This window comes from Brachypodium distachyon, chromosome 3 (assembly GCF_000005505.3).
Source record: "Brachypodium distachyon strain Bd21 chromosome 3, Brachypodium_distachyon_v3.0, whole genome shotgun sequence".
NCBI classification, from domain to species: domain Eukaryota; kingdom Viridiplantae; phylum Streptophyta; class Magnoliopsida; order Poales; family Poaceae; genus Brachypodium; species Brachypodium distachyon.
The window spans coordinates 6,698,300-6,818,794 of NC_016133.3; the positions used below are offsets into that span (position 1 = coordinate 6,698,300).

General features: G+C 45.0%; 13 protein-coding genes, 4 long non-coding RNA genes and 1 pseudogene across 45 annotated transcripts; 8 read left to right on the plus strand and 10 right to left on the minus strand.

Annotated features, from left to right (window-relative positions):
• The first annotated feature begins 690 nt into the window (after positions 1-690).
• Positions 691-7,020, plus strand: LOC100821209 (putative protease Do-like 14). 2 transcript variants are annotated; one of them, XM_010235753.2, is made up of 10 exons: positions 691-1,157; positions 1,325-1,477; positions 1,560-1,714; positions 2,588-2,788; positions 2,984-3,111; positions 4,833-4,950; positions 5,045-5,137; positions 5,245-5,313; positions 5,415-5,505; positions 6,684-7,020. In XM_010235753.2, exons 1-10 carry the CDS (start codon positions 821-823, stop codon positions 6,746-6,748), a joined length of 1,410 nt encoding a protein of 469 aa, XP_010234055.1. In that variant the 5' UTR covers positions 691-820; the 3' UTR covers positions 6,749-7,020. The 2 variants fall into 2 exon arrangements, with proteins under 2 accessions (XP_010234055.1, XP_003571131.1); XM_003571083.3 differs by having other exon boundaries at positions 692-1,157; positions 2,588-2,863.
• A 1,372-nt stretch (positions 7,021-8,392) lies between these two features.
• On the minus strand, positions 8,393-12,594 carry LOC104583479. Of its 3 annotated transcripts, none has more exons than XR_002965426.1 (5): positions 12,473-12,594; positions 12,257-12,365; positions 9,490-9,600; positions 9,279-9,347; positions 8,393-8,757 (listed from the first exon to the last, which is right to left on the minus strand). It is a non-coding gene; the product is annotated as an uncharacterized LOC104583479 (long non-coding RNA). The 3 variants fall into 3 exon arrangements; XR_002965425.1 differs by having other exon boundaries at positions 9,484-9,600; XR_002965427.1 differs by having other exon boundaries at positions 9,484-9,600; positions 12,257-12,362; positions 12,473-12,567.
• Positions 12,595-28,624: 16,030 nt separating this feature from the next.
• LOC112271460 lies at positions 28,625-34,817 on the minus strand. The gene is made up of 2 exons (XR_002964438.1): positions 34,688-34,817; positions 28,625-28,867 (listed from the first exon to the last, which is right to left on the minus strand). It is a non-coding gene; the product is annotated as an uncharacterized LOC112271460 (long non-coding RNA).
• LOC100821817 (inorganic pyrophosphatase 2) lies at positions 33,507-35,416 on the plus strand. The gene is made up of 3 exons (XM_003571084.4): positions 33,507-34,092; positions 34,179-34,499; positions 34,604-35,416. Exons 1-3 carry the CDS (start codon positions 33,922-33,924, stop codon positions 35,030-35,032), a joined length of 921 nt encoding a protein of 306 aa, XP_003571132.1. The 5' UTR covers positions 33,507-33,921; the 3' UTR covers positions 35,033-35,416.
• Positions 35,417-38,316: 2,900 nt separating this feature from the next.
• On the minus strand, positions 38,317-44,618 carry LOC100822128 (annotated as a pseudogene).
• Positions 44,619-49,549: 4,931 nt separating this feature from the next.
• LOC100822442 (mitochondrial carrier protein CoAc2) lies at positions 49,550-54,006 on the plus strand. 4 transcript variants are annotated; one of them, XM_024462314.1, is made up of 7 exons: positions 49,550-49,876; positions 51,496-51,581; positions 51,678-51,885; positions 51,981-52,107; positions 52,182-52,366; positions 52,449-52,565; positions 52,951-53,183. In XM_024462314.1, the coding sequence occupies exons 1-7, from the start codon at positions 49,736-49,738 to the stop codon at positions 52,954-52,956; spliced, it is 870 nt and encodes a 289-aa protein (XP_024318082.1). In that variant the 5' UTR covers positions 49,550-49,735; the 3' UTR covers positions 52,957-53,183. The 4 variants fall into 4 exon arrangements, with proteins under 4 accessions (XP_024318082.1, XP_010234057.1, XP_024318081.1 ...); XM_010235755.3 differs by lacking the exon at positions 52,951-53,183 and adding an exon at positions 53,345-54,006 and having other exon boundaries at positions 49,554-49,876; XM_024462313.1 differs by having other exon boundaries at positions 49,554-49,876; positions 52,443-52,565.
• A 3,279-nt stretch (positions 54,007-57,285) lies between these two features.
• Positions 57,286-62,455, plus strand: LOC100822753 (homeobox protein ATH1). Of its 4 annotated transcripts, XM_024460565.1 has the most exons (6): positions 59,641-59,891; positions 59,976-60,050; positions 60,439-61,332; positions 61,446-61,822; positions 61,917-61,977; positions 62,070-62,455. In XM_024460565.1, exons 3-6 carry the CDS (start codon positions 60,490-60,492, stop codon positions 62,208-62,210), a joined length of 1,422 nt encoding a protein of 473 aa, XP_024316333.1. In that variant the 5' UTR covers positions 59,641-59,891; positions 59,976-60,050; positions 60,439-60,489; the 3' UTR covers positions 62,211-62,455. The 4 variants fall into 4 exon arrangements, with proteins under 4 accessions (XP_024316334.1, XP_024316333.1, XP_010236337.2 ...); XM_024460566.1 differs by lacking the exons at positions 59,641-59,891; positions 59,976-60,050 and adding an exon at positions 57,286-57,666; XM_010238035.3 differs by having other exon boundaries at positions 59,642-60,050.
• Positions 62,456-64,356: 1,901 nt separating this feature from the next.
• LOC112271433 lies at positions 64,357-65,416 on the minus strand. Its single transcript, XR_002964369.1, has 2 exons — positions 64,926-65,416; positions 64,357-64,822 (listed from the first exon to the last, which is right to left on the minus strand). It is a non-coding gene; the product is annotated as an uncharacterized LOC112271433 (long non-coding RNA).
• A 6,582-nt stretch (positions 65,417-71,998) lies between these two features.
• Positions 71,999-73,212, minus strand: LOC100823175 (abscisic acid receptor PYL2). Its single transcript, XM_003571719.4, has one exon. The coding sequence runs from the start codon at positions 73,024-73,026 to the stop codon at positions 72,307-72,309; it is 720 nt and encodes a 239-aa protein (XP_003571767.1). The 5' UTR covers positions 73,027-73,212; the 3' UTR covers positions 71,999-72,306.
• A 5,380-nt stretch (positions 73,213-78,592) lies between these two features.
• Positions 78,593-85,521, minus strand: LOC100824704 (pentatricopeptide repeat-containing protein At1g51965, mitochondrial). 14 transcript variants are annotated; one of them, XM_024462404.1, is made up of 8 exons: positions 84,680-85,521; positions 81,856-83,419; positions 81,394-81,472; positions 80,936-81,036; positions 80,635-80,823; positions 79,762-79,848; positions 79,370-79,439; positions 78,593-78,985 (listed from the first exon to the last, which is right to left on the minus strand). In XM_024462404.1, exons 1-2 carry the CDS (start codon positions 85,385-85,387, stop codon positions 82,214-82,216), a joined length of 1,914 nt encoding a protein of 637 aa, XP_024318172.1. In that variant the 5' UTR covers positions 85,388-85,521; the 3' UTR covers positions 78,593-78,985; positions 79,370-79,439; positions 79,762-79,848; positions 80,635-80,823; positions 80,936-81,036; positions 81,394-81,472; positions 81,856-82,213. The 14 variants fall into 14 exon arrangements, with proteins under 14 accessions (XP_024318172.1, XP_024318171.1, XP_024318174.1 ...); XM_024462403.1 differs by having other exon boundaries at positions 79,358-79,439; XM_024462398.1 differs by having other exon boundaries at positions 78,600-78,682; positions 78,854-79,439.
• A 387-nt stretch (positions 85,522-85,908) lies between these two features.
• Positions 85,909-88,367, minus strand: LOC104583481. Its single transcript, XM_024460715.1, has 3 exons — positions 87,814-88,367; positions 86,444-87,684; positions 85,909-86,372 (listed from the first exon to the last, which is right to left on the minus strand). The coding sequence occupies exons 1-2, from the start codon at positions 87,814-87,816 to the stop codon at positions 86,917-86,919; spliced, it is 771 nt and encodes a 256-aa protein (XP_024316483.1). The 5' UTR covers positions 87,817-88,367; the 3' UTR covers positions 85,909-86,372; positions 86,444-86,916.
• Positions 88,368-89,823: 1,456 nt separating this feature from the next.
• Positions 89,824-95,355, plus strand: LOC100825618 (endoribonuclease YBEY, chloroplastic). 2 transcript variants are annotated; one of them, XM_010235765.3, is made up of 13 exons: positions 89,824-90,251; positions 90,335-90,586; positions 90,658-90,753; positions 91,250-91,424; positions 91,517-91,597; positions 91,700-91,767; positions 92,223-92,315; positions 93,369-93,440; positions 93,856-93,975; positions 94,059-94,109; positions 94,223-94,408; positions 94,543-94,831; positions 94,915-95,355. In XM_010235765.3, exons 1-12 carry the CDS (start codon positions 89,925-89,927, stop codon positions 94,591-94,593), a joined length of 1,572 nt encoding a protein of 523 aa, XP_010234067.1. In that variant the 5' UTR covers positions 89,824-89,924; the 3' UTR covers positions 94,594-94,831; positions 94,915-95,355. The 2 variants fall into 2 exon arrangements, with proteins under 2 accessions (XP_010234067.1, XP_014756767.1); XM_014901281.2 differs by having other exon boundaries at positions 94,543-94,745.
• LOC100827172 lies at positions 95,223-96,531 on the minus strand. Its single transcript, XM_003571725.4, has 2 exons — positions 96,112-96,531; positions 95,223-95,704 (listed from the first exon to the last, which is right to left on the minus strand). The coding sequence occupies exons 1-2, from the start codon at positions 96,339-96,341 to the stop codon at positions 95,386-95,388; spliced, it is 549 nt and encodes a 182-aa protein (XP_003571773.1). The 5' UTR covers positions 96,342-96,531; the 3' UTR covers positions 95,223-95,385.
• On the plus strand, positions 96,402-97,292 carry LOC112271512. The gene is made up of 2 exons (XR_002964597.1): positions 96,402-96,544; positions 96,670-97,292. It is a non-coding gene; the product is annotated as an uncharacterized LOC112271512 (long non-coding RNA).
• Positions 97,293-97,475: 183 nt separating this feature from the next.
• LOC100828402 (early nodulin-93) lies at positions 97,476-101,205 on the minus strand. Its single transcript, XM_003571726.4, has 4 exons — positions 100,962-101,205; positions 100,369-100,430; positions 99,997-100,072; positions 97,476-97,863 (listed from the first exon to the last, which is right to left on the minus strand). Exons 1-4 carry the CDS (start codon positions 101,023-101,025, stop codon positions 97,772-97,774), a joined length of 294 nt encoding a protein of 97 aa, XP_003571774.1. The 5' UTR covers positions 101,026-101,205; the 3' UTR covers positions 97,476-97,771.
• A 2,996-nt stretch (positions 101,206-104,201) lies between these two features.
• On the plus strand, positions 104,202-111,053 carry LOC100823067 (nuclear poly(A) polymerase 4). 4 transcript variants are annotated; one of them, XR_002964866.1, is made up of 12 exons: positions 104,202-104,708; positions 104,811-104,888; positions 106,383-106,490; positions 107,511-107,573; positions 107,660-107,821; positions 108,273-108,386; positions 108,473-108,535; positions 108,667-108,996; positions 109,081-109,245; positions 109,411-110,324; positions 110,421-110,504; positions 110,595-111,053. XR_002964866.1 is itself a non-coding variant. In XM_024461202.1 (10 exons), the coding sequence occupies exons 1-10, from the start codon at positions 104,577-104,579 to the stop codon at positions 110,284-110,286; spliced, it is 2,091 nt and encodes a 696-aa protein (XP_024316970.1). In that variant the 5' UTR covers positions 104,202-104,576; the 3' UTR covers positions 110,287-110,405. The 4 variants fall into 4 exon arrangements, 1 of the variants encoding a protein (XP_024316970.1); XR_001407024.2 differs by having other exon boundaries at positions 110,452-110,504; XR_001407023.2 differs by having other exon boundaries at positions 110,461-110,504.
• Positions 111,054-111,197: 144 nt separating this feature from the next.
• LOC100823379 (receptor-like protein kinase HSL1) lies at positions 111,198-115,203 on the plus strand. 2 transcript variants are annotated; one of them, XM_024461200.1, is made up of 3 exons: positions 111,198-113,842; positions 113,960-114,101; positions 114,853-115,203. In XM_024461200.1, exons 1-3 carry the CDS (start codon positions 111,229-111,231, stop codon positions 114,971-114,973), a joined length of 2,877 nt encoding a protein of 958 aa, XP_024316968.1. In that variant the 5' UTR covers positions 111,198-111,228; the 3' UTR covers positions 114,974-115,203. The 2 variants fall into 2 exon arrangements, with proteins under 2 accessions (XP_024316968.1, XP_014756587.1); XM_014901101.2 differs by lacking the exon at positions 114,853-115,203 and having other exon boundaries at positions 113,960-114,576.
• Positions 115,204-116,972: 1,769 nt separating this feature from the next.
• LOC112271597 lies at positions 116,973-117,958 on the minus strand. 2 transcript variants are annotated; one of them, XM_024461204.1, is made up of 2 exons: positions 117,832-117,958; positions 116,973-117,719 (listed from the first exon to the last, which is right to left on the minus strand). In XM_024461204.1, exon 2 carries the CDS (start codon positions 117,450-117,452, stop codon positions 117,102-117,104), a length of 351 nt encoding a protein of 116 aa, XP_024316972.1. In that variant the 5' UTR covers positions 117,453-117,719; positions 117,832-117,958; the 3' UTR covers positions 116,973-117,101. The 2 variants fall into 2 exon arrangements, with proteins under 2 accessions (XP_024316972.1, XP_024316971.1); XM_024461203.1 differs by having other exon boundaries at positions 117,813-117,925.
• Positions 117,959-120,495: the final 2,537 nt, after the last annotated feature.

The window sequence follows — 120,495 nt, forward strand, 5'->3', positions numbered from 1 at the left end:
TTAGTTTCCTTACTTCTTTGCCCCAGTTGGTGGAAAAGGTAACGAACAAGAGCAATACCATCTTGGATCGGGGAGGAGCGGTGAGCGCGTAGTGGCGGTGGCCGTCTGTGACGGTTAATCTAGGGAGGGAAGCACCCGCCTCCGCGATTCCATTTCCAACGCCGACCGGGCGCCGATGAACTTGGAGAAATTTGACAAAATGTCACAACTTTCTTTGGACTTTGCCCCAAAAGCACATCTTTCCTTGTGTTAGACAAAATGACACATTTTTCTTTGAAACTTTTGACAAAATAGAATTTTCTGTTTTTTAAACACTTTTTTTTCCATCTAGGCCCACATGACAGTTATTATTGGACGGATTCCCCCTTGTCGATTGAAGGACAATTACGACGAAGATGTATTGGGTTAGCACTGTCGCATTTTAAGGGTAATTACGACGAAAATGGCAGGCATCTGTTTAAAAAACCCTGGCATCTTAACCTCCGGTTGGTGGGACCTCTTTTAGGCCTGTCGGGCTTCACGGGCAGGGCCGATCTGTGCCTAGTGCCGTGCCTGGGCCGAGATGAATCCGTTCATACTGGGCTTTGCCGTGCTGTGCCCGGGCCAGGCCCGATTAACACCGAGCCGGGCCGGCCCGGCCCGATGGCTATCTACACCGCTCCGGGTCCGGCGGTTATTATTCCGCCTTGTTCGATTGAAGGACCCAAATTTCAATTCCCCATCTTGCCATCTGCGATCAGCGGCGCGCGAGCGTCCCCGGCGATCATGAGGGAGCCGCCGGCTTGCTTCTGGCCCGGACCCGCTCCTCGGTAGGTCAACGATGACTCAAGAGGGAGAGGCGTCGGGGTCCAGAGCCCCTGCGCTCCGCCGCGGCCGCACCTCCGCCGTCGCCGCCACGCCCACCACGACCGCGGCCCAGGTGCGCACGCCGCGGCAGTCCTCCGGCTACCAATCGGCACAGAGAAGGAAGAGGAAGAGGAGGGCGGCTGGGAACCCGAGACGGAAGAGCGCCAGTGAGGAGCAGGAGGAGGAGGTCTCGTCTGCCGGAAGTTCTCCACTTCGCGAGCTCGACGTACCGGATGAGATCTATGATCTTAACGATCCGGGCATATGGAATGTAATTGATAAGGCGGAAGCAGAAATCGATGCAAAACTAGGTTTGCTCTACAAGCCCTCTCGCTTCCTTTCATCATCGTGTATTCCATTCAGTACCAAGTATCAATTCCCCTCCTTAGCTAACGACGTGTCATCTTTCTAATGCCGCAAAAGTCATATGATATGTTTGGTACAGTGGTGTTTACTTTGTATGTTTATCTTCTTATAGCTCGCCGCACGGCATGGGCCACGCTTAATATGCGCATGCTTAGAGGTAGCATGTGCGTACTTGATGATCCAAAGCTTGTTCCTGACCGTGAATCTGCAAGAAAGGCCGTGCTTAATGCTGCTCAATCTTTTGTTGGACTTACATCCTCTGTTGGTAATAACAGTGATACCTTGGCTATTTATTTACTAGCATCGTGAAAACATAGTTTTGTGCTGACATTTTCATGAATTTGTAGGTGGTAAGCCGCTAGCACGATCCTGTGGTTTCTGGGTTCATTGGGATGAGGAGAAAAAGATTGGTACGGTTCTGACAACGTCACGTCTAATTTGCACCAAGTCCCCATCCAGCAGCTCCTGGTTAGGACAAGAAGAGTATGCTATTGATGCTGAGGTGAGTTCTAAAGATATTGTTAACTTGGTCCAATGCAGAAGTTATTAATTTATTCTACTATTATTTCTCGACATAGACATCCATGCAATCTGTTAATCTTGGGAGTTTTGATGTATCTGTTGCTTAAGCAAGGAAATACAGAAGTTGTTAGGTTGCTGCTCGCTCATCAACGATGCAAACATAATAGTTCCTTTCCAAGACTACTAGAAATAGCATGCGAGTTCCATGTTTTGATAATAAATACCCAATTTTATATTGCTCTTTCTCAGTTGATAATAATTTCCCTTCTGAATTGTCAAATTAACCACCTAGGAACTGGCTGGTTTTGAATGTTTTATCCTTCAGCATAATGCTAGTTGACTGGTGCTCTCAATGGTTAAGGCTTAATTGGAGGTTCTTGATTTATGCTGCACTGAACTTATTTTTAACTTGTTGTGGAATGATAGCCGTAAAAGAAGAAAATTTTCTGGTTAGCCAAACACTAAGGAAAAGTTGGCAGGACAAGGCAGGGTTATCATAATCAAGCAGGATGTGAACATCTCAGTATTTCCTAGTTGATAGAATTCATTCACATGTTTGTTATGATATGTATAGATATGAACATCTCAATATTTTCTAATCGATAAAGTTCGGTCACATATTTTATATTTACCATGGTCGATTAGGAGGAAATGCATTCCCAACCATTCAACCAAAATTAATTATTTACTAAAATGAATTAAGAGAAATCGCCTGTATAGTGTGTTCTCAGAAGCATAAATAAAATGACAGGTTCTACCTCTGTCATTGCTGTATGGTAAACTAGTTGCAAGTTTGATAGTTTATGTCGTAATTTTTAGAAACACATAAATCTTGCATTTTGCACCTTTATAGGTTCTTGTGCACCTGCGGGGTAACACCACTGAAAAGGCCCAACTGCAGTATCGTCAGAAGCACTATGATTTGGCCTTCTTCAAGGTTAAAGTAGATCAGCCTGTCCATATACTTCCTTTCAATGATGGTGTGAAACATGGTGACCAAGTTTTGGAGCTTGGAAGAGATGAACAATCATTTCTGAGGATAAGCCATGGTGTGGTGAGATACTCGATAGAAAACTTGCTTGAAAGATATCATTATATGCATGTTGATGGTGCAGATCAACATGCTAAGGTAAAACAAGTGTTTCATCTTTGGATTGAATCGTATATTACTATTTGTGGCAATGTTATCTTGATGTTTTATTTGTCAATTGTTGTTATTGTGTCTGAATTTTTCAATACATTTTTCTAGTATGGCAAGGGAGGGCCACTCATTGACTTTGATGGAAAAATTGTTGGAATGTTCAATGGCAACACGAGAGGCTCTTTTATACCATCTTCCATTTTAGTCAAGTGCTTGCAGCTATGGAGGAAATTTCAGTACGTACTTTTACCTTAGCTCTGTTGTAGTGGCAGAAAAATATTCTTATCTGCTATTATTGCTTGTTGTTTCACAGTTGAACTTAGTTTCTGAACTACTACTACAAAAAAAGACATTTAACACTAACATGCTATTGTGCAAAGCTAGAAAGAAACACCTATTAATGGTGTCGATCAAGGTTTTCGAGTCACCAAGTCAAGTTGAGTCGCCCACCAATTGGCTAGGAGACTAGGTTGATTAGTCAGGACTAATCGCCCCAAGTCGCCCAACTATTCAAGGGTTTTTATCAATTGAGGATGAGAGGAGAGGTCGTGGCAGCAGAGAAGGTCGAAGACAGAGTTGTCGCTAGTAGTAAAGCAGCTTGAAGGAGAGGAGGTAACCAGGAGCTACCAGGAGCTAAGCTCCTGGCGGCTGTTGGATGAGCTCTAGGAAGAAGACAGAATCCTACTCCCTCCGATCCTAAATTGTTGTTGAAATATTACATGTATCTAGACGCCTTTTAAGAGTAGATACATCCATATTTGGGCAAATTTGAGACAAGAATTTAGTATCGGGGGGAGTAGTTTATAAGTTATGTGCATATCTGCTCCTTGAAGGACCAATAGTAAAACCTAGCTTTCTTTCGGCCATCCAGTGTGTCCATACTTCTCCAAGCAATCTATGACATCCATTCCAACTAGAAGGAGGCAAGTGGGACAATGCTCTGCTTCACAGGAGCCGCCACTGCGACATCCTTCTCTTCCTTCCCCATGACCATGCGCCTGGTATTCCTGGACTTGAGAGTACAAAATACACGCCTCTAAAAGATGGACGGAGGGAGTAGATTGATGTCCGGTGGCGTCCTAAACCAGAACACGAGTGCTAAACTGTCTCCTCCCTCCTCCCCTCGCCTCCCCCAAAATTTTGGCATTGGGCCTCACAGATCCAAGCCACAAGTCTCTTGTGCTCCTAGTTGCTGATTAGTCGCTGGCTAGCCTTTGTGTCACGCGACTTGCTCCTCTAGTCAAGTCGCTGCAGCGAACCACCCTCTCTACATCAACTAGGTGATTAGTCAGCGACTCAAAAACCTTGATGGCGATCTGTAGGTTCATCAAAGGATATCCAATTTCAGCATTTTCTTGATGTTGTGGAGTGTGGAATACCAGCACAGAATCTGAATATTGAGACATCAGGAGTCCTTTGGGCATAGGACTGTACTAGGATATCTAGGATTGAAGGAGTCTAATCCATTACGTATACATGTCGTGTTGGAAAAGGTAAAGGGCCCAAGTATCCACCATATAAGGATGTCCTGTATCTATGTTAGAGAAGCAAGAAGAATCAATCTAATCTCCCCCCAAGTTATGCTTTCATCTAAACCTATGTTCACCAATCCTTCGCTGCCGTTCTGGCTGTTTTCCTGTGGTGAATCAAGGTTCACAACACTGACCAAAGCCAAGTCGCACAAACTTAGTTCTGTAGTCTATTACTCTTGGATTGAGTTTTTTCACTTTGATTTATTTGAAGTTATTGGCGAATACCCTTTATCTGGTGTAGCTTTATAGATCAACATGGTCTTTTGGTCAGAGAATTAATATTTGCTGATAAAAATATTTGGTCTACCATGGGTAAAAAGATAAATTTGGTGTACTATTGTCATTTTTATGATACATTTGATATAATTTTGGTTGAGCTCATGTTTACTCGTTTGTAATGTATACTGGATGATTTTTTTATATAGGTGCATCCCTCGGCCTCATCTTGGAATGAAGTTTTCGTCAATCAAGTTTGTAGACATTGCTCTTGCTGAGAATATATTGTACATGTGCAATATTGATGATGGCCTTATTGTTAAAGAGGTATATATGTGGATGTTGTTGATTTGTGGACTCCGGTTAGCTTTCTTGTGAGTGTTTATCTATTATGCATATGACTGGTTATTGCAAGTATTAGGTGTCACAAGGCTCTCTCGCTGAAAGACTTGGAATACGAGATGGTGATGTTATTGGATGTGTTGATGGAGAACACATCTCTACAACAGTTGAGGTAGATGTACTATGGATTTATTAGGTTTGAAGCAATATGAAAATAATACAAAATACATTCTAGTCTGTATGTTATTGGCTTACATAGTTTATTGTCGCTGTTGTCAGTTAGAGAATATGTTGCTGGGCAAATGCGAGGATGAGAGTGGCAGCCTTAATTCTAAAGTGGATATCGAGGTAGTTAATTTATGATGTGCTTTATTCATATAGTTGATGCCTTTATACGAAAATTGCGATTAGCAAAATGTTGGCACTAAGAAATATATGATGTTACCTAGCTTTGGATATTTCACATACGCAAGTCTCTCTGGAGAAGCAGAACATTAAATGTAAATGTGTCGGATGATGGTGAAGTTGTCGACAAAGGAGGTATGCATCTTTTATCAACCTATTATATTTGAGGATCTGCATTACTTCATTTTGTAAATGAAATTTCACTCGTTTGGCATTACTTTTGGTTACACATTTGTCATTAGTTCCTCTCACTATCCTTTGCTTTCACCACTGTGTGCCGTTGGTCAGCCCTAGTTAGACCCAACCAGGCATTGTGTGATAGCAGGGCAGCCAGAAACATTGAGCGTTTTGGGCTATTGATGATGTGAGAATACCAAGTAGTATTTTGCAGCACAGATACAAGCTTAAAGCTCTTGCATGTCAGGTTGTATTAATCTTGCAGAAATACCCCCAAAATGTATCTTTTATTGTAAATAGTAAGATTTTAGACCTCACAGAAATGGCAGAAATTTCTCTTGTTATACCCTAAAAAAAGTAGGTCCCAAGTATAGCTATGACACAAAATTATCTAAGTAGCAGCAGCTACTCCCTCTGATCCTAAATTCTTAGACTCAAATTTGCCCAAATATGGATGTATCTATTCTTAAAAAGCGTCTAGATACACGTAATATTTCGACAACGATTTAGGATCGGAGGGAGTATCAAACAGAGAAAGCACTAAACAAGCATTAGGCTACACCACAAGCATTAGGTCAGGTCTCGTATGTCTCTACTTTGAAAAGCATCAGGACTACATACTTGTCGTACAATTTTTCTAAAGTGCCAGGACTGCATACTTGCCATTACAAGTCTGAAACCACAATTTACATAGCAATAGTATCTGCTGCAGCTGCTGTTGCAATCTGACCATAGGGTGATGTTTGTGGCTAATTTGATGTAGCTTTCTTGTTACCTGACAAATTGTGGATCTTTTCCTGAGTTTTTGTCACTACTTTCTTGCCACTGTTCCTGGAGCTGCATCAATTCTACAAACAAAATGAATGCGCGTCTCCTGGAGCTAAAGAGCTACAGAAGTTCGTTTGGTTTACATAAGAACGATTTTACAAAATCTAAGAAATGCTATTAAATGGAGGATACTAAGAGTATCTAGAGTGCTTGCACCAATAGAGAGAGCAGTCTGTTCATCTTGTGAAAATTCTTGGTCAACTGGCTCTCTGCACTTGCTCTGTATATGGCAAATATGTGGTGTTCCCTTTGGTAGTTGATTGTGTTGCAAAGCATATTCCTTAACAGCGGTTTGTTTCTTTGTGCAGTTCGTTGTTGTCCTTGGAAAAGGGAGCTCAGTGAAACACCAGGATCAGTACCGTGCCCCACTTGACCGAGGGAGAACGGTGGCTTTATTTAGGGAGTGGAGGGCAGACATGGTTTTGGAATCTCTTGTATGTACCCTCATTGTAAATACCAGTCTATATAGATGAAAAATGATGCAGTAGGGTATTTTGCGTCAAAATAAGAAGACATGGTTTTGGAGTGGAACATGCAAGTTTCTGCTAAATAAATGCCTAATGATTCCTTTTGCACATTTGTGGATGTTGGTTGATTTGTGACACTTGATGTATGTCTTGTTTGATGGAAGGGATAAACTGAATCTGCAAGCACGAGAGACAAGTCAATGGTTTTCATTGCCCCCTTTAGACTTTTCTTTCTAATAAAGGAAAAAAAATCAGAAAATTCTATATCGCCTTATATGTATATAATTATTTTTTTGGGTTTGATCAGTTAGAAAAACTCGTCCTTCAGTGTTGATAGGCTACTAGAGTCACGAATAGACGCTGGCCAACTTCATCAAATGATTTAGAGCAGATTCGGGTGGACGCGGGTATCAGGAGCAGCTTCAGCAGTGCGCTTATGGATGACAACGGGTACGAACCAGCGCAAACCTGTCCCCGCGACCCTGATCGTAGCCCCGTACCCAAACCCGTCTCCGCTAATGGTTTTCATTTTTCCCGTCCCCGTCCCCGTCCCCGTCCCCAACTCCCCATCGGGTTTTTCAGTCCACTCGGAGAACCCGTGAGAATGCACGACACATCGAGGAAAAAACAACAGCATAACGACACAAAAACATCCCATTTTAACGGCACAATTATAGTAAAACAATATAATGACGACGTGGCGCGGAGGCAATGGGTGCGCCGCGCCACGGAGGGAGCGACCGAGCGAGAGCGAGTGGGCGAAGAGTGGGCGTCTCGGAATGTTGATAGAATGGAGGAGTGAATTAGGATTAGAAACATGTTATATAACTAAGGTGTTTTCTAGGATTGGCTAAACTAGGTCATGTATATGAGTTATACCATGTTTTGCGTGAAACCCACCGGCTATCGGGTTTAAGGAGTGCTGGACCGGGTTTGAACCCGTGAAACCCGTCGGGTTTCACTTTTGACCCATGAACAAACCGTAGAGATTAGATTTGATCCAAACCCGTCCCCTAATGTTATAAAAACCTGCGGGGATACGGGTTTCGGGGCCATTGCCATCTTCCTCCAGCTCTTTTCCGGGAGCCGCTCTCAACCATACTGTTGCTTTCAGTTGCGTTCAAATCAACAGACTTTGGCCTGGAAAGGATATACCAAACAACGCCAGATTACTACTTCATCCTTACTACTCCCTCCGATCCATATTAATTGTCTCAAATTTGCCCAAATATGAATGTATATATGCCTAAAAAACGTCTAGATACATGTAATATTTCAATAATTAATATGAGTACAAAACAAGCACTAGTCTATCTTCAGACATCCTAGACGGCACGGTAGTGTAAACATTCAAAAGGCCACACAAGATGCTCCGAAAAAACATAACAGCCTTCGATTTCATATCTCCTCCCTGTTGCTTCTGCTTCTCGCAACGTCAACAATGCATACTAAACAATATGGTTCAGCGAAGCAACAGGGATCCATTCCCCCCTCCCATCTTGCGCGACCTCGTTCAGATCACATCAACCACACGTTTTGCATTCAACATCAGTTCCCCATTACTGACAACAATCTTCCAACTCAAATCCCATATATAGATGATAATAATAACGCATAACAGGGGCTAACCAGTTACCGCATACAGTTATTTAGATCAAACGGACCAAAAAAGCAGTGTCCAGCAAATAACATCCAAGCCAAAGTTTGGTCAAGTTGACACGCGACACATTTGCTTAGCTGGTAAACAGAGAGGTAACTGCAAGCCATGTGGCCTCTCAAAAGTTGACAACAGACAATAAGAGTTTCGAGTGTTCCGATGGAATGGCAAATTTGTGACTCCAAAACCATTCGGCTGTCTCCACTAGGATGAGCACTCGGTCAGCGTCACTTGAACCAATCATCGTTGTCAAACAAACTACAATAGAACACAGTTAGAGATTAGTTTTAATACAAATAAAGTTGGCAATTAAACTTCGCCAAGTTATGTATATATATATAATGGTATTGGCAAATAATTAAACTTCATATTACGGTGCTTCCCCATTCTTATCAAGTATATAGCAGAAGTTAAATAATGAATGGACAGTCCATCTGCAGCAAAGTGTTTGCGCAGTTCTCCTAAACCACAAGGTGGTATTCAAACCCATAAGATGTACTACAAAAAATTACATCATTCCTATAAGGTTTCCTTTGCGAAACCACCAGTTAACAATTCAAAGAAAGAGTCAATTAGAACGGAGAGCAAAGCTCTAATCTTAGGAAAACAGAGTACATTATGATATTCTAACTTCTAAGATGACATTTTGAGGCAACAGGAAAATTGATCTAAAGCAACTGGACGGCTGATCTATTCTTGCAGTTCAACACCATACACATGAAGACTAAGATCTCAAAATTAATTGTTGCAGAAACCAAGGTAAGCGGTTTGTTTCTTACCAGCAAAGGAACAAGGCAAAGCATGTTTTGCACAAAACAGTACCATAGTGTCAGATCACTAGTCCTGGCCTGCAGATCCACCAATTAACAATATAAGGAAAGGGTCAACTAGAATAGGAATACCCAGCCACACATAAACACAAAGGATGGACTGCAAAGTCATAAGATATGGACATCATCAGACTATTATTTAACTTGTACTCACCATTACCTTCGAGTGTTCAGATGAAATGAAAAAATGTGTGCCTCCAAAACCATTCGGCGGTCTCACATAGGAATTTCAGAATTAGAGAAACATGACGGTCCGATCACTAGCCATCACCTGCATGTTATTTATGAACAAAACATGTCAACATATTTTCAAGATGATAAAAACCTAACATTTCAATTAAAATGAAAAAACCTACGGATGACAACGCCATGATGCGCCAGAAAATAGATGATATCAGTGAGTCTCACGAAGTAGGAGAAAGGGCCTCCAAAACCCCCATGTAACATAGCAATCACCTTCCCACTGCCATTCACCAAAGGGGCTCCGGAACTGCCATCCTCACTTGCTATTTTGGCTTCTAAGAGGTTCATCCTATATCCAACAGGGTTATGCTGAGCTAAATCAAGGAGTGATCTTGAAGGGTGTGAAACGGAACCAGTTACTGCTGTCCTATGGCGCAAGGGGGGCCAGGATATCATCGCGCACTCATCAAATGGAGCTGGATGGACCGAACTAAAAGTAACCGGAGGATGGTTTCTCAAACAAATCTCATCCAAGTCCATCACAGCAGTCCGAGGTACTCATATCAGCATCAGGTCATCACGACAACTTATAGCGATGATCCGACCTTCGGCATAAACATGTTGAGGGTGTGTGTTCTGCCCAGGCCTGCGGAAGCTGGACTCGTAATGATCACAGATTATACGGGTTGTAAAAACCCTATTGCAGACATGACTAGACACTGGATTTGTAGAAGAGAACACATGATCTATGATATGTGCGGACATCAAGATCTTTAGGTGATCCGGCCCTTGTTCAACGACGAATCCTGTGCCACAATGTCCATTCCCATTGATGAATGCAGCTCTTCGACTCTCCTCAACATGTCCAGCTGATTTCATAAGATTTTCAATTGCTTCAAGTTGGTCAGCCTTCGGTACAATATGTATAAAAACTATAGAATCCTTGGTTCTCTCATAAAGCCATTTCTCTAAATGGCCAGAAAAAACATTTGGTGCACCCATTTACTGCAACAAGAAAAGGAAAAGACGATGAAATTTGAAAACTAGAGTATACAATTTTAAGCGGTGCAAATAAAATAATTTAGGTGATGATATTTAGCTTCCCATGGGCTTAACATCTGTACGGTTTCATTGAATATTATACGGATCATGAGAGGACTAGGAAACACAGATACTTCACTCTACTGGCGTATCGGTAGACACGTATCATGTAAGTATCCTTCGATTTTTGAATTAGAAAAAATTAAAAAAAAAAGCTCTGCTCAGATTTCATCAGCTTCGATTGGGAGCTCAAGCACAACAGCAGCAACTCCAATGAATGCCGTCGAATTAATTTCAGCAAACAATGACGAGAAGAAGCCATTGTGGAGGTATAGGAGGAAGATTAGTGGCAGCTACTCTAGGAATTGCCTACTCTGCCTTTTCCAATGTTCTAGTCTAGCTGAAAAATGACTAAGAAAGAGGTGATGAACGGGCTGATAACCGTGCACCTAAGGACATTCCACTCCCAGCAGTGGATGTTGGTTCTAGTGGAGGAAGAGGAAGGGCACAAATCCCATTGAAGAGAGCTTCAATATGGAGGAAAGGAACAAGCTTGAGGCAATGGTTGCTAGGATGTTCCATACTGCAGACGTTCCTTTTACCGTTGCAAGACATCCTTGGTTTAGGAAGGCCTTCACATTTGCTGCCAACAAGAGCAATCATCTTTCTGGTTATGTTCCTCCAAGCTACAACAAAACCAGGACCACTCTTCTTGTGCGAGAGAGAACGCATGTTGAGAGAATGCTGCAGCCCATCAAGGCAACTTGGAGAAGCAAGGGTGTTACCATCGTATCCGATGGATGGTCCGATCCTCAAAGGCGACCTCTCTTAAATTTCATGGATGGCTGTGACTGAAGATGGACCCATGTTTCTAAGATCAACCAATACAAACGGAGAGGTCAAGACCAAAGAGTACATCCTAGATAGGTTTTGTGAAATTATTGAGACCATTGGACCAGCAAATGTTGTGCGAGTCATCACCGACAATGCAGCCAACTGCAGGGGCGCCGGACTGTTGGTGCAAGAGCTTTGAATCTTACCTTGAAGAGCATAGGTTCAGCTAGGAGTGAGGATGACACTAATTATGCTGATTTCAATTGGATTAGTGGGATTGTGGCAGATGCAACTCACATAAGAAATTTTATAATGAATCACTCAATGAGGCTGTCCATAGTCAATGACTTTTGTTCTCTCAAAAACTACTTGCTGTGGCTGAAACACGGTTTGCTTCTAAAGTTGTGATATTGAAGAGGTTTCAAGAAATAAAACAATCCCTTAGATTGATGGTGGTGACTGAAAAATGGGCTGATTATAAGAATGACAATGTGGAGGGAGCAAGAGCAAGGTCGGTGGAAGATAAAATACTTGATGATTGCTCTCCCTCTCCCTCTCCCTCCCTCCCTCCCTCCCTCCCTCTCTCTCTCTCATGCTGACTATGGGTTAGTTATGTTTCCAACCTGTTGGGTAAAATGCCAACAGTGGCAGGCTAGATGCAGAGTAATGGAAATGTTATGCAACTCCTTCATACTAAAATAATAAGGCATGATGCTTTCAATATTCAACCTGTCATGAAACGCTGAACAACATGTAAATGGGTTTAAGTTCGGCTGATAATCATCTGAACTAAGAAGGCCACTCATCATCGGAGTTCGGCGGCGTGAGGCCCCGCGACCACCTTTCAAGGAGGAATTAGTATAACATACCTGATATTGGGGCTCGGGCCACTTCACGAGCCGGTGCACGTCCTTCTTAGGCAGCAGCGCACCACCGATGCTGAATTGCGTTGCCCTCTTCTCGAACAGCGGCCTTCTTCTGCAACCGAACAGCCCAATTGAATCAGACGGCACCGACGCCTTCCTGCCATGCTTCGAGAGACGGCACACGGGCACAGGAGGAAGGAGGAAGACGAGAGGGAGTACCTGAATCGCCGCTCCCGAGTGCGGGGGTCCACCGCTCGTCGCCGCTGCTACCGAGTGCGCGAGCCCGCGGCGCGAGCGCCGCACGCCCGCACCCCCCCCCCCCCCCCCCCAGCCGCCGCGCGAGCGCCGCATACCTAGCCCGTCTGCTCTGATTTTTTTTTGGGATATCTCGTTGCTTTTATTACGTTATACGGTGACTCTGGTCATTGCTGACCAACTGCCGTGTGGGACCAGAAGGCAGCGAGAGCGGGATGCTGCTCGCGGATGGTAGCATTTTGTTTTAATTTTTTTATTGGCGCACATACCAACCATGTATGTTGATTTCGAATTCCTTCAGTTCCCTCGGTACTTCAAAACCATGCACATTCAAAATTTGAGCATAATTTGAATACTTTAAAAAAAATGGCCGAAACTACAGCTTGGGACAACCTTATTTCAGAAATGGAACTGAGCCAGACAAGTTGAAAGTTCACTTTTCAGAAGAAGAAAAAAACAGAGAAAAGAATCAGTATATTTTCACCTACAAATTGCCTTGCCAAGCATAAAATAAGTGAAACTTAACCTAACCTGAAGATCACAAATAATTCGAGAGAAGAACATCCCAATTGACCATGATGACTTGCTGTCAACTTAATTTACAAGACCCAACTCGAAACACCTCAAGATTCCACCAGACACCAATAATAATAGCACAAGTCAATCTAATGGATTCATCACCTTATTCTCACTGCCAATGTAACATTAGAAAAGATAGACACGTCACAAGCCGACGGCTCCATGGAATGTGAAACTTGAAAAGGATCTATGTATTGTGTAGTTGAGAGACAATAACAAAGAGTGTTCTATGTATTGTGTAGTTGAGAGACAAAAGGCTTCATGGAATGCGAAACTTGAAAAGAATCTAGTTGAGCTGCTGCATGAGCACAATAATAGTTACCATAGAGGTCAAAATGGATGGTCACGTGAGAGCTGGAATACGATGGCTTCACTTTTCCAGAAAAGACACAAGCACTTGAATTTCAGCAAGTCTCAACTTCAAGATAAAGAGAAGGACCTCAAGAGGGATCAGAAGATGATAAAAGCAGCAAGGATGCAAAGTGGTGTTGGTTGGGATGACAAGAAGTGCAGGTTTCTAGCTGGGCCACATCTTTGGGAGATTTGTCCGTTGTGAGTTGTGTTCTTCTTGTCACCAATGCTATTCTTGTGGTTCATTGGTTCTATCATATTTGACAAGCATTTGTTCTATTTTGTAGTCACTTGGTACAAGGATCAAGAGGTACAAGAACAAAGCATTTCCTCTCTATGATTTGCTTGACGAACTACATGCTAGTAATATACCATTTGACCAATTTCCTATACATATAAATTATTTCATGTTTGTCATCGACATAAGCTGTAATATACGCCTATTACTTCGGATTTTTGCAGGGCAAACAGCAGATGGAAAACTCAGCTTTACATCCACATCAGAACCTTCAATGGAAGATGAAGAAGAGACAGAGAGGGGTAGCCGAGGACCGTAGTGATGACGAACTACAGATTATGGAGGAAGGTGTCCAAAGGAGGGTTCAAGTGGATCATGATGAAAGGAGAGCTCAAGTTGAGCATGAACAAGTTGGTGATGCACGTGTTGCTGCTGATACAACAAGGAATCTCATTGTTGCGAAAGGAAATAAGCCCAAGAATAGATTCGTGGACACAAAAGAGAAGGAAGCCACTAAGGAGGATGGAAATGAGTTCTCAATCACAAGGTGCATGGCTGAGTTGAGAACATTGCAAGAGATAACTCCTGATGAGAAGCTGATGGCGTCGGAGTTGTTCAGAATTGCTGATAATAGGGAAATGTTCGTCAATTTGGTTGCTGATAAGGATGGCACTGCTCTTCTGTGGATTAGAAGGCATATAGCTAAGATAGCATGAGGTAAGAAATGGTATCCATGTTGTTTTCTACTGTTTTCCATACTGTTTTCAAAACTGGTATTTATTAATGCAGAATTTGAAGATGGAAGTAATAGGAAATTTGTAGATGATGTCGATACCTTTCCGACGATATATCATTTGCGTAATTCCGATGATCGGTCTGAGATCTAGAGCAGAAAACCAAGCTGTTGTTTTCAAATGTTTTCCATGTTGTTTCCTACTGTTTTCAAAACTGGTATTTATTAGTGCAGAATTTGAAGATGGAAGTAATAGGAAATTTGTAGATGATGTCGATACCTTTCCAACGATATATCATTTGCATAAGTCCGATGATCGGTCTGAGATCTAGAGCAGAAAACCAAGCTGATGTTTTCAAATGTTTTCCATGTTGTTTTCTACTTTTTTCCATTCTGTTTCTTACTGTTTTCAAAACTGGTATTTATTAGTGCGGAATTTGAAGATGTAAGTAGTAGGAAACTTTTAGATGACGTCGATACCTTTCTAACGATATATCATTTGCGCAATTCTGATGATTGGTCTGAGATCTAGAGCAGAAAAACCAAGCTGCTATTTTCAAATGTTTTCCATGTTGTTTTTACTGTTTTCCATACTGTTTTCAAAACTGGTATTTATTAGTGCACAATTTGAAGATGGAACTAATATGAAACTTGTAGATGCTGTCGATATCTCTGCAAGGTTACCTATTTTTGATATTGACAATCTTATGGTCCTATATAACTTTGCAAGGCTTAACTCCAAGGGCGACAAGGTGTGGCAGAAGAGAAAGATTGGGACAAATCTATTGTTCGTTGTTTTTGTAATTTGATACCGTCACATGGAAGTCCTGAAGAAGCAAAATCATCAAAACCTGAGAAATTCTTGTTTCATTCTCATATCGTAGTGCTGTTTCGCTAGATATGATTATGCAAAATCTGATTTTTTTATTGCCTTTGCATTCTGGCCGGATACTATAGCTCACTTGTTTTATGTGATGCCTACCCGTTCTTTATGAAACACAAGGTCTTGCATTGCTACTTGTTATTTCTTACTGCTTTATTTTATTTTTATGAAAATGGTACCAGTTATGTCACATTTTTGTCATTTGTTGCAACGTTTGTATAATAAAAAACAGATTTTTACTCAAACAAGTGTAACTAGTGTTTTAGTCCCATGTGCAAAATGCAACTAGTGTTTTAATCAAACAAGTGTTTTCAGAAAAAACAAGTGTTTTGGGTGAAACAAGTGTTTTCATCCAAACCACTAGTGTTTAAAACACAAAACCCTCAAAAATACTCCCGTGCCAAACAGGGCCTCAAGGTTCCACCAGACACCAATAATAATAGCAGAAGTCAAGCTAATGGATTCATCACTTTATTCTCACTGCCAATGTAACAGCGCTGCATGGTGGTCACGGGACCTTGTGTCGCTTGAGCCGTGTTAATGGCCTCATCAACCTTCATCTCCACTTGCTGCAAATCTGAGGATATGGGTTCAACCGCCTGATTTATCTTGAACTTCAAGTGATCACGGAGGGCTTCATATTCATGCCAATACACCACCTCAGTAGCAGCCTTCTTCTGCAAAACATCACTTGCACCATCCTCGGTCGACATGATTAGAGCACAAAAAGGAAAAATATATGTGGAAAACTCTCAACTCACTCAAAAATGAAAGAAACAATGTATCTTACCGTTCCAAAGTGAATTAGTATAGTGTACCAACTTGTAGGGGCAGAACGTGCACGGATGTAATGAAGCGAATACCAAGGGAGAGATTATCACACTACAAATCAGGGTATATGGTGGAGCTTGGTGACACTACCTAACAACACCAATTCACAAATCCTAGTGCTGATCGTATGACACACAACTCACCGGAAACGCACACACAAAGATAAATGGGGCAAAAACAACCAAAAGAACGAGCTGAGAATTATGATATATGTTGGAGTAATGCTCGTGTTGCAAATGCACTAAGAGAGACGCTAGCAAAGCTCAAAGTATCCGGGCACAAGATTGCTCACTACTGAATTAGAACGACTCAAAACAATAAATTTGTAGCACAGCTTTCGGCCACGTTTCTGCTCAAAATTTTCCCGCTACAACGGCGGATGGCTAAAAACAGAGGTAATTTTTTTTTGCTGTCCCCCTCCTCTTTCCTTGTGGCCAAAACTTTCCGGACTCAGATCAACTTATAGATCGGATTAGTATGGGAAGCAAACTTTATAAAAAGAAAACAAAGAGCCGCCCGTAGAGCACAAATATGCTAGTCTCATGGGAAGATTTCTACTCTTATATGATAGAAAGGCTGTGGCTAGGGTTAACAAACAGAAACGGAAAAGGATGTCTAGAGTGATTCGGATTGGAACAAAACACGGAAAGACAACAGATCTCTAAACTGACTCGGATTGCAACAAAAACTCAGAAAGGAAAACGATCTCTATGCTGATTCAGATTGGAAAAGGACTCAAACTGAAACTTGACGCGGCCGAAACAAAAAAAAAGATCTCGCCAACTCTGACTAGAACAAGAACTCCCCGAAAACAAACCTAACCGTCCGACGATAGGAAGGTAAAGTGACGCAAAGGAAGGACTACGACCAGCACAAGAACTAGATGAATCGATGCAACTAGGCTATGGCAAAAATCTAAACCTAATTTTTTTTGGCTTTTTCTGTATAGGACAAAAAACAAAACTAATCTATGGGATGGAATTCACTCACCGAGTAAACGCTGGAAATCTGATACCAAGATGATAAGGGGTGGCCCGATCTTCTCGTTGAGCTCGTTGTGGATGGATGATAACTCGGAGACGCTGACGAATCTCTGGCTGGTCCCTTGCTGCCAATGCAACAATTCTCAACCCTATTTGATATTCGCAACACCACACGCTTGCGCACGTAGCCGCCGACCACGAAGCGGTTCTGTAATCTACCAATTCCCAACGGAAAAATAGATAGCACTTGAATCTTCAGTAGCAAAAACACCAGATCGCAACAAAGTGGTGAAGGTAAATTCCTGATCGAATCAAAGTGGAATATAATTTCAGATGAATGCTTGTAGCAGTTCAACGAAAGGTTCTGAATAATCTAAACGTGGTCTAACCCTAAGCGTGGGCGCCCCTCAACTTATATAGGAGGGTGGACGTCCAGCAACCTAATTGGACTCGGACTCGAACTTGGTTCAACCCAAACTTGATACAAACTGACCCAAAATGTTGGGTTCAGCCCAAACTATGAGCACGCAGGCCCAACTCACACTTAGGCAGATAAACCATGTCGTAGGCAGCCCTATGTGTGTCTTAGACATGTTTGACGTGTCGTAGAACTTGTCCTAGCATCAGCCACTACAACTTCTATTGCTGGTTGATTTCCTCCTCTTCATGTGGTGCGCCGGCCTCCCTCTCCTCCCTCGCGCTCTTCTTGATATTGGAAATCAATGGGAATGGATCTTGCTGCAACTCTCCTCCTCCACGTGCAAGGCTTGAAACATCTTCAAATCTGATCATACATAAATGCATAGACTTAGGTAGTATAAAGCTCTCATCAATTAAAACATCAGATTCAATTAAGAGTGAGTACACCTGTTGTTCAAGTAGCTTCGCACGTGCTCTTGTTATTGGCCCAAGTCTAACTTCATTGGGCTTGTCTTGTGCAGCAACATCATCAATTGGAGTTGATGATAAAGAACTAGAGATGTCCTCATCAAAACATCTCTCAAAATCCAAATATAACTCCAAATTAACTTCGCATAAAGGATGTATCACGAGTATACAAAAACAGAACCTAAACGTCATCTAAGTAATACCATAGTATTAACAAATCAAGTTCTAAAGCCTAAGGCCAAGGCTAGAGTGGCTAAGTCTGAAATTCAGTAATCTGCTACTGTTAACAGGTTGCAACTAGGGTTAACAGGTAAAAGGTGTTAAATTATAGAACATGGCATGAAACGTATGCTACAGTACAGTACTAAGATTGTACTAACTAACGCAACAGGTTTCAGGTCAAATGGATAAAAGATCAAAAGTTACTGGCTTGCAAAGGTGGCTAGTCAGATTCTCACAGATAAAGGGTACTAACTTCGAGTGAAAAGCTACTGGTGCTAAACTATTCCAATGACAGAGAACCTAACATAGTAATCCAATAATATGATGTACTCTTCCAGATGGCACTGGTTTCACGAACTATGGAGACATGAGGCAGTAGCTATGAACAGATGAAAGTGGCTACTCGTTAAGAATGATATTACAAATTCCTGCCGCGGCAGAGATACGGCAGAGATACGGCAGAAAAGCTGCTAAGAATACCGTTATGCGACGACGATGCAGTGCACAAGATGAACCATATACGGCTACTGTCTATAGAGCAATTGTAGAGGAACATACACTCTACACCATGGTGAAAACTAGAGCACATCATAGTCAGCGGTTTGATAGCAATCGCCTGAACAGAGCTAACCGAAGAACACGGAAGAAGAACATGTTCATACCCAAATCTCTTCGGAGATGAACAGAATCGAAGAAAGAAGGCTCGGGGAAGAAAATGAAGGGTTGGGGGAGATTCCGGCGTCGCGGGGAGTCCAACGGTGCAAGCGGCTTCACGAATGGGCGGCGGCGGCGGCGGTTCGGGCGCAGGGGATGAGGCGCACGGGCAGGGAGTACAGGCGAGGGCGCGCGGGCGTGCGCGAGGGTAGGCAGCGGTTGGCGCGGGACGTGGCGGCGGTTGGCGAGCGTGGGCAGCGGCGGGGTCGGCGCGGTCGTGAGCGGCGGTGGTTCCGGTTTGGCCGGAGAAGAAGATGACCAGGCCCCACATGTAAGTGAAAGAAAGAGAGAGAAGAGAAAACTGAAAGCATATTTCACTGGGAATACGTCTTCGGCTCCTCCTCTTCTACACCCGTCGACGTCCACTCCACGACGAAGTCCACCAGGGCCGCACTCTTGATGCTCTTGGAGTTGGTGAAGTGCAGATCGAACTCTGACAGCTCCATCCTCCACTTGGCCACCTTTTCGGTGGCTTCACGGTTGGTGAGGGCTCGCTCAAGGCGGAACCCCGACACTACCGTGACGCGGTGCACCTAGAAGTAGTGGCGCAGCTTGCGGAACGCGAGTAGAATCCCCAGCAGGAGCTTCTGCACCTGTGGGTACCTCGTACGGGCGTCGTGCACCACCGCGCTAACGAAGTACACCGGGTGCTGCACGAGCCGCTTGCGCGGTGCTGACACTGCCAGCTCGGGGGTGGTTCCTGGGTCTGAGGCGGTTGCCGGGGGCCGTTCAGCCCCCTGCCCCACAGGCTCAGTCCCCGGAACGTTTTCCTCCCTCTCGGCAACCAGCACCGAGCTGACCACCTGGTCAGTCGCCACTAAGTATAGTAGCAGCGGCTCGCCCCGCTTGGGGGCGACGAGAGCGGGCGGCGACTCCAGGTATTGCTTGAGATCCTGGAACGCCGCCTCGGCCTCAGGGGTCCAATCAATCGGACCCTTCTTCCTCATCACCTTGAAGAAAGGCAGGGCACGTTCGCCCAACCTTGAGATGAAGCGGCCCAGCGCGGCAACGCAGCCGTTGAGGCACTGGACATCTTTCACCTTGCGGGGAGCTTCTATTTTCTCAATAGCTTCTATCTTCTGTGGGTTGGCTTGTATCCCCCTATGTGAAACCAGGAAACCCAGAAGCTAACCCAAGTCTACACCGAAGGTGCACTTCTCAGGGTTCAACTTGTGTTTGATCATGCGGAGGTTATCAAACGTCTACCGCAAGTCATCAATCAGCGAGTCCCCGCGCTTTGACTTGATGACGATATTGTCCATGTAGGCCTCCACGTTGCGGCCTAGCTGGGGTCCCAAACACTCGCGCAGCGCGCGCTGGAATGTTGAGCCCGTGTTCTTCAACCCGAAAGGCATGCATGTATAACAGTAGCAGCCAACCGGGGTGATGAACGTCGTTTTCTCCTCGCCTTCGACTGCCATCTTAATTTGATGGTAGCTGGAAAAGGCATCCAAAAGCTCAGCAAGTCACAACCAGCAGTGGAATCCACTATTTGGTCAATGCGAAGTACAGGGAAGGAATCTTTCGGACATGCACGATTGAGATCAGTAAAATCTACACACATGCGAAATTTATTTCCTGCCTTGGGTACTACTACAGGGTTAGCTAACCAAGTGGGGTACAGAACTTCCCTGATAGCCCCCGCAGCCTTGAGCTTATCCACCTCTTGCTTGATGAAATCCTTGTGCTCTTGCGCTTGCTGGGGCGGGAGTCCGGGCGCACCGCGAGTCGATGCTCAATCACCTCCCTAGGGACTCCGGGAAGGTCCGACGGCTCCCAAGCGAACACGTCGGCATTCTCCCGGAGGAAGGTGATGAGGGCGCTTTCCTATTCGGCGGTGAGGTTCGCACCGACAGTAACAGTGCGTTCCTCATCGCCGGCCTGGAGGGGCAGCCTCTTCACCTTGGCGGCCTACTCCTTGAGCTTCTGGCCCTTGCTGGGGCGTGAGCTCGAGCCTGCGTCTCCCCCGGCAAGCTCTTGCGGGGCAGCGCGGGCTTTCTTCGTTGCCGGGCCGTCGCCCGACGAGCCTTCGTCTCCGGCGACGTCCTCGTCACCGGGGTCAGCTGCGGCGGCGGCCCTCACGACCTCGCCAACACACCAGGCCGCGTCCTTGAGGTCGCACCTGATGAAGAGGACTCCGTACACGGACGGCATCTTCATCACGCCGTAGGCACAATGTATCGCCGCCATGAACTTGATCATCGCTGGCCGACCAAGGATCCCGTTGTAGGGCAACAGGGTGTGCGCGACGTCGAACACTATGTTCTCGGTCCTAAACGCTTCCCAAGACCCGAAGGTCACCGGCAGCGTGATGCGCCCCAGGGGGCGCACGATCCTGGGGTTTACTCCCCGGAACGGGTCAGTGGGCTTCAGCTGCTCCACCGGCAACTGGAGTTTCTCCACCAACCTGGCGGACAGGAGGTTCAGCCCCGCTCCGTTGTCCACCAGCACCTTGGTCACCATCATGTTGTTGATGATCGGTGAGACCACGAAGGGTATGACCCCTGAACCCAGCTACCGCGCTGGGTGATCGTCGGCGCCGAAGGTGATCGAGATGTGCGACCACCTCAGCGGCTGCTGCGGCTCCGCGTCCGGCAACAGTGCGCACACGTCGCGGGTGAGGCGCTTTACCACGGCGTGAGATGAGAGAGCGTAAGCTCCCCCATGGATGCAGGCGACGCCGCGGGGCTCCTGGAACCCGGCTCGTCGCCGCCAGTGCAGTCGGACTCGCGCTGCTCCTCAGCTCGAGCCCTGTCTCGTCCCCGGGGAGGACGCTCCTTGCCGGCGCGGGCCTGGTCGCGTCCCCCCTGAGCTTCCTCCCTGCCGGCACCGCTGCCGGCAGGCTTTTGCGCCGCTCTGGGGTCGTTCGGGCAATCCCGGAGAGATGCCCGATGTCGCCGCAGTTGAAGCAAGGCCGGCGCTCCTCGTGGCGCTACTCGTGCCGCTGCTTGATACCCTGCAAGACGCGGCAGTTCTGCACGTCGTGGGTGGCGTTGGCGTGGATGGGGCAGTGGGACCCGTCGCCCTGCTTGCCGCCAGACCCGCCACCGGACGAAACCTTCTTTGCGGACCTCGGGGTAGCCCCCGAGTTCGCGGCGAGGACTTGCTTCCCGCTGCGCTGGCGGGAGCTCTTCTTCTGCAAGCTCTCACTGGGGCTCACGGCAGCCTTAGCTGCAAGCTCGGGCGCCAAGCGCCCCTCTTCAGCCATGGCACACTTGTGCACCAGAGCGTAGAGGTCCTGCGTCATTTGGATCCGATGCGTGCTCTGCTTCTCACGCATCTTGAGGTCGCGGACGTTGATGGTGAAAGTGTTGATGATGGCGGCAGCCTCCGCTTCCGGGATGGAGTAGGAGAGACTGGAGAAGCGGTTGACGAAGCTCCGCAACGTCTCTCCCGGCTTCTGCACTACGGTGTGCAGCTCCGCCATGGTTCTTGGGCACTTGTAGCCGCCCTGGAACGCGCTCGCAAACTGCTCACGTAGGTCCGCCCAAGTGGCGATGGACCCGGCAGGCAGGTTGAGCAGCCAGGTCTGATCCCTTAAGGACTATCGGGAACAAGTTGGCTCTGACCTTGTCGTCGGCGCTGACGGCGTGCATCCCCAACGTGTAGGTCAGGAGGAAATCCTTGGGATTAATGGTCCCGTCATACGTACCGAGCGGGGGCGCTCGGAACTTGCAGGGCCATGTCACCCGCCGTAGCTCGCGCGTGAACGCGGTGCATCCTCCTGCTCCCGTGGGTCCTGTCGCACCGGCGTCGGCGCTCCAAGTGCTGGCGCAGGTCCTCCTACTGGCGAGCGTTCAGGACGCCACGCGCGTCACCCAGCATGACGGTGGGTGACGAGTCCGACGACCCCTCGGGGTCCCCGCCTCCCGGTTCTCCCTGCGGGGGAGGGTTCTCCCCCCGCCCCGAGACGCGAGGCGCACCTCCGCGTCCCGGGTTCTTTCCCCAGCTTGAGCCAGCCGGCACGCTCTCGCCTTGCGGCTGCTCGGCGGCGAGAGCCAGGAGCGCCTCTAGCTCCGCACTCCAAGCCTCGTGCGCCGGCGTGCCCTGCGGCGGCTAGTAGCGCACCATGACGCGCGTGGCGATGATGGCCTCCGCCGGGGTTTGCGCGGGAGGCTGCCGGTTTCACGAGCGGCTACCCTCCGCTCTATCCCCAGGCGCCCTCGGATGAGTTGGGCGCGAGCCAGTCGGCGTCGTCCGCGACGCTCCATGCTCGCCGTGTGGCTGTTGCTGCTGCTGCGGGTCGTCGGCCCGCGGGTTGGCCCGCTGTAGGGCACGGGCGGTGTTGTAGCCGCTCGCGCGGCGTTGTCCGGCGCTGGGAGCCGCCGGTCCCCTTGGCCGGTTGTCAGCCGACCGTCGAGGAGGCGGCGGTGGCGGCAGCTGTGACTGGGGCGGCTGCACCCGGGCAAGCTCAGGGTCACCCTGCTCCTGCGACACGCGTGGCACGTCGTGTGACCGCGTGTGCGCCGCCGAGGCCTCACGCGGGTCGATCCTCGAGTCACCAGCCCGCTTGGGGGCATGGTGGCTAGCTTTGTCGTCGAGGAAGACAAGGCCGATGTTGATGTAGACGTCGCCGCCGGCGGTCACTGGCAAGCTCTCCTCACGCGCCCCCTACCTGGCGTGCCAGATGTCGTAGCACGAGGCCGCGACACCGGGGATGCGTGGACACCCCCTTTTAGGTTTGGCAGTGGGCGACAGGGATCGCTCCGGCGATCGCCGGCGGGGCCGATGCGTAGCCTGCAAACACACTATGAACACATGCACACGCATTTTTACCCAGGTTCGGGCCACCCGGAGGTGTAAAACCCTACGTCCTTCCTGTCTGAGCTTGTATTAATAGAGGATTAAGTGTTTACAAGTTGCCGGGGGGAGAGTCCCCGGGTGCTCTCTTTTCTGGCTAAGTGCTCTTTTCTACTTTGAGCTGCTACTAGTGGTGAACTGCGTGTCGGTCGAACCCTTCGAACGTTGGCGGGGGTCCTTCTTTTATAGCCAAGGGGATACCACACGTGCCATGGTGCATGGACTACAAGTGGCGAGCAGGGAGCTCGGGCAGCTCCTCCTTGTTGTGCTGGCAAACATGCAAGAACGCCAGCCCTGCAACTAGGGGCCTAGTAGCCTATAAACTAGCTCTGGGCAGACACTGTTCGCTTGACTAGACGGATAACCCCCTTCCTGTCGGCTCATTAAATGCGTCGTGCGCCACACTCCTTGTCAATGCGGCCCACTTAAGATGGGGGTGCGCGACGTGGCCTTAACTCTCTGGTGATTATGGGAGATAAGGCATGAGATCGTGCGCCCGACCGTTTCGCTCGGGAGAGGGGAACTATCAATGCGGCCCACGAGGCCGGGTACCGGGATACTCCCCTGGGACCCACGCGTCAGATAGGGCGTAGCCCGGCAACTAACCAAGGATAGCACTAACCGGGGCCTCAAGGCTGCCGGCCCACGCCCGGGGGCTACTGTCTTACTAGTGGCCCACGGAGTCCCACCGATACGGGACGCGTGGGTCGAAAGTAAGAAAGCCCCGCCAGGTTGGCCTCCCGGGAAGGATAGACCCGGGAAGCCCGCCCCAAAGAGACGGTTATTGGCGAAGACAAAGCCAAGAACCGAAACATGAGAAGCACCCGCTTCGGTGGGTACCCGGGAACTCTGGTCCCGAGAAGTGGAAGGAGCGCCGCCCCGGCAGCTGGTTAGGCGCGCTAGCCGGGAAGGGGCTCCCAACAACCCGCGCTCAGGCGTACAAGTGTGGCCCGCAAAACAGTGAAGACAGGACGAGACAGTGGACGCAGTGCATTTAATGCACCGACAGGAGTCACATCGGCAGGGCTAGTCTTGCTCAGTAAGGCTAGAACATCTACCCTATAATCTATTTTTATCTACCGTGTACCGTGGCCTGGGCGCTGGATGGCGTCCAGCGTGGATCAACAGTAGTATGAATGTTGTGGCAGTGACACGCGTATAGGAAACGTGTCACGCTGCATACATCGGCACCTATGATATCCCCTTGTTTATAAAAGAAGGACCAATGTCACCGGTCAAAGGATTCCAGTTGGACCCACGGTTAGTAGTAGCAAAGAGTATTGCCCCTGTTCACAGCAAAATCTCTTAGGAGAACAAGTAGCTCCCCCAGGAACTCTCCTGGGCAACCAGTAAACGCATACATTCTCGTGAATACAACTCCAAGCAGGACGTAGGGTGTTACACCTCCGGGTGGCCCGAACCTGGATAAACTTACACGCCGACACTCCATGTCTTTCGTCACGTCGGTGATCGCCGAAGCAATCGCCTCGCCCTCCACCGAACCAAAAAGGGGGTGCCCAGCATCCCTGGTGCCGGAGTTCCGTGCTCCGACAAATGCAAATTTACGATCACCCACCCGCTTCCAGGCTTGGCAAGCTACACTTTTGCAAAAACACCTGCAGATTGCTAAATCCCCAAGCCCACCAACCGTAATCAGCGCATGTCGGCAATCACCCGGCGACCGGCGTTGTCTCGTGAGGGTGGCCTCGAGGACGCCCTATGATGGCACCTTCGAAGGCCTCCAGCACCGACGGCGAACACACGAATCAACGACAACCTCGTGATGGTGCAAGCCCTGAACCTGAAACCCAATAGATGGTCTCTCGAGTCATGGCTTCCGCAAGGTTTCTTCCGTGATTCGAAGAAGCCGTAGCAGATCGATTAGTAGATAATTGATTCGCGCATTATGAATGAAAGAAGCATGGCCCGACGGACAGAGTTGGGTAAATGGGTAGTCGATGCACAATGCAGTCAAGCGCCCATGGGTATTTTTGCAAAAGGTTGCAAAAGGAATTGTTGGTTCCACCATTTAACCAAAGCTTGATGTACTCTTTTTTTCTTAATTAAACGGCAGAGCTCCTGCCATTTTCTTAAAGAAAAGAATTGTTGGTTCGGACTGGAAGCTGGCGTGTTAATGCAAAATCACTGCAGACTAAGCTAACTCGTACGATTTTGATCATCCGGGTGGAAATAAAGGGGTGCACGGATGCACAACATCACATGGATTCACATGTTGCCTTGAGGTAATTATTTTAGTTTTGTTATATTTGTATTTTAGCAACCCACGTGCTCTTAACTAGTCTTACATAAATCATAAGTGATTTATCATACATAAGGCAGTTCTGCATAATCAATGTTGGGCCAGTTCTTCTCGACTTCCTGCTGCCCTACCCCAGCTTATCATGAGTGATTTATTCCTGTAGAAACTGCCAACTAAATTTGATTAGGTTACCAAATTAGTTTGGCATAAATTATTTTGGAAACCTGGCTAAATCTAAAATGCGGCTTCTCAAAAAAGTTAGGTGAGAGCAACTTTTAGAAGAAGCCGGTTTTAAAAGCCGAAAAGAACGCAGCCGTCGGCAACTTTCATGTTGCTGAAAAGATCAAAAAGGGAATTGAAAGAAGCAAAAGATGGCTGCATCGTAGTCACCCAGCACTAGAGACCCTAAAATCTTGACTTGACTCTTGAACGACGTAACGCTCAACCATGCGCGGAGGCTAGATGCATGACCTGCAAACTGCAAAAGCATTGCCTCACCAAGATCTGCCATGGTGCGGGCCGTCGTTAATTAATTGGTGTCGTGCTCAACAAAAGCAAAAGGTGACCACTATGATAATTGCATCTTTACTGGGACGAAAGGGAAAACATCAAATCTTATTCCACTTATTACAAATATTTATTCGCTAGACCAACATAGCTCAACTAATATGAAAATGTAGGAGTTAGACCCCATGGCCAATTAATCGTTTGCTACAAGAATACTACAAAACACAAACACAAAAATAAATATAACAGAAGTCTTTTTTGGTGCACCTCATGAAAAACAAATCAATTTCCTTTCAAACTGAATGCAAAGTACCCATATTAAAACCTGTAAGATTCTAATCCTACAAATCAAACAAGCTCTATAGAAGAAGAAAAAATGAGTATTGAAATTCTACGGAATTTCTTTTGAATCAAATAGACCCGACTTTGCTCGTAATTAATGAGGTTATTTCAGAACTCTAGTTGTCGTTGGGAGTACATGTTAGGGTTCAGAACATTTTCTCAATACTCTCATGTGACCAAGGACATGGTCTGTCAGATCGTGCAGTCCTGAATGATATGTAGTAATGAATCATAATGAACCTCATCAAGACGTTGTATACTGCATTTCGGCACCACATATATCTATATATATTCTGCTGTTTCGTCAGGCAAAATGGGACTGACCGAGAACTAGTACCTGAATTATTCAATGCTATACACAAAAAAATTGCATAGTTGTCCATGGGACTAGGAGTTATCGGGAACTCAAGAGGGGTTTTCATTTTGTTTGAAGCAAGGGAACTGAAAAAATCTTGTTGCTCTCAGATGTAATCACGGGTTCAATGCGCTGCACATTAGTACTAGGTGGTTCCTATGGATAGAACAAAATAGCGATTTCTGATCAACCATACCACTGCGAATTGCGATTGTGGCCCAAATTACTGAAGAAAATACCCTTTGAATGAATTTTTTAGGTAAAAACCCTCTAAATATAGCTAACCTAAGAGGAGTCAAAAGTTTTTAACCAAACCAGACCTGTGGAACAACATTGTGAAAGATTACAGTGATAGGGTTCAGAATTAATTTCCTCAATACTACTTGCATGTGACCAAAGGCATGCTCTGTCCCGAATGATATGTAGTACTGAACCTCATCACGACATTGGATAGGGCATTTCGGCACCATTTATGTAAATGTATTGTGCTGCTTCGTGAGACGAAATGGGACTGATAGAGAACTAGTACATGAAAAATTCAGTGTTAGACACAGAAAATATGTGCATAGTTGTCAATAAGACTATGAGTTATCCGGAACTCAAGAAGCGTTTCCATTTGTTTTTATGCAAGGCGAACTCAAAAAGCGTAGTTCCTACTGGATCAAATGAAGTACAGTCGTGAACCGTGATGGCTTTCTCTCGTCCAAAGCAAATTGTGTGTACTATTCGTGAGGAGAAATCCATGAATGAGAATTGGCCGCATCACAAATTAATTAGTCGAGCCAGCCTCCTCTGTAGTTAACATGTCTGGAACGTAGGAAAATTCTGTGGGAAAAGGTCAGGGACTGATTAAGATTGGTCTGTAGATGATTTCTGTAGAATAACCTTGCATCCCTACGTTTCCAGCAATGAGAGATGTCATTGTAAGTTTGCAACCTGCCGTCCTCAGATGCATTCCACCGTCAACACAGGTCGGGTCTGATTGCAAGGAAACAAAAAAAATATCGAGTGCGCCTGTCCCTGTCTGTAGAAAGAAAGAGGGTCAATGGTCACTGGCTCATCACTAATGCTAATGCTAAGAGATCCTTGCTGCTTTAAGGGATTAAGGGAGAAAGATGAGACAAACCACTGCGTAGAGGAGCAACGGATCATTGGTGATATTAAAGTAGCATATCACTACCAACCAGCATTTTCCTTTAGAGATCACGCTGCAGATCTAAAGGCAAACGATCTTTGCGTTTTCCAATTCATTCTTCGATGCCATTTCCTTTTCCTTCTTTTTTTTGTTGCCACAGTGCTACGAAATTATTCAGTATAGCAAGTTGTATTTTATACGTACGTATGGTTTCAACTTTCAAGCAGGGTCTTAACGAAGCGACCGCTCCCGTACTGGGTTCAATCTCTGTGCTTACAGTGCTAGTCCCTGGATCGACTCGCTAGCACACATAGTTTCAAGATGTAATATCAAGATACAAAGGTCCAAAACTATATTACATCGCAATGATCCAGAACCTTACATATTGCATAACCTCGTGGGTTAACTCAGAAGAAGATGAAATCTTGCAGCGGAAAGTAGAAGATGTAGGAGCCCCATAACAACTCTACAGTCGAAACATGTTGGAATATAAACTCGTAACCCTAACAATTCGTACCTCACTCTTCACCTGGTTCACCTGCAACATTTAAACGTTGCAACCACTAGAGGGTCAATACATTGAATGTATTGGCAAGTTCACCAAAGAGTTATAACAGATCCTATCACGTACATGCAGTATTTGCTATGTGGGGTTTGGCTATTTGCATAAAAGCATCATTGTTCACCCCTATCATTTTTAATCAAATAGTTTTATCACTATTGGACACGGGGTAGAAACACCCATGCTCCTATTAACCTAGAGCACATTGAGTAGAAACACCCTGTTCAAACCATTCATTTTATTTAAGAAATTAGAATGAGTGATACCTTCCTTACATCAACCATATCTAGTTGCTCATAATTGTCCGTAACCGGGGACACGGCTAAGTACTTAGTTTGACACTCTCGAGAGGTTGTACACATTCCCCACAAGAATTCGACGTGTTAATCCCTTGCTGTCCTCCGGATGGAGTAGCAACGGCATCAACTTTAAGAATTTTCAGAACATGTTCACCTAGATCACCCGAGGGACCCGCGCTCCCACCTACACAACTACCTCAGTACAATCCCTCGGATCTGGGTAAACATTTCTTACTCCATCCAGGCAGAGCCCATATTACCATGTGATTGTACTGGAAGTTACTAAACAGGAAACTAGTCTAGTCTCTGATACCCCAGGTGGCATTCCACATTTACGACGCAAGCGCTCCCCGAATCCACGGAAGAGACGTCCATGGACGATCCATCTCCGAATCCACGGAGACTCGACTCAGAGGGACCCATAGAAATGGACCTGACGTCGCATAACATCTCCAAATCTCAAAGTAGTCCACCCAAGATGGTTCATTAGGGTTGTTTTTGCCAAGTTTCCAAAATCACTCCACATCATCATTTCACAGTGAATTGAGATTCCCTCCCACGTTTACTAACATAGCATGGCTAAGCAATACTAATCACAATGGCTATTGGTGGAGGATTCATGGCAAAGGTAACCATACAGCTAGTAGGTCAATCATAGCTAGCATAAGTACGAGTAATAGTCATATCAATGCATTTCTACAAACAACTCTAATGCATAAGTATTTTAAAAACAAACAGTAATAGGATATGATCAAAGTGAACTTGCCTTGGTAGCAATTGGTATTCAAGCACTCTTCACAGTCACACAGTTCGCTCTCCGAGAAAACTAAACAACACCAACAATGCATACATAAACACACCATACAACAAAAGAAGATGTATGCCATGATGCAATGCAAAACATGTGACATGAGTGGGTTCATTTTATTTGGGTGATCAACTGATCTTAAGCATTGGTAATTTAAAAACAAATGCATTAGAGTTTTAACAAAAAGGCAAAAACAATTGATTAAAACCCTAAATAAGGTATTATTGGCATCAGCCAAAACATTTAGTTCAAAATATTTATTTCTCTGTCTCAATGGACAGAGGACAACAAAACAAATTTTTGGGCACTGGTTTCAATTAAAAAGGACTTCTAAATAATTAGTTATGATTTAAATGGCATTAAACCCTATTCTGAAATTTGAATGTGATTCAAATATTCAAATTTGAAATTGGACAGTGCCAAAAGATTCTACACTTCCTAAGGATTCCAGAAAGGTGTGGATCATAAAATTTGGCCAAACAGATTACAAGATATAAGCTTTTGAAGTTACAGGGGCTTTTCTGCAAAATTGCCATTTAAATCAAAACCGGGATTAAAATTTTATTCTCGTTTTTTTTATTATTTAAGCAGTGACACGTGGCGGCTTCTCATTCATCGGTACCGGTTCGATTGAAAATAAAATGCCAGATCTAATCTCGGCCGTTCAAGGGCGATCGGACGGATGAGGACGCTCTTACCTCACTCCGGCGAAGCCTAGGTTTCCGGCGAGGGGGCGGCACCGGCGGTGGCTCTGCGGGTGGCGGCGCGGGCAGCTCCGGTGGCGTTTCAGCCTCGGGAAGCAGCGGGGCAAACGCGGCTCGGCGAGGCGGACCCGAAGCTGGCGGCGGTTCTCCCCGGGGATGGCTGCGCGGGCGCCTAGGACGGCAATGGCGACGGCGGCACGAGCACGGGCTCCGGCGAGGCTCGAGCGGCGCCTCCCGACGGCTACAGAGCACCAAACGAAGCACGAAGCGTGTCAAAATGAGCGCACGGACGCGTGGAAGAAGAAAAGACGAGAAGGGTAGGCTCTAACCTCGTGGCTCGTCGGAGAGGAGCGAGAAACGGCAGCGGCTGAAGGTTTTCCGGCGAAGAATCGGGGCAGCGTCGGCGCTAGGGTTGCGAAATTGGGAGAGGGGAAAGAGTGCGGGGAGCTCGGGCTTTAAAGGGGAGCGGGAGGGGCTGCGAAATTTGGACGGAGCGCGGAGATCTCGGCGGTGACGGCGCGCGGCGACGAATAAGGCAGGCGGCGGCGAACGCGGGCGCTTTCCATCGGGGACGAAGCCTGACAGGTGGGCCCCACCTATCAGCGTCTCAGCGCGCGCGGGCGGCAGGGCCGGTTCGGGCGCCGCGGTTCTGGGCCGGTTCGGGCCGGGCCGGTTTCCTTTTTTTTTCTTTTCTTTGCCCCTTTTTCTCATTTCTTTGATAACTTTTGATTTAGAACTCCAAATTGGTCCAAATAAATTCCAGAAAATTTGTAAAATCATGTTTATCATGATTCAACTTTTGGGAGTGATTTCCCCTGAAAATAAAATATATAAAAATACATTTTCCCTATAAATGCCTTTAGGGATATATAACTATTTAAATAAAATAGTTTTTCAACTCCAAAAATTATGGGATAGCTCATTTATGCAATAAACCACTTTTATAAATAAACCCTATTGGTTTGAAGATCCAAAGTTCAAATGGGTGTAACCCTAGGGTTTAAATTGAAATAAAATCTTTTCAAAGCCTTTTGAGATTCAAATTTGAATTCAAATATGCAATTGTGGCATGATGCTTATGGATGCAATGCACATGTAAGGATTTGAAATTTTGGGATGTTACACTTAAATTTAGGTAAGATCACATTTTGGTCTGCACCAAAATTTTGGATAGATTGAAAATTATTTCTGAATCATTATGAAAACATTTCACTGAATTAAGTCAAATTTGTATATATTTTGAATTAGGTATGAATCTAGTCCAAAATTTTGAGTTGAAAACTATTTCAGCATATACCCACTCAAATTAGTGCGGTTTCATCGAAATTTCGTTAATTTTTTTAATCATATCAAGTTTCTGCACACACAAAAAAAAACGAAAAGGGGGAGCTTCCAGCCCTCTTCATCGAAGCGATGCGCACAACCATTTTATTGCAAAGTTCTGACATTAGATTTGATGAAACCTCATTGAAATTTTGAATCGATCCATTATGTTCCTACATACTCACACAAAGCTCTGATCGTAGAACTGTACGTCTACCCCAGCAGGCAAGGAGCGAAGGGGCGCCACATGACAAAGACACTTTTAATTAAGAGTACACTTACCGAAAACTAAACTTGTCTTCATCAAAAATATATCAAAAACACTTTAAAGCAACCTTTTCATAATCACCTTTGCACGCATAACATTTCACTAAGATGGCCTTATGGTCATTTGTTATTTTAATTACTACATCCGATTCATTAAAAGTGTCACTCATTTTGTACTAAGTTACCACAAAATTTGTACTAAGTGGGAGACACTTTTTATGGATCGAAGGGAATATCTATGTTTACAATTTCAGATTGTTTATACAAATACAGAACCCTGTGTTTAATTGCTTTTTGCATCGACAATAACCTTCTAAATTTTGTTCAACGATTGCTAGGTGCAACATTCTTGCATGTTTGTGGTCGGATCCTTAAAACTTACTACGCCAATTTGGTTGTTTATTTCTCACTGAAAGACACCAACATTGATATCTTAACTGCAATACAACAATGTGTATTGGCAAGAAAAATGTATCTACATTGGAAATGATATAGGGTGGCGAGGTAAGGCAACTATCCCCGGTGTCGTTTTCCTTGAGGAGGCTAGGCGCAAGGACCCGCAATCGAGATTAAAACATACGTGTTGTGTTTTAGTCTCGATTATGGGTCCTTTCGGCTTGGCCGATGACACACAAGGTGTGGTATTATGGTTTAGGTTGGTTGTTTCTCCTCAAATTCATCGGCGGCACTAGGGTGTTGACCTTTCGATTATGCCGGCGACACAAGAGGTTTTGTGGTGCCTAAGGTACGTGTTGCTCTTCGATTTCACTGACTACACCATGTCTTGGCGTGGGCTTGGCAGATAAATACCCTCTGATTTCATTTGCAATGTTTCTTGTTATGCATACCTCTTGTTGCTGTCATGCCTTGCTGCACATCTTTGGACAACTGTCTTTCTTTTGACACTTGTTATCGTTTTAACTTTTTTAAGGAAAGTTGTTATGGTTGTATCCTGATTTCTTCGTTTTATTGAAAATGATTCAGATGAGCTAATACTCACCAATAGTTTGGAAAAAATATCTAGGTTCTAACAAAGTGTACCTGTATTTCAAGCCGGTGCTTTCACGCTATCCCCATCCAGCCCAAAGTGCCACACACGGCGGCGCCAGCACAGCCCACGTCTTCCCCTCACCTGAAACCCGCGGAAAAGGAGAGTCCGCCACGCCGCCCAGGGGCCGTTATAACCGCCTGAAAAGCGGTGGCGGGAAGGTTAAGGAAGACTGAACTGAAGACACCCATTGCCCGCTCCAAGAATATTCCCCAGGAACAATCCCCCGCAGAATAATCAATTCGGCCTCCATTAAGCTGGTGCGCGATTCCCAAATTTAACTATCCCAAAGCAGAAGCAAGCCGGTCGATCTTCGTGGACGGGCGACGCCAGCACGGACCACCAGGGCCGCCCGCATTAAGGTGGAATGCCGCCGTGTGCACTACTACTACTCCATTACGACTAGTTTTCCCCTTTTTGCCATTTCGAATTTCGATTCACCAAGCTCAGTCAGGCCGCTATAAATACGTCGGGCGGCCATGGCGTTCCGATCCGGCCAGTGCGAGTGCAACAACGCAACATTTCTTGGTTTCCTCTGCTTTTGATTGAGTCTGGTAGGATCATCTGAGCTGCAAGCAACAATGGCCGCGGCGATGAGCAATGGCGCCGGCGCCGGGGCCGGCGTGGTGGTGGTGTTCGACTTCGACAAGACGATCATCGACTGCGACAGCGACAACTGGGTCGTGGACGCGCTCGGCGCCACCCGCCGCTTCGACGAGCTCCTCCTCCGCCTCCCCTGGAACTCCGCCATCGTAAACCCCAAAACTTCCCAATCAATCTGTAATGTAAAAGTGAACTTCGTTGGCGCTATCGATCGATTGATAATGATATCTCACAGGACACGATGATGGGGGAGCTGCACGCGGAAGGGAAACAGGTGTCGGAGATCAGAGGCAGCCTCAGGACGGCGCCGCTGCCGGCGAGCGTGGTGTCGGCCGTCGAGTCGGCGCACGCGCTCGGGTGCGAGCTCCGGATCCTGAGCGACGCCAACGCCTTCTTCATCGACACCGTCCTCGCGCACCACGGCCTCGCCGGCTACTTCTCCGAGATCAGCAGCAACCCGGCCCGCGTCGACGCCGCCGGCCGCCTCAGGATCTCCCCCTACCACGACTTCCCTCACGGCTGCGCGCTCCCCACTTGCCCTCCCAACATGTGCAAGGTGACACACGCAAGAATCACTGATACTAATAATACATCGCTGGATTACACGTACACCCAGCTTAATTTTGGTCCGTTTGTTGTGTTGTGTGTTGCGAAATTCAGGGGAAGGTGATGGAGGAGATACTGCAAGAACTCTCTGCGGCGGCGGCGGCGGCGGGGAAGAGGAGGAGAAAGAGAGTGGTGTACCTGGGCGACGGGAGGGGCGACTACTGCCCGACGCTGAAGCTGGGGGAGAGGGACTACATGATGCCGAGGAAGGGGTACCCGGTGTGGGACCTCATCGCCGGCGACCGCCGCGCCGTCCGCGCCGACGTCCGGGAGTGGGCCGATGCCGGGGACCTCGAGAGGGTGCTGCTCAGCATCGTGCAAGAGTGCGCCACCGCCAGTGAAGACGGCGGTGGCGATCAGGATTCCGTGGCGGCGGTGGTGGGCGTGGTGGTGCCGGAGTGCCGTTCCGGGCTGCCCTTGGCGGCTTCTGCGCCGGAGATGGCCATGGCACTTCTCCCCAAGGCTGTTCATGCGCCCAACTGATGATGCATCTTTCCTCCCAACTGATGATGCATCTTCACGTGACGGCTTCAGCCGATTGGTGTTTGGAATGTTAGCTTCGCCGGGAACTGAAAGCCGGCCGGTGGAAGATTGTTTCCGGTGTGTTTTAGCTAGCGTGACATTCAGAAGCTCTTTCAGTTCTTCTGGGCATGTGAAAACAGTGGTGAAATCAAACCAACTGGTGTTCGCGCTCTTGGGTCTCTGTCTCTGGAAATGGTGGTTTGCGGAATAGGCTTCGCCTGTGTTGGTGGGTTCAGTTGTTGCTGTCGCAATCCCTGTAACTGCAGTGGACGTATTAGCTTGACGGTCGACATCATGGGCAGAGGACCGAAAAAATGCATTGAAAAAAAAATGCTTACTTGTGTATCTGCAGTTTCTCTTGACGCTGGCATCATACCTTTTCTTCCCTCTGGCGGCGTCCAGCTCCGGCCACGAGATCTCCAGCCCGTCGTTCTTCGTCATTTCCAAGTACCTGCGGATTCATCTTCGTAGTCGTCGTCGTCGTCGTCGTCGTCGTCACAACAGAGTTCAGTGATCAGAGCATTCAGTATAGACTTCTGATTCAATACACTCCCCTCTCCTCCAACAAAAACACAATGACGATCCAGATCATTCCGCATCCCTTCATAAAAAAAAGTATGATGGACATTAATTAATATTTTTTTCTCTTTTTTAAACTCGCTCAGAACAACAGTAGGTGTTTTTGATTTTGCCGGAGATTACACCGTTGGATCGTGACGAAGTTTCACGAGCTTGTAGTAGACACAATTCCGCACAATCCCATCGAAGGGATCAGCGAAATACTTCTTGAGCCAGCGGGAAACATGCGAACAAGTCGGACGTTTGTGCTGTCCCGCATGGCTGTGTGAAATCCAAATAGCACTCGGTGTTTTGCAATTTTCTGGAGATTCCACCGTTGGATCGTGACGAAATTTCACACTGTAGTGGTACACAAAATTCCGCACATTCTCACCGAAGGGATCGGAGAAATCTTTCTTGACGCAGCGGGGAACATGCGAACAATTTGGACGTTTGTGCTGTCTCGCAGGGTCGCGAGAAATTCAAACAACACTCGGTGTTTTCAACTTTTCTGGAGATTCCACCGTTGGATCACGACGAAATTTTACACTGTCGTAGTAGACAAAATTCCACACAATCTCACCGAAAGGATCGAAATAATGATTGGATCAGCGGGAACATGCGAACAAGTAAGACATTCGTGCTGTGACGCACGGCCGCGAGGAATCCGAACAACAGTCGGTGTTTTGGAGTTGGCCGGCGATTTCACCGTCGGATCGAGATGAAATTTAACACCGTCATAGTAGACATAATTTCACACAATCTCACCAATGAATGCTTAATTACCATTTGGTTTGCTTCCTGGCTGACGTGGACGACCATGGAAGCTCTCCCCACTCCGTCGTGTGACCGTCGCAACAACAGAACAACAAGACGTCGAAGTGGCCAGAGAACTGCATCGTGTCGTGTTGTGTACAAAGTAGTGTCATTTGGTGATGATCTAGTGCTTGCTGCCAGAGAGACTTTATATAATCAAAGTTCAGAAACAATGCACTTCTTGATCAGTTAGATCTTGCCTTTTGAACTATTGCATCGACATTGGTTTTCGCAGGGAACCCTACCGACATCGTCATGAGGTACTTGCGAGGCGGCACGTCCTGCGGCATCATCGCACCCACACCAACACAACAGTTTGACAGTGAACCCATGAAAGATGGAACAAAATCCTTTGATATTTATTTACTTATAGACGGCACGTAGGCAATATATAGGCAAATCTTTTGCCTCGTGTCAAAAACAGAAAGATATGTATTTACTTATAGAGTGAATTAACCACAATATCTCCTGAACTTTTAGGTTCAGAGTAGACAAAGACAACCTCACTGGGGGATCCCTAAAGCCGACGTAGGTGAAGATCAGACTCCGAATTTGGATATTAAGGATCCTGAGTCCTGAGTACCTGCACCTGCCCAGTGTTGACACTACAAACTTGAGGTTCATTAGCATTAACAGCCAATTTCAAAAATATGTTTTCCTGGAGGGCAGTAGTTTGATCAAGTTGATTTTGAGTCACCACACAATGCTTAACTACCATTCTAACAGTATCTCTATTGGGATATAAATCATCATGCAAGAAGAGCTCAGAGCTGTAGGGTTAGCCTCGGTTCCCTGCGTGAGTTTTTTTCTCCTCTCCTTCTCTGCCACCCCCCACCCCCCCTAATCTGCTGTTGTGTTTGTAAATAGTTCTCCTTTATATATTTATATATATATATATATATATTTATATTTATATTGAGTCTCTCCTACAGTTTTTCGGTCAAAAAAGAATATCACCTTCTTAGAATTTCCACTCAATCATCATGCACAACTATCTATATCTAGATAGGTTCTTGATAGTTATTATTTTGGTTTACTGCTTGAAGCATTTTGAGTGATAAGGTGTCAGATTATAGCTTGATCTTCTTGCACACATGCATATGTATATTCTGGCCAGGTTTGATGTGTGCTCTGTTCATCATTGAAGTTATATTCCCTCCAATATATTTTCTGTTAAACCTTTTGAACTTGTGAACCTTGAAAAATGCTTTTCCGAAGGAAGTTACATCCCAATAGTTTACTTAAATGGATGTCTTACTGATTATACCCTTGGTTTAAATCTACAGCCGTCCAAAACTGGTTCTGATGATATATGTTTTACACAAAGATTGTGTTTTTACTTCTGATCTCCCACTGTTTCAAGCTATATGATTCTGAAATTGGTGCAATTTATTTTCCTATATGCCTATAATTTACTGGGTGTTATAGGCAAGACATGGAATAAAGTTGCTGCGATTCAGTATATTTTGGATTGATGTGTTTTATCCTGACATTAGATATGATGAAGGCTGCATTAGAGCTTCATTGACAAAAGCATTTCTACAAGCTAGGTCATGCTTTAATCAAACAACGTACTAATTTGCGGGGAAATTGCTGGCTTGTATTGTACAATGTGTGCTTAATTGCTTATAGTGGTAAGATGTGTGCTTATGTGCCACACTAAGACTTGCTCCTCGCACCAGTTTGATTACAACACAAGTTTGCAACACTAAAACTTAGGCAGAAATGATTTTATTCGTACAGTGTTCGTTTGCTTCATTGTTCCACAAATGCACAGACTCTAGACTGCCTAACTTCACATCTTGGCCCACTCACCACAGACACAATTATTTCACAAAGCTTATATCACGTTGAGATGAACCAGAATAAGCCTAGCGGCGCAAGGGCAAAGTCGACCAACTGACCTTCACTAACATCAACGCAAAATCAAACTTTATCTCATGAGTAGCTAGCCCATGGTTGTTCACCTTGAAGGAACAACAATGTTCAGCAGAACTGGAGGACTCTGTCCAACCTTGAACTTCAAATTCATCCAAGAATTCATGACGGCAGCAACCACAGGCCTCTTCAAGACAGGTGAACCATCAATGGTGCCATCAAAGAGCCGTATTTCTTCATTGAATTTGCTGATAAAACAACCGAAACGCAAATTGAAACTGCTTTGCACTTCTGATATGAGAACTTCTACAGTTGCCTCAATGGCATCCTCAAGGAATAATACAGTTATGTCAACAGCACCACAATCGCCATGGATGCGTTCTGTCAGTGTACGACACTTCCACATTTCCATGAAGTCTATGGCTGATAGACCATCAATCAGCTGTGGGTCATCTTTTTCTCGTTCGCCTGTCTTGATCTTCATGTCATATTCGATTAGAGTAGAGGCACATAAACCTATTCCTCGCTTAGGGCCACTCATGTTGATGAGAGAACCCTACAAAATAGTGACTATTATTTAGTAGCTTTCCATATAAAAGCAAGTAATATCTACTCCCCTTATAATGTTTAGTTGTAACAATACTTACTTAAAAGGGATACTATACAATTGATGACCACAACCATTTTCACATATCAAACTGAATGGCTACGAAGTGCAAACTAGTGTTTTAGGGAGGCAAATTGGTCACTGATATTTATTCATTTTTTTAAACCAAATATAGTTAATTACACTGGCCTGTTGAAATGAAAACAGAGAAGAAAACGAGTTTTGTAGTGATGGGATCATTCATGCATCTTCCTATGCCTAAAAATATCAATTTGCATGGGCACAAAGTATAAGAGTGCCCAAACCTATTGTGTATAAGAAGGAACGCACATGTTTGGGAAGGTGGCTGCCACAAAAGCAATTAGCAATGCAAATTTCAATTCTCAAATATAATATTTAAATATTGCATTTCTGAAATTATGAGCTGATGCACGATACTTTGTATTTTCTATAAATGCAGGGGAGTGGTGGGCAGCTTATGGACTAGAAACTCCTGCTCCCTCCGATCCATATAATAAGTGTCGCTGATTTAGTACAACTTTAGCGACATTTATTACGGATTGGAGGGAGTACATTGTTGAACATGGCTTTGAGGATACTCAACTTGACCACAAGTTCATCTAGGTGTACAAGAAATTGGAGCACTTTTGAACAAATAACTCTCAACTTCCAAATACACAAATCTGATCCATATTTTTATTTAGAAGTGAACTATGGAGCAAAGAACTATATCTTGAGCACTAAGAACCGCTCGAAAAAATATCTTAAGAACTAAGAGATCTCTTAGTTGAGGGAAGGCCCACGCATTTTATTTTCATTTCTCTCTTCCACGTCAACAGATACCCTATGTGGCTCTGCAAAGAAAAGCCAATCATTGCCCTATTCTATACTATATGCCCTTTATTACTTGAAATAATTGCAGATAAGTATGTGTGTGCACCTTTTCCATGATGATGGGATCATCCCTGCTAATGTTGACAACATAATTCGCAATGGATCCAAATCATCCCGTACTGCTATGTATCCATACAGCTCTATTGATCCACAATCCGCAGGAATTTTAGCCAACTTTAATGAGAAAATTTGCAACATGCATGTTGGTACATGCTTGATGCAAGTTCCATCACGGATGCAGCAATCTCTTCCTCCAACCAAGCTTCATACGAAATTACAAGTTATATTGTTAGTGGAAATTAATATGGAAACAAATACTTGGTCATCCAAAAAGTAAACATGCCACTCAAGGTATCCATGGCCTATTGGAATTTTTCCTTTCTATCTAAGTGGACGTTATTATCTTTATTCTTCTTACTAGGAAATTTGCTCAATCTAAAGTTTTGGTTTTAGGAAAAGCCAAGGGAAAGTAAATTAATCACCTTCGAAAAGGACTAGTTCACTTTACCCCCAAGAACTGCTAAAACAGGTCATTTCACCCCTTCATGAAAATTTTCTTTTGTTTCACACCCTAGAAATCCTCATTTAAGTTGACTTTTTCAAGATGGTAAATAACATTATAAGATATGTGATATATATTTTCCTAACTTTCCATTTTGTATAGAAGAAATTTTCGGGGGGGGGGGGGGGGGGGCGTAACGGTGAACCAGAAAATAGTAGGCGTATAGGGAGTTGTCTGAACAACCAAAACATTGGCATACATATTGCTACATGAATCAGAACCGAAACTTTTTTTTTTAGAGGAATCAGAAACGAAACTGAAATTAAGGCGAAATGGCTCCAGATGTAAATTTCTTAAGGCACGACCCTTAGTTGTCTCCTAATTCTGCAAACACCTAACGAGAACCCCAGAATACCATTTGACGAGATATCCTTTTATTTGTGGCAACACACCCCCGATTCCTACATGAGGCTATGGCCGACGGCGTCGTCCTGTGCAGCGCCGTTGACGGAGCATAGGGCGGTGTCTTCGCTTTGCCGAGATGGCAGCAGAGCGGCATGGTGGCGCCGTCTACGGTAGGACGCTGCGGCGGCAAGGCGCGGAGGAAGCGGCGGGGTAGCGTCAGGGTGGCGCCGGCAGCACCGAGCCACGTCTTCAGGGCGGCAGCATTGACGATTTCGTCTCTCGCTCCGACAACCTCTCCTTCGCCGCCACCGCCGGCGACACCCCCAACATCTCCTCATCTCCTACTCCCTCGCCGGCAGCGACTTCGCGTACAGAAGGGCCATGCACAGCTCACATCGGAAGAGCTCTACCCTGTGATGAACATGTATCTGCTTTTGCGTTTTCACAGCTTCTACAATAGATTTTGGGCCAGTTCTTTCGGCTTCAGTTTTTTTTAGTTTCTACCATATGTGCTTTTTTTAGAGGAAAAGAAGCATTTCTATTAACTTGCAGACACGCTAAATCGCCGGTCGCTAGACTGGTTACATCAGAGGGGAAATTATCAAGCTACACAAGATGTTCAGCTTGAACATTTTGCGAACCCATTGTTGCCAACACATGCGCCGACTTATTACACGATCGAGAAACATAACTAACTCGATAATCCCTCGCAATACATCCCCAACCTCCGCTGGCCGAGTTGGCCGAGAAAGGCCCCATCACAGCTAACTTTCAAAATCTTCAGGTAGCAGACTCCAGGAGACTGACGAACGGACAGTCTGCACCTTTTCCTTCCAGAGAACAGATCTCCATTCATACGCATGATGCTGTACAAGTGTACAGTAAACTGGAACTCCTGTACTGATGCCATAGATTCACCACGATTTGATTTATTTCTTTCAGACCACCAGCACCACAAAAAGGCTACAGCCAGCCCAGCCTCCTCCCTTGGTAGCTGCAAGGTACACTGAACAACTTCCATCGAAGAACCACATGAGTCAAGCTTTCAACGTAGCCCCTCAAGCTGAAATGCCCGCCATCTCACCTTTACATGCTTGCACTTAAAGAAAAGATGATTTCCGTCTTCAAATAGAGAATGACAAACTGCACAGCGGGTGTCTAGCTCTACTCCTCGTCTGGCAACTCATATTCATACGGAGAGGATGTGAGTTCAGGCTGAACCTCCACAAGAAATGGTGAATTTTTGGCTGACAGTCAAAACTCCAAAGTCCCATCCGAACCCTTGGTTTCCACCGTTCTTCCTCAGTCGGAGAAGAAGACGCCCGATCCTCCCTCAGTGTACCTTGTAAGCAGATTTCACTGAAAAAAGCCCTCGTGTATCAAAATGCCACGCAGGGAAATCTTCCGTCTCCTCGTAAACAGGAATCTTAAGAACAATATCTGCATCTTCAGCAGGCAGCGTGTCTCGGACCAGTTCTTCATCCCATGTGCCAGTAGCATTAATTTCCAACTCGGCTGAAGTCTAATTCCGAATACCCTTAGCCTCCTAGTCTGAAACTGCATCCTGGCTCACAGATATGAAATTTCACTATGCCTACAAACTTTTTTTGAAAGTGCACTATCCCTACAAACTCTAAAGGGTACAAACTCTAAAGGGGGATTCCTTTCATTCGCCAACAATAAGATAATTTCCCTCAACCCGATGAAATTGGTATGATATGGAGCATACATATATTGTTACTGCGTGAGCTACACACAATGCAATCGATTTGCAGGCAGTCCGAGATGAGTTTATGACACAAAGTTGCAATCAATTGGGAAAAAATCCTATCAGCAGAACATCATGGTTTCGCAGTTCTACAGACAAAAAAGCTCTGATTCTACAGACTGAGAAGTGATGCGTATGACAAGGGAATATTTGGCCTTTGTGCTATCCTAATGCTAAGTTCAGGAGGATGATCCTTCCAGGGCCACTTTGATAGGAGATTCTCAAATCTCAAAATTAATAGGAAAAATATAGAAGTAGGAAAACGTCATCGTCAATTAATTGTTTGCTACAAGAATTTCAAAACACGAAATATAAGTAAGTAACATAAGTTCTTTGTTGGTGCAACCCAAGATTCTAATCCTACGAATCAAACAAGCTTTATAGAAGAAATTTGACTTTTTTTATAAAAAATTCTACATAGTCTTTTGAATCAAAGAGACTGGCCCTCACTGGTAATCGATGAGGTTATTTCAGAACCCTCGTTGACATTGTTGGGTCACTGCAGACGAGTGCATGTTAGTTCGAGAAGTAATTTCCTCAATACTACTTGCATGTGACTAAGGGCATGCTCTTTCAGATCGTCCAGTCCTCAATGATATGGAGCAATGAACCTCATCAAGACGTTGGATATTGCATTCGGACACCATATATATATTGTGCTACTTCGTTGCGTAAAATGGAACCGATAGAGAACTAGTACGTGGAAAATTCAATGTCACACACACACAACATACATGCACAGTTCTCAATAGGACTAGGAGTCATCGGGAACTCGAGAAGTGTTTTCATATTTTTTGAAGCGAGTGGACTCAAAAAGCCTTGTTGTTCCTATTCCTATGTACTACCCAGGATAATTAACCACATTTGCCACGTAATAGCATGTGTCATGGCTGCGACACATAACTCCAATTACCCTTGAAGACAGATTTACCTGGCATACTAAAATCCCAGCTAAAATCAAGTTCATGGCCTGGCTTGCTTGCTTGGGAAGATGCCTCTCCGCAGTTCACCTTGCCATCTGTGACATTCAGCCCAACATGTTTTCTCGATCGGTTTTGCTATTTTTTAGGCGATTGAGAAATAACTATTTCTTAGTCGATAATAACAACCTTTTGATTCAATCATTGAGATTCATATAAGATTAATGTAGGTCCGATGGATAAGAAAATCTTGATTGAATGGTTACGATTGTTGACTGAGAAATAACTATTTCTTAGGCGACCGAGAAATAGACACTCCTTTCTCAATGTGCCTTTTTCATCCGGATAAGGCTCTCCACATGTTCTCTGCGTGTACCTTCTCCACCTAGTTTTGGTCTGAAGCTCTCTGCCTCTTATGGTTGTTTCTCTCTTTGGCTCTGAATGCCTCTCTTACGTCCCTCACCGAATGGCCTCAACTTTTTTCAGTCTTTCTTCACGAAGCTGATCACGAGAGGTTCAGTGTGTTGGCCACGACTATTTGGTGGTTCCTATGGCTAGAACGAAACTAGCGAGTCTTCATATTAACTGCACCGGCTGCCAATTGCGTTTGTGGCCCAAATTACTGAAGAAAGTAACATTTAGAAGATTATTTTTCTTCCCTATATGATTTTTGCCATCTATAATATCTCTAACCTCCAAGGTTGTCTCGCCAGTGAGCAACGAGCTCCTTACGTATGCCAATCGTCTCTATATCGTTCATGCCTTGATTAGTCATGGCAGGGCGGTTGTTGGCAGAAGGGATGGGCAGTGGCATGTCTTTTTTACCAGACTCATAACGTTTTGTTTCACTTATGATGGTCATGTCCCGAGATGAATGAAGAAATCTATCAACAAAGAGCGTAAAAGGCTAATATCAGCATGCGGCGCAAATAGCATGGTAGCATCACTCGGGATTGAAGTCGTAATAAGCTGAAACTGATTTTATTCTCTTTCGGCCTTCATCATTTGATTTGGTAGTCATATGGGATTGCACTAAAAAGATTTTCCCCGTTTGCCTTCTAAAATCAACATGAGAGTAGACGGACAGGTGGATTGGAAGCCACAAGGAGAGGAAAAACTCGTCTTGCGAGCGCTGGTGGAGGCTCAGCAGAGGCCATGAAAGAGGGGAGAGGTCGCGCGAGTAAGGAGAGGCGGTGCATTGCGACAAGAGAGGTGGCGACGTCAGGGATACAGCTGAGAGCGCGGCAGCGGCCGAGATGACGAATCGAGTGGAACATTACCGGGAATTTCGTGGGGCAGCGGGGCAACAAAACGGCATAATCGCTGAAATACCCCAAGTTTCAAGTGGAAAACAGAACAAGACAGAAAAACGACTCGATTGAACGGTACATAAACCATCCGGACCGGTGGAAACCACCCCGGACTGGTGCATTAGACTAAACTTAGTCCAGCATGATTTTTCCACCCCGGACCGGGGCAGTAGACTAAACACACAGCCCAATCAGTTGGGAAACAACTATCAGCAGAACATCACTTTTTTGTGATTCTACAGACAAAAAAACTCTGGTCCTACAGACTGAGAAGTGATGCATATGACAAAGAAATATTTAACCTTTGTGCTATCCTAATGATAAGGTCGGGAGGATGATCCTTCCGGGGCCACTTTGACAGGGGATTCTCAAAACTAAAGGAAATATTTAGTAGGAACTATTATATTTAGTAGGAACTACAATAGTTCCTACTATATACTCCCTCCGATCCATAATATAAGACGCCCACGTATTTTGAGGTCCAACTTTGACCATCAGTTAGACTAACAAAATGTGAATTATGTGTTATAAAGATTATACTACTAGATTCATATCTGAAAGAAATTTCCGATGGTATAATTTTTATAATACATAATTCACATTTTGTTAGTCTAATTGGTGGTCAAAGCAAAATCTTAAAATGTATGCGTGCCTGATATTATGAAACGGAGGGAGTATGAAGTAATGAACCTAATCAGTAGGTGGAGGGAGTATGGAGTAATGAACCTAATCAGTAGGTTGGATATTGCGTTTCGGCACCATATATATTGTGCTACTTCGTCAAGTAAAATGGCACTGATAGAGAACTAGCACGTGAAAAATTCAGTGATACACACAAAATATATGCATAGTTCTCAATGGGACTAGGAGTCATCGGGAACTCGAGAAGTGTTTCCATTTTGTTTGAAGCGAGAAGACACGAGAAGCCTTGTTATTCCTAGATATTAACACGGATAGTGTAACCATATTTCTTACTCCCTCCTTTCCATAATTCTTGTCTCAAATTTGAGATGTATCTATTCCTAAAAAGTGTCTAGATACATGTAATATTTCGACAAAAAATATGTGGCTGCGAGCCCCTGAAGATAAGTTGATCTGGCATACTAAAATCCCACCTAAATCATGTTCATTGCCCGGCGTGGCGCGGAGACGGAGGCGACGGTAGTATCGAGCCACATCGTTAGGGCGGCAGCGTCGACCATGCCGTCTTCGCGCCGACAACCTCTCCTCCGCCGACACCCCCAACATCTACTCAACTCCTACTCCCTCGCCGGGAGAGACTATAGAGAAGGGCCATGCGTGGCTGAGGACACGACTGCCGTTGCTTAATTGTGCACAGTTCGCATAGGAAGAGCATTACCCTGTGATGAACATTTATCTACTTTTGCATTTTCACGGCTACAGGAGATTTGGGCCAGATTTTTTTTCCGGCTTTAGCTTCTCTTCCTAAAAAAACACTCTAGTTTTGGTTTCTATATCTTTTCTTTTCTTTTCTTTTTTTTTGAAACATTGGCTCATCTCATTAATTAAGAGGAACCTTTATAGAATTTGGTATTAATTTACAAAGCCGCAAAGCGGCGCACGATGAAAAGAGCCTAACCTCCGGGCATTACACTACCCAAATGATGAGTGCCCGTAGTCGCCTACTTTGCTACCTCTATTTTGATTTTGTCCATGATAATCGTTGGCATGGTTGCCACATTTCGGAAAACTCTCGCATTTCTTTCTTTCCAAAGCTCCCAAGCGACGAGCATGACTAGCGATGCGATGGCCTTCTTTTGATGGGCACGAGCAAGGATGATGCTTATCCACCACAGCTCAACCGACCGCACATGCGCCCAAGTCACTTGGCTCGATCTCCGTCAACCCCATCCAATCTTTGATCATGTTCCAAATACGGGTCAAGAATCTACAACGAAATAGCATGTGACCAGCGGTCTCAGCCTCTCTTTTGCACAACGAGCAGAGCCCAAAGTTGGGTCAACCTCTTTTTTCAAGGCGATCCGCTGTCCACACCCTGTTGTTGATAATGAGCCATGCAAAAAGTTTGCACTTCGGAGGCGCCCAATAAATCACCGGCTTCATTTGAGTCCGTGTGAGCCCCTCTAATTGGACCCGGTAAGCCAATGCTGCGGTGTTTAGGCGCCAGAATTTAAGAATTTCCAAGCGATGCCATCCGGGGATTCCTCGGTAAGCTGAATCTGGGCGAGTCGATTCCAAGGGAGAGAAATTCAAGAATATGTTGCACGGTGAGACCTTGAGAGATGTCAATCTGCGAGATCTTCTATATCATACTCCGACAAAAAGGATATCAGCAGAACATCACGGCTTCACGATTGTACAGACCAAAAAGCTCTGATTATACAGACTGAGAAGTGATGCATATGACAAGGAAATATTTAACCTTTGTGCTATTCCTGATGCTAATGTCAGGAGGATGATCCAGCCAGGACTACTTTGATAGGGGATTCTCAAAATTAATAGGAAAAATATAGTAGGAACTAAACATCACGGTCAATTATTGTTTGCTAGCAGAATTTAAAACACGAAATATATGTAACATAAATTCTGTGTTGGTGCAACCCAAGATTCTAATCCGGCAAATCAAACAAGCTAATTTATAGAATATTTTTTTTTAAAAAAGGTTGAAAAGTCTACATAATCTTTTAAATCAACCAGACAGGCCCTTACGGGTAATTATTGAGGTTATTTCAGAACCCTCTTTGACATTGTTGGGTCACTGCGTTAGAGTGCATGTTAGTTTGTTTGGCTCACTGCTGAAGAGTGTATGCTGAATGCTACCTGCATGTGACCAAGGGCATGCTCGGTCAGATCGTCCAAGCGTCAGTGATATGGAGCAATGAACCTAATCAAGATGTTGGATATTGCATTTCGGCACCGTATATATTGTGCTACTTCGTCAGGTAAAATAGGACTGATGAGAACTAGCACGTGGAAAATTCAGTGTTAATTAGACGCACAAAATATATGCATAGTTCTAAATAGGACTAGGAGTCATCGGGAACTCAAGAAGTGTTTTCATCATTTTTGAAGCGAGGACACTCGAGAAGCATCGTTATTCCTAGATATCATCACGGTAGTGCAATCATTTTTGCTAAGCAATAGCATGCGTGGTGGCCGCGAGCCCCAGAAGATAAGTTGATCTGGCATATATATTAGAATCCCACCTAAAATCAGGTTCATGGCTCGGCATGGCGCACTGGCGCGGAGGCGGCAGTGGCGGCAGCATCAAGCCACGTCGTCAGGGTGGCAGCAGCGATGATGTCGTCTCGACACCGACAACCTCTCCTCTGCCGCCACCGGTGACACCCTCAACATCTCCACATCTCCTACTCCGTCGCCGACAAATACTTCGCGTAGAGAAGGGCCATGCGTAGCTATGGACAAGGCTGATGTTGCTTAATTGTGCACAGTTCGCATAGGAAGAGCACTACCCTGTGAGAACATTTATCTGCTTTTGCGTTTTCAAGCTTGCACAGATTCTACACGAGATTTGGGCCAGTTTTTTCCGGCTTTAGCTTCTCGGCCTACAAAAACACTCTACAGTTCTTTTTGGTTTCTATATCATACTCCGACAAAAAAGCTATCAGCAGAAAATCACGGTTTCAGATTGTACAGACCAAAAATCTCTGATTCTACTGACTGAGAAGTGATGCATATGACAAGGAAATATCTGATGGTAAGGTCAGGAGGATGATCCTTACGGTGCCATTTTAAAAGGGGATTCTCAAAATTAATAGGAAATCATAGTAGGAATTAAATGTCATTGTCAATTCATTGTTTGCTACGAGAATTTAAAACAGGAAATATATGTAACATAAGTTCTTTGTTGGTGCAACCCAAGATGCTAATTCGACGAGTCAAGAAGTAATTAAAAAAGATTGAAAATTCAGTAATCTTTTGAATCAAAGAGACCGCCGGCCCTTACTGGTAATTAACGAGGTTATTTCAGAACCCTCGTTGACATTGTTGGGTCACTGTGAAAGGATGCATGTTAGTTCGATATATATTTTTGGTTCACCGTGGAAGAGTGCATGCTCAATTCTACTTGCATGTGACCAAGGACATGCTCCGCCAGATCGTCCAGTACTCAATGATATTGAGTAATGAATCTCATCAAGACGTTGGATATTGCATTTCGCCACCATATATATTGTGCTGCTTCGTCAGTTAAACGGGAATGATAGAAAACTAGTATGTGAAAAAAATCAGTGATAGAGACACAAAATATATGCATAGTTTCTCTATAGGACTAGAAGTGATCGGGAACTCGAGAAGTGTTTTCAATTTTTTTGAAGCGACGAGACTCCACAAGCCTCGTCGTTCCTCCATGTCATTCCGGAAGTGTAACCATGTTTGCTAAGCAATAACATGCGTGGTGTCAGATAAGTTGATCTGGCATACTAGAAGTCTAGAATCCCGTCTAAAATCAAGTTCATGGGCTGGCTTGCTTGCGAGCGAAGATGCCTCACACCGCCAATTTTACAAAGATTCCTTGGGTTACATACATCTTGTTTACATAAACACTTGCGCATAAACAATTGGGTAATTACTACCAAGCACACTTGCGCATAAACATGTCGCAAGGGCCAAGCGCGCACTTGTGCATGCTGAAAACATTCCACATGTGACCGACGGGCAGTTTCGCGCGGCCGCGCCCACCAGCTGCCACCAATTACTTCCCTCAAAAAAAAAAAAAGCTGCCACCAATTACCAGATTCCTCTTCTGTTCTTTATAATCACTTTCCACGTGCTCTACGAAGCCCACTTACAAATGGGCCCACGGCGCCCGTGCACACGGAGCGAACAAATTCCCTTCGTCTCTCTCTCTCTCCGCCTTGGCGAAGAGTTGGCGTCCTTCCTCCCTTCCTCGCCTCCTCCGCTTCCGCCAAACTCACACGCACGCGCGGCTCTGGGGGCTTCCTCCACTCCCGCCTTCGCTACAGCGGGGAGGGAGCGGACGGTTCCCAGGCGGCGGGGGCGCGATGGAGGCGGCGGAGAGCGGCGGCGGCGGCGGCGGGGGCGCGCTGCCGCTCGCCGTGCGCGAGCTCATCGCCGGCGGGGTCGCCGGTGGCGTCGCCAAGACCGCCGTCGCGCCGCTCGAGCGCGTCAAGATCCTCCTCCAGGCACGTACCACCGATCTTTTTCACCTCCACGCGAAAATCAATTCCGAGTCGTGATTTCGTTCTGTCAGGATGGGGAATACTGTGTGCTAGTATGTTGTTGCCGAATGTTTCTGCAGTATTATTGCTACCCTTTAGATGCGATTTTCTGAGGCTGGTATTGTCTAGGAATCTTGGACGGTGGGTTCTTTTGTCCCAGGGTACATATGCTGCTTTTACTAGGGCATGCCATTCTTAAATACCGCGAGGGTTCCTGAATCATGATCGAACTCTAAGATCATCTAGAACAGTAGCAGTGCATTCTGTCTTGAGTATGAAAGATTAAACTTGGGAAGAATCCTTAGGTGCTCAGCAGTGTTACGGAATATGTGCAGGAATCTGGCATGGTTCTTTGCAACTCGTGGTGGGTTCTTTTCGGTAATAATGCAGTTTGGTAACTTTATGAGTTGAAATAGTTATGGATAAATATCATGAAGTTTGAAATTAGTGTTTGGTGCATTATACTAGGCACGCATAAGTTGTATGTGAACTTAGTTGAACCGTGAGCTCAGTTAGGTTCATGCTTGAAGGGTCATTATGTTGAAAGCTCTATGAAGAATGCAGTGTTAGAAAAAGGAAAAATTGAAGATTCTTGATGCAACCGAGATTCGAGGTTTTGAAGAGCTGGTGTCCTCTCCAGGGATTCTTTCTTAGCTGATCTACTGCTTGACCACAATCCCTAATAATGCTATTTTCTGACAGTCTTGTTGAGTATTATAATGAAAACTAAGATAACACGATGACAAATAGTGAATTGAAATATCTCTTTTCAGATAAAGTTCCTTGGAAGTCGTGTACTAATATTTTTCGTCAAGGAGTCGAATACTCATTGATTATGAGTAATGATTAAGAAAAACATGGTCTAGGAAGTTATTTTAAAGGAAAGAAAGAAGTCTCTTAGCTTAAATATTTTTTGAACTGGAGTCCGGGAATCAATTAATCCAAAGAGAACTGCCCAGTTAATTAACAGAAAACCAGGCGAAAACCATGGTTACAACCACCCATGATATAGCAAACATATGTAACCCTGATGTGAACATATCTTACTGCTAGTATAGTTACCGGCTCGAATTCTACTTTTCAAATAACCTTGGAATCTTGGATGAAGAGGGTTGGAGTTCATGGTTGTGATTAAGAGGGGGACAAGAATCTTAGATCAATTCTATACAAAATGGAACCCCGTAGGAATTTTTACTCGCAGCAAAAATTATTCCAACTTAGGTTCCTTGCTTCACAATATTAGCAAAACTATAATAGTTCTAAACTATGTGATGTGTAACTGAAGAATGTTGCATTTACAAGTTTGAGTTCTTATATATAAAGAAGCAGATCTGTTTGTCTGTTCATGGTGCTTTAGTTTACAAATAGGAGCATATCCCATTTTCTTTTATGCTTCTACTACTTAAACTGGTCATAGATCAAATACAGAGTACAGTAAAATAATCAGGATCTCAATCCCAACAACTTTGTTGTTAGTTTGTCACTACTTTGAAATTTATGCTTGTACAGAACAATATCCCTGCATCTCTGTATGGCACTTACTTTATGCTTGGGTTTTTGCAATTTCTTTTGGGCTTTACCAGACAAGAAGAGCAGAGTTCCATGGTTCTGGGTTGGTCGGATCCTCTCGGACAATCTATCGAACAGAAGGCCCTTTAGGGTTTTACAGGTATGTCTCTTCGTAGTTTTAATAATAAATATTCCTAGTGACACATACTTACATTGTTGCAAACATAAGCTTGACTTTTGAATTTCCTTTCATAAGGGGAAACGGTGCCAGTGTTGCTAGGATTGTTCCTTATGCAGCTTTGCATTATATGGCCTATGAAGAGTATCGACGATGGATCATTCTTGCTTTCCCTAATGTTGAACAAGGGCCTATTCTTGATCTAGTGGCCGGATCGATAGCTGGAGGAACAGCAGTCATATGCACATATCCGCTTGATCTAGTTCGCACAAAGTTAGCTTATCAGGTTGGCTTTACTCCTTGCATCCTTAACTCATTTCTTCCAATTATGGTGTGGTACTATTCAACTCAATACTTTATTTTATTAATAATCCCCTGCAGATCAAAGGTGCTGTGAATCTCAGCTTAATAGAGTCCAAGCCCTCTGAACAGGTTTATAAAGGGATTCTTGACTGTGTGAAAACAATATACAAACAGAATGGCTTGAAAGGCCTATACCGTGGCATGGGTATGCTATTTTGAATTTCACATTTTACTCAAGGGCAACATTTAATATTGTTGCTTACTACCCTTTTTCTGCAGCTCCATCATTATACGGAATCTTCCCCTATTCTGGGCTTAAATTCTATTTTTATGAGAAGATGAAGACTCATGTTCCTGAAGAGCACAGAAAAGATATCACAACTAAACTTGCTTGTGGATCAGTTGCTGGTTTGTTAGGACAGACAATAACATATCCCCTTGACGTTGTAAGGCGGCAAATGCAGGTATAGTTACCTTTGTTTGTGGTTGTATATTATTTTGCATCGGTGTAAAGAATGATTTTGTATGCAACCGTTTTAGGTTCAGGCTTTCTCGTCATCCAACCTTGCAAAGGGGAAAGGAACATTTGGAAGCCTTGTTATGATAGCGAAACATCAAGGTTGGCAGCAACTGTTTTCGGGACTATCTATCAACTATTTGAAGGTGATATACTCGTACCACTAATAATTTATTCTTAGTTGAGAAGACATTTTCTTTGCCACCAACAGCTTGGACACATGCCCAGCATACAGGGGCTTTTGGAACACTGCAAGTCATGTTTGTCATGAATGTAGAACTTTTAATAGAATTTTCTTTTAAAAAAGCTGTCCCATAACTTCTTGAGTGGATTGTCATTGAAAATCTCCAAGTCTTTGGTTTATTTTTGCATATATGTTGTTATTTTAATTAATTCATAATTATCTGGTTGAAATAATGTGGGACTTGGGACTTGGAATATTTGAATTATTGTTGCTCCTTTTACAATATCATGCTTAAGTTTTTTAATTGAACACTTCAATGTAATTTCTTATCCTGTGTTATACTGTAGGTATGAAGTGCCATATGGAATATGTGTTGATTGCCATAGTTATTCATAGAGGGTGTATCCAGTGCTCCCACCTTTAAATTCCTAGCAAAACTTATCACATAGATATAACATGACTCTACCATGTCATAAATTTCAAATCGCTACGAATAGTAACTAATTAACAATGTGTCCCGTTATCAGTATCAGCACTGGATTTGTCTTTTGGATTTAACTTTTGCTGTGTGATAGACATATATCGTATCTTTTTTGTGAGGTGATTTGAGAACTTTGCAGGAGCATCTGATACATCCTTGTTATGCATAACCATATATCACATACATCTTCTTTTTATGTTAATAAGGTCCAGTTTACGTTCAAGGTCAGTATTCATTTTCTTGAATTCTCTTTTGTACAGGTTGTCCCATCTGTAGCCATAGGGTTTACTGTTTATGACTCTATGAAGGATTGGCTAAATGTTCCATCTAGAGAGCAAACAGCTGTTAATGTGCCTGTGTTGACAGAAGACGGAAGTAATGCTGCTCATGTTCATTCCAGTTAGAATGAGTTAAATATTTCTGGTGGTGTGGTGCCCTTCACTGCCTTAATATTCTTAGGCATGTAGCATAGTATTCTTTCTTGGAGCTGCACCCTCAGAATTCTTAGGCTTCTCTAGCATAGTACAAATAATACTCCTACCTCTGATAATAAACTCTCATAAACACCCTCCACCACCACCATGCCAAAAATTCCTTGGCATTTATCAAAGATTAGAGGTAGTATTTCTGATTCTTCTGGAATTTCACCCTGTATAGACTGTATATAATCAAATAGCTTGTGTATCAAATTGAGAAGTCTGATTCTTTTAGGCATGGCTCTGCTGTTACTTGATCTTTCATGTGGAGCTGATCTGAGCTGAGACTCGAAGCTAGTATGTTGGCTGTTCTCTTGTCATAGGTTGGAGTAGCTATGTAGCTTCATATGTTTGAATTGAGACTTCACTAGTTTGTATACAGCCTTTGCCTCACGTACCTGCATCTGTTCAATGCCTTGCTTTCCACACCTTATTGGATTCTTGCAGCACGAGACACTTGTTGATTCTTATTCTTGCAAAATTCACATACCTTTTGCTTGGTGGCCTTGGCTTGTACTGGTTTCGGAAATGTTCGTATACTGAGCGGCTGTGAACTTGCAGTTTGTTCTGCGTGACCCCAAGTTAACTGAGATATTAACTGCTGGACATGTATATGCAGTGCTAAGTTTAGTTGTTCGACAGTTGATAGTATAATGCCAACTCAATTATTATCAGTGCACATGGGTGTGTTTTGTATGAAGTTAATTGAGGATTTTTCTCAAAAGTGATATTTTGTGCTGAGTTTAGGGATATGTATGGTTTTTCCCCATGCAGTAGTATAGTTCAGTTTGTTACATGTGCTGAACAGCACCTCTGGACTCGGGTGGATTGATTGGGTCATTGGGTCATGATTACTGTCCCAGCGGTCATGTTTGTACTAGTACAAAATTTGTTTGAAACATAGGCAACTTGTCTTAATAAGTCTGAAGAGAGGGTGTCCAGTTAATTAGAAGAAAATTAGACAACAACAGAGATATAAAGGGAACCAATCCTGCATACAGACTAGTCTCTTCTTTAATCCTTGCAAAGTATTGATCTCTATTTTACCTTTTTGCAAGAAAAACTACTCCATTTGATCTCTATTGCCGCTAGCATGTGAAAACATATGCTTGTTATTACTCTCCCTCCGCCCCTTTTTGTCACATACCAAGGAACTTTGCTGTGCTTGCATTGATTGGACAACTGTGGCGCACAAGCTTGCATTGATAATAGTTGCTGGTTTATCTGTTATCAGACTGCATATTAGCTTTACTCTGCTTCATGCGTGCATAGACTTGTTTTGTGAGAATAGTTGCTGGTAATATGCATCTGTGCTTCTTGATTCATTCCAAGTTATTGTCAGCCTTGATTTTGATATCAAATCAAGAACAGAGTACTACTCCGTAGCATGGTAAGTTGATTCGAAATTATGGTGCCGTTTTTGCTCGAAGTTACAGAAGAAGGATGCAGTGGCTAGTGTAGTGTACGGAGAAGCAATAATTTAAGCGACGTGTATCACTACATAGTCCTAGGCTAGTGAGGGCCCAGAAACTCTGCATAGGTAGTAGCTGCTAGCATGCATGCTAGGAGTACGGAGGGCAGCTAGGATCCATAGGCTACTGCTAAGGTTTAAAAACCTTCTTTGCAGTGGATCACCTCCATGTGCAAAGGGTACGATGCCATGCGATGAAATTCGCACACAGACATCCAATCTGGATTACAAACTCATAAATATTTGCTGTGGTTTTGGTGTTAGTATTCAGGAACAGAGAGAATATGTGTAAAATCTTTAAAGAGGTTATCTGTTCGCAAGTCTATAATTTTCGTAAATCTCATTCACGTTTTTCAGTTTTTTTTTATCAAACTATCTACGTCCAACCATCTCCATCCTCTTGTCACGCTAGTATTTATAAACTTCAGAACTGATATATAGTTCAGTAAAGTTGTAAGTATTCAAATGTTGTAAGAGGTCTAATTCAATACAACCTCCCCCCCCCCCCCCCAAACTTAGAAGGGTAGGATGGTCTTTTCACGTTTATTCTTCTACTTCCTTTTGCCTAATCTTTTTCTTTCTCTTGCCTCCTTCCTCTCGCAAAGTATCTGCAGCCTAAAGTATTATTTCGACAATCCCATCGGTGAGATTGTGCGAAATTGTGTCTACTATGACGGTGTGAAATTTCGTCTCGATCCGACGGTGAAATCTTCGGCAAACTCCAAAACACCAAGTGTTGTTCGGATTCCTCGCGGCCGTTCATCACAGCACGAATGTCTGACTTGTTCGCATGTTTCATATTGATCCAATCATTATTTCGACGATCCCTTCGGTGAGATTGTGCGGAATTTTGTCTACTACCACAGGGTAAACTTTCGACGCGATCCAACGGTGGAATCTCCAGAAAACTTGAAAACATCGAGTGTTGTTTGAATTTCTCGCGACCCTTTGAGACAGCACAAACGTCCAAATTATTCGCATGTTTCCCGCTGCATCAAGAAATATTTCGACGATCCCTTCGGTGAGAGTGTGCGGAATTTTGTGTATCACTACAATGTGAAATTTCGTCGCGATCCAACGGTGGAATCTCCAGAAAATTGTAAAACACCGAGCGCTGTTTGGATTTCTCACAGCCGTGCGGGACAGCACAAACGTCCGACTTGTTCGCATGTTTTCCGCTGGCTCGGGAAGTATTTCGCTGATCCCTTCGGTAGGATTGTGCGTAATTGGGTCTACTACAAGCTCGTGAAATTTCGTCGCGATCCAACGGTGCAATCTCCGGCAAAATCAAAAACATCTAGTATTGTTCGGAGCCAGGTGGAAGAAGAGAAGAAAATATTAATTAATGTCCATCATATCTTTTTTTATGAAGAGGTATGGAGTGATCTAAACCGTCATTGTGTCATTGTGTTTTCGTTGGAGGAGAGCTGGCTGTATCAGAAGTCATGGTGTAATTCTATGTTTTCATAGTGCGCGGTTTAAGGTAACCTTGATACTGACGCGACCGAGAGAATTAAGTATAAAGGTTTGCTGCAGGCGCAGAGATATGCATGGCGCCCTAGGGTGTTGCTGTGCGTGAGGTCATGAACTCCTGTGCAATTACTCTCTGTTCCTCCCTGCCCCATTAATGCCGTCAGATCGAGCTCTGCCCACTAGATCTTGCTGACGTCATCGATTCTGCCCATTATACTGACCTTCCCTACGAAGAAGCTGACTGCCTGATGCATTGCTTAAGCCTTGAGAACCTGCCGCCATAAGGTAATTTTCTGAAGAGTTTTCACATTTAGTTCGAATTCTGAGAAAATTTGGATGTTTCCACAATTTTGAGCACCTTGATTGTGAAAGACGCTGGAAGGGGAATGTTTGCCGATTCACGTGGGAAACGCGCCGATGATTGCGAGGAGATCACTGAGTTTAGCACTATTATTACAGGTGTGATTACCTGCGAGAAGGTGGTGCGGGGGGTTGGGGGAGCAGCAGTACTCTTTTGTCTGATTGCGTGTGGCATGTTTTTGATTCATGCTGAGCCGTAGAGTAGGTCTGTAGGAACTAGCAACAGCCTGCCATCACAGTATAGCTATAGCTATAGCCTATAGCTAGCTGCTGCTTCAGCCCCTGCACACAGATTCCAGATCTTTTGGCTTGCCTTGATCATTTGCGTACCACACTGCACACACCGTTCAGTACTGCACACACATAAATGAAAAAAGAAAAAAGAAAACAGAGCAGACCAACATGATTACATGATGCAGAGACCAGAGAGAGAGGGGCGCTTTCAAAAGGCTGCAGAGACTATCGCACTACAACATTCACAAACACTAGTCGCCCCATGCCTTTCTTCCCTCCTTTCTGTTGTCTCCTCCTGTTTAGCTCAAAGTTCTTGCATGCATCCATCCATCCATCTGAATATCTGATTGACGAGGGTCCCTGTAGCAGCTCGCTGTGCCTCAGCAGCCCACACCCTGCTAAAAGAGCCCATCATTCATTCATACATAAAGCAGCACACTCCAGCTTTGGAATTGGAGGCAATTGATTTGGCCTCTCACTCTCGTTCCTCTTTGCCCTGCCATTTGTGAGCTGCATGCTTGCTTCAGTTTCTTCCCAGTTTCTCGCTTTTCAAGGAGGCAAGTAAAAGGTGTGGCATTCTTGTCCTGCTGTATACTGGTTTTTCTTTATGTTACTATATTTCACAGTGCGGGTTTTGGATTTGATTCCGTTTGAAAGAAACCTGCCTCGTTGCAACGAATGGTCCGGACTTGTTCTCTTGCTACAATGTCTCCTGCAGAGGGTGAGTGATAGGCACGCTGGCTGTCTAGGCACGTACTATTTCAATTAGAATACACCAATGTGTATTTGAAGTAGTGATGCCTGATGAGGGCTGCTTTCCTTGAGTTATGGTTTGCCTCACCAGTGGCCAATCATGAGGTGATAAATCCCATGAAGCTTTACATCCATCCATCTCACTAAGCAAAGAGCATCACCACTCGGCCCCCCTAAAGACCCCTTAAACGGGCTTGGGACACCGGCGCCTAAAAACCCACCCAACCGGCCTCCCCAATTTATTTTTTCATCCGGCGCGGCTCAAAAAGTTATTCGGCGCTCCAGACCAAACCCAGACCACGGGGGGAAGGAGGGTGGGGGGCGAGCGGGGGCGTCGGCACAACGCGTTATCGCGGCGGGCCCGCCTTGTCAGCGACCAATTAATCGCCCGCACCGGTTTCTCACCGGCCCCTCCTTGGCTCCCGAGTGGAAATTAATGGCAGTCGCCCGCCGGTCGCCACGGGCGCGTTTATCGCCTTCCGGCGATATAAAAAGGAGCGTACACCGGCGACCAGTCGGCATTCTCCTCTCGGCGCCTCCTCTCCTCGCCCAAACCCTAACCCTCTTTCTCTCCCTAAACCCTCCCGCATCGACGATCACCATGGCTATCGGCGACGAGTCGTGGCGCCGGGCAACGCTCACGCTCGAGGAGGCCGAGGCCCTCCACGAGCATGAGTACCCGGCGCCGCCCGATTGCCGGCTGCCAGGGCACTGGACGCTCAGCATCGGCGGCATCCTTACGCCGCCGGTGCCAACGGGCCGTGCCCGGACCGTCGCCATCAACGCCCATTGGTGGCACGGGCTGACGGCGGCGGAGCGCGAAGACCCCGGGTGGAACCGCGCCACCGGGGCCAACGGAGCGGCGTTCTTCGACGACCGCCACGCTGTCGACCTCGCCCGGTATGAGGGCCAAGGTGAGCGCCCACCGCCGGGTCGATTCAACATCAACGCCCGGCGGCGGTTCTGGAGAGGGCGCAGCGTGGCGGCGGTGCTAGCGCACATCGCCGCCGGCGATCACCCCCGCCTGGAGACGCCCCCACCACCTCCAGCAGGACGGCACCGGTACGGGTACAGCGACTCCGACGCCTCCCGCTCCCCCGGTACAGCCTCTTCCCGCAACACCTCCTCACCGGTGCTACGCATCAAGGAGGAGCCGGGGGCATCTTCCCGCCGACGGGGGCCGGAGCCGCCTCACGGCCTCCTCCGCCTAGTCTGGCCAAAGCCGGAGCCGCAGTGGGCGTCGGTGCCGGAGTACGAGCGCCTGGCGCTCGAATGGCGACAGGACGGCGACCCTAAGGAGTTCCCGGGGCTGACGGCGGCGAAGCGCGCCAGCGAGCGCGAGGCCGAGGAGGCAAGACGCCTCGGCATCGCCATGACGGACGAGGAGGCGGCGGCGTGGAGCGCCAAGGAGGCGGAGAGGGAGGCCGCCGAGAAGAAGAAGGCGGGGAAGAGGCCGGCGCCGGAGGTGAAGACGGAGACGATCGAAATCGACTCCGACGATTCCGACGAGGCGTACCTCGCCTACTTCAGCGACCTCGACCACTAGGCGGCCCGGCTTTATGTTTAGTTTTTTTAAATTATGTAAATATAATGAAAAACTTTGTGTTTAGTTAAATTTCGCCTACTTCCGCCGAATTTAGTTAAATTTTGTCTATTTTCAAATTTGGGGGGGGGGGGGGTTTATTGGGGGCGCGGCTGGATCACAGCGGAACACTAAAAAAAACCCCGCCAGCGCCACCCCAAAGGGCTTAAAAAACGGTTGCGACGGACGCCAAATGGGGGACGCGGCTGGAGATGCTCTAAGCTATATAGGTGTGTATGTGTGTGAAGTAGTATGGGCACCAACAGCTTGTCCTTGTCACTATTTGTTTGCTCCTAACTAGGGCCCATTGTTTGGTTCTTCTTCTTCCTCTCAGTGTTTTGTGAGAGAGATCAACCCAAAGGCCAAAGGCTCTGACCCAGTGTCAAGATCAGGGAGAGCTGCTCCCTGGTGGCTCTCTCCCATGTTTGCACACCCCTTTGATCACTAGACCTTGCCTGGTCAGTGAGAACACCTCCCTGCCCCAATTGTTTTCTTGCTCCTTGAAGGCATTCCATTTGGAAGTGATAACATTTCCAGTTTAGGTCTGTGGTGAGGAGCCGAAGCTTCCGAGTTCACAGGCTGCTTGCTTGTTTCCCCCTCTTGTGAGACTTGCTTAGGTCTGTCCTTCTCTTCTGAGCTGTGATCTAGCACGTACTCTAATTTCTTTGTTATATTTGCACTTCCAGAAATGAACAGAGTTTATCTGAAGTTGGAAGATTACTTGTGACTTGTACATTTCTTCAGAGTTGTTTTCCAAGATTGTACATTCTCTATTTTGTTGCTCCTTCTGAATGACACTTTTCAGTGAGGATCTTTGTATAGCTTGTACGGTTTGATTCTGGTGACTGTAAACTACGAGTAGAAAGCGCAGATGAAAAGATCAAGGCTTTGATTTGAGGGTACCTAGTACAGTAGGCTGGTACAGCCTGATCTTGTAGTATTATTTGTCAAGAATCTCGGGAAGAACAGTGTGCCCAATGATCTGATTCGCGTTGCTGTTTTCAGGGCATCCTTTCAAACCGCTGCAATTCTTGGAGATTCCCGAGGCCGCGCGCGATGGGCAGTACTAGCAATCCATCGTTCTCGCCGTTTGGGGCGGAGGCCATGAACGGCTACTTCATGGCGAGCACCGGCGCCCAAGGCATGCCGTTGCCGCCGCCCGATCATGGCGGGTACGGCGGTGGCGGCCTCTGCTTCGGCGACGCGGCGGATATCGGGGCGCAGTTCTCGGCGAACAACATGTTGTTCGCCTCCCTCGCCAGCCAGCTCTTCGCGCCCCCACAGCCGCACGGCGGCGGCCATGGCCATGTCGGCGCAAGGACGCCGCCGCCGGAGGTGGAGGAGATGGACGGCGAGTTTGAAGCTTCCGGTGGTGACTACTGCCATTTGGATGCTCAGGCCATGGCTATCTGCTCGTCATCGTCATCCAAGAAGCCGCGCTGCGACGACTGGAGCAGCGCCGAGGGATCGAGAGCCGTCTCCGTCTACGGACCACCGCCCCAGACCGCTGGCTTCTACTACTACCCGCCTGCAACTCCCAGGGAGCTGTCGCTGAGCCTGCGCTCCGTGTCTTCCTCGGACAGCATGAGCATGGCGAGCGGCGGCGACCAGTTCTCGTCGGGCTCCGGCCTGACGCACACTAGATCGCATTCGCAGCAAGGGCAAGCAGCGCGGTTCAGGCCGGTGCACTTCGCCGTGGTGGTGGCGCGCTCTCCGTACGCGCCGGTTGCGCAGCAGCTGCTCAACGACGCCGTCGGCCGCCTGCTGCACGGCGTCGCCGCCGCGTCGAGCTGCTCGGCGTCGTCATCCGTGGTGAGCTCCAACAACAACCACCACGGCGCGCGGTGGGGGCATGGGGCTCACGGCGTCAGGGGCGAGCTCCTCAGGATGCTCCAGCTGGTGACCGCTATTTGATTTCTACCGCAAATTTCATTTCAGAGGTTTCGCCATTGTGGAAGTTAATTTGGGGTGTTTTGATTTGATCCCTGATTATGTATGCGCTTGCCGTTCAGATGGACGAGAAGTACAACCAATGCCTGGACGAGATCCAGGCCACGACGGCCAAGTTCAACAGCCTGGCGCAGCCAGGCATCGGCATCGGCATCGGCGGCATCTGCGCGCCGTTCGCGCACCGCGCCGTGTCGGCGACGTACCGCGCCCTGAGGCGGCGGATCACCGGCGAGATCATGGCGGCGGCGGCGGGGGGAAGCAGGCCCAGGAGCCAGCGCGCGGAGTCGTCGGGCAGCTGGGAGTCGGCCTTCATACAGAAGCACCTGGCGGCGCAGCAGGCGCGCCGGCGCGAGCAGCACTCGTGGCGCCCGCAGCGCGGCCTGCCGGAGAAGTCCGTCGCCGTGCTCAAGTCCTGGCTCTTCGAGAACTTCATCCGCCCGTAAGCCACCGTCCCGTCTGAACCCGCCGCCGACGCCATGGCCGGCGTCCTTTGATCTCGCCTGATCAAACGACTGATGATGTTCTGCGTTCAGGTACCCGCAGGACAGCGAGAAGGACATGCTCGCCGAAAGAAGCGGGCTCACCAGGACCCAGGTACGAACACGACGAGCTCATTCATCTCTACAGATTGATTCCAAGCACCGATTTGGAAAATTTTATGTGGATTTGTGCGGCGTTTGTGTCAGGTGGCGAACTGGTTCATCAACGCTCGAGTTCGGCTGTGGAGGCCGTTGATCGAGGAGCTGCACGAAGAGCTGAGGAGGAGCTCGGCTGCTGCTCCGGCGATGCCCATGGAGCACGCCGTCAGCCAATACGTCCTGGGTTAGCCGGTTAGGAGGGGATTCGGCCATTTGGCTGTGCTGTAATGCATCGATCGCCGCTCTCTGAAATTTGCGCATTCAGAAATCTTGTACCGTTTCGCTCGTGCCATTATAAGCCGATTTATCACCGAACTGCTTTCAAAAAATGTCTCTGTTTCTAAGTAAAAAAAAATTAGCTCGATCAGGTCCTAGAAATATGCACTGGAAGTAGGCATCAAAGGTGAAAAATATATATTTGATCATTCGATTGATAGCAAAGTATAGAATAAAAAGGTCCCTTCGCTCAAAATGGTATGCATTTGGTCTCTCAAGTTAGCAAAAATAGCTACTTTTCGTCCCTCGATAGGATTTTTGAATTGTGTTGACAGGTTTTGAATTACACACGTAGTGCGGTGTACTCTCCATTTTGTAGCCACATCGGAGTCGGGTTTTCTAAAACGGCAGGGTGGTATGTTTTCTCACTCCGGCCGAGTAGGGTAGAGAGTGTGGTGGCGACGACTCTAGCTTCGAACGGCAGACGCGTACTCTGGCTCCAACGGTGGAAGGTGACACCACCAACTTGTCCATCCCCTGGCAGAGGAAGAAGGCCAACGACTTATTGGACACCACCGCCCTGCGCAAGCGGCTCTTGTGTGGCCGTTGGAGAGCACCATGAAGGTGTCGCCAATGTTGACCCTGAAGGCATCCTGCTAGGGCGTAATTGGGCACGACCATTAGTCAACGTGCACCTGCAGCCCGCCCACAGCGTTCTTGTGGAGGATCGTCGGCGACGTTTGGTTAGAAACGCATGCACAAAAGGGCAGGGTCTCCTTTCTGTTGCAGCTTGGAGGAGAAGCGCTCGGTGAAGTTGATGGCGTTGTCAACGAACTTGCAGGGGCGGCAGAGCACAAATTGCTTCCCCAGGAGCGGGAGCATGAAAAAGGCATCGACACAGCAGTGCACCTCGACGAGGAGCTCCAGGTCGATGTCGTGGTTAACAACGTGGAAGACGTTGTGCTTCCTGCAGGCGCCGCTGATGTGGCTGCCCCCTTGGCGATGACAGTGACGCTATCATCGAAGACGAGGCGGGCGATGTCAATGGTCAATTAAGATTTCGCTGGCTCACCTTTGGAACTCAGGCAGTCGTCGCCACCACTAGAGAGCCAAGTGGCAACGTCGGTGGACTACTATGACACGTGTAAATCAAAACCGGTCAACACGAGTTAAATCTAGATGAAGAACAAAAAATAGCCGGTATTGCCTGTTGAGAGACCAAATACATATGATTTTGATTTGGGCAATCCTTACTCTGCTTTGCCCTCAATTGAGGGAAAAAATATATTTTTTCTCCGACAGAAAAAAACAAACTATCAGGCATTCTCGTCAAATGAAAAGCATGCCACTGGATCAGTCGCGCTACTAGGCACAGTGTGCTACTTGCTGAACGCACAAGCCTAGCCAAGCAATTTAGGCGTGCAGCTTAGAACCGAGTGGCATAGGCGTATTGCTCGTGTTGCATGAACGAAGGCCAGTTCTTTTTGCTTTTCTGAACGGTTTTTTCCAAGAAGCTGTTCTCCTCAGCTTTCTGAGAAGCCGTCACCTAAATTTGATTAGGTTATCAAACTAATTTGAGCTAAATTTGAGATGCGGCTTCTTCAAAAAATTGGGTGAGGACATCCGATGCTAAAAAAAATACTGACTGTTGTTTGGCATATCGTGTTGTGAGCTGACGGCTCATGCCAGGGGAGACAGCTAGGCAAGGCAGCGGCCATGTGTTTGTGTGTAGTAGTCTGTACATGCGTCCGGACCATACAGGTGGATTTTGATTGTACGCGTGTCAGGTGCGCACACCTTGAGATTTGCAGGTAAATGCATCCTGAGCTGGTTGGAACAAGACTATTTCCGTTATATTTCATAATGGAAAGGGGAGAGATTCCAGGTTTAAAATGCATCCTGAGCTGCATTCTCCTTGTCCGCTTCTGTCTGTTTCTTCCTTTGGCTCTTCGTCGAATCACGATCAGTTGATCACCACCCAAAACGAGATCGCTTCCCCCGCCTTTCAGACAACCAACAATAGTTTCTTACTGTACAAAGTTTGTATTCCAGGAAATGGAAAAGCAACACATACGAACTGAAGTTCGTACTAGTAGAAAATTTGGCCAGAACACAACTGTTCATCTGCAATGGAACACAAACAGATTCGCATTTTTCTTCACTGAAGAGAGCATACATGAAATGAAATCGGACGGCACAATCACGTGTCAGACCCGTAAAAGCCTTTTTCATCACAAGACGTTACACCACTGCTGGCCTGCTGTGCTGCTGCTGCTGCTTCGTCTCAGACGCCGCTCCTGATTCGTGCTCCTGCGCTGTTTAGCCTGCAATGGCGACATGGTGGCGTCACTGCGCCACTGCCACACGCTATACCAGACAGTCTTCACCGTTTCGCTCTGTTTCTGTTCTCACTTCGTAACATCACATCGTTAGCCTCGCAGGCTACAGGCTACAGCAACAGCAGCAGCAGCCAGACCTCCTGACCAACAACAAATAGAGAGGTTCGAGAACTCCAGAACCCAGATGTGCGATGCGAATGAATTCAGCCTGGCTCGGGCAGCGTAGTCTATGGGGACCCGGATCCTCTGACGTGAAGAAGAGAAGCCAGAAGGTGACTTTCCTTCGGCAACAAACGGACGTTTCCATTCCAAAAAATAGAATAAAAGAAAAACGAAATCAGCAACTAACATGGGCACGCCGGCACCGCGAGTTGATCCGCCGCCTGCTCCTGCACGCCGCCCACCATCCGGAGAGAAGAAAATGGAATCGACGGATGTTCGGCCAAAACGACGACGGCTCGTCAGCGTCCTCCGCATGTGGCGGCGGCATTGTACTTCGACGGCGAGGACGTGCTGCTGGCGACGCATGCGGAGCACCCGAAGCCGGAGGAGGCGGCACCAGCACCAGCGCCGCCAAACCCCGCGTTGCCGGTACTCGGCCCGACACCCGATGCCAGTCGTCGCCACTGCAATTTGTGTCGACGCCGTCGCGATTCACGCCACCACAGACGCCGCGATGTCCCCTGCAGCCTCCTGGACCTGGCAGCGGCGCGAGCAGACCACACGAGCCGGCGGACGTGCGACGAAAAGAGCAAGAGGACGCGGCGGCGTGCGTTTATAATGGAAACGTATGTTTGCTGAAGGAAAGTCACCTCTAACTTCTCTTCTTCATGTTAGAGGATCCCGATCCAGTCTATGGGCCGTGTGAGGGAAAAAAAAGGAGAGTACAATCAGGCGTCAACATTATTAGCACGTCCCAAATATGTCCTTCTCGGACGTGTTGCTGTCTGCTCTGTCTGCTCTGAACGGTCCAAATATGGCCTTGCGGAACACGCTAACGATTACAGTGGAGCACCGTGAGCCATTGAAGCAGCAAAGCTCCGGACGCCGGCGGCGTGTTCCACAAGGAGAAGGAGGAGGTTACTCTCTCTCCTACTACATTTATTTTTCTTCGATAAAGACAGAGGAGAGGGTCTGCAAGTGAGTAATTTAATAAGCTTTTTTAGGATATATTCCTCAATGCTGATTTTTTTTCTTTAGATTTCAATATTTTTTTGTTTAAGAAACAAAGATAGACACTGTGCTCGTTAGTGAAAAAATATATTCATATCCGTTGAATTGGTCTATTGTCCCAACAATTTGTGAGCCTACACATTGGAAATGGCTAAAGGGCTTAAGCGACCACTCAAATATCTCATTCTAGCGTGTATATGCGAGATCTGTTGGTATATTGAAATAATCCTGTTTTTAACAAAACAAAAGTTTTCAAAAAAATTGTAGGTTATTCTCACGACATCTCATTGGATCTATACTTGGTCACTACATCAACGTACGGAGTTGCTCGCACCAGGCTTATTCAACCTATATTCATGAGTGGTGTGTCACTGACAGGCTTGCTGATGCTTGAGTTTTCTTTGTAGCATTTTGGTTTTACTTTTCACCTTATGTAACTAAGAACGCTTGTTCGACACTTTGAGAATTTCGGTAATAATAAATGATCGTGTGCATCAACTGACCGAGAGATATCAGGTGTGCGCTCCAGCAAGGACCTATGTCTATCAACTTGCATAAACTTCATGAAAAACTCCAAAAAAATAGTACATGTATAAAATATGTGTCTACCAGCTCTGTAAATTTTAGAAGTCTTTTACGGTGCCTTCAAATTGTTGTGAGCCATCCATTTTAGTAGATCCAAAGGTCCATCTCATTTTATACTGGTGGCAAAAACAGGAGTAGGAGTAGTAGTACCGTTAAGGGCAAAATCGTTTTTTGTAGGCGAATTAAGGGCAAAATCGGCTAGAGTCCGGAATAAAAATCGAGCAGAAAGTTTTGTTTTGTTGAAGAAGCCGGCCCAAGCCCATCTGCCCGAGCGGCGGTGCTCTCGGTCGCTCGAAACGGGAACGGAATCGTCCCTTGTCCCTCATCCTTCTCGCTCCAAACGTGGAACTGAGTCGGCTAGCAAACTCCGGATCTCAGGGAAGGAGCAGCCCACCTGGGAAGAAGGGCGGTGATGGCGGCGCCGGCTGAAAGGTGCAGCGGGGTGGTGGAGGAGCAGGACACGCGACGGCGAACAGGTTGAGCAGAGCGGCGCTGGCGTTTCTTTTTCTGGCGATGGCGGCGACGAATGGAGTTGGCGAGTTGTGATCGGTAGTTTTGGGCCTCATGGGCCTCGTCCCATCAGGCCTATAGCGTTTTGGAAGGAAAAATGGACTGCGTGTGAAAAATCATAACTAACCATAGTAATCTTAAAAATTTACACCCTCTAGATAAAATTCACAAGGAAGGCCTAAGAGAAACCCTAGCCGCCGTCTTCTTCCAAGAAACTTCAATCTCTAGCGGTTTCCCTCGTCTCTCACGGCCGATCTAGCCTTAAGAGACGAGGGGAACCACGGATCAACGTCTGCCATCAAGTTTTGCTACCTTCTTTTGTTAGGTTTTTGTCTGCTTCTCGGTGGCGTCTTGGCGATGGAGACGCCGTCGTCTAGAAGATTGGTGTCCTGGTTCCTTCATCGTCTTGGTGTAGGCGTTGCAATCTATTCTATGGAATCAGTGGTTCTCACGACACGTCTTTTTGGGTTGCTGGTCTTTTCTCTTGTGAATTCATCGACGGAGAAGCAGTTTTACAGTTTGTCTCGCAAAGGGTATTACCCCGGCCATGATGCGTTCAATGATCTTAGGTTCTCACCGTTTGAGGTGATGGCTCATGCGGCTTTTCAAAACTTCTAAGGTTAGTTCAACTTGTGCAAGCATGGTATTCTGCAATCTTGTCAACGAATACGTGGAGAAGTATCAAGATGTGAATGATGGATCAAGAGAAGTTTACTTCGAAGGACTACAATGAAACTTTTAGTTTTGTTGAGTATCTTTGTTATTTGTGTTCATTCGTGTATCGATCTTTTGTACTTTGTCGCTTGAATCAATAAAGCCAGATCGTTGCTCTAAAAAAACCATACTAATCTTAAGGATAACGGATCAATTCTGCTACTCCTCTTTCATGTACCATCAAAAGGTATTGTAAAAAAGCTCAATTTTTAAACCCAAATTCGATGCAAGCGCTTAAGCAATTAAATAAAAGAAGATAAATTGGGTGGTAAATTCATCCAGCTCATCATCCCTACCAACACCAATATTGTATAACTATATAGCCGCCGGGGCATGCCACATTTTTTTTCCAATTTATTTGATTTGTTGTAAACTTGTACTGTTACAAACTTTGCTCTTTTTTGGCGAACAATTTCTTCGCTATACCTTTTATTACTTTCCTTTTAAAGACGAAGTATTGTGTATGCATGTGCTGAGCGAAGCGGGAGTGTTTAAACATAATAGGGTTGTTGCATTCTGAATTCAGAACATGTTTCCAGTGCCATGAGCAAGTTTCTAGCATAACGGCTAGAGATTCTAGTAGCACCCTTTTGGTCCTGATTTGACTCCCCTTGCGAGCGAATTTCAGGCCGGAGGTTAAAAAAATCCCCTCGTCTATCTCATATCAAAGCACATGTAAACCGGTTTTGATCTCACGTGGCGACGCGCAGTGAGTGACTCTGTATGAAATGGGACATGATGTTTGGCAATGTTGTAGACCTGTGTGAAAATGTGGTCTTCTTTGAAACGATACCCCCGCCTGGAGCCCTAGTTTTTTTTTTCCGGTGCCATATGTTACATGTCCTGGGTCACTGACCTGTGGGTACGGACCCCACATATCTGCCACCCCAACGACGTAACGTACTACAGGAGAGCTACGTCCGTTGCATTCCACATCCATCGCAGAAGTGCACCTTCAATACGGCGGGTGTCCTATACTTGGCCACATGTTCCAACCATGTAGGCTCGATAAGTGGACGTGGGCCCATCTTGTCAAAATAAAGACAGATTCAGTGTGTGGTCATTGTGTCAAACTAATTGCAAAATCTGGTTCAAAGTAGGTGTAGTATTATTTAAAAATGTGAGTAATCTGACACTGGGGCATAAATACACGGTGTGAACTTTTCATTTGAAACAAATAGAAGTCCATGAGGATACCAACTTCATACCACTTGCAAAATAATCAGACAAGTGCAGATCAACTAACTTGGAGGAAAAAAATGATTATGTTGTGCGGGACAACTCAGCACCATACTCACACCACACAGAAATCAATGGAACAGATTATTAAAATCACAAGATAGGTGCTGAGAACCTCTAATGTACCGGACGAAGAATAATTAACCTGCGCATTTTTAGTTTGCTTTCTAGTCTCAAATACATTTACATTGTTTATAGGTATATTCTGATGTCATGATGAACTCAATTCTTTAGACGCAAGTTGCATGCTTCTCGATGCATCTCATTATTGTTTAATTTCATTTCATTACAAAAAATGAGCAGTGACTTGTTAAAAAAAAATCTGAAATGATTTGGTGTGTCGTTTAATTTTGCCTGTCAATGCATATATAACCCTCGCTGTCGCCATGGGCAGTTGACCTTTAGGTGGGCTCAGTGGCACACTAAGCTATCTAAAAAATACAAGGGCGTAATTCTTTTTGTTAGGAGTCTTTCTTTTCTCTCTTTCATGAGGCAGAGTAGTAGTTCCTTTTTTCAAGATTTTCTTGTTTTGTCTTCAGTCAAACTTCGTAAAGTTTGATTAAATATATCAGCATCTATAATTTTAAGTTAGTTTTATTGAGTTTTCCATTGATATACTTTTTGACTTAAGACAGCAATATCTTATTAAAAAGGAAAATATAAGTAGCTAGTTTGTGTTGCTTTCCATTGCTTACCAAGCAATTCTGGCCACAGCTTTTGATTTGCACCTTGGCCTTTTTTGTGACACACACATGATTCGTTAGGTCACAGGCATTGCCGCATTGAGAAAAACAACAGTTCGTCCCATTTAACAATATGAATAATGCACCCAACTTGGTAGATAAGAAAACAAATATTGAAATAACCATCGCATTAAAACATAATATGTAGACGGTCGGATACCACCCTTTAATTCTTCGTGATGGCACGACATAAGCGGCTTGCAAAGTACTTGCCAAAATGGTGAGATTTTGTACTGTGCTGGAACCTGGAACTGCATATAACCTAATTGACAAAGGTTAATTAACCTTCCATGCTTATCACGAACATTGTGGCGTTGGATTAAGTTGACCCCAACACAATTTCTGAAATTCAGTATATATGTCAATCACTAGGTTTGCACTAGCTCTGCCTGGTAACTTGCAGAATCAGCCAGCCCGGCAGACGACCTTAGACCCCCTATGCCGCCGGAGCAGTCACCGTCACACCCATCAACACCACAACTGCTTCCTCATCGACTGCTATGAAGATCTGCCCAAAACTGGATACATGAATACATTGCTGCTATTTTATCATTTTAATCCTCCACATCACTAAATTTATAATCAGACTAGTGATACATAACCTTTCGGATTGTGCAGCAAAATTATACTCTCTCCGTCCGGAAATAAGTGACGTGAATTTGTATAAGGATCTATACAAATCCAAGTTACTTATTTCGTGACGGCGGGAGTACTAAATCTCGGCCCTTAGACCGTGACACAAAGTTCAGAAGTTATGAAATACTCCCTCCGATTCTAAATTGTTGTCGAAATATTACATGTATCTAGACACTTTTTAAGAATAGATACATCCATATTTGGGCAAATTTGAGTTAAGAATTTAGAATCAGAGGGAGTAATAGGTAGACGCAGTACAGATTTTGTAAAATAAGCCTGTAATTTTTATTCTCAAATTTGTGCACGCTCATTGAGACCAAAAAGGATAAGTAGTCATATTGTTCATATAAGCAATGTTCATGATTCTTTTTTGGTAGTTTTTTTAGAAGGGTAAAATATTTGCTCATTTAATCGAGTAAGTGAGTTTTACAAGAACAAGAATGGCGCAAGGGCAAAGAAAAAGCTACAAAAGCCTACTCTCCCACCAAAAAGAAACCCAAGTGTTTTGCCCTGCGCGGTGCGCGCCCAGCTACTACCCATCTGTTTTCCGCTTGGTTTCTAAAAAAAAAGAGTAAAGTCCATTTTAAACCCTGTGCTTGTAGAGGTGGACCCAATCAAACCCTGACCTGCAAATCCCTGAACTTAGCACCCTGAACTCTCGAATCTCGGTCATTAGTGCCCTTAAGTAGGATTAGCCCTGAGATTGCTGACGTGGCAGGGTCTAAGCTGGGATTGTTTAGGCCACGCTGGATAAGAAGGTTTACCGCTTCGAAATAAGAAACTAATAGTTTGCAATCCGGGAAAAAAAACTAGGGTTTGCGTCTCGCAGTCGGCGGCGGTGCAGATGTCATCTGTGTCTGTGTTGAGCAGCGGTCGTCGATGGAGGAGAGGCACCGTGGGAGATAGGCGTTCACCGGTGCCGCATCGTGAAGATCCGATGGAGTTTGAGCCAACGAAGTACTGCCTTTGTGCGCGGCGTGAAGGCGCCGAGGTGGATTTCATGGAGTCCGTGAAATCTTGGAAGAAGGTATTATGCCTGTGTGGATGCGTTGATAAGCTCAATTTCTAGTTAATTTCTCTCGTTGGTATCAATTTCGATCGAGTCTCTCTTTTGTCTTTTTTGTTCTGAAGTGTTCATTTTGAACAGTTCGGTGGCTGTGGGAGCATGGATCCTGTTTGGCAAACCACTTAAGGGCACCTATGACCGGGATTAGGAAGTTCGGGATGCTAAGTTCAAGGATTTGTAGGTCAGGGTTCGATTGGGTCCATCTCTACAAGCACAGGGTTTAAAATGAACTTTACTCAAAAAAAATCTGTTTTCCGCTTTCTTTTTGATGAGATGGAAAATTATTGTTGGGATTGTGCAAATATTTCTATGGCATTCCGCTTGTACCAAATTTCCCTATGCACCGGCATGACAAGTGATGCGATAACTTTTATCTACCGATGCTTGGCAGTGTCCACATTAATCCAAACATTCGGGTCAAGGCTCTGGAGCCCAAATCAATACTTGATCATGTTTCAAATCCAAAATCGAACTGTGAAATGGCATTTGAAAAGGATATGTGCCAGCATTTCCTAGGTTGCGCTTGTATAATTAAGGGGCAAATTCGACAATTTGGCCAACCATGGTACTCAAGCCGATTAATGGTCCATAATATTTTTTGGACGATAATTATCTTAGCAATCGAGTCCAAGTTGCGCTAGGGTTGCTCTTTCTTGTGATCTTGCCAACTAAACCTTGTTGCGGGAAAGAAATGGCATACAAAAAGCGCAATCTTAAAAGCATGAGTACCTACTACCCAGTCTTGGAGAGATTGGCGAAAACAAAACAGGGTGATAACATGATGACATTGCAAGGATAACGATCAACCGGAACATACATACAAGAAAAAAAAGGAAATTAATTAACAACAACAACTTGCGCTCTCTTTCGATGTCATCACCCATCAGAACTGCAATACCATTTCGATCCCCTTTTCTTTTCTTTTTCTGGTGGAGGACAAAAGGAAGAAGAAAAGGAACAAAAGAAGCATCATCACAATGCATGCATTGCATTGCATGCAGTGTAGTACACCGGCCATGGAGAAGAAAGAGGCATGGATGAACGAACGGTCGATCGGTTACTGATCAGTGATCAGCTTGGGCACCATCGGACGGCTGCGGCGGCGGCGGCGAGGAAGGGGAAGCGGACGGGGAGGAAGTACTAGTGGTGGCGATGGCGGCGAGCTTCTGGAGGTTGAGCTTGACGACGGTGTCGGTGAACATGCGCGTGTCCTCCTCTGTGTTCCCCTCCGGCACGTCCACCACGTACGACTCCACGACCACGCAGTAAGAAGAAGAAGCCGCAGCATCCTGAGTCTCCTCCTTCTCCTTCTCCTCCGGCTCCGGCGGAGGCGGGGAGGAGAACTCGGTGACGGAGGTGACGGAGCGGTAGTTGCGGAGGCGGTGCTCGCCGCCGACGACGCGGAAGCTGAGCACGTGGCGGTCGTCGTCGAGGATCTCTAGCCGCTCCGTGCTGGTGGACGCCGGGAGGCCCGACACCACGGTCACCTCGCGGACGCTGCCCACGGTGGCGCCGTCGCCCGCCGCCAGCGCGCAGGACTTGATGAAGTGCTTGTACCGCTGCGGGGTCGCGAACCCCCTCACGATGGCCCACACGGCGGCCAGAGGAGCGTCCACCCGCTGCGTCACCAGCGACGTGCACGTCTTCTTCTTCCCCGGCGACGGCGACGGCGACGACTGGCCGCTGCCCGGGAACGTGTGGTGCGCGGCCACCACGGGCGCCAGCGACCGACGCTCCGCCTCCGTCAACGCCTCGCGCAGCGCGCGCTCCATGTGAGGCTCCATGTGCACCGGCCCGCCTGTGTTGTGCTCGCCTAGTCGCCTTCTCTCTTCTCTTGCTTTATGGCGCAAGTGTGCAATTAAGTAAGAGCACGCTTAAGTGTGATTAGCTAGCTTGGGGTTATTGTCGATGTGTTTGGACATTGGAGGCGTCTCTCGCCTTTTATGGTTGGCCTCCTTGCGTTGTTGGTGACCTTTTTTTGTTTCTTTTGTTTCCTTTTCAGGATTTGCTAATTCTCGGTTGTTCGAGAAATCCTTATTTCTTAACTGATAAAATTGCAAATTATCAAGCATAATTTTTTTACCAGACAAATGCATGGAAGTAAGGTAGCCGACAATTTTTTTGAAATTTCATCGGTGTTTGATTCCACCAGATTTTAACAAAATTGTAATGGAACATAAACTTGTCCGGCACAAGTTGCATAAGTTAATTACTCGGTTCTCATTCAAAAAAGAAATTATGACATGCTGGATTTTAGGATATGGAAATTTACATAAGCTATTTTGCACTGGGCTCAAACTGTAGCCAAACCAATTTTTTATGACCAAAACAAAACTCCAAGACCCTCAAAATTACCGAAATTTTGAAAGTTTAAAAAAGTTTCGTTGACATTTAAACCCGCATGGAACTTTTGGTTTACAAGTTTCATACTTCCTCCGTCAAACAAAAGATGTCTCAAGTTTGTCAAAATTTGGATGTATCTAGACATGACTTAGTGTATAGATGCATTCAACTTTGGTCAAACTTGAGACTTACTTTGTTGGACGGAGGAAGAGTGCACTTTCAAAGGCATTTTTGTTAATTCTTGGTTGTCCAGTTTTATGTAAATCTTGGTCACCTGAAATTGCATACCATTTAAACTTGGGAAAATTGGTCACAAGACACCGTTATTTTACGGCCTTTGCTGAAACACACCGTTGGATTATGTCTTTGTCCAGTACCATTACAATTTTGTGGTCATTTACCACAACACACCGCCTGACCCAGAACAGAAAGTTTGACCTTTTTTTTCCGGATGACCTTTTGTGCTTCGGAGGATGACGATTTTGAACATTTTTTTTCTCAAATTGAAATATTGAACCAAAAAGAAGTACGATACGTGCCAACTTTGAACATTATTTGATTACAAAAAGATGTTTCGGAAGAAAAGAAAGAAGTGAGTTAGGAAAATATCAGGAGGCAAGATGGTAATTTGTTGTGGAAAAAGTCAAACTTTCCGTTTTAAGTCAAGCGATGTGTTGTAGCAAATGACCACGAAATTGTAATGGTACTAGACAAAGACACAATCCGACAGTGTGTTTCGGCAAAGGCCGTAAAATAACGGTGTCATGTGGCCAATTTCCCTTTTAAACTTAGAATGCACTTTTAAGAGAGTGCAATTTTAGCCAAGTGTAACTGCATTTTACTCTCTAGGTTATGTATACACAAAGTGAGGTACATATGAACATGTGGATTTTAGCTATTGACACAAATGCAGTTAGATTATTAAATAACCATTTGAATTTAGATGGTTGTGCCATTAGATTTATTACAAAAATAATTTATAATTTATATGATTATGATTATTTACTTAATTACAGATTCATACGAAAAAGTGATTATTTACTTAATTACAGATTCATACAAACTTGGTTTACTTGCTACTAGTAGTACAACAACTCCATTGAAAGGTTTGAAGCAGATGATGCAATGCACGGGTGACCGGCCGGGTGGGGTTTCAGAGGAAATCAAAAGTCTATCCTAGCTACGATTCATCATGCGTGGTGCGTGCATGTGTGACAGCCAGAGCCGGGGGGGCTTTCATTGGGCTAAGCATGGATTAGCTAGCTGTGTATGATGTGAGATCGTTGACCGTGATTGTTTACTTGCTAGTACAACTCCATTGATTGGATCGTTAAGGTGTAGTGTAGTTAATCTTCGTTTTTTCTTTGCGAGGAGCCGATCGAGGACCACAAAGTTGATCTATACAAACTTGCATACTAATTAAGTATACTCTCTTTGGTTCCCATGTACGTTGACATGGTCTCTTAAAACGAACCTTTTAACACTTTCAACTAATTTCTATTAGGTCTTGTTTGGCACTAGTGTATTTTTTAGTTACTACATAGTGTTTTTGGTTGGGAGGGTATTTGAGAGTTTGGGTGAACACCCAAACTCCTAGTATGAGAAGTGCTTTTAGAACACTAGCAGGAGAAGTGTTTTAACTGATATTAAAAATGGGGTGTTTTGTGGGAAAAACTTTAGATAATTCTCTCTAATCACTACCTACCAAACAGTCATTTGGCGTTTTTAGCGTTTTTCAATCTGGAATGGATAATCTTTAGAAAACACTAAAAAAACACTAGTGCCAAACAAGACCTTACAATATTTCTAAATTCAACAAAAATTATACATACTGAAGTAGCATGACAGAGGCATACTTAAGTATCTAATTTAAAGATTCCTCACAAAAAGAAGAATTAAGCATCTAATTTAAAGATGCCGATAGTCAAACTTCGATACCGTGACTATCTACGACCGAAACAACAACCTTTTTGCACCAAACGGGGCAGAGTAAAATGATAACCATACATACCAGTTCACGGGGAGAGTACATGGATGGAGCATATAAAATCGAGTACTCTATAAAATTACTCCATTTGTTAATCTCCAGACGTACGACGTACACAAATTTTAGCTAGCATCTGCACGCACGGGTGGTGGTGTTAGTCAGTGGTAGTCAATCCTACGACGGGCTTCGAAAACAGCACGCACGCAGGCGAAAAGCAAGGAGGGAAAAGCCGTGAGATGAGATCTTGCATGTGAAGCTGACGGCGACTAGCTCCGGCAAAAGCACCTCTCGGCTGACCGCTGACCAACTAGAATCCTTATCCCATTTTTAATGCCCGTTTGTGCTTGTTTTGCTGGTCAAGGCAATTATTGGCATGCGTGATGGTGAAATACGGTGTCGTGCGGTACAGGATACGTATGTATGTACACTATACTATTTGAGATATTGTAAGTCATAGAAAAATGTCAAGGTTTTTCTAGTTGATGAAATTATCAAATAAAAGTTGGATAGCACCACTCCATGGTTACCCACTGTGATGGTCAATTCTCTCGTGTTTATCCTTTCGTCCGTGCCTCTCTCTCACTGGCACAATACTCATCTCTACCCTTACGAAAGGACGAAGAATTGAGACCCTTTGGAGGCAGTTACGTGGCTCTATCCTATCCGTTCTCTCTGTTTTATCCAGGCCGTTGTTACGTGGTATGCTGTTCTCAAAGGTTTTCGTGTGCGCGGGTGTCTTGGCGGTGCCGTCCCCGGCTGGATCCCCTTTCCTCTCTGCTGCGCTGCCGGTTGTGGTTTTTGGAGGCAGACGGTTGTTGGAGGCGGGCGGCGGGTTTCTTCTCGGGTGGTGCCGGCGGCCGGCTGGATCCCATTTCCCTCTCAGTTGCGCTGCCGGTGGCGGTTGTTGGAGGTGGGCAGCCGGACACGCGTGGCCAGACGGCGAGGAGCTGAGCCACGCATCAACTCGACGGTCGGAGATGAGGCGCTCGGCATCTGGACGCGCGGCTGTTGGAGGTTATCTCCTTCCCTTTGTTTGCGTTGATGCTTGAGCAGAAGGATTTGTTTCAGGCAAACGAGATGTTACTTTTAAGTTTTAATAGATACCCTCTTGGCACTGTCATTATGGGGAATGTATTTTTAAGGCGTCATTACGGGGAATGTTGGTATGTCTACAACAAGTTATTGGAGTAAACATGTTAGTTCAGTAAACCATATTTGTGTAATCTGTAAACAATTTTCAGGATCCTTTCTTATTTGTTTTGAAGGTGTACAAGGTGGATATTTTGTTTGATAGGTTTCTATGTTTATTCTTTCCGAATGACATTATTATCGTACCCAGGTGGATATTTTGTCCAGAATCACCCAGCCATAGGTGATGTCGATGATATTTTCCTTCTGCTTAGTTCTGACTCATTGTTGCTGTTGTGGGACTTTGCACTTAACCTATCAAGAGTTGAGAGAAATCTACTCGAGTGAGGCGCGCTAGCACTTAAGACATTTTGAGTCAATGATGTGCAGTTTGTATACAAGAATTAAGTCATGTACGGACCGGGTTATTCGCTTGCCAATGGTTTTAGTTCTGTTTAAGCTATCTTTATTTTTTGGTCCCTGAAGGTATAACCATCCTATTAAACTTGTTTTATAAAAACCACCATATTAAGTTATAAATTCTCGAAAGATCATCGATAAAACTCTACAGCGCAGCAAAGCGTGCTATCCCATCTAGTTCGTTTCTATGGAGCATCTCACATTGAACTATTCATATCCAATTTTATATCATTGTTTGTGCCGAATCAATAAGTGCCGCGAAGGTGAATAATAAGATGACCCACTGAATCTTAAAGAGCAGGATGATATGAAATATGGTGTCTCAAGCAGGTCTAGTCGACGGAAGTTACTATTGGCGGAGGGAGAAGGAAGTTGGGGGGCGTTCGGAAAGGGGGCGGAGTTCACGGTTTGGATGGGATTCGTGACTGGGATGGAGCCGTTGGCGGTGGAGAAGTCATGGAGGACGAGACAGAGCCGTCGGCGGCGGAGAAGTCATGGAGGAGGAGACGGAGCCGTCGGCGGCGGCGGAGGTCATGGAGGAGGAGGTCGGGAGGGGGAAGGAGGCTCGGGGCGTTCGGCAGGGGGTGGAACGCCCTGAGGTCTTTTTTTTTCTCACACCGAGCGGGCCGGGCTTGCTTTTCTGCAACTGCCGTGCGGGATTTTGGTTTACCTACGTGCAGGATCGAACATAACGACGTTGCACTGTGCGAGGGGTGCGGTTTTTCCGATTTGTGCATGACAGACGACGGACACAAACTGCAAATTCAAGAATAACTAGCCGAAATGCCCGTGCGTTGCAACGGCACAACAAAACAAAATGATACTCCCTCCGTCCATCTTTACCGGGCGCATAACTTGAACGGCCCTGTCCAACTATAACAGGTGCATTGTTCTGTTTCCTTTGAAGTACCCATCTCACCCCTGTTTTGGGTCCCACATGCACTTGCACAACAAATTGGTCGGGCCATGCGTTGTGGGTACAGGGGCAGTTTTGACCAAAACATGGGGCTTTTGGGTTGTCTTGGTACCAATGCAAAAGCAAGGACCCTCATAAACACAGACGGAGGGTGTACATTCTAAGACATGCATCAAAACTTTTTTTCTTTGATCTTCTTTCACAACCACCAAACATCCATTGAAGAAATGTTTCTTTCAAAAGGTTTCTTTTGAAGATTTTGTCTCTATACTCTACTTTTTTAGAAGACAACAATACCTCCTTCTGAAAATTATATAGCATCACCTGGTAAATAAGTATTGGGACTGAATAGCTTCACTCGTTTTATTCTCTCCACTACCTCCACCCGTATAAAAAAGTTAGAAGCAGCACCGATTTATATATGTGCACGGACCGTAACCTCTGAGTTTTTTTTTCTTCTGGTTTTGATTTCCTCGGGAGCACCGATTTATATTGCAATGGCATGATGGACAAAAGAAGTGAGAAAATGAAGAAATGAATGAAGGAGAGGGCAACCTGTTCCAAAATAAATTTTACATTCGATTTTTTTTAAGTTCATGCATACACCCATGTCTTGCCTGAAGAGTATGTTTTCCATCTATTTCATCTAGACGTGTGATTATTCCAAAACACATGAGGCAGGACAAAAAGACCAGGAGAAAATACATGCATTACAAAAAAAGTGTATGTTATTCCAAAGGAAAAAAGGCTACATAGACATATTTTACCGGATAATACATTATTCCTTATATTTTATTTCCATGGGCAAATAACTTACCAAAGCAATGTAGTCATCTGTAGTTGTTGGAAAATCACCTCCACTTTTGATCAATCAGTATAAGCACGTAGTATTTTGTACCTACATGCTTTCTTCTATTTGAACAGTTCTTCATTCTTCAGTTGTAAAGGCCTGCACCAAGTGATTGTTTGCAATTAATGAAACAAGGAGTAAACAAGAGCTGACAGTGTGGTCTGTTTCATCAGAGAGAATCAAACTTTGGCTCATGGTACAGATATGACAGGCCTGACCAGACTGTCCTATTCACTACTCACTATACAAATAAATGAAACTAGATGAATAAGCGCGCTTTGCCGCGCCAGATAAAAGTAGGCCAACCAAGTGTGACATGTTTATCTATAACAATAAACACCATTTGAAACAATAGGAAGCACTTTGTAACAAAATTAATCAATAAGTATGCACTAAATTACACCAGAAATCCAAAGGTGGATTTCCTATTAAGTAGCACTGCAATTCCCGGTATAGTCTGATGAACTTAACAGGTGCAAGAACCTTGACTTTCTCATCTCCCATGTGCTCAGGGCTAAGAGAGAGGCTTTTCCATCGCAACCAAGCAGAACACCTGCATATCAGATCGATAGTCAATTACCAGAAGCCTCAGTTCCTAAAAACAATAGTATTATCTTCGAAGAATTCTAATGCATGACTGATAATACTCTGGCCTGGGTACAGGAGAGGATTGCAATGGAAAGAAAAGATCTAACAAGTGGAGCAAGAAATAAGTCATAGACTGACTAATCAATAAATTGGATCGTGCGGTTTAATGGTAGGAGGGAGAATTGGAAGAAACACACAAGATTTCAAACCACATGGATACATTGAATCCAAAATAAGGCAGTAAATTACCAGACCTTTTATTAGCGTACAATAGAAGAATAAACAACCTGAAATCATGACCCCATTCCGATATGCAATGCGCTTCATCAATGGCCAACAAGCAGATTCGAGAAGCCAGCAAGTTACTCCAAAATCTGAAAAGCTTAGAAAAGGTAAATCAACAGACTGAGTGCTATATTACCAGATTTTACAAGGGACTAGTCTGTTTTTTATATCACAGGATTTCACCTTGAAGGAAGCTAGATAGCTTTCTCTGGTGGTTGTATACTCATGATATGGAAAGATCGGTTGTAAAGGATAATTGTTGTGGTGTTATGGAAGGATCAAGTGTGCAACTAAAACACAGCTTTAGACATTCAACTTATTTCTTTAGCCGTTAGATTTAACTTTTAGAAAATATGTTGGTCAAAGTTATCTTTAGGAGGGATTTCACCAAAATTTAAGCATCTAAGTTAATCACTACTCACATCTATGGCAATGATGTTTTCTTTCAGTGATCAAAGACACCATAATGAGATATGGATGTGTTTGGTGGTGTTCTGATGATCACCTAAAATCTAGTCACTACTCACATCACATCTACGTACTGGCTTTGATTCTGTAAAACAAAGGATGAATCTAACTCAAAGAAATGATTCAGTATATAGTTCAATCCTTTGGATTGAGAAATCCTGAAATGGTTTTGTATGAGATAATTTAACTTGTGTTGGAATAATTCTCTGGCTGCTCCCACATTTTTCAAGACATGGCCATGACCATATGTTGGCACATGTCCAAAAAGTTGGCCATCCAATCAAACATAATGGCTGGTATTATCCCACCAAGATCTTACTGTAGACAAATTAGAAGAATGATGAGCAAGAAACGCAGTTGATCAACTTGGAACAATACGGTGGATGCAGAACCTACTGAGTACTTACATACTGTAAAAGATCAAAGCCTGTCAAGGTCATTCGGTGCCAAGACGTGTTCCCTTTTCCAGCACTAAGTGGAGAATATTCTTTAAGCCATTTCCTTGTAACTTATAGTACGCATATGGTTCCTCACACTGTTCTTATGTATGTTATCCAGGTAACTGCAACCACCCTGATTTTGCTATGCTGTTCTCACTGTCAAAGAAAGCGAGAGGATCAAATCAGTTATTGAGGGAAAAGAGTAGATTTTCTGTTAAACTCTGTCTAGTCTTAGTCCTAAAGCAATGAACGATAGGTAGATAAGTACTTTATCGCTCAGTTGCTCAGATCTGACTTCTCCCAGCTGCAGGGCCTCCAGGCTCCATTTAAGGGCACACCAGCTAAGGCCGTTGGGGCCTGAAGTCGTCCCTGAGTAAGACGCGAGGACCACCGTGATCAGGCAAGAACTCTCCCTAACCAGGATACTTGCCGGATTGCTAGCGCACTTTAATTACTCACACAAGACTCATACCCCCCTTACGTTCCTAAATGTAAGAAGTCCTAGCTTTGTCTTTAGTCAAACTCCTTAAACTTTGACCAAGTTTATAGAAAAATCTACCAACATCTACGACTCCAAATTAGTTTTATTAATCCATCATGATACATAGTTTCATAGTATTTGATATTCTAAACGTTCATATATTTTTCTGTTAACTTGGTCAAACTTTAAGAAGTTTGACTTAGGACAAAGCAAAGACTTCTTAAATTTGAGAACAGAAGTAGTACCTTGCAAGGCAACGTGGGGGAATTGCGGGGTGGAACACATCATCACACCCCACGAAGGCATGGTAATCCATGGTTTTGCCTATACATACCACCAGTTTCAAAATCCAAATCTTATAACAGCAACAACATGCAACTTATACCAAAACAAGTAGATGGTTTTCTGAATTCCAAGCTAGATGTTCTGCATGTATTAGAAGTTGCAACAAATACTGCAGAACAATTAGTTATATAAGGTTATCCATATTTTACATCTTACCCTAAAGGCATAAGAAATCAAGGATTACAGTCTGAAATCAAACTGACTGCATTGAGTAGCACTGCACCAGAGCAACAATAACGGCGAATTCTTGAAAAACTAGCATTAGGGAAGAGGTCAATATAAACTATGATGCATGGGAATTATAAGATATAGTTTCATCAATCTTAAAGGCAGATAATAAGATAGCAAAGTAGAACTCTCACCTCGTACAAAATGTCTTCAATATCTCCCATAACTTTACTATGAAGAGCATCCTTTAATCGAACAACCTCAAAAGCCACCTATTTGTCTCTTTCTGACCTGATGAATCTTCCAACTTGTGTCAGTTAGACAGGATGTCTGAATTACAGTTGCCATTTTGGAAATCTTGAAACTGCATAAACCCACATATCTACATTATGCTTGACCAAGGTATCCCTGACTATCATTCCAAAGAAGAGACTGAAAACAGACATATTGTTTGGTATCATTGGTTCATTGTAATACATTTGCAACATTGTACAAAGCTGCACATCACAGAAGGTGCATGACATGAAAAATCAGGGTAGATCCTTGCCATCGTCATCTTAATGGACTGACAACCCAACTTGTAACTCGGGATGGCTTACGTATTCTTGCTGTTCTTTGAGATCTACTTTCCAAACGCTCAAGTATTGAATAGGTAATCGAGTCAGGAGTTAATCCTTGCTGCTTCATAGTCTCGTAATGTTTATGAGCTTCTGCTGTCTTCCCACGCCTCTCCAAACAATCAAGTAAAATGTTATAAGTTACAATATTAGGGATGCATCCCTCTGCAATCATCTCATCAAATAAGCTGCAGGCCATATCAACCTTATTGGATTTCCCAAAGCACTCAATCAGTGTGCTGTAAGTGAAGACATCAGGATCATATCCCTTCTCCTGCATCTCTTTGAAAAGGATGTGTGCTTCATCAAGATCTCCATTTTTTCCAAGACAGTTTATCAAAGTATTGTAGGTGATGACATCAGGTTTACAACTGCTAGCCTCCATTTCTTCAAACAACCCAGATGCTTTATCAACTAAACCAACTCTACCATAACTTGAAATCATAATGTTGTAGGTAAAGAGATCGGGAGCAATCCCACTAGCTTTCATCTTGTCAAAAAGAGTGCTTATAAAAGAGACCTGCTTCAGCTTTCCAAGAGCTGAAAAGACCATATTGTACATGCCAATATCTGTATCGATCCCTTTTTCAGGCATCATATGTAGGAGATCAATAGCCTCTAATGTTTTGCCTGAATTGCATAACACCTCAAGCATTGATATGAAAGCATCCCTGTCTCCACTTTCATGTGAGTTCCACATACGACAGAACACATTGTGTGCCTCACTTGCATGCCCAGATTTGCAAAGCGACTTAACCAAATAAGAATAAATTGATTTGTTCAAGTATCTATCACAGATATCTAAAACCTCATTTAGTCTGTGCAATTGCCCTTCCGTTGCCAAAATATCCAGTGTAAGGCTATAAGTGAACTGATTGGGCTGGCAGTCACTCTCGATCATTTTGGAGAGTACAAAAATTACCTTGTCCACCATCTTGTTCTTACCAAGAGCCTCAATAACAGTATTATAGGCAATGAGGTTAAGAGCACATCCTCTTGACACCATTTCGTCAAAAAATGAGAGAAATTTATAGGTCTGCCCAGTCTTCCCAGACATTCTAATCAGTATAGTATATGTGTATGCATCTGGCACACAGTACTTTTGTTTCATATCTTCGAAGACTTGGTAAGCTTGGTCAACCTGCTTAACCAACAAAGATCAGCTGCTACAGTTTTAGAAACAGCACAAGTTTTAAAATGTGCTATTGTAGGGAGGACGAGATACCATAGGAAAGTTTATTGAAATGGTGAGGGTTAAGATTGAAGAAAACAATACAATTTCCTGATTTCGTTCCACTGGCGAAAAAGTTGGTGTTTCAAAGCATGCAAGCTTCTTAAACTTGATCACCTCACTGATGGAACATTATGATGTAAACAACATCAGGAATTTGATAGCTCAAATTCAAGTTTAGATATCCAACTTGAGGTGATATTGCTGTATCCAACTTGAGGTGTGTATGATGTAAAATTACAACAACATAAACCATACTAGACATTTTAGTAAATGCGGCCAAAATATTATTGTATTTGGCAATGTCAGTTAGGTCAAACTACAATGATAGCAAGATGTGTAAAGCGATGCTCTTTGAAGGGTGCTAGCATACATGAAATCTGGTAAAAATTTAGGCCTGTGTTGGATGCTTTTAAGTTCAGTTAGTAGATTGAAAAATGAAAAGGGGCTACTGCGAAAAGTTTGCGATGGTTTAGTAAGAAAACAGTTGATTACCAAGTAATTTTTATGTTTGTACTTAGGGGCATTCCATCGTGCTACACTGTTCTAGTATTGATGACAGCTTGGCTTGTGTATGTACACCTTGACAGTTCAGATATTTATATCAGTACCACCTCATTTGTTTTTTACATGACCATTAAAGTGAAAAAGGTTCAGTGGTTGCAATAAGAACTGCAGCATTTCTAGCAGAGGTTCCAATTCTTCCAGACAGGCATGCAGGTTCTGAAGAACAACATGACCTAGTGCCACCTAGCAACACAACTGCTAGGTTCTAAAGCACAACATTAAGCATCCATGCTTAGTTAACAAGCATTTACAGTGATCACAACCTGATAAGAATTCTCAACTGACGTCTTAATCAAATAACAACTGCTGCACCAGGAAAATTCCTTGCATTGAAAGACAATCTTTAACTGTCCACGGTCTAGTTAGGACTTGTACCAATTTCACCCACAGAAGCAATTTCCGTAACATAACATCGAATTGCAGTTCTATCTCTCAAGCGTCCTCATGCATAATGCCACAGGTTTAAATTGAATGGTAGGTCAGACAATCAGTGCAAAACATACCTATCAGAAACATGAAAAATATATTTTGTAGACCAATCCTATATTAGCCCAAAACTGCAAACACGATTTATATATGTGTGAAGTGTGTACATTATCATACCATTCCAGCTTTGGCAAGAGCATCAAGCAGCATGTTATACGCAAATATATCCAGCTTGTACCCCTTTCTGTGCATTTCCTCATACACCTCGAACCCCTTGGACACTTCCCTGCTCCTCAAATGCGCCTGCACGATGCACTTATAGGTGTACCCGTTAAGCCTCAGGCCCCATTTCTTGGCCAGCTCTAGGCACCTAGCCACCTCCACGCCTCCTCCACCCATCCCGACCAACAAATTCACCGTGGAGATGTTGCCAGCCACGCCATCCCGCTCCATCTGCGCGACGAGCCGCAGCGCCTCGCCAGGGTCCGCCTTGCTGCGGAAGAGGAGGGCGAGGATGCGGTTGTATGAGAAGGCGTCATGGCGGAAGCCCGGGAGGGAGGCAGCGGCGAAGCGGAAAAAGGCGAGCGCGAGGGCGGGGTCGGGGGAGAGGGCCTTGACAACCTCGGAGGCCTCGGAGGCGGTCAGCGTGAGGCGCAGGGAGCGGAGATAGTCCGCGAGGTCGGCCAACGGGGAGGGGGAGGCGGGGGAGCGGAGGATGCGGGCGGCGGCGCAGATGAGGTGGCGGCGCGGGAGCGGATGGCCCCGCGGGTCGTGCGGCGTCGGGGGAGTGGTCGGGGAGACGGTGACGGTGAGTGAGGGGCCGGAGGGGGATGGCGTCGCGGCGGCGATGCGGCCGGAGTAGGTCGTCGTGAGGCGGCGGGGCATTTTGGCGTCTGATGGGGTTTTGTCGTTCCGGTGCTGGGGTTTGGCTGTTTGGGGCCTAAACCTGACAGGACACTTAACGGGAGGAGTTAGTTTTTGGAGGAGTTCGTTGGCGCTACGACCTCGTCGGGCGGACGAGTTCCGACTGGTCGAAACGAATTTCGGTTGAGAGAAAGAGCGAGAGCTAGAGAGACGGAGCAGCGGAGACAGGAACTAGCTTTGTGCCGTGTTTTGCCGCGGGATCATCAAGAAAAAAAATTACAACCGAAGAAAAACATCATAGTCATCTCGTGAACCAATGTCATAAAGCCTAATGATAGGTTTTGTTGAATTTGAACTCTGAAACCAAACTCATGGAGATTGGAGAGAAGAGAAAGCAGTAAATTTTAACTCGGTTTTTATAATCTACTTGTCAGGAATGACAAGAGAAAAGTTAGTAAGAAGTAAACTGGCGACCACCAACTCCAAATTACTTTATAAGCACGAAAGATTTTGGGTAGGGCCGAGCAAAATGGTTCACATCATTTTCGTCCGCGCGGAAGCGGAACGGTAGGCACCAAGAGTTCTTCCGTTAACTTGAAGAGAGAATGGACAAAATACCACTAGTCAAAACCGAGAGTTCTAAAATACAACTGAGAAAACCAAACTTGTCAAAATACCACTACAGTTTTGGTATTGATGCCAAAATACCATTATCCACTAACGGAGACTAACTGAGACTAACAGCCATTAAAAAAGATATATATGCCCTTAACTCTTCACACACCATAAGTCCCTAATTTTCACTCACAAGCAAACTGACAAAACTTGTTTGAGAGGACTACTAGCAGTAGTTTTGCTCCTTGTAGATGCACTAGGAGGTGAAGAAGCCTTTGCAATGGCTGCTGCCCTCGATCTTATCACTGGGCTTGAAATTGCAATCGAAGGTTGAGAAACTTGCTTAGTTGGTGTGCATGGAGTAGTGTTAGTGGTTGCTGCAGTTTTGTGCCTACATGAAAACTTAACATTAGCATGCAGGAGATGTGCAAAATAATAAGGTACTCATGTTAAAGAAATTACCGTTTTGGAGGTGGAGTTGCATCCCGATCGGCATCATTGTCCTTTTCTGGCTCTTTGCAGCCCATCTGCAACCTCTCTCCTTTTGCCTCTCATTTGCATCAACATCTCTCTTAATGTGTCTATGAGCTCTACAAATGCAAGTTGTTTCTTCTCTCTGATCCAATTATTGAAGACTTCTGCCAAGTTATTACTGACATATTCAACCTTGGTAATTGATGAAAACTTGCTTCTTGTCCACACACGATCATGTTCCTTCCTTAAGTAGGCTATTGCTTCTGGGTTGACAGCTTCTATCTCCGCCATGAGGGTCTCATGCTTCTCAACTTCATATGTCCAAGCAGTGGCGAAGCTAGAGCAGAATGCCATTGGGTTCACTCTATTGGATTCATTGTAATCTTATAGTAATAAACAAGGTAAATACACTAATCTAATGAAAGTTTGGTGATTTCCATTGGGTTACAGCAGCTCCGCCACTATGTCCAAGCTGCAGGCCACATGTTATCAAGTATGTCACCTTTGAACTTCTTGAAGTTCATCATGAGATGCATCATGCATTCCCTGTGCTCGCAATTTGGGTACACTTTTTTTATGGCATTCTCCAACTCTTTGCATGCATCTGTATGGATAGTGAGCCCTTCTGGATCACCAATACACAACTTAAGTTGCTGCATGAACCACACCCAATTTTCTGTGTTCTCTTTCTCGAAGATCCCAAAAGCCACAGGAAACATCCAGCTATGTCCATCAACACCAATAGCTGCAGCCAACTGTCCTGTGTACTTCCCTGTAAGAAAGGTTGAATCGACCCCCAAATACGGTCTGCAGCCTTCCAAAAAACCAACAATGCATGGCTTGAATGCAATAAACAGCCTATTGAAGTAGTGCACGATGCCACCTTTCTTACGGACTGTCTTGATGTCTATTTCACACACACTTCCTGGGTTGGCTGTCATTAATTCTGCCTTAAAATTCCACAACAACTGAAAGTTCTCTTGATATGTGCCATTCAGGACAGCAAGTGCACGAGATCGCCCTTTCCAAACATTGCTGTACTCCAACTTCATATTATACTCCCTTTCCAATCGTTCTTTAAGACCTTTTGCACTAAGTGTGGCCTCCTCTTGCAATATTGCTTTCCCCCTATCAGCAATCCAATTCTTGTTTGCCATTCTTGCTTTGCCTTTCTTCTTGTCATTTTTGTTGGCACTTCCACAAGTATGAGCAAATGGAAGTTTCTTTACCTACAAGTATTCACAAGTGTGTAAATAAGATGTAATAACAAGTGCAGAAATAAGCATATTTATAGAATGTAATAACAAGTGCAGAAATGAATATCTCATGTCAATTCCAATAAAAAGCTATTTCCATACCATGAAGGTATTACAACCCTTTAACTTGGAAGCATGTATCCTCCATGGACAATCTTCATCAGAACATATAGCACGAAATCTCTCCTTGTCACTATACTGTGTGTTAAATGACCACTCTTCTCTAATTGCTAGTTGTCTCAAGGCAATCTTAAAAGTTTTTCCATCAAGAAAGGTAGCCTTCTCTTGAATCTGAGGACAATTTCTATCGTGGATATGAGTGGGAACCAAATTGTTAGCAAGTATACTGTCATCATCCTCGGGCACATTTTGTTCATCCCATGAATTGTCAACATCCAATGTTCCCAATGGAATCCTTATATCAGCTACCTCCGGCCCATTTTCAGGAGCCTCTACATGGTCTGCCTTCTTATCCTCCTCCTCATATTTCACGGGCTCATCATCCTCGTACTCCCCTACATAGGCTTGGTTAGGCCAAGCAAAAAATGGAGCATGAACCGGCACATCATTTTCCTCATCACCATTGACATGAGCAGGTCCATTGTTTTTGCTCTCAATGGTCACACCAAACGTTATAGTTCTTGAGTCATCGCATTGTCAAATAATTCTGCTATCTCTGACTCGGAAATTAAAGGAACGGGTCCATCTGCGGCTGCATACCAGATGGTTATTCTCTGATCAGTAGACCACTGAAACTCGTCCTCCACAGCCTTTGTTATCTGCACCACGGACAAGTCCCGACCCACAGCAAAATCCCATGTTTTTCCCCTTTGGTACACTCTTCGACCATCTAGAATCGTCAAGTATGACTTAACAATCTATTTCTACTTTGAAGGTGCCCATCAATCAACACTGAAACACACAAAAATAGCAAATTCTGAACATGCTGCACTGCACGTCGCTACAAAAATCTCCAATGAAAAAGAATAATCCAAACAAAGCATACGTGGGAAGGGAAGAACTGTACCAGTGCGGTGGAGGTGGTCCGGGTGGCGAGCCCGCGGCGAAGTAGCAGCAGGAACGGTGGACGGCGCCCCCGCGGCGAAGTGGGTCGGCGACCGCGCAGCAGCAGGTCAGCAGGGGCGGCGGCGCAGCAGCAGCAGCAGTTCAGCAGGCAGCGACGGCGCAACAGCATGTTAGCAGGGGCGGCGGCGCAGCAGCAGTTCAGCAGGGGCGGCGACGGACGGCGCCCCCGCTACGGGCAGAGTGCGCTCGAGAAAGGGAATCAGAGGGGAGGGAGGCAAGGGGATGCGGTCGGTGGAGGCGGGGACGTGGCCGGCGGAGGGGCAGCCATGGTCATGGATCGTGGGGAGGAAGGGAAGGAGAAGGGAAGGGGATGGGGTGGAAGAGAAAGGGACGGGACGGGGTTGAGAAGAGAAATCGTTTAACGGAGTGCTAACAGAGTGCTATTTTGGCAAAAAAAACCCTTAACAACGGTGTTGTTTTGGCAACTTTTTTTTTTCAGTGCTATTTTGGAACTGGTTTTGACTAGTGGTATTGTGGCAATTCTTTCTAGGAAAAATTGGCAGGAGGACACCGTTATTTCGTGGCTTTTGCCGAAACACACCGCTGGAATGTGTTTTTGTCCAGTACCATTACAATTTCGTGGACATTTGCCAAAACACATTATATGGTCCAAAATAAAAAGTTTGACTTTTTTTTCACATTGAATTATCATTCTACCCTTTAGCAAATGTGTCTAGAATTTTTCAAACTCTTTGTTTGAAGCGTTTCCTCTCATGCGGAGTGCAGCAACACAGGGCACAAATGCGCACCTCAACCAACTGCGAATCCTAGTAGATATCAAATATCGATTCGTGCAAAGGAAACAAATGTTCAAAATCAGATTTAAGATGGTCGTCGACCAAGTAAAAATGTCAAATTCTCAAATTTAGTCGATGCAGAATGTGTTCTAGCAAATATTCACAAAATTATAATGGTACTGGACAAAGACATATTCCGACGGTGTGTTTCGACGGAAACGAAATAACGGTCTCTCCCGACAAATTTCCCCCTCTTTCTAACTTTAACCCCGCCTTTAACCCTATCCTTCCTCTTCCTGCCCCGCATCGTCCTCTTCCTCTCTCGTGCTAGAAGTCTAGAACTGTCTAGTACCGTCTAAACCCCCACGAGCGCGTAGCCTCCTCCTCTCAATGGCGCGGCTCCACCACAATCTCTTCCGCGCGCTGGCCTCCCACCACCTCCTTCTCCCTCACCGTCTCCCTTTGTCAGCACGGCCGGCTCCCCTGCTCCACTCGCCGCCGCAGCCGCCTTCTCATCCCCATGGCCACATCCCACCCCCTTTCCTCGTAACCGCCTCGCGGTACTACGCAGCGTCCACATCCGGACGACGGAGGCGCGGGTCGCCGCCGCCCATGTTGCTGAGGCGGAGAAGGGCGAGGCCGACGCGGAAGGGCCCCGGCGAGCTCAGCGTGCAGATTGGCATCGAAGAAGCCCTCCCCGACGACCCCCTCATCCTGGTGATTGCTTCCGCGCGCTATTTTCGCTGCTCGGGCTTGTTAAACTCTTAAAATGTATCTCTAATTCTGAATTCGCTACGCAGAGTATCGCAGAAACACTTCAGACGGATGTTGGGAAAGCAATGAAGTTGGCCTTCGACAATCTGGAAAGCTCGGAGTACAGGACCAGGGACACCTGTATAAGCAATGTGGATAAGTACGCCAGTGTTGAAGTCTCTCTACTGCTTTGTGATGATAGTTTCATCAGGAAGCTGAACAAGGAATGGAGAGATGAAGATCACGCCACGGATGTTCTGTCGATGTCGCAGCATATACCAGGGCTTGATATCCCCATTGTAAGACGTGCTATTGGATTACATTATTTGTTATTTGATCTTTTGCTTACATGTTGTGTTTGGTTCAACAGCTGCAGTTGGGTGACATTGTAATTTCTGTTGAGACAGCCCGGCGTCAAGCAGAAGAAAGAGGCCATACTCTTCTTGACGAGATCAGAATTCTCATGGTTAGTCTGTTTCACTCATTGCTAGCGTCACTCTTTTTCTATTATAGTAGCGCCTCTGTACATATCCACCATTTCTGTTTATCTCCTAATGTCTAATTGCACCCTCACTGATATACAATCAATGAACAAACGGTTGTGTACTTCTTGTCCGATTTATCATGGACCATAACATTAGAGATGTCAGGTAATGGTGTTGTTGAGATTATAAACTATAGTTTGAACAATCAAAGTAGCAAATAAAATGTGATGGAAATTGGATAAATGTTGACAAGAGACCAGGGAAATAGCAAGGTAGGTTTGCATTTACGTCATGTATCTCTGACTTAGTGCTAAGTTTGATTTTGAAAGTTGAAATTGCTTGGCTACCTCTCTGTGTAAGTGAAGCAATTACTTTGATGATACTTCTGGTGTATCTTGTGAAGAAACTTGCATGTAATTGTTCGATGTTGGAACTGCTTGCAACCTATTATGTGCTAACCAACTTAATCTTGATCAGGTGCATGGATTATTGCATTTATTGGGCTTTGATCATGAACTTAGCAAGGAGGCTGAAGAAGAGATGGAGAAGGAAGAAGAACATATATTAAATACTCTTGAATGGAAAGGGAAAGGACTCATTAGGAGTGCATATTATTTCAGTACCGAGACAGATCATTTAGATAATTCTGATGGTAGGTCACCTTTGCATATCGTGTGTTTTTCTTTGTCATGGGATGCCCATCCATTTCTTCTAACTGGAGTACCATTGAAATATTATATCCAGAGATCAATAGAGGTATAGAGAAAACGAGCCTGCGAGAGGGTCATCAGCAAAAACTGACCCATATAATATGTGATGTAGATGGTGAGTTGATGGAGCAGAATTATACTGTTTTTTCTGGATCTTACGAAGTTCTAGCAAATAACTTGTTCTGAGTTTTTTTTATTACTCTTGTCAATTATGAAGGAGACCTGCATCCAGAATTGAGAAAGAGGATATCACGGGGAGTAAATGTAATCATGGTTACTGGAAAGGTTTGTTTTACTTATTCACTTATTCAGCATGAATGCAAAGATATTCAACCATGCAATTTGAATCTCACTGATCTGCAGTTAAATGTTGTTCTCACTCTTTCCTAAACAGTATTGTCAACTATCAACAATATGGGTAACTTTCTCCAAGTACGAATGAGTATGTAGAGTAGTCTTGATAAAAGTTGGGGCTTGGAAGTTATCGCAATAGGATCTTTAGTGCTTCTATGTAGCTTCTTATCTTAGTTGCAGCCGACAGAAGACAAATAGTAAGCAATGTAATTTTGACTTGTGATAAATTACAGCTGACTACTTGTGATGTTCACCTTAAGACACTACGAAAAATACTAGGAAATGTAGAAGTAACACATATACGTATGCACCATAAGATGACTATGTTTTTAGTTCTTTTATTTCACTTTTCTAATGTTTTCCTTATTTTCCTCCCTTTTAATTAGAGCCGGGCTTCCACCATAAGAACTTTCAAGCTTCTTAATTTTGGAGGAAAAAATGACTTTATATCAGAGCATTCACCTGGTGTATTTCTACAGGTACTTCCTCTTTGTATAACTTGTATAGCTCTAGAAAGTGGAAATCTGTTAGCAAAGATTTGTGGTTTTATGCCGGTGTTCTTTTTGACAACCATGTCCTTCTTTTGTTGAAGACACGTGTGTACAGTTCGAGTAATTTATCTGTCAAATTGTTTTCTGAAACAGACACCATAATCTGAGTTATATTGCAACGCCAATTCTTTTCCCGAGTAACAATGTTTTATCCCACCTTATGTTATCTGCTTTTTGTAGTACATGCTTGTGTGTGTGCATGTCGATGCATCTCTTCTAAAGGAGATGCAGCATTGAACGTAATGCCATGAAATGCACTGTTTTTTGTTTCTGTGTGTGAACCGGACATGATTAAATGTGTTGATGTTCAAATACTTCAAGGTTCTGAACTGCTCAAACTTTGCCCAATCCGTGTGAGTTGTCTATGCAGCTGTGCAAGATGCATCAGTTTCATTACATATGAAAGTAGGAATAAATTAAGGCGAAACCCCTTTTTGCTCCTGAGCTCCCCCAGCCGAAAAGATTTCCGAAAATCATACTTTAAGGTTTCAAAAAATCATGAAAATAATATACATGTACATATGAGCTTCTGTTAAGTGTCTGTAAATTTTCATTATGGAATATGTTTTATTTCGAGCTACAGAAAGAAAATAAATACATAGTTTTCAAATAGATCTACAGTTATTTCTTATTTGCGATTTTTGCACATATCATAAATCAAAGTATTTTTTGACGAAAATTTACAGGTATGTAAAATACATCTGTACTTACACTGGGGAAAAATTCAGATCTTTTCGAAAATTTAAAAATATGATTTTTTTTAATATCAAGCTTTCTGGATCCCGTGAGCGAAAACAGCATGTTCTAAATTAAGATTTTTCTGCAAGCCTGTACATAGGGAGGGATAAGGCAGAAGGAAGTGAGTGCCAAGCTCTTGTCGTGGTCATTCTTTCTGCATGTTAATTGGCTTATTATGCTATTTCATCTTTTTCCCATGACATTTTACCTTCATAGAGTTATAGTTTGCTTTCCTTGATGCAGGGTTCACTTGTTTACGGGAGGCATGGCCAAGTGATTTATAGAGCAAACCTGGATATGGATATATGCAAGGAGGTAATGTTTACAATATTGTAGCTAATCACTTTCTGGCAGCAGCTGTACTTTTGTTAGAATTTTAATCTGGTATCTGCTCTCATTCCATTGAAATTTAATGCTTCACCTTCACCTACTACTCCCTCCGTTCCATAATTCTTGTCGAAATATTACATGTATCTAGACAATTTTTAGGAATAGATACATCCATTTTTGGGCAAATTGGAGACAAGAATTATGGAACGGAGGGAGTATTTTTTAATTATTAAGAGGATTACAGGCATTTTGTTGGGTCTTGTCTGTTCTTTATCACAGATTTGGATGTCATGTCGAACCGTTTTATATCAATTATTATTTTTATCTTTCAAGAGTTATGTGTACCTACTAGGGATGTATAAGACTGCCAAATATTATGTTTAACTTATTTCATTTGCAGGCATGTCTGTACTCCTTGAAACATAAAGTTCCTCTTGTTGCATACTGCGAGGAACAATGTTTGACATTGTTTGAACATCCTTCTGTTGACTTGTTGCACACTATGCACCATGAGACCAAGGTTTGATCTGTAGGTTTTTGCAACATAAACTCCATCTCCTTCGTTTCTAACTATGTTAAGGCATTGAGCTAATGTTGTCATAGGTACAAGTGATGCCTTCAATTGAGGACCTCTTGGAATATTCATCCATTCAGGTTGTGTTACTGTAACTAACGCAAGCGCAAATATGATATGTCGTTATGACAAACTTTTGCATCTTAGATCAATTTTATTTCTATTGAACTTACAGAGTTTATTGAACTTGCAGAAGTTGCGTTTCCTTGGTAACGCGGAGGAAGATTTATCTGTTTTGGCACAGCATTGGTCAAAAGTAACAGAAGGGAAAGCGCGTGTTATCAAACCGCAGTCAAATGCAATTGAGATTGTTTCCAGTAATTCTTCAAAAGGTGGTGGTATAAGGATTCTACTTGATCATCTTGGAATAACTGAAGATGTATGAATTCCTTGCCATCGAAGAACTGCATTTATTGTTCCTTTTGTACCTCATATTCATTGTTATACTGTGCTTCCTTCATAAGGACCACCACACCTAAGAATTTCTTTACATGCATTGTGTCTGCTATGCAGTCTGACCTTGATGCTGTTGGAGACTGTACCAAATGGCTAAGCAACAAGTGATCCAGCTGACATGATTATTGAAGCATTTGTTAGCAACAGAGTGGTGATTGAGAGCTTGAGATACTGGCATGTATGGAATGCCCAGAAGCCTATCCATTTTGAACATGTCTGGGCACCATGAAAAGTCACAAGTTTGTACTGCCATCCTTTAGGTATGAAAAACAAAGGGTTTGTGCATTTTGCATACTTCAGAGAGTGGGTGTGGGTGTTGGAGTGGCAAGTTTGATATGTCCTTCAGGTAATGTGGGATTAAAATTTAAAATTATGTAATTGTAGCAGTTTCATTGGATTTTGTGAGAATCTTTCTCTTGCTGTTAACAGGTATCTTTCCTGGAGGTGAACTAGGAAGAAAATCATATGAGCATATCCATGATTCCATGATGGCCAACACCAACTGAAAGCACATTTTTCAACTTGTGGCAACCTTATAGAACTATTCCTGCTTCTGGGCAACGTTGTCAAGTTCATCATTCATGCCAATATTGATTTTCCACAGATACTTGTACAGTTGTCATTTGATTTCTAATTGTTGCTCAAACAAGGGTTCCCCTATTGTGGTAATGTGTTTATAAGAAGAGAATAGTGAGGTGTAGAATCATGGGCTAGTTTAACGGAAAGAACTATATGCATTGAATTTTGTTGATTATGATCAACCCTTAAGACAAACCGGGTTGATCCTTGAAGGAAAAACAGTTTGAACTTCCATACGAAAGTGTACAATGAGGACCGCATGTTTGTGGAAAGACAATGCTTGGCACGCTAGTTATTATCCATTTACAGGGTTTCACTTTGTTAACTGTTCATATGCATGTGTACATCTTTCTTGTTCTGGTGTGCAGCTGAATTGGCGCTGATGTACAAGAGGTTATTGCTGCTTGCTCTAGGCACTAGACATGCCAATGAACCTTTTGAGGGCTTCTTTGCTATCATCTTGTTGCATATCCTCGGTAAGTGACTTGACCTCTGGTTTATGCCTAATCCCGTTGAGCTTTTGCATGCCTTCATCCTCTTGTTGTAAGTAGCTTCCTTTCCAAGGTCGTGAAGACATGTAGCATCAGATATTGATGTGAATGATTGGGACTTTCCCTGGTAGTACTTGGACAACCCTCTCCTGTAGAAATTAAATTACTTAGGGAAATATCGTTTGAATTCCTTTCAACTGAAGTGGATCTTATAGATGTGATGTGGAAATGCGACCTTTTCAAACTATGACATTATTGTCCAGCTATTCAATCTCTAGTGAGCAAAATTTCATAATGAACTCATAGCTTCATACTTCATTAAATGTTTGCATGCACGTGCTATATCTTGTGCAAAATGGATCCTCTGAGTAACATTTTATTTTCAACCATGGGATTCGAAAATCTGTTAATAACCAACAGTTGTCTCGTTTGGCAAAGGAACTAGCCACACAAGATTGTGACAGAAATAAAATAAAAAATATATAGTAACCATGAGATATCAAGATTAGGATTTCTCTAAATAACTTGATACTTCTGGAAGAGGGGAAACATGCACCTTGCAGGAAGCTGGGCTAGCAATGAAGACAGCTCGTAAAGCGGACCCTCGGACTCAAGCTGCAAGGTGCTTGACGACGCTGAAGATGACTCAGAAGAACGATCAGGTGGGGAATAGTCTGCATCATCACTCAAATCCGATGCCGATGAGCACCGCGACCTGCTGACTGCGCTTGAGACGAAGGCGGCATCATCAAAGTGATCATGTCCATTGTGGCAAGCCTTTTCCATTCTAGGGGGCAGGTGCAACGGTTGGTTATCTCTAAGAGCTTGGAGCCTTGGACAGCAAAGGAGAGAATCCCATGAGCATGTATATATATGCAGACGCAAGGAGGAAACAGAAAAGAAGAAGAAGAAAAAAAGGAAGCCCGTTCCCGTGTGCAGACGGGCGTCTCGCTGGATTCAAATAGGCCTCATCTACTGGGCGCCGAAAAGTAAGTCGAAACCTATCCTTTACACTGACAAGGCAGATAGATCTCTTGTGCCATTTTGTCACGTATGGATTCTGCTTTCCCAATTTACGTCACTGTCTCCGTGTTTGTGCATGTGGAAACACTAGCTTCGACGGGAGCACGAAATGAAACATGTGTTGGTTGCTGGGAGGAAGCAATTATGGGGGAGCATGTGAAAACGACGTTGGGATGAAACATCTTATCTTATGGGAGACTGTCGTCGATCGATCGGCGGGGTTAAGTAAATGAGGCTTATCCCAGTGGATGAGGATGGATAAGATAGGTTATGATGAGAAGGGTGCTTTCGGTTAGGCCGGCGAGAGATCGGCGCTGCCTACATAGTTTGATTATGCTCATTGGGTGAGATTAGCTTGTTTATTCTGGTCTTCTGGGCTGCTAGTGCTGCAGCAGTCGTCTCGATCTAAGTCAAGTTTCTGTTCTTTAAGAAATAATTTTTTGGGGCTCGTTAGCTTTGTAGGATTTTTATAGGATTTCTGTACTTAGCATTCGGTTCACCTTAGAGATGCTAGATTAGTAAAGATTATGTCCAGATTGATCTGACCAAATGGTTCTTAGCATTATGTGAGACCTCATGGAAATTTCTTAAGACATTACAATCCTCTGCCTTATCTATTCATGTGATTTCAAAATCTTTTTCTATTCAAAATCCTGTAAAACCAAATAAGTCCTTGTGGCAATTCTCCAAGGTACAAAGTTGCAGTTGCATTTATCTAATTGTCTCATTCTTTGGGTTTTATTCCCAGTAAACAAGGAAAATAATCAGGGGTGCTGCCTGCTCCGTCTGGATTGAGTTCACGTCGGGTTGAAGCAATTGCCATCTCAAACTCGGTAGAGCACATTTGCTTAAAAAAAAAAGAAAAAAAACTCGGTAGAGCAGATAGCACGACACATATTTCGGATCAGATGCTTAATACCGCTCTACTCCACCAAATACATTGGTTGGGAGCCAAAACTCGATGGAACAGGGATAGCCAGATTTTAGAGGAATAGTTCACATCTTCACATAAAAACAAAACGAAAACATCTATTATTGCACTTTAGATCGGGAGCAAACTTAAGCTTAATTCACATCAGTTAGTTTGAAACTGCTTAAATCTGAAAATTGTTGATTCATCGCACTGTTCTCACGCACCACCCAAGAGCAAGAGTGGAGTTCCTGCCATTCCCACCAATCTCCTCTGTCCAGGGTCAAGTTGACTTGTCGATCCTCCCAATGGTGTTTTGTCTTGCGTTTCGTAGAATGGTTTTATCAGCAGTGATGAAGAAGCCAGCGATACAGGCTGTCCAATAAACAGGGTAATCGTTTTAGAAAGCACTTAATTCCCTGTAGCATATGCATGACAATGACAAACAAGAATAGTTACTTTTAAATTTACAGATAATCAACAATCACTAAACAGGCAGAGCGAAACAAAGTCTTCCAACAAATACATATCTAAACTACAATGGCAACTTAGGGCGTGTAAAATGAGGTGACGTTAGCTTTTTCTTAGCGATGCCACATAGGATAAAACCTGACGTGTAAGAGAGAGAAATGAAGAAAAGGCACAAGCCTTCTTTTAATTAAGAGATGTTCTCTTCACAAGAATGATAAGGCAAGATAAGGCAAATTCACCACTGTACTAGATTTCACCTTTTCTTAGCATTTATTTGGTTAATTTTATTCATCTAAATATTAATTTTAAGATGTAACACTAAGAGATAACCCATGGTACAACATGTTTTGTTGTCTTTTCTAGTTGACGTGGATCGCCTAAAATAAGACAGTCTTATCAACCATTGTACATGCCCTTATAGCTTGAGTCCCTGCAAAGTAAACCATACCGATCTCATTGAAATTGCTGAGATCATTAAGTGCCATGAACATACATAAATCAAACTAAAAGCTTGCTTTGATATCTGTACCATAAAATTAATGAACAGATAGTAGAAGAAAAAGGTTGGTAAGCAGCACATGTTCAATTAACCTGTAGACAAACAGAACAGAAATATTGTATCTATTGTCAATTCTAAGGGTCTCTTTGATTCAAAGGAAGTTTGGAGGATCCTATTCCAAAAGAATGTTTTTCCTATGCAGCTCCTTTAACCACTTCCAACTCTTCAAGAATTCCCCAAAACATATATAAATTGTTGGATGAAGTCTGTACGCTAGAATCTGATGAACCTATCAAAGCAAATTATTCGACTAAGGTGAAACAACATTCCATATTTCCTATACAAATAGAGTTATGCCATCCATCTTATCACTTTTCAGCATAAGTTATTGACATCTAACCAAATGGAACATCTTCGCAGGGTCATTCTAAAAGAACATAAGCCCCCCCCCTTGTGCCTTCTAGAGAGCTTATGGCACCAGAAAGCAAAAGGTGTTTAGAAGCGGAAGTCTCTAGTTTTCCCTTTGGTAGCAGAAAGCCTAGAAAACGAGACTTCTCAAACTTCTGCACACCCCAACAGGAAAATACCCTGCAGTTGACAGAAATTACAGAAAAAATGCCGGATCTATATAAAGCAATATTTCCCCCATTTCCCACTGCCTTCTCCACCTGCAGCACCCTCCCCTCCCTCTCGTGCTGCTCCCTCCCTCGAGATCAAGCCCGGACGGGGACAATCCAGGGTAAAATAAATACAAATAGGAAACAGCAACACAGGACAGTGATAAACTGGAAGACCGAAGAGGACAAATAATTGGGAAGATAACTGGAAACCCGAAGCTGCCAAAGTGCATATTTGGTGAAGAAACTAACAAAGGGTAGTGCAGGACAATCATGAAATTTCAAAGAATAAAAAAATTACAAAAGGCTAGCAATGTTTGTGAAATAAGGGCCAGGTAGCATAAGAAGTTACCCAAGGCATAATAGCATACCATGCATGGCCTCACGGGTAACTAAATAAGGGGAGAATTAGATATTGTTGCAGGCAGAAAACAATATGGGGATGCTTTCTTCGTAAAAGACCTTGAGCCAAAGTGATACAGATTCATTAGTTGTATTTTTCCTTTATTTACTTTTAGATGTGAATTTCCCATTAATATACCCAAAATCTGTGAATGAATGGGCACTGTACCGCAGTCAGAGATTAGTTTATATAGCTTATCTTATTTAATATTCACATTATATAAGGGTGACTAACAAAGAAGCAAAAGTTTGTGTTATAAAAAGAGTAAATTTATTATATGTTCATACAGTACCGATGTTGTAAAACATTGCAGGTATTCTGGTCTCCACCAAACAACTGTAACCAATTACCCACTGAAACAGATATAAATCGTCCACTAGATTTAGCTAACTGTTAAGTCGATCAGCAAATTCACTATTTCAGTAGACTACAGTCAAAACTATACTAGCACTACTTCAGTAGACAACAGTCAGAATCATACTAGCTCTGCAACGGTATTTATCAGCAGCATAGTCTACCTGCCGTTATGATGAGTGCTTGTGCGGTATAGTTGAGATTACGCTTAGCCCAAGGAAAGACACGGCAACCAACCAACTGCACAAGAACAAAAAAAATTAACAGAAGTGAGAATATATGCAAGCAAACGATTTCAAAGTATTTCAGGTTTAAGAATAAGGCCAGAAATTGAACTACATGGCAGCCTGTTCATGATAATCCAGAAGTTCATTTCTCACACCGAACTCTTGAAATGAAATATAAAAACTTGAGGAATTTGTTTCCTCCAAATAGCGAGGATAGAAAATGGCACTAAAGTTGAAATGAAACATAAGTACATAACCAACATAAATATGGATTATATATTGGACGAAGTTGGTAAACAAAATACACACCGTAGGAACCGCAACCACAGTACCAGCAATTGCAGCGTTCTTCCCACCCAACAAGATGGCCTCTGCATCAAGAAAACACAAGAAACAAAGATCAGTAGCAGAAAGCACATAACCACCTGCATTGCCTCTTTCTTCTACAAATATGCATGCCACTATCTAACAACTTGAGAAGCCAATTGTGCTGAGAGCTGAGACATCAGATAAATTAAGCCATGTCACAATCTAACATCAGAAGCTAAATTATGTTGAGACATTAGAGAAAGGTTCCATGAAACAGAACAGATCGACGGATTGAAACTAACGAATATACACAATCCTGGCAGCCCATGATTAGAGAACCTACTACCACCAAGACAGATTAACACATCGGTATATCAAGTTCATCAAGAAATCATTCTAAGGTCCCGTGGTCTCACAACCGCCGACGGGAAGCCTGAAAACGGCGCATCGAGGCATCTAAACAGGCTCGAGCGCAATCTCTACCTCGGACAAAGGAACCCGCGTCTACCGCCGCCTCGGTTTCCGGATCGCTCCGGGACCTTATGGCCGGTGATGGGACTGGAAGTGGGGTGGGGAGAGAGTTTTGAGGATACCTCGGACCGCGGCGTTGGATTCCTCCTCCTTGGGGGATCGGATAAGGAAGTTCCTGGAGGCCATGGCTTCCCGCTCCGCTCTCGTCCTTGACGGCGGCTTCTTTCCCCTACCTCTCTTCCAAGTTCGCTGATCCGAGTTTACTTTGCCTTCTTTCGGCTGCTGGTGCGGACGCGACTTTGCGAGTGGGAAGGCTGGGCACGGAGCCCCGACCTGCAAGGGGAGGATGGTTCTTTCTCTTTTCCAACTTTGCAATTATTTTATTGTTAATCAAGCTTGAAGTTCGAATACAAATTAGACTAATCTTGTCGTTTTGTCGATCATGGTTGTTGGGACATGATCATGTGTATGCGACGATGTATAGGGGGCAAGAACAGGGCAGGAGTATTCAACATCATCTTTAGCAGCCTTTTCCTATGTAGTGCTTAAACAAAGAACAAAGCAGAAACTGGTAGAGCGGTTATCTAATGGGCGTCTTCCTTTCTATGATTGTGTCACTTGGTTCACGTCGACACTCCTGGCAAGTAGCGGGGACCAAAATCAAAATTTGGGGAACCACAAATGTTTACTGTTGTGTTACATCAGAGGAAAACTGAATGCAACACGTCATTTTTTAGCAAACAACATCAAAATGAAAGTGTTTAACCGCATCATGCAAAGAAATCACAGAACCAAAGAACATTTGCCACGGTAAAATCCAAAAGAGTAAAACACATCACCAGTCCTAATTCTTTCGCAAAGGTCCCAAGTTAGTCTACTTCTTTGAAACGGCACATTAGTCTTAATAGTTTAATAAGTGGTTCATCTCAGGTCCCTCTGGTGTACGCACAGCTCCGGCCGCATGACGTTGCTGCCACCTAGGATTGCGCCCACATGTCAGGTCGGGACGTGGCCTTGCCATCTTACAGAAGCCCCTCCCCCCCCCTCCTCCGCGTTTCAGGTCGTTCCATTTCGTGATCCCTGGTGTTCTTCTCCCTAGCCCGCACGTCGCCCCCCCGCCTACCCCGGCTAACGCCGGCTCCCTCCCCTTCCCCGACAGCGTTGCCTCCATCTCCCCTCAAGCTCGCCGCCTTCCTCCCTTTCCCAGGCCAGCACTGCCCCCTCCCCTCCCGGGCCAGCGCCGCCTCTCTAGAAATTTTCCCTTTTTGCTCTCTCTACGCCTAAGCTCCTCCCTGGCCGTTGCCGCTGAATCCCCGAGCTCCTCCCTGGCTGTTGCCGCTGAATCCCCGAGCTCCTCCCTGGCCGCCCCCGCCGAATCTCGGAGCTCCTTGTCCGGCGTTGTGTACTTCCTCGATGACTTGTTTGTCAACTTCGATGAATTTGGTGGAGAGAAAGGAGAGCAGAATAGAGAGAAAGAAAGAGACGGGGGAGATGTAGAAAAAGACAGGAGGTTTAGCAAAAGTGCGTCCAACTTGGCACCTGACATGTGGACCCAAATAATCACGTAGGCAGGAGTCACGCGCCCGAACCACAATACGACCTGTGTTGAACCACTTATGAAACAATTAGGACTAAAATGTGCAGTTTCAGAGAAGTAGGACTTAGGACTTTTGTGAAAGAATTAGGACCTGTGATGCATTTTACTCAATCCAATTTTTTTTTGAGGACACCTCAAAAGGGGTAGGGGGTTCCTACATTTCATTATAGAAGAATTAGAGTTGCCCAATTTATTAGGGAAAACCGGGCAAAAACCAGATACAAGAGGACGAAGCCCCTAGCAGTCAACGGGAGGAACGACGCAACGAACAAACGCTCGGCCTACACGCCAACGCACCAACGGGAGAACCGAAAAAGAACCCCGCCATATCGAAGCACACATAGCCCCTCCACTGAGCAAGCCAGATCCGGCATGACTCCCCAGAGAGGGCTGAAGGACCTTGACGGGCTCCAAAGGAGCACGGAAGAAACATCGCCAGAGCCCCGCACCACCGAACCGCACTCGCCGCCACCGCACGAAGGGGAGAGAAACCAAATCTGCGAAGAGGAGCAGGTTTGGGCCGCCCTGACGCAGGAGGACGTGAGGCGTGCCTCAAGAACCCGTCATCATCCATTGCATCAGACCTCCTGAGGACCAACGCTTTCTAGGGCCGCCGCGGCGGCCAGAACCCGACCACGCCCCGCGCAGCAACCGCCTTCGCCCCCTTCCGAGGCCGCCGCCTCGACATTCTTCCTCTGCTTGACTGAGACCAATCTGCGCCCCAAAACGCCAGATCGGCGGCCCAGGCAACCAAGACGCGACCCGCGACCGCCGTCCCGGCATCCACCGCTGAAGCAACACCGGTGAGAAGCCACACGAGCCACAGCCATACGCACGGGGAAGGGAGACGAGTGACTGCACCAGATCTGCAGCCGAAAACGCCTCCGAGGAGCCCGCCGTCCGCCATTGAGGATGGCCAGGCCGGCCGCCGGCTAGATCCGGCGCACAACCACTCGCCGGCAGTTGCTGCTCCAACAATGTGCAACAGTTGTAGTTAGGCAAAACTTGACGTGTTGCACCTTCCGCCTCCATACACACCACAAACATCCCGCAACAGTGTGCGACTCTGTCCTCTTACGCACCTTAGGATTGGAAGCATCTCCTCTACCATGCGCCAGCTGCCGTGCTGGTGGCTGGCAGTTGGAGCCCAGACCCACGTGCCAGCCACCACTACGTCAGGCTCCGTACGGCAGGTGATCCGTCTCACTTAGATTTCTTCTCCACCGTCTCTACACGTTGTTCCAGGTAGTGTGGGTACATTGACTTTCGTGAGGATTGTCGAGAATTTGGTGATTAGAGTTCCAACGAGGAGTTTGTTCGAGTTAGCATTTGGACGAGTGAATCGATGAATCAGTGCAGTGCATGTAGTACGTAGGCGTTGGTCAGGATTTGCATTATTTCTTTCCTTTTTCGTGAGAGATCAATATGGTTTTTAGCATAAATTCATGTGTTTCATAAATTATTGGCGAGCAGCTGCACTTTAAGCCTTATTCATTTTATAGGGTTTTCATAGAAAATCCAAAGGATCGAGAATTTCATATGAAAATTCATTGTAGATGCATTGTTTCGTAGAAAACAAGCAGAATGATTCTTTAGAAATTTCAACAAGTTCTTTTTTTTTTAGAAAAATGAACATTAGATCTAACTTTTTGTTGTTTTCATATGTAAAAAAATCCTAAGTTTATTAGGATGGCAAGTGCCACCTACGACAGAGTTTTGCTCTTCTCACCTCATTTTTTCCCCCTTGGGCCGAAGCGCATCTACCTCTCCCTTCTTTTTTCCCTTCCTGAGCCGCATGTCCCTCCTGTCTGGCCCATCTCGCTGCTGCCGAGCGCCCCAGCCTCCTCGCTCGTCTTCCTCCTCGCGCACGACTGGATTCCAGTAACGCAAGCGGCGCCACCACCGCCGCCGCCGGTTATCTCCCCTTCGATTCTCTTGCTCCCAAACGTTTCTCCTCCCATCACCCCACGAATCGATCCTGCCCTTAGGTCCCCGTTCCATCTCCTTAATCTCCCCCAATTCGTAACTGAGGCAAAAATCAAGGTAGGGCGGCGGCCGCCCTACCTTGCCCTACTGGTACTGGGTCCTCCGCTTTGGTTGCACTGACATAAGTCCCGCCGTTTTTGTTTCCTGTGGTTGAATGGCGGGATCGGTGGCCACCGGAAGGGTGACGCCTCAATCGTCCCTGAAGCGGTCCAGCGGCATGGATCCGCCGTTATCTTTGGCTGGACCGACCATGGTCGATCTCCAGAAGACGTCTGAGCTGGAGAAGGTTATTCATTGATATTTTCGTATGTTTTGCTGCTCCGCTGATATGTATGCTGTCCATATCGATAATATCAATGCTTTCGGGTCGTCGGAAATATGATTGCAGTTCTTAGTTGAAGCGGGCCTTTACGAGGGAGAGGAGCAGTCTGCCAAACGGGAGGAGGTGCTACGCGAGATTGGTCGGGTAATCCCTTGCATCCTGCTTTACTTCATAAGTTGATATCATATCGATAGCTAGTTAACTACCCATTACTTGTTAACCCCTCAAATTCTAGGGTAACTAGGATGTGGGCTTGGGAGGATGCAATATGTTTACACCACGGAAGCATTACTGTTTCAACATTTTTTGCACTTGTTTTAATTGGAAAGTTCTGCCTTGCGCAAGGATGTTGATACATATATATAATTTTAATGCTTCCTGTGGGCACTATATTTACAGGATTTTTGGTGCGGACTAAACATGAGAAGTTTTTATTGGCTTTATTTCTATTTCCATTTTGCTATTCTATAAAGAGGAAAATGCATGGCTGGTCTATCAACTTGACCAGCATGTGCAATTTAGTCAACATGCTGAAAATTGTAGCAAACACGTTTATAAGATGGAAATTGTGTGCACCCGAGGTAAAAACCCGAGGTAAAAAATACGAATACCCGACCCTGACGCTGGTCTGGCATGCCGACGTGGACAAATGGCCAGTGCCAGGGCATTTTGGCGCGAAACAGGTAGTTTCTTTATGAAGTGACCCTGCATTTATTCTTTAGGAGACGGATCGGTCGTTGTGGCCCTCATATCAAGCACACGGACAGAACAGTGCCGGAAGTATCACCCTTGTGACACGTGATCGCCGGCGTCATGCCATCTTTATTTATTTTGCAGGAGGAAAATACACGTAGGGTGTCAGAGGGCACGGCGGCGTGCGGCCAAGATATCATGGCGGAGCTCCAACTCGCTCACCGTGAGGCTAGGGAGAAAGCGAGGATCCGCGCGGGAGCGACGCGCATCATGGCCAGGGCTCCTGCGGCCGGGAGAGGCTTGCTGGTGGTGGGGGAGAGTGGCTAGAGGGCTTGGTGGCACCGGCGAAGAAGCTTAATTACGTGGGTGAGGGGGTTGATGGGAGCGGCACGCAAGCAGATTTTGGTCCCGCAGTGCATCCCGATCCCACAGTTGCCAGTGTCAGAGCACCAGTCGCCTTCCTGCACTGCCATGACACCAGCTGCTCTGCCTACAGCGACGAGGAGGAGGACGTCACAGGCGGGGGCGGGTGGCCATGGTAGCTACCTACCGAATAAGCAGCGAACGAAAGCTCGTCGGGTCTTGGGGACGAGGATGACAATGGAGACGATGGTGAAGCTGAAAAATTTAAGGGGCCTATTTGCACAACCGGAATGCCCTGGCATGGGCCATTTTGTCCATGTCGGCATGCCAGCTCAACATATGGGCTGTCCAAACGTATCTTTGACCATGGATGCACATAATTTCCAGCTTATAAACGTGTTTTTTACAATTTTCATGTACGTTGATTAAAATTGCACATGCTCGCCAAGATGATTGACTAGCCATGCATTTTCCTCTTCTACAAATGCTAGTCCTATTTAGTAGTGTGACTTGTGTTTTATCAGGTCCTTTCTTTTTCTGCGCTGCAGTTTACCGTGACCCGGCTTTTTATTGAGTTTGCAGATAGTCAAGGAATGGGTGAAACAGTTAACTAGTCAGAAAGGGTATGCTGACCAAATGGTTGAAAAGGCAAATGCAGTTCTTTTCACTTTTGGATCTTACCGATTGGGGGTAACTGCTTTTTCTGCCCTTCTTTTGGAGTTTTCTTTTTTACGTACACCTTGTCCTTCTCTGCCTGATTAATTCACAGAATTAGTTTCTTCTTGATGTATCTTATCAATGTGAATTAACTACCACTAAATTAGTATCGCCTATGCTGGGTAGTTTGGCAACTCGGCACTGCATTCCTTTGATATTGCATAGTTTATCAGTGTGGCATTACTTGTATTCTAGGATCAAGTGCTTCAATTTTTGCTCAAAGGTTGCTATAGTTAATCGCTAAAATCTACAATTAATCACCCCAAAAGTAATGTTGTGGTGACATCGCTAGGACTGTGTCAGAGGACAAAAATTCTTGTTTTGATTGGATGAGTAGGGTGACCAGTGGAGTAATTTGTATGCCATTAATTATCAGATCATGTTATTAACCATCAAATACCACTTGTTCTGTGTGATACGAGCTAAAACAGCAACTAATAACAACCTGAAGGGGTACTTTCGACTTCTGCACTCCTTGAATTCATCATATACCCCAATCAAGCAATAACTGATAATTGTGATTGAGATAAAAAAGTTGAGCATAAGAAATTTGGAGTTATTGACTATTTAGTATGTTTTGTTTTGTGTTGGTCGCATGTCCCTCATTGCACCTGAAGTCCGGAACTCGACAATCATTTTTTTTTATGGAAGATTTGGTACAGTCGAATGTATAAGGTTTTCCATCTTTTTCCGAAAAATTCTTAAATATTATTTGAAGTGCAGTAATAATAGCATAAGGTTGTATTAAATCCAAGACACTTATTATGGATCGGAGGGAGTAATAAACAAGGGATTCTACAAATTACAGACTTGTGCCGGTTCCTGGGCAGCAAGTCTGTCCATGCAACATTCAACACAATACATGCTTTGTGAAGTTTTATGTTCTTTTACGACTTTGTTACATTGCTATTACAGTATGATTTATTTCGTAGTACATAATTTCATACTCCGTGCTAGGCAAATTTGAGTACTTGATAACGACCTCTTTGTTAGGTTCATGGGCCTGAAGCTGACATCGATATTGTATGTGTTGGACCATCATATGTGAACCGAGAGGTAAAGTCTTCTTTTTGTTGCTTAGAGCATATGCTGTTCATGGATTACATAAATCTTCATAATGGATGAGATGACTATTTCTTCAGGACGATTTCTTTGTCACACTACATGACATATTAGCACAAATGGAAGAAGTGACTCAACTGCAGCCTGTACCTGATGCTCATGTACCTGTTATGAAATTTAAGTTTCAAGGGATACCAATTGATCTTCTCTACGCCAGAGTATCTCTTTCAGTAATACCACCAGTAAGTTTGCATTTTGTAATATTTGTGTGTGCAAATACTTCTGCTGCACTTGTTGTAGTCCTATTGTTATGCATGGTGATTATACCATGCGCTTGAGATAGTGTTTTTGCTAAGCTTTCTTCTGTTAGGTCCCTTCCCAGCTTTTATTGTTTCTAAGCTGCACAACGCAAATAGTTCTTGGCAATTTTGAAAAGACCGGCTATTTTAAAATGTTATGTTAATTGAACCTTTGACGGAGATTTATAGCATATGATTCAACTTAAATGGCTGTCATTTAGTAACAGCCTCAAGGTTATGACAAAGACGAACTGTTTGACCGTCGATGCAAGTTGTGCAACACTTAACAGTTTATTTGCCTGAACTTCTATCTCTTGCCATTGTGTCTGTAAACAGTAAGAAAAAGTTCATGATACATGTTTAACCTGTGACCTCTATTTCTTTAATGATGCAGGATTTTGACATCTCTCAAGGATCTGTGATTTGTGATGTTGATGAAGCAACTGTTCGAAGTCTTAATGGGTGCAGGGTGGCAGACCAGATTCTTCGACTTGTTCCAAACACTGAGGTTATTTTAACTAAGAAATTACCATTATCTTATATTATTGACTATTGAGTTCTACCTTGTTAGTAAAATAAAAATATGTTTTGTAGAACTTCAGGACAACACTCAGGTGTTTGAGGTACTGGGCAAAGAGAAGGGGTGTTTATTCTAATGTAAGCCTGGTTTTATCATCTATGATACACTTAAATTTGCAAGTGGGACCGAATCAAACTATCACCATGCCAAGAAAGAGTTTTCTTTTACATGTGAATCATGATTTTTTTCTAATGGATTTCCTTGTTAGGTTACTGGTTTGCTTGGGGGTGTCAATTGGGCCATATTGGTTGCTCGTGTCTGCCAACTCTATCCTAACGCTGTTCCAAGTATGCTGGTTTCAAGATTCTTCAGAGTTTTTACACAGTGGCAGTGGCCAAATCCGGTGATGCTTCGTGCAATTGAGAACGATGACCTTGGTTTTTCAGCATGGGATCCACGTAAAAATCCTCGTGATAGATCCCATGTTATGCCCATCATTACTCCAGTCAATCCACGCATGAACTCTAGCTACAATGTTTCGACTAGCACATTGAGGGTTATCATGGAGCAATTTAAGCTCGGAAACAAAATTCTCCAGGTATGCATTATGTATAACTTTCTTAAAGTTTACATTTAAGAACTACTTTTCTGGAGAAATACGTTGTTCCTATCTTTGATGCAGGAAATCGAGCTTAATAAGGCCAGTTGGACTGCTTTGTTTGAGCCTTTCCAGTTTTTTGAGGCATATACAAAATATCTAGTGGTCGACATTGTTGCAGATGATGACGATGATCTTCGGCTTTGGAAGGGATGGGTTGAATCTCGACTGAGACAGCTGACTTTAAAGGTTGCTCTATTCTTTTTTTTTTATTGCACCTCTGCTTGAATCCAACTACAGTTACTATTTGTGATCATACATTTGGATTTTCGAACATATCTTAAAGCAGGCCTTCTGTTAGATCCGGCCAAATAATTTCTTCCCTTGTGGTAATCTATCTTTTCTAAAATGTAGATTGAGCGGGACACCAAAGGAATGCTGCAGTGTCATCCTTACCCATTGGAGTATGCAAATCCTTTGGCACAGTGTGCTCACTCTTCCTTCTACATGGGCTTATCAAGGAAAGAGGGGATGAAAATGCATGGTCAAAAATTTGATATCCGAGGAACAGTAGATGAGTTTATGCATGAAATGGGATTGTATACATCGTGGAAGTCTGGGATGGATTTAGCAGTTACCCATGTTCATAAGAAGCAGATCCCCTATTATGTATTTGAACAGGGTTACAAGAAACATTGTCCACCAATGCTTCCAAACGAGCAAGAGCAGTCTGATAGAAATGACAATGAAGATGGCACACTGACTGGATCCCTGGAGGGTCAACTTAAGAGAAAGCATGATATTGATGAAGCTGGTCACATCGAATCATGCAAATCTGTTAAAAGGTCTTCAGTAAGTCCAGGTTACAAGGAAACTCCACCTGAGTATGGGAGCAACATCAGTAAAATTGTATGTGAAAACCCAGTCAAATCGGTTTCTAGCGCTCTCTGTAGTGGACTTCAGAATAGTCTGTTGCATGGTGATGTAAGTCTGGAACCATCAAATTGCTCTAGTTCACCACATGGATCTGAGGAGTCTACTGCGTCAGGCTCAAGCTGTGCAGCAGTGGAAACAGTTGGTTTAGTTGATGAAACTGTTGATCCTGAAAGCTCAATGCCATGTATTGTAAATGGCACGGTTCAAACAATGGCAGTCCACACGCCTATAAAATGTGTGGCTGAGAAGGATGAAATGAAGTTCGAGGGAATCAATAGCTTGGCAAATCGTGCTGAGTTTCTGGACAAACCAGAAATGCTCACTGGGAACATCCTTCCTGAGAATCTGCACTGATGGGAATGTAGTGATTTGAAGTGGCCTTCCAGATAGAGGTTTTGCTTCCTATGCATTCTCCCTGTCCAAATCATCATTATTTTTCTGACGATCTGAATTTTACTCTTACCCTTTGACTATTTTTGTCTGCGAAGCTGAATGATGTGATTGAAGTGGTTTCTAAAGCTCATGCAGGTGCAGAATTGGGTATGCTCCAGAGGCCAGAAAGCATCAACGAGGCATGTCTTGTAATCACAATCTTGTATTTAGCCATCTAAAGTACTCTATTGTGTTTACACTGCTGTTTGGTACTTTGTTTCTAATGACAGTTCTCGTCTGTCTGAACTGTGAGGGAGGAGGATAGTCGAAGGAAACAATGACTTCTGGCTAAATGGATTCTGAGGTTTCATACCTGTGGTTGGTAAGTTTGTTTGCTCACAAACATTGCTTCCGAGTTCTGACATAGATTTTGTCAGAAGGGGATCTTAAACGAAGCTTGCGTAGAAATATTCAATCAACTACATGGAGATATATATCGGTTGCTTCTTAGAAGGAGAAGACGTTACCAAGGAATGTGAACATCTACTATCTGCATTACCTGATCTTATGCACAAAGTGGTCAGCTTGTAAGTTGTTTACAGTTGCTCTGTTTTACATTAGTTAAATAGGTTTAGTCAGGCTTGGGTGGCATATTATCAGTTTTGGTCATCGATAAGACTACTGTACACCTTTTACCTGCAAATTCTGTAACATCCCGTTGGATGGGAGCAAGGAATTAGGTTTCTGAATTCTGTTGTTTGGATGCATTTGGAATTGGGGAATGGTTCCATCATGGAAGACTTTGACCAACGACTCATGAAGTCCTTTTCTCCACCAAATTCCTTAACCACTCCCCACTCTACAAGTCTTCATGGAAACCCAAGAGACTGCTAGCGCAGACGCTGACTGCTATCTTGTCCAAGAATGGCTTGCTGCTATCTTGCCTTACTTCTCGTCTTCCTCACCTCCGGTACCCATGCGAAGCCCCACCACGGAGAGCTACAAACCCTCCTAACCATCCGGCGAGACTGGGGAAGCCCTGCTGCACTGAGCTCATGGAAACCCAAAAGCTCCGTTCATCTCGCCCACTGTAACTGGGATGGAGTTACCTGCAACAGCAATGGCCAGGTCACCACCTTGTCTTTCGCAAAACTCCACATAGCCAATCCAATCCCAGCCTCCGTATGCAGGCTCAAGCACCTGTCGTCCTTAGACCTTTCCTACAACAACCTCACCGGCGAGTTCCCCAAGGTGCTCTATGGCTGCTCGACTCTGCAGTACCTCGACCTCTCCAATAATCAGCTCGCCGGCAGCCTCCCGGGCGACATTGGCAAACTCTCTTCGGAGATGCTGCACCTGAACCTGTCAGCCAATGGTTTCATCGGCCACGTGCCGTCAGCCATTGGGGGATTCCTGAAGCTCAAGTCCCTGGTTCTTGACACCAACAGCTTCAACGGGAGCTACCCAGCTGCCGCCATCGGCCGCCTGGTTGAGCTTGAGACGCTGACGCTGGCCAGCAACCCGTTCGCGCCGGGGCCTCTGCCCGACGCGTTCGGCAAGCTGACTAAGCTGACACTTCTGTGGCTGTCGGGGATGAACCTGACCGGTAGAATCCCCAGCAGCTTGTCAGCGCTCAACGAACTCTCGATCCTGGACATGGCCATGAATAACCTGCAGGGCAAAATCCCCGTGTGGATATGGAAGCTTCAGAAGCTCCAGTACCTATACATGTACGGCAATAGATTCACCGGCGGGATCGGGCCGTTTGACGCCGCCGTGAGCATGCTCCAGCTCGACCTGTCAAGCAACAGGCTCACCGGACCCATACACGATACCATCGGCAGCATGAAGAACCTGAGCTTGCTGTTTCTGTACTACAACGACATCGCCGGGCCGATCCCGGTGAGCCTCGGGCTGCTCCCGAACCTCGCCGACATCCGGCTATTCGATAACAAGCTTTCGGGCCCTCTGCCACCGGAGCTCGGCAAACACTCCCCGCTGGGCAACTTCGAGGTCGCCAACAACCTCCTCTCAGGGGGGCTGCCAGAGACGCTCTGCGCCAACAAGCAGCTCTACGACCTCGTGGTCTTCAACAACGGATTCTCGGGGGTGTTCCCAGCGGGACTCGGAGAGTGCGACACGCTGGACAACATCATGGCGGAAAACAACAGCTTCACCGGGGATTTCCCGGAGAAGATATGGTCATTCCCCAAGCTCACCACCGTCCTGATTCATGACAACAGCTTCACCGGCACTCTGCCCGCGAAGATATCGCCTTTGATCTCGAGGATCGAAATGGACAACAACAGATTCTCCGGTGCCATCCCGATGACTGCATACAGGCTACAAACGTTTCATGCGCAAAATAATTTGTTCTCGGGCATTTTGCCGCCTAACATGACTGGACTCGCCAACCTCGCTGATCTCAACCTCGCCAGGAATCGTTTATCTGGCCCAATTCCGATGTCCGTCCAGTTTTTGAGAAGGCTGAATTTTCTCGACCTCAGCAGCAACAAGATATCTGGGCCGATTCCAACAGGGATTGGGTCGCTGCCAGCGCTCAACGTCCTTGACCTCTCCAAGAACGAGCTCACCGGCGACATACCGCCAGATTTTAGTAATCTCCACATCAACTTCATAAACCTCTCATGTAATCAACTCACTGGCGTGATACCGGTCTGGCTGCAGAGCCCCGCGTACTACCAGAGTGTCCTGGACAACCCCGGTCTGTGCTCCGGAGTACCAGGCTCCAGCCTACGCCTATGCGCCGGAAGCAGCAGCAGCAGCAGCCACGACCACCATGTAATCATCATTCTGTTGGTCGTGCTTCCCAGCATAACTCTCATCAGCGCCGCCATTACTGGATGGCTTCTCCTCTCGCGTAGGAGGGGCCGCCGAGACGTTACGTCGTGGAAGATGACAGCGTTCAGGGCGCTGGATTTCATGGAGCACGACATAATCAGCGGGATCAGGGAGGAGAACTTGATTGGCAGGGGCGGCTCAGGTAAAGTGTACCGAATCCAGCTGCGCAGAGGAAAGGCAGGAGGATGTGGCAGCGACAGCCAAAGGACGGTGGCCGTGAAGAGGATCGGGAACGCCGGGAAGGCGGACACGAGCCTTGAAAAGGAGTTTGAGTCGGAGGTAAATACGCTGGGGGAACTCCGGCATGACAACATCGTCAACCTGCTCTGCTGCATCTCCGGCGACGATGACAAGCTTCTCGTGTACGAGAACATGGAGAACGGGAGCCTGGACCGTTGGCTGCATCGCCGCCACCAGAAGCATGCCGGTGTTGTCGGGCCACTAGACTGGTCGACGAGGCTGAGCATCGCCGTTGACGTCGCCAGAGGCCTTAGCTACATGCATGAGGACTTGGTCCGGCCGGTCATCCACCGTGACGTCAAGTGCAGCAACGTCCTGCTTGACTGCAGTTTCAGAGCCAAGATCGCCGACTTTGGGCTTGCTCGAATCCTTGCCAAGTCCGGCGAGTCGGAGGCGGCCTCTGCCGTTTGCGGGACCTTTGGTTACATCGCTCCAGGTCACTACTCCCCTGCACATTGTCTGCAAGTAACCCATATGATAAAATTCATAACACTGACCTTTAATGTATAGCAATGATGTGTCTGAAGTCTAATCCGTGCATTTGATTTCGCAGAGTACATACAGAGGGCAAAGGTGAGCGAGAAGGTGGATGTCTACAGCTTCGGGGTGGTCCTGCTGGAGCTCGCCACCGGCCGGGGCGCGCAGGACGGCGGCACGGAGTCGGGAAGCTGTTTAGCCAAATGGGCATCGAAAAGGTACAGGAATGGAGGTCCGTTTGCCGGCCTGGTGGACGATGAAATCCTTGATCCAGCCCACTTGGATGACATGGTAACCGTGTTCGAGCTTGGCGTGGTCTGCACCCGCGAGGATCCGCGATCAAGGCCGTCCATGAGCCAGATCCTCCGCCAACTCCTCGACCTCAAGTTTGATCGGAACAAAATAGACGGCTGCGAAGCCAAAGACAATTTTGGCGTTGATTCTTCTGACCAGTGTATAGTTTGATTTCCACCGGGGTTTGGGTGAATGCAATGCATCCCATGCAGAGCCTACTCATTTACCCAAAGTCCCTTTCGACTACAGAGTTGTGATCAATTGCACGCGAAAATTAAGAAATGTTAGTTGCACACACAAGATTGCGGGAGCCATACACAAGGAAGATACACAAACGTATGACATCAACATATTTAAAGCCGATTTCAAGAATAAAAAATGTTCTGTGGATTAATTAAACGGTTTGTTTGACTCACAACACTTGTTTACCGTTGGCTTCATGTTGGAGAATGCTTCAAAACTGGATATCGCTGAGTCTATTTTAACAAACTTTTTTTCATAGGCTCTAATACATGTTCTGCACAATACATGTTGCGCTCTTTAATCTAAAACTTTAAGCCATCGGGAACTGAGGGTAGCTTAGGTAGGTGGTTGATTTTCTGTGGTGGAACCAGCCCATTCAGGTTCAAGTTTTCGACTTGGTAAGGTGCTCACATTTTGCTGAATTTATTTCAGGCTTAACCGGTTTTGTGCTTTCTGTGGGAGTGACGTATCCATCAACTATGAGGCGTTGTTGTGCTGGACCAGTCTCTCCGAGGTGCTCATAGGGGTAGGGTGTGCGTGCGTTCGTTCATAGGGTGAGTGTGCCTGCGTTTTTGTTAGCGTCTGAATCTGTATTGTGTTTCCTTGGGAAAAAAATTAAGCCGTCAAGATAATTTCACATAGATATCCCTAGTGACCCATATGTGTATGTGCCCACTATATCAAATTCATTAGTTCCACCTATGATTTTGAAAATTGAAACATTATTCCACTTACCATAGAAGAGTGTGTCACATCGTAATTGATGTCAGGTCTCTATGTGAATCCTTGTGCTCCAAGCCTCAGTTATCTTATCAACTCATTGTTTTTGTTTCTCCCATAGGGAAGGAATTATGATGAGTTGCTATTTCTGAGGAAAATACCCCTCTATTATTGAGGGAGCACAATTCTTCAATTACTTCGTTTCATGTGAACCAATTTGATTGTGCTTGAGGCACTCTACCATGGATTTTGATTTAGGCCTCAAGAAGTTTTTTTTAGCAATTTTGAAGAAATATATGTTGACAATGTAGTCGTTTTGTAATATGATTCTCCTTCATCGATATAATTTGTGGAAGCTTTATTTATACTTTCGGACTCCACATTATTTCCCCATCACGACAGAGTCAAGGTAATTTAATGTCCTAACACTAGAATTTGTGTGCACAGTTGTACTAGGCTCTAGATCATTAGCATCTTGTAGGTGTCTTTCAACTAAAGGTTGAATTGCATTTATGGGTAGAGGGGATTATTTCCTTTGTTTTCCTATTTCTCCCCCTCTTATTTGCATGTCAGCGAGAATATAAAAACCTAAAATTGTATATGCTGCATCATGATTTAATTTTTAGTTCTATGTACTGATCTAATATCATCACATACGAACAACACATATATTGATCAATATGGCGTTGACATAATAACGATTCACGTACCAGATTAAAACATGTTTCTAGTACATGTGGCATTAATTTTAGTTAGCATAACATTACTTCTTGCTATAGAACCATAGTATCCTTAATTGCACAATATAGTATTATTAATCGCAAAATATAAATACCTGCGAAATCATAAATCTTTGCCATGATTAATTACTCCTTGTCAGCTTCTATGCTTTTGCCTACAAAATCGAAGGAGATTGTAATTCGTCAGTGTGAGCATGTTGGTATGGAATTATATAGTACAGAGCTCATGCCCATCAAACAAAAGAACTAGCAGACAAGCATGGCTCAGCTAATTAGTACTCCATCTGTTTCTAAATGTAAATGTAAGATGTTTTACCATGGTTATAAAATCAAGTATCTTAATGTTTGACCAACTTTCTGGAATAATCTATTAAGATCATGTACAATGCTACAAGGCAGGGTGCTTATACAAAATAAAAGGTTTTGTTTAGCAGCAGTGCTTATGTTCTGTAGGACATGTGCTTAAATAGACATCCGTGGCATAGAAATAAGCACTGAAGGTTAAGAATAAACCAGTTTCATTTTGAAGCACTACTGTAAGCAACATGCATCATACATTCTCTAACATCTATAATTGTAAATTAGTTTTGTAAATCTGTCATGATACTTTTTTTAAAGGAGGACATGTTCCCGGCCTCTGCAATTCGTCATGATATATATCGTCATATAATACTTTATATTGCAGACATTAGTACATTTTTCTATAAACTTGGTGAAACTTAAGACAAAGCTATAACATCTTTTAATAATGAATGCAGATAGTGCTCTACATACTGCTAATGTACGAACAAATCAACTAAGTTAAATAGCAGTAACTTTGGTTGCATGTCTCGCACTTACATTGTGAATGAATAGCAAATGATATGAGGAGTAGCACGAGTAGCACGGGCTTAGTGTACTTGTCTATAGAGAAAATGCAATACTCAACACTTATGAGCTCGTATGATGGTACGATATTGTGTCACCTCCGGCCTCTACATCCATATATATGCCTACATATATATAGGGAAGAGCAAGCTGATGTATCTAAAGTTTCAATACTTTGATACATTAGTTACATGCAGGTAATAAGTATCCGTTTAACTGTACGCTGGCTAGTAACTGTTACATTCTTTATATAAGTTTTTAAAACTGATAGTATACACTTTTTAGGCACTTTATAAACCTTATAAACCATTTATCTCTTTCTAACTAAGGATACTATTAACTAGGACTCCTAATTTAACCATTTCCAGGAGAAAGGGGAAGAGTCATGTCGTGGAGGGCTCCAACAGCAGAGCCCTGCAGCTGCTGGCGGAGCGCGAGGCTGGGGGACAGCTGGACCCCCTGCGCCTTGACACGCACCTGGAGGAGGACGACACCACCTTCATCGCCGACTTCGACGAGCTGAAGAAGGAACTCAGCGACAACTACATCGTCATCGCTCGCTTCAACACCAGCGGCGTCTTCAGCGCCTACTCCCTGTTCCTCCGCATGAAGACCATCTGGCAACTGCGCGGAGGTATGATGTACAAGGCCCTCGCAGACAAGAAGTTTCTCATCGAATTTCATCATGAAGGGCACTACCGCCATGTGCTCGCGGGAGGGCCGTGGACTCACCACGGCGACGCGCTGCTACTGGAGGCGTACGACGGGCGATCCTCTGCTTCTGACATCACCCTGAGGTACATGCCGGTCTGGGTGCGAATCATGGACCTGCCCCTGTCCATGATGAACGAGTAGGTCGGTAGGGCACTGGGCGAGCGCCTGGGCCGCGTCCTCCAGGTGGCCGCCGACAACCGCGGCCGTGTCTGGGACGACTACCTGCGCATCCGCATCCTCCATGACATCCACCGCCCCCTGCAGAGGTGGATCAAGGTGAAAGGCAGGGGTGAAGAGGAAGTGATGAGATATGAGGTTAAGTATGAAAAGGTTCCAGATTTTTGCTTTTACTGTGGCCTTGTGTCACGACCTTCCTGGACATGGAGCAGCGTCGTGAAGTGCGCAGGCAAGAGAAGCTGAAGGCTAAGAAGGAGAAGAGATTGGCGCGTGCTCAATGGGCCGTCAATGTGCAGATGAAGCCCAAGACTTGCCGGCCCATCTCGCAGGAGCCGGAGACTGCTGCTACTTAAGCGTTACTGTGCACCGGAGAAGGGTATCGATTATGTAATAGCTTAAACGCTGAACTCCTTTCCCCATCTTCTTCTTCCCCAAGGATCCTTCGATCTGAGGAAACTGTATCTCGGCGTGACGCTGGGGAATTGTATCCACTATATCCTGAGTAATCGAGTGAGGAGCGTCACACCTTGTGGGCCATATCAGCAGGAACTGTCTCATGGCGGAAGAGGAGAAGCTCGTCCGCTACTGCGTCGAACAACGGGCGTCTCCTTACAAGAAGTTCGAGCACAGGTCCTCCTTCATGACAGGCAGCTCCTCCCACCGCAAGCGCAAGCTGTTCTTCAGGGACGGGTCCAAGGTGGAACTGAAGATTGCACCCGAGAGCTCAAACCGCACTGCCTGCGAGGAAGCTGGAGATGGGCAGCCCCCTCCAGGGTGGAACCACGTCGACATCACTGCAGTGGCGGACGCTGTCGGCAAGCTCCAGGTTCAAGAGGTGCGTGAGGAGGGCAACATTCCTGCCCCCCTAACTAATCAAGATGTCACTGCAGCTGCCTCCAGAGTGAAGGCCAAGAGCACGCTGTTCGCCCGTTGCCAGGGTGGACCAAAAGGGAGATCCACCATCAAGAAGGTCCAGAAGCCGTACATGGCAGCCCCCCCCCATCAAGGACTGCCTGGTCAAGGAGAGCAGCCTGCTGAAGGAGATCAAGGCTGATGAAGCACAACGTCTTGCAAGCGCCTTCAACAAAGCTCAGCAGCAGATCCTTGGAAAGAGGGCAGAAGCAAACAGAGATGGAGAAGCAGGTGGAGGTAAATGTGTGCAGCAAGAGGAAGACACAGCCACCAGCCAAAGCAAGCATGGCACTCAGGAGGAGCCGACGGAGGTGGACAAGGAGGAGGCAACCAGCCCCGGGGCCGCTGGCCTGTCAGAAGCCATGATGCTGTTATGCTGGAACTTCCGGGGGATTGGCAACCCCGGACAGTTCAAGACCTGGTGCCCCTAGTGCAAGTCAATAAACCCAACATTGTTTTTTCTTTCTGAAACCCGTCAACGTAAGTCAGTAGTTGAGAGTCTTAGATGGAGATTAGGCCTTAAGAATGTTCTTACTTTCAGTTGTGAGGGTAAGGGTGAGGGTCTAGCTTTATTCTGGGATGAGTCGATCCAGATTGATCTGTGTGGAATAAGTAGCAGAATAATTGATGTAATGGTGACAGACCCTTAAAAATAAAGTGGCGCTGCTCTTTTGTGTATGGAGAACCTGTCCCCACCTCCGCCACAACATGTGGACTCTCCTTGATAGAAAGAATAATACCCAGCAGCGATGTCCCCTGGTTTGTTGCTGGCGACTTCAACGAGGCTATGTGGCAGGATGAACATTTCTCCTCCCACCGTCGTAACGAGAAACATATGCTGGACTTTAGGGAAATCCTCTCCCATTGTAACCTCTTTGATCTCGGCTACTCTGGCACCTCCTGGACATATGACAATAAGAGAGCAGGTGCTGATAATGTTCCCGTGAGATTGGACAGAGCCGTCACCTCCCCCTCTTGGTCGACATAACTGCAATGTCAAACACCTCACGTCTTCTCGTTCTGATCATTGTCCTCTATTAATCTGCCTCGAAGAAACTGGTAAGACCTTCAGGCAAAAACCAATTCCAAGATACGAGGAGTGCTGGGAACGTGACCCCTCCTTCCACACTGTTGTGGCGGAGGCCTAGGACAATGGAATGAGCTGTGAAAACTTAGAAGACCTGAACTACAAGCTGTCTAGCTCCATGTCCGCTATGAAGCAGTGGAGCACACTTTGGCCACATTCAAAAGCAGATTGAGAAAAAGCGCAAGGAACTGAGCCAGGCCCGCCATGATAACAGTAAACGTGGGAGACTTAAACAGAGGCACCTTAGTACAAAACTGAAAGAGCTGCTTCTGAGGGAAGAGATGTACTGGCGTCAGAGATCTCGCATCGATTGGGTCAAATCAGGAGATCACAACACTAAGTTTTTTCATAGGAAGGCCACATGGCATGCAAAAAAGAATAGTATCAAGTCTCTCAAGGACCCAGCTAGGAATATCATTGATGATGCTGATGAGTTGGAAAATATGGCTAGAAATTTTTTTGTGGATCTGTTCCAGGCGGACGCAAGTGTTAACCCTGATGTTATCCTAAACCTCATCACTCCTACAGTGGATGATAAGATGAATGAATCCGTGTGCAAGGACTTCACAGATAAGGAGATTGGCGATGCCCTCTTCCAAATCGGCCCCCTGAAGGCCCCGGGCCGGATGGTTTCCCAGCCTATTTCTTCTTCCAAAGGAACTGGGATACCGTTAAAACTGATGTTCTAAAGGCGGTTAGCACTTTCTTCATCACCGGCCAGATCCCTGAAGGTGCAAATGACACAACCATTGTCCTGATTCTGAAAATTAAAAATCCACAGACTATTAAGAACTTTAGGCCCATTAGTCTCTGCAATGTGATCTACAAGATAATTGCAAAATGTTTGGTCAACATACT

Excerpts from the sequence above, each read along its gene's own strand:
- LOC100821209 (XM_003571083.3), top strand. The coding sequence starts at position 821 with ATGACTCAAGAGGGAGAGGCGTCGGGGTCCAGAGCCCCTGCGCTCCGC. Across the intron at positions 1,158-1,324 it reads AGAAATCGATGCAAAACTAG|CTCGCCGCACGGCATGGGCC; the intron begins GTTTGCTCTACA and ends ATCTTCTTATAG. Across the intron at positions 4,951-5,044 it reads ATGGCCTTATTGTTAAAGAG|GTGTCACAAGGCTCTCTCGC; the intron begins GTATATATGTGG and ends TGCAAGTATTAG.
- LOC100821817 (XM_003571084.4), top strand. The coding sequence starts at position 33,922 with ATGGCCGCGGCGATGAGCAATGGCGCCGGCGCCGGGGCCGGCGTGGTG. Across the intron at positions 34,093-34,178 it reads TCCCCTGGAACTCCGCCATC|GACACGATGATGGGGGAGCT; the intron begins GTAAACCCCAAA and ends GATATCTCACAG. Across the intron at positions 34,500-34,603 it reads GCCCTCCCAACATGTGCAAG|GGGAAGGTGATGGAGGAGAT; the intron begins GTGACACACGCA and ends TGCGAAATTCAG.
- LOC100822442 (XM_010235754.3), top strand. The coding sequence starts at position 49,736 with ATGGAGGCGGCGGAGAGCGGCGGCGGCGGCGGCGGGGGCGCGCTGCCG. Across the intron at positions 51,582-51,677 it reads GGCCCTTTAGGGTTTTACAG|GGGAAACGGTGCCAGTGTTG; the intron begins GTATGTCTCTTC and ends TCCTTTCATAAG. Across the intron at positions 52,108-52,181 it reads AGGCCTATACCGTGGCATGG|CTCCATCATTATACGGAATC; the intron begins GTATGCTATTTT and ends CTTTTTCTGCAG.
- LOC100822753 (XM_024460566.1), top strand. The coding sequence starts at position 60,490 with ATGGGCAGTACTAGCAATCCATCGTTCTCGCCGTTTGGGGCGGAGGCC. Across the intron at positions 61,333-61,445 it reads TCCTCAGGATGCTCCAGCTG|ATGGACGAGAAGTACAACCA; the intron begins GTGACCGCTATT and ends CTTGCCGTTCAG. Across the intron at positions 61,978-62,069 it reads GCGGGCTCACCAGGACCCAG|GTGGCGAACTGGTTCATCAA; the intron begins GTACGAACACGA and ends CGTTTGTGTCAG.
- LOC100823175 (XM_003571719.4), bottom strand. The coding sequence starts at position 73,026 with ATGGAGCCTCACATGGAGCGCGCGCTGCGCGAGGCGTTGACGGAGGCG.
- LOC100824704 (XM_024462404.1), bottom strand. The coding sequence starts at position 85,387 with ATGCCCCGCCGCCTCACGACGACCTACTCCGGCCGCATCGCCGCCGCG. Across the intron at positions 83,420-84,679 it reads CTCTTGCCAAAGCTGGAATG|GTTGACCAAGCTTACCAAGT; the intron begins GTATGATAATGT and ends TTGGTTAAGCAG.
- LOC100825618 (XM_010235765.3), top strand. The coding sequence starts at position 89,925 with ATGGCGCGGCTCCACCACAATCTCTTCCGCGCGCTGGCCTCCCACCAC. Across the intron at positions 90,754-91,249 it reads ACGAGATCAGAATTCTCATG|GTGCATGGATTATTGCATTT; the intron begins GTTAGTCTGTTT and ends AATCTTGATCAG. Across the intron at positions 93,441-93,855 it reads ATATGGATATATGCAAGGAG|GCATGTCTGTACTCCTTGAA; the intron begins GTAATGTTTACA and ends TTTCATTTGCAG.
- LOC100827172 (XM_003571725.4), bottom strand. The coding sequence starts at position 96,341 with ATGGAAAAGGCTTGCCACAATGGACATGATCACTTTGATGATGCCGCC. Across the intron at positions 95,705-96,111 it reads CTAGCCCAGCTTCCTGCAAG|GAGAGGGTTGTCCAAGTACT; the intron begins GTGCATGTTTCC and ends TAATTTCTACAG.
- LOC100828402 (XM_003571726.4), bottom strand. The coding sequence starts at position 101,025 with ATGGCCTCCAGGAACTTCCTTATCCGATCCCCCAAGGAGGAGGAATCC. Across the intron at positions 100,431-100,961 it reads ATCCAACGCCGCGGTCCGAG|AGGCCATCTTGTTGGGTGGG; the intron begins GTATCCTCAAAA and ends TTCTTGATGCAG. Across the intron at positions 100,073-100,368 it reads CTGTGGTTGCGGTTCCTACG|TTGGTTGGTTGCCGTGTCTT; the intron begins GTGTGTATTTTG and ends GTTCTTGTGCAG.
- LOC100823067 (XM_024461202.1), top strand. The coding sequence starts at position 104,577 with ATGGCGGGATCGGTGGCCACCGGAAGGGTGACGCCTCAATCGTCCCTG. Across the intron at positions 107,574-107,659 it reads CATCATATGTGAACCGAGAG|GACGATTTCTTTGTCACACT; the intron begins GTAAAGTCTTCT and ends CTATTTCTTCAG. Across the intron at positions 108,536-108,666 it reads GAAGGGGTGTTTATTCTAAT|GTTACTGGTTTGCTTGGGGG; the intron begins GTAAGCCTGGTT and ends TTTCCTTGTTAG.
- LOC100823379 (XM_014901101.2), top strand. The coding sequence starts at position 111,229 with ATGGCTTGCTGCTATCTTGCCTTACTTCTCGTCTTCCTCACCTCCGGT. Across the intron at positions 113,843-113,959 it reads CTTTGGTTACATCGCTCCAG|AGTACATACAGAGGGCAAAG; the intron begins GTCACTACTCCC and ends TTGATTTCGCAG.
- LOC112271597 (XM_024461204.1), bottom strand. The coding sequence starts at position 117,452 with ATGGCGGTAGTGCCCTTCATGATGAAATTCGATGAGAAACTTCTTGTC.